Source organism: Lepisma saccharinum, chromosome 26 (genome assembly GCF_977018435.1).
Source record: "Lepisma saccharinum chromosome 26, izLepSacc3.1, whole genome shotgun sequence".
NCBI lineage: Eukaryota > Metazoa > Arthropoda > Insecta > Zygentoma > Lepismatidae > Lepisma > Lepisma saccharinum.
Window position 1 is genome coordinate 22979574 of NC_139254.1, and position 133530 is coordinate 23113103.

The 133530-nt window shown below is 40.2% G+C and overlaps 1 protein-coding gene across 2 annotated transcripts; it reads left to right on the plus strand.

The window, feature by feature from the left end:
* The first annotated feature begins 2887 nt into the window (after nt 1-2887).
* On the plus strand, nt 2888-74916 carry LOC145979782 (UDP-glucose 4-epimerase-like). Of its 2 annotated transcripts, none has more exons than XM_083112762.1 (8): nt 2888-3024; nt 42517-42769; nt 46732-46845; nt 53000-53176; nt 59344-59524; nt 63905-63993; nt 66733-66925; nt 74319-74916. In XM_083112762.1, the coding sequence occupies exons 2-8, from the start codon at nt 42527-42529 to the stop codon at nt 74462-74464; spliced, it is 1143 nt and encodes a 380-aa protein (XP_082968888.1). In that variant the 5' UTR covers nt 2888-3024; nt 42517-42526; the 3' UTR covers nt 74465-74916. The 2 variants fall into 2 exon arrangements, with proteins under 2 accessions (XP_082968888.1, XP_082968887.1); XM_083112761.1 differs by lacking the exon at nt 66733-66925 and adding an exon at nt 66981-67173 and having other exon boundaries at nt 2891-3024.
* The last annotated feature ends 58614 nt before the right edge of the window (nt 74917-133530 follow it).

The following is a 133530-nucleotide window of genomic DNA, read 5'->3' on the forward strand; positions in this document are numbered from 1 at the left end:
CTAAATACGCCCTTGCTTAAGGCGTCATGCTTTGAGCGCAGGTTATGGTACGGACGTAGGTTCGAGTCTCCTTGAAGCGTAAAAACTTTTCTCTTGAGATTTAGGCCATTGTATGGGACCGGTGGCCATCGTGAGGAAATTGGAGAGCTACGAATGAGTAGCGTAACCCGGTCATTAAAACCTACAACGACCGGAGGTTCCTCGTGCTGACCACACGTCACCCCGTAACTGGTGAAGCTGGCAGTCGGTAGGTAGGCGCTGTTGCGCCACAGGTAATAGTGCCCTCCATGGCCCCACTGCACGAGGTAACTATTTCATCTAAGAAAATAAATAAATAAAATTCATATCCTTTCTATCCGCCCTCTCGGGAGTGTCACCTTTTTTTCTTGATCAAGGTATTTCAGAAATGAACGCCCAGACATCCTTGTAATATCCCCCCCCCCCCAATTTCCTTAATGCTCCCTATTTTTTTTCACAAAGGTCCGATTTATGGAAAATTTTACTCTAAATTTACCCTTATACTTCCTAAATGCCAACTTACACCCCTCAGATATTTTTTTTTTTGGATACATCCCTGACGCCGAGTCCATAACTCGAAACCTAAATTTCCTATTGTGAGATCTTGGATGTCGGGAGGGAAGGGGGTCGAACAGGTCCGTCTCGACCCGCTCCCCTGGAAATTGGCATCGTTCATTTCAAGCTACAACATAGCAAAAAGCTTTTTTTATTCTTGTAGCTAAGATCTGAAATTATGTTCAAATACAGGACCGTAGCTAGAATTGATCTCCAGGGGGGCTTTGTAAACCAATTCCATTTTTCAAAAATTTAACCGTTCTTAAATGAAGGTATGTTATGTGTGTGTGTGTGTGTGTGCGGGGGGGGGGGTCATTACGTTGCATTAAATGTATAAATATCACACAAATAGTACACTTTTCTACATCTTTTAAAATATCTCTTGAAGTGTTAATTGACTAGTACTGAAATCATCCCTCACACACTCCACACTGCTTTAGATGATACAAGATACAGATATTTATATCACACAAAAAATGCACAATATTCAATCACAGTGCCTACACTAGTACATTCTATCCCCGACCGAAGCAATGAAACTCCCCTTCGTTCCCAATACTTGGGAGCTGTTGACCTTTGATGGAGATGCGAAGGAAATTTGCATGATGACAGTCACAGATTTCTGTATAAATGGAGGCCTTCCTGGAAAATGAAAGTCAACAAAAAATTATATATTTCACACATATAATTTCATTTCAGCCAAAATGATATGTGTTAATTATTGCACGAACATGATAAATTCAAATTTAAGCAATGATTTTTGAGGGAACAACACTATTATTGGGGAAAATGTGCCTTGTTTGCCCCCTGAGAAAAAAAAAACGTCCTTGCCCCTCCCTGCAAGAAATTCTGCGGACGTCCATGGAATAACTATACATTTCAGTAGACTAACCTGATGAAATGTAAAATGATAACTGAAAAATAGTTGTGCTGGATATTCACTCAAAAGCCTCCCCAAGGATACAATAATAATAATTTGTGATAAATTATTTCTTTATTAATTCATAATAGTTATTATTGTAAAAAATATAAACATGCTAATAATAACTATTGTTATTATTAATGCTAATAATGTTTTACCAGGATTTTCGAAAGGAGGGGGTTAGATATAAATTTTTTAGTAGTCAACCCTCTTTTCCCCATCTTTTCCTGCATTTGATGTTCTGTTTTTAGGAATACTGGGCCAAAGGGGGGTTATAACTCCCACCACCCCCTCCTTGGGCACGCCAGACTGAAGTTTTAACAATGGCCTGACCTCCCTACCTCCTACAAACATTTCTGGCGACGCCCATGTTTGAGCCTATTATTAAGCGCAACCGTCCACTGAAGCGGCATGTCATTCTCGAGAATAAATTCCTGTCCCTTTGTGTTTTCGTTTTACTTCGAATATTTTTACATTACGTTGATGGTCGCCAGTGATTTATCCACCTAACCTACCCCCAAAACTTCCTCAATATCCTGAGAGAATTTTCAGTTTGTTGTAATTTTCTAAGTTTACCTTTACAACCCGAGAAGAAACATTCTGGATGAACCTCTAATTGCGAAGATGAAATCAATTATGGCAATGAAATGAAACAAGTAATATACAAACCCTCACATAGTTCGAAAGGTAGACCCCAAATGAAATTCGCTCTTTCCAAATACAATTCCTGGTCACAGGTGAGTGTCCTTTCCTAAATTTAAACTAATTCTTATCATTGTGATTACTAGCAAAAGTAGCAGAAAAGATGCGCAAAGTAAGACAATACATACAAATATTCCGTGCAGGTCTGTTCGTACGAAGGAAATATTCTACAAAGCTAAAATTAAAGAACGTGCGACATAAAGGAATGGCAATTATGAAGGGAAAAAACTTAGGAAATAGCTAGGAGTTTGTCGACCTTGACAATGCTACGACAAGAAATGCGTAAGCCTAGAGGAATCTAAAAACTGGAAAGACAAGGTGATGTCAACGCACTCGTCTACAGCCCTAGAGGCATTATGCACTGTTTTCGAGTGTTTACATTCCTTAACAGATGAATCATGATACGCGTAATTATAATGTAGTGGGCGAATAACTGAAAAATTGAACATTTTTAATCTTATGTTGGTTAACTGTCGACTTACGTTTGCATTTACGTGCTGTTTCATTGCATTTTCCCCACAAGGAAACTTATGCCCACCAGAGACGGTATTCTCAGAACTTGCATTATTTGCTGACAACGCCGAGCACTGGCGCTAGTTGGAAGGCCTTTTCTCTCACATTAGTGGAGGTCACGAAGCGAGCCAGCTTTTTTCGTCTGGACGTAATGTTGAATGTTGACGTTGTCTTCCTTAGACGTGGCAACATTGCGGATACGTCACGTTGTACAACGGGGGCGTCATCAGTGCCTCTTGTGACAAAATAGAATCAGTGGCTTTGGACTGCTCTACAAGTTGGTGTTGACTTTCAGTTTAAAAGAGGCGTTTGAGGTAAGTCATGATCTTATTTATTGCCCCTTACATTAACATATTAATGCTTGATAAGTTAAACGTAATACCAATCAATTTCGAATTGTGCTGCGTGGATGGTATTGTTGTCGTCTGCTGGTCGACTTCCAAGTTCCAGCAAGTGGTTTGGTGAAGCCATATAATTACAACTGACGATAAGATACTGTATAACGTTCTTTAATTTTATATTTTGCTTAAAGTACTGGTAAAGACGTCAGAAGAACTGATCAACAACAATTGATCATTAGTGTACAGCATAAACACAAAAAGTAATTTTCCTAAGAAAGCGAAATTAAAACAGTGTTGCCGGTGTCTTGTGTGTGTGTTTTGCCCTTGCGTCATTATTATCATTGAGCCCAAGGTGTTAGCACATCTTCAACAACTTTCACCACGTTCGCCGTGGACTGAATGCACGAACAGCAAAAGCAATGCGCTTCCCTTCCTATGATGTCAACGTTGATTTTCTAGCAATCAAGTCGTTGCATGAAAAGACAGACGAATGGATTTGTCGCAGATAACAGTGGAGGAAGTTGTTATCTGTTAAGTGTTGAATTTTCATGTGACAATTTGTAGGGCTATTCAATGAGTGACCAAACGTGTATCTCCATAGGCGGTAATGTCAGACGTCTTTTCACCATTAATATATTCTGTAAGCTGAATAAATTGATTTACAAGAATAAAGAGGACGAAAAGCAAGGTCAAGGGGACCGTGACCTTGATTAATGCGTCACTTTGCAGTAAAGGAAGCAATACACTATGTGCTGTACTGCATACATTTCGAGTCGCACGCAGTTCAACGTATACTTGAATTTTTTCACCTAATTACAAAGTTGTGTTTTTCCGCTAGTTTTAATATCAGCACTCAGTGATACGCTTACGTATTTACGTTTACGCGTGGATTTATCCAGAATTTTCCATCGGTCGGTTTTAGGAGGGGTGCACCGTGCAAAGGTAGATTTAGCACCAAAATTGCCCATAATTTGCACTGTTGTAAAAAAAATAGGGGGTGTTGACATAAACTGGGGGGTAGTGGATAAATCATTGTATACTTTCCTCTGACTATGTTTTCCCCATAAATATAAATATTTATCTATCTCGAGTTCCCAAACTCCATGATTGCAGTACGGTTGTATCTTAGGATGTACGCCAAATATGTTTTTTTTTAAGACCAGTGATAATAACCATTGGCGTAAGTACAGGGGCGGTTTAAGATATAATTTTCACCTGGGCGAGGTGTTTTTTTTCCGCCCCCCCTCGTCTTTCTACCCTGGTTCTCTTATTTTCCACCTTGCAATAAAAAGCGCGACCATGTAATAGATTTTACGGTTTTAGTAACGACAAATTATAGCCTTGCTTTTAAAACATTTAAAATATTGTTAAAAAACACGTTTATTGAAGGTATGTGTTTAATAATACCTACACATTAATGACATCAAAATAACTTAATTGCTACATGATTTTGCAATATAGGAAGCAATTAGTTTGTCAACAATAAATATCCAACTCTTTTTAACATACACAACCACGCACCCGGTGGAGGCACATAGCGGTTCGGATTCCACTTTAGACTGAAGGTGCAGTCTCGGTTAACTTTTCTGTGCATAAAGTGGACTCGTACAAACAAATAGCCACGCTTATGTAATCATAAGTAAGTTTTTGGCGCTAATCAAGAGGCCAGTCGTCCCCGAGTAACTGGTTTAATTACAGAAAGGGTTAAAATACATCATTTCTTTGTACAAGTTATGTACATACTTTTATGTCCAATGAGAATTATCGGAGGGTCAGTTGTAAGTTTGGGCGGTCTAGACCCTCGATCTTCCGGAGAAGCATACAACCATAGTTTGGGAGAAGGAGGCTGTCACGAGACTATGTCTTGGCAATTGAACTCAATAAAAAAGACGGGTTCGAATCCCGGCCTGGATGTTTGTGAGTGTCCATTCATGAATTTCATCATGCCATCACTCATCCCCACCTTCGCAAATTAGCCGAAAGTGGCACAAAAGGCGAAGTAAAGTGAAGCAAATCAATCAATCAATTAAAAAAGTAATTATTCAGACGAATGTTTGAAGGTATGCATTTGTTTTTTTATGCCAAAAATATAAAACTTACTCCCCCCCAAAGAAATATGTTTAGCTTAAGCATAATAGTTTCACCTGAGCATACTCCACCTTTATCTAGTTTCGGTAGTTAGATAACATGTGTACAGATTAATGACGTACCGGTATATGATGTTGGCCCGCGAAGTTGCGTCTAAGATACAGCGAACGAATTTAGATTGGTCAGTAACGTGCCCAGGATTTCCATTAGGGGAAAGGTTATTTATGACTTATTTTCTGTATTTTGCCACCTTTCCCTGTGTTCGACAAAAGTCGGGCCAAAGGAGGTATTTTATTTTGCCTTCACTTGTCCTGATAAGTCACTGGCTGGCTTTTTCGGGAGGTCACAGGTTTTAATTCCCGTGTCCGGCTATCTTGATTGAGGTTTTTATACTGTTTTGTTCAGCCATATCAGGCGGATGCTGGGATCGTACCTTTAACTAGGGTATTTTCGTCCCACGACCGAATAGATCAAGAGTGGGAGACAGCCGCAAGTTCCGAATTGTGGCGAAGAAGGGGTGACGAGGTTTAGGGGCCCGCCAAAGTTCTGAGTTTTCTCATGAAATTTTATATAATTTTGACGTACTTAAATTAAAGGGCATCATTGAATATGAATAAAATTGAGGTCCACTACATGTAAACCCAAGGCCAAGTTATTTCAACCTCGTTTTAATTGATTATTCAGTATCGATTCTAATCGCAGCTTTATACCTTTCTCGCAAGACCAGAGTCCGATGCTATTTCTTCCTATAGTTTCCAATTCCAAATCTCACTTTCGAGCTCCACTTGGAATATAACCGCGATCGCTTGCATCAAGCAGGAGAACGTCAGGCCGCAACCAGAATTTTATTTCGACGAGGGAGCTAACTACTTATCACACCCGCCATCTAAAGGCGAAAAAGTGGGGGAGAAGCCCTGAAGATGAATTTCTCACTATCCTACAACTTATTATACAAGAGGTCTAGTCCTGCTAAGGAAATAAAATTAAATACCACTATATTACACTATTTAAATTAGATATTCATAGGATTTTGGACGGGCCTTCCACCCTGGCTACGTGCTTGGAGAACACTGACCATTTGGTTAAGAGGGGTCTGGATACCTTTGTTCCCCTCGAAATTAAGAGTTTAGAAAAATGTGAGCGACTTTCCGTTGAAACATGGGCGTAGCTAAGGGGGTGGTTTTTTGGTTGATTGATCGATTGACTTGCTTTATTTTACTTCGCTTTCTTTGTCACTTTTGCAAATTTGCGAAGATGGGGATGAGTGATGATATGAAATTAATGAATGGACACTCGCAAACATCTATACCCAGGCCGGGATTCGAACCCGGGACCCCTGGGTGGTTTTTGGGGGAGTATTTACTGTCCTTTAAACAGTTTCCAAAACAGCATTTTTTTTTCATGGCTGTGTATGTATATGTTTAAAAGATAAAAATTAGTATATAAAGCAAAGAAAAAGTTGAAAATATTCACGAAATATTTGGCTTGACTGCATCAAGCTCGCAGCCCCACAATCTCCAAGAAAGAATCTCTGCTGCACCACTGCCTTAAGGTAAAAGATAATATCTACAATTTCATTTTTCAGCATAAGGGGGTGGGGGCAATTACCCCTCATGATTATGGACGTCCGCATATTTTTTCCACGGAGGGGCAAGTAAGATATTTTTTCAGGGGTTAAACGAGACATATTACCCCGATAATAGTGTTGCCCCCTCAAGAAAACACCACTTGAATTTGAAATTATCGTGTTCCTGCAACCCCATGATAATAATTATTATAATTAATGTACATTACTGTGATAAATCAAATTATACGTGTGAAATATATACTTTTAGGTTGACATTCGTTTTCTAAGGGGAGAGTGTAGCCATCCTTGCCCCCCTTCCAGACGTCCATTGCACTATATGATAACACTTTCACATAGAAATTTAGTGTAGATAAACCTTATCGCCGTTATTAAACGATATTCTGCAGCTATAGGTGGGTTTCATGTGACGTTAGAATTCGCACCGCCTCCATGTTTGCGGCCGAGTTGTTTGTCGTCTGCAAGGAAATACCCATCACGTAGGAAAATGGGATCCATTCTCTTTGCACGTAGCGTTCGTTACACCTGCGCCAACTGTACGTTTATTGTTAGTACTGTGTAAAATTTCGGTAAAACATGCGTATAATTAATGACAATGTTGTCATCTGAAAATGGCGGTAATTTTTCGTGTTCAAGCTCTTTGCGCAGTCGACACAAAAAGATATGGAGAAAAGGCGAAGTTTTGCGGTGTAGATCCATATGAACTGGACGATAACGAAATGAAAAGGGGCCTAAACCTTTGGCCAACCCTAATTATAGTTCACGTGTGTTTAATTACTTGACCCAGCTACCTGGAAGCAATTCGTTTTCGTATTTATTAGTGGTTCGGATTCGGCTTGAAATATTTACATCCAGTACAGGTTTACTAATATTTTCAAGGATCTGCCATTATTGTCTCTGTTTCCCTTTAAGGTTTGTTCGAGCGCTGTAATTTAAAATGTTGAGTTGCTCAAAAACTGTAATTTCACTCCTTGCTTTAACAATTTCGGATATACCGGCCTCCGTGGCAGAGTGGTTAACACAGTGCGCTACGATGCGAGGGGTCCCGGGTTCGAATCCCAGGCTGAACATTGGTGTTCTGACAAGTTTTGCTTTTATCAGTTTCAACATATCATCACTCAGCCCCGTCTTCACGATTAGCCAAAACTGTCATAAAAGCGAAGTAAAATAAACCAAACCAATCAATTAATTTGGGATAGTTTGATAGCAGTTCTTTTTCCGTGACAGTACACAAATCCTACTACCGGCACATTTTCTCATGGATCGAATAACAATTAATAACAGTTTGCTTTAACGAACGAAATATAATAAATAATCAAGTACAAACGTACAATTATGAAGATGAATTAAACTTTGAATATTATCGTTTTTATCATCAAACTTATCGGAAGTATCAGCACTTTTCTACCAAAAAAAACAAAAAACTATTGCAAGTATGATTAAACACACCACTTCGATCCATTTGTACTAAAAGTCCCAGAGAAAGGTGGCATATAAACTTACCTGAGAGGAAATGTTCACTGCACACACTGTAATATCAGCTTTGTTCATTAATGTTGGCACGATTTACTTTCGCCAACCAGACGACGCGGTATCTTCTGATCAACAATAATTATCGATTTCCGTGCCGTGAAGCGCACCTTCTGTTCTTTCTCGGAAAATTCGAGGATGAATGTGAGTTTCTGTTAAACAACTGAATACGGCACAAGGTTGAAATCTCCCGCCCGGTCGCTTGAATTCCGTATGTTTACGAGAGCCGGCCGCAATCATGGCTGATCGATCCCACAATGCAACTGTTTGTGACGTAGGTGAAACACACCCAGTGGCGGAGCGTGAACATTCCAACAGTGTAAGCCTATCATGATGAAGGTTATTTCCAGTTGTGCTTTTTTTTGGGCTGACATGGTTAGTGATTTATCCACACACATCGACCCCCCCCCCCCATTTTTTCAGAACACTACCCTGGAATTTTTCACCAAATTAAAAATTCTGGATAAATCCTTGGGATTGGTGTTTTCTTTGCTAGGCTGTGTATCTCCTACATTTCAACTGAAGTCAGTCTTATTCCTATCACAATGAGTAACGTAACGAGAAAAATATGCAAAGTTAGATAGAATTAATAATAATAAAGAAACGAAAACAGAAGGAAACAGAAAAGTGTTGAATACTTTTTACAACCGCATAACCAAGTATCAGCTTCGTACCCAGAATCACAAAATCGGCGCACTTTATTTTTCGTTTCTGTTGCTATGTCTGCTAAAGAGGGAAGGGGTGGGCCTACCTACATCCACAAGTTTCTTTTTGGCAGCGAAATCCTTACTGGATAACGGCGTCTTCAACAAGTTCTCCACCCCACCGCACAATTACACTAATTTTATTCCATAATGCACTTCACTATCACACAACAGCACAGGGCCGACAGTCCGCTTTCAATAGATGGAATTCGCAAAAGCAATACCTCGACAACAAGAACGGGGAAACAAAAAGAAACCAGATCCAAAATTGGTCACTGCTCAAAGCAGTGATCTTTCGGACTGTGAGGGGAATATCCCTTTCGGATATAAATAAATTCCCTCTCTTGACTTAAAATTCCCTATATTTAATAAAAAAATACAATATTAATTATAAAAGAAATGCTCAGTAATCGTAGGGACATATCCAGAAATTTCTATCAAAGGACATGTAAGTGCTTTCTTAGGATACTGTAAAAGCAAATCTAGCACCTAATAGATCATAAACAGGCTTTTCGAACGCTGTTCGAGAAGTGTTTGAATCACAGACTACGTAATTAATAATATTTGGTTTACATTTGACATGAGATTTGTAAAATTGGTTCAATCTTCAGCTTTCATTAACATTTATTTATTTATTTTTGCACTTTTTAGCTCAATTATTACTAGCTGAGTTCATACATAAACGGAAAACAGAGATCTTAATATTTCTGATGTTTATGCCCTCCTACAGGCTAAAAATAGAAACAAGAATTTAGCACATAAATGTGTATCTAGTTTTCCGTATCCCGCTCATTTTTAGGTTTCTCCTTTTTCCCCTTCCTGTTAGATTTCTGTTTCAGAATTCCCTGTTCCTGAAAAAAAAACAACTCCTTGAAGCACCACCGGCTCAAATTTCCTTTGCAGTCAACCATTCATACCCGACAACGCTGGAGCCCCTCCTCCTCTTGCAGGACCTGTGTCTCGCTGGCGCGTATTCAGTGAAACCAACGCAAGCATAATGGTGCTAAATCTCGCACAAGTTTAAAAAGTCATTTGTAAGTTGGGGATATAAATAAAACAAGAGGGCCACTTTTCGTTGTGGTTGAATTTTCTCAAACTTTTCACGTATAACGTCGAACCCATGCCGTTGGTTGAACCATTTGAATTTATATTTATGTTTTTGTTATAAATTAATATTAATAATATGAAAATCACAGAACAATTTAGTAGTATGTAGCATAATTTCGGAGTTTAAACGACACCATGGATGTCCAGAAGGGGCAAGGCAAGGAGACACTTCCTGAAAAATGAATGTCAACCATTTTCACACATACAATTTCATTTCAGTCACATCAAATTGTTAATTATTGTAAGGGCGTTGCAGAAAAATGTTAACTTCAAATTGAATTAGTATATTTTGAGAAGGGAAATATACCTAGTTTACCCCAACCCCTGAAAAAAATACTTTGCTTAATCCTTCCTGGTGGAAAGAAATCCTGCCGACGTCCATGAACAACACTTTTTCTAAACATGAGGTTTGCCACGCTGCTTTAAGCCTGTGGCCGTAGGTTTACAAACCTAGGGTTTGGCCCTTTCTTCTCCCTATATTCCTTGCTCTTCTCCATCCAGATAGGCAGGCACCAAGGAATATAGGGCAGGCACTGCTCCTCCGCGGTCAGAAATTTGTAAGGCAACATTCAGACGGCTTACAACTTTCCGCAAGCAGAAGGCGGGATTTCCCATGTGCCCCCTGGTGCTGAAGTGTTGCAACCTAACAAACATGATCTCGAAGACTGATATCGGGCCGAGTTGAACTTTGAAGTTTTTACGAATTTTGCCATATAATTACATACATTTTACTAGAACTAATAAAGTGTAAGCTCGGCTTACATGGACGCTCCGCGCCTGAACACACCTATAACTAAAAGAGCATATCAAGTACACCCTCTATTCTTTGGCAAAGGAAAAGTCATGCTGCTTACATGTGTCCTGACTCCTGACATATTACACAATTCAATATGTTTTCTTCTTTATTTGATATGATTGTTGTTTAACGTTTCTTTTCTATTACTTTTGGCTAATGGGGCTGTTCATTTCCAAACTTTTCCGCTAGAGGCGCCACGTCTGTTGTGTCCGTAAAGAATTTCGTTGGAAATGGAAAAATATCTGGGTACGCCCGTGTCACGCGTGTTTTTCTTTTTTGTTATGATAAATAGCCACTACTAATATACACCATTAAATCAATTCTAATGTAATTAGTTCAATCCTGCGAGGGGAAACTGAACTTAATTTGTTAAAAGAATTGAACTTTTTGATTTTGTTTCTTTACTTAAAATGCCTCAGAAATAGGCAAACATTTGATCTTTTGTTGAAATATTAAAACAATAACTCAAAGAAACTTTATTGCCAATATTCTTTATATCACAGCCGAACGTTTTCTTGTTAACAAGCTGCTCAACAATGTCAACCACCATTCCTCGTAGTACAACCTGGACTGCATTTTGCAGACTAGCGAGGCTCTGGTGTCTGAACTACGGTCAGGATAATCCTCCATGGTGCTGTGTTGTCCCTGTACGCTTGTAATTGTCCTTTCACCATTTCGTGATATTAATCCTCATCTTCGCGATTAGCCAAAGTGGCAGAGAAGCGAAACAAATCAATCAAGAAAAAAAATCTGTTTTCCTGCAAGCAGGGATTCATTCAGAATTTTCCATCTGCGGGTGTAAGTTAGTAAGAGTATATTTGGAGCCAAAATCGCCATAAATTGGGCCTGTGTGAAAAATTTTAGAAGCGTGTTGAGTACATTTTGTGGTGGGGGTAGGGAAATCACTGCCTACAAGTTTGCAAAAAATTGCAACAAAGTTTCAAAAATATATTTTGTAAATTAGTTACTTCTTCGATATAAAGCATTTTTGTCCTTGCTTAATCTGCTGGAGAAGTACATACTGAACTTTGTTTCTGTAATGAAAATTAATAGATTTGGTGCATGTTTTTCTGATTTCAAACTAAGAATGACATTTTCCGGGAGGGAAGGAGGGTGGAGGTGGGTCTACGAACCGGTTCGATTCCACCTAAAACCTATGGGTAGGTCTTTAATTCCATTGTTGGATACCTTTTGTAAGGGCCACTGTATTCAGCTGGGAGTTACAATTGCCTTAAATTTCACGTCTGCTTATGTTCTTAAGGTCCATCAGTTGTAAAAGAGTCATGTTGTAACACCATTAGGTAATGCACACCGCAGAGTACTCATCGCCACTGTAAGAAAACGTGAGTCAGAAGTTTTTCAAAGCGAGGCCGCTAACTTAGCATAAATATTTGTAGCATAATCGTTGTTTTTTTGTTTTTTTTTGTTCCCACGTTACCACTTCTCGTCCAGGCGAGAATTGTTAAGCCTCAGGAGTTTTGAAACTGCACGGGGAAAGTCAAAAGCAAACGTTAGTGACGTCACTAGTGACAGGTAGCCATGACATATTTAGCATTTGTGAGCACATCCATCAGAGCACCCACCAGTGATGTGCGTCTACGCGTAAACAACGATTGTCTACATTCTACGTGTAGACAATGTAGACTACGTATACTATGCAGTGTGGTATTTAAGAAATTTCCATAGGGGGGGAAATTCTACTGACTGTCAAGAGGCAGCATGATATAATGCTTCTAATATGTGTGTCTATGTACGTTTGTGGCTGCTAGAGGAGAGGGATTACGGGGGGGAGGGGGGTATCTCGATAATTTTAAATAGTAAATGGGAGTCACTCGACACTTCATTTCATGTCACTTAACTTTAAAAAATGAACAAAACATATTTTTAATAATTGCTGAAAATTGCCGATTTAAATTTGTATCTTGACAGAAAGAAAAGGTCAAGTCCACTTTATGACCAGAGCAGCTAACCGGGAGAGTACCTACAATTTTTAAAGTGAGATTTTGACAACCCCCCCCCCCCCCCCAGAATTCCAGCCTGGGACATAACTTTTGGGGACATGAATCGAACTTGGGCATGATTTGGGGGGTGAGAGGGGAACAATCAACACGTTTTCTACCCCATAAAAATAGCGCCCAAGACTACTTTGCTAAATTATGGTTGCATTTGTGAAATCATAAAAATTACTCATTAACTTGATTCTCAGGTCCCAGGAGCTTAACACAAGTTCTGAAAATTTGTTAGCTGGGTAAGTGTTTCCGCCAACTTACGCCTATTTAGTCTGGGACTCCTTAAATACAAAACAATCGCGATTACCACTACTATATATCTAATGCCAATTATTGTGTACGTAATTTCATAATCAATTTTTGTTACGGAACTGATCAAGAGAATGAATTCAATATCGATTCTTCTGTACTTTTAGTCATGCTATTTTATAAATGTGTTTAGCTTACCACAAGATTACGAAACTACCAACTTTTACAACACATGCTGAAAATATTTCCAACAAAGGATACCACATTCCAACTCGCCAATGTGTTTTAGTTTGATCGATAGATTGATTTAGTCTATTTTACTTTCTTTTTCTGTCACTTTTGGCTAATGGCGAAAATGGGATGAGTGATGATATGATGAAATTGATGAATGGACACTCACAAACATCCATGCCCAGGGCGGGATTCGAACCCGGGACACCTAGCGTCGTATCGCGATGTGCTAACCATTCCGCCACGGGGGTCGGCCCATGTATTTTAATTCAGTGATGTTGAAAGATAATGTATGTGTAACTTCATCGCTAGATACATGAAGCCACGGCCGTGTAATTTTCCATTTGTTAAATTTTTCACAGGCAGCCAACTGTCAAAAGGAACACACCTCTTTAATACTCCTGCCTTCTTGTGTAGATGCACTTGCAAATCTTCAGAACCCATCCTTCACCCCCACCAGCTTTATCAGATTTCGTTCATTTCGAAGGCAGATTCCTGATATTGCAGAGTCTGGAACTTGTAATGCTCACTTTTTTCACTAACATTTAGTTTCATAGAGAAATCTGGTTCATTATTAAAAAAAGAGAGCACACATGTTCTTTAAAAAATGACTTTGTAAAGGACTATCGCGCTCACTTCAAAAATTCCTTGTAGGCTATCTTCGCGCACTATTGTCCCTCTCATACAACTGACAGGTTCTGTGTTGACAAGTACGAGTCACGTGACAACTCATTTGTAACTTGCACATTCATTGGGGTTGCATTATCCTGCCAAATTCCGTGGACAAAGAAAAAGGAAGAGGGGTATTCATCCCGGGCCACTTGCTTGACAGTTTCATAAATAGAGCAGCTCTTGAGGCCACATCTGCGTTCGCCAAATTGAGCTTCCAGTTGTCGGACAGAAAATGTTGCAATTGAATGGCGAAGTGGGAAAAAGTAACTAAATTGCCAATAATTTTTGTTTCCCCCACCCATATATCATCCCCCCCCCCGGGTTTAAAAATTTATCAAGCAGAGAGGGGGACACAAGTATCCAGAGATGGGAATTGCCCCCAATCCCCCCTACAAATACCACACTGATGCTATGTAATCTACGTCGATGACGTAATAAACGTCGACATGGCACTCAACGTTCTTCCTGCAAGGCACGCTCATCGTTCTAGAAGCAGCAACCAGCATCAGCAGGTGGACATAGAGAGCGTGAAGTATTCCACTGTCCAGAAATAACTGCTTTTAAGTATTTATTTACGTTCAACCAATTCACTACGTATTAATTGAACTGCTTACAGGCCGAAACCAAGTGTTAGGTAATAATCAAAATATAATTATTGATAACAACTCGTTTGAACCAGTTTCCAAATTCAAATACTTAGGAGTATTATTAACAAATTAAAATTATATTAAAGAGGAAATAAAAAGTATGCTTAATTCAGGAAATGCATGTTACTTCTCTCTTCATAAACTTTTGTCTTCTCGTTTAATATCTAAGAAACTAAAAGTTAAAATATGCAAAACAGTAATTTTGCCTGTAGTATTATATGGGTGTGAAACTAGGCCCCTTACATTGATAGAGGAACATAAATTGAGAGTATTTGAAAATAAGATCCTTAGGAAAATATTTTGGCATAGAAGGGATGAGGAAACAGGTGAGTGGAGAAGGTTACATAATTTAGAACTACATAATTTGTATTCATGTCCAGATATTATTAGAATAATTAAATCAAGAAGACTTAGGTGGGAAGGCCATGTGGCACGAATGGGAGAGGAAAGAGGAGTTCACAGGATTCTTGTTGGGAAACCTGATGGTAAGAGACGTGTAGGAAGGCCAAGACCAAGATGGAGGGACAACGTTGAGATGGACCTAAAGGAAATCGGTAGGGATGGAAAACAGTATATAGATCTTGCTCAAGATAGGGACAGATGGAAGGCCTGTGTTGCTGCAGCCATGAACCTTTGGGTTTAAGAAGGCTCGAGAGTTAGTTAGTTTAATTGAACTGCAAAATAAACTTGTCGCGACACACCCCAAAAAATGCGATGTCTGTAGAATGACAAGATTTATTTTACTTCTTTCTATTTCCATAATTTCGCAAGTGGAAAAATCTGCTTTAAAGACACATGCACTTTCTTTCATATGCAGTAACAAGACAAAATACTATTTTTAGCCTTCCCCTTTGTCACAGTTTTCACTATGGCTGTCATTTGTTTCTCTTCCGATAGTCCATTTTCCTCTCGTTAGTGAAAATTCGATAACTTTGATTACGTCGGATGGTTTTAAGTTGGTTATAGTCCAGATTACAGACATGTTTAAAGAAAAATACTTCCTCTTTGAAAGAGCACTGGGATTTCTTTCTTCCCCTGTTGTTTGCATTGTCTACAGTAGACTATGTAAACTAGAGTGCGCGTCAAATCTCCTGCATGTGGCGATAGCCAATAGCAACGCACTGCAGCGGTGCCATGTCTCACACGGAAAAGAGACAGCGTGTTTGAGCGAAACGCCTTGTCACGGAGAGCACGGAACTAGGCAACGCCGCACGTCTGTGATTCGCTGGTGCTGCTCAGCCGTTGAAGGCCATATGCAGGCCACTGCACACGACCTCGCACGGGTCACGAGAACAACAGCGAGATGGATTAAGCGCGAAAGTTAAACTTTCGCGGTTGTGCCTTTCGCGCTTATTCCGTTCTCGTTCAACCCGTTTCGCGCTTAATCTTTTCGCTCTTATTCATTCGCTCTAATTTCTTTCGCGATTATTCTCTCGGGTGCTTATTCTAGTATTCAATTTTGGATTAGCGATTAATCCGTTTCACGCTTATCCCGGTGTTAAATTTTAGTTTTGGAAATAATCCGTTTCGCGAATATTCCATTCGCGCTTAATCCGTTTCGCAGTTGTGCCCTTTCGTGGTTATTCCACCATCCCCTTCGCACTTCCGAATCACAGTGTCTTAAGGTCAGGGGCGTATATTCCAGGCTAGCTAAGCTATCTGCTAAGCCTAAAGCCTGGAAAGTAAAATACTAAAGAGAAATCTCTTAGAAACTGAGTGAATTAAGCTGATTTCAAAAAGAATTCCTAGGAGTTGGCAAGCTGAATTCTTAGGAGTTGGCAAGCTGAATTCTTAGGAGTTGGCAAGCTGAATTCTTAGGAGTTGGCAACCTGAATTCTTCGGAGTTGGCAACCTGAATTCTTCGGAGTTGGCAACCTGAATTCTTAGGAGTTGGCAACCTGAATTCTTAGGAGTTGGCAACCTGAATTCTTCGGAGTTGGCAACCTGACTACCGTTGGGATGGCAACGTGGCTTCCTTGAAGACGTCAAGAATGAGTCTAGTCTTCTCCCTTCCTCCATAGCCTAGGACCAGGTGTCATAGTGAGATAGCCTGGGTCTTAGACTTAGCATACGCCGCTGCTTAAGGTCGTCACTTTCCGCTGTCTACTCTGTGTGCGGATTAGCCTTGGGGGGGGGGGGGAGGTAGGGATGCCCTCCCACGAAAAAAGTTATTCCTGCAAAATATTATTATCCATGCCAGTTTATTCCCCTCAAAGAAAATATAATTGAAAGCTATAGTATAGGATTTCTTAACTATGTAAAAAACATAATTGAAAAATCATTCGTATTCATTAATGGTCAAGTGATCAGAGATTTCCCTGCCGAAAATATGCAGCCTTGTGGATTAAAGGAGGACGCCATTCTTCAACTGACCAACCTTAACGAGCTGAGGCAACAGCAGGCCGTTTTCCAGGGCAGTGCTGATATGTTACATGCATAGGCGTAACTTGGTGTGGGCAAGGGGGCGCTTGCCCCCCCTCCCCTCAAAAAAAATTCGGGTTTATTAAAATTTACAAGTTAGAGGACCTGAGGAGCAAAGTAATTTGTGATTTCACAAAAGTCACAGTTATTTAGCAAATAATCCTGGACGCTGTTTTTATCGGATGGAAAACTTTTCGAGTCTCTTCCTCCAAAGTTAAGCCCCAGGTTTGATTCTGCCCCCCTCAAAATTAGGCCCAGTTTAATTCTGCCCTCTCAAAATTAGGCCTTATAATTTTGTCGCCTCAAAATTAGGCCCAAGTTTAATTCTCCCATCTCAAAATTAGGCCCAGTTTGATTCTGCCCCATCAAAGTTAAGTCGCAAGCTACGCCCGTGGTTACATGTATTGAAGTGTTCACCAGAAACTTGTAGATATTTTAGATGAACGTTAAATTTGAACTTGACAATAGAAAGTTGATCAAGTTTTTGGTCTCATTAGTTCGAAAGCTCTTTTTGGTGTATGAATTCTGGCTTTCTTAGAATGTAAATATATAGTACGTGTTTCTAAATTACGTGTAAATCTATATACCTATATAAAAATAGATGTATGTGTGTTTGTTCCAGCATAACTCTCGAACGCCTGGACTGGAACATTTTCAATCAAACTTGGTACACATATGACTTACAATCTGGAAAGAAATACTGTAGGGGTAAGGCACCCTTGGTACCCTTAGGGGTGGGGGAGGGAAGGGGTGACATGTAAAAATTATCGAAAACTACCGATAGCTATTAGTGTGGAATCCATAGTTTTCGGAGTCGCTAAGCTAATTGATGACATTCACGATAGCATTTACACTATAGTTAGAATTCTTTATTTTCCTGTCTAAAGCCCCTATCACACGGAACTGGATTTCTAGTTGGAATGCCCTAGTTGGCGATGAACTGACTTTCTGGGTAGTAATCATAGCCGCCTGGCTGACTGCTTGACTGGTTTTGAGGAATAGGACATGTTCTAATTGCTACTAACTTCTTCGACTAGGTTCTGTGGAACAGCCAATCAGAGCAAAGTTTGGCCATGTGAAGATATTCTGTGAGTTTGTAAAGTAACCTTTTTTGTCAGTGGCTTCCGAGTGTATACAACACGAAAGGCATGTTTACAATTGAAAAAGCTAAAATATTCTTCCATACGTGTATAGTAAACGTTGTAAAGTACGTATTTTATCAGCGCCGTTCTTCTCTACCTAAAACCATTTAATGCGATGCGATATTCCTCTCGGTTGGATAGTTATCGTATTTTAAAAGTGTGAAGTGATACGTTGTTTACATCTCGCGCGGCCGCCATTATGGGAACGAAAGACTATCGACAAGTACGGTATAACAAGTACCCTGTGAGGCGAAAACTAGCAAATGGGTAGCCAGTTCAGCGTCAACTAGAGCATTCCAACTAGAAATCCAGTTCCGTGTGATAGGGGCTTAATAGAAGATTGGGATAAATAAATTCCCGGGCGACGCCGGGTAATTAGCTAGTGTTATCATAAGATTTAATTTGTGTTTGAGTTTTCTTTTAAAGTACAGTTTATGCACTGATAGGCTAATTGGGACTGGACGAGATTAATGTGAAATCCATAAGATTTAATGGCCTAGGTTAGAACCAATGTTCTATGGTGCTTACAACCCCAAGGCAAGAGCTTAGTTTACTGACTGGTAACCAGAGGCGTGGCGTGCATGTAGCCGGTGTTACCGCAGGTAACAGCAAAATGTAAAGAATTAAAAAAAGTTGTTTCAATAAAATGACAACATTGTTAAATACGTTAATGAATGCCGCTGCCGTCGAGTAGATATTCCCTAGGACATTTTTTCTGCGGCCAACAGAAGCGAAGAGGGAGGCCGTTCCACTACCCTGAAGACCCAACAAGGGAGAAGAGGGCGCCAATGCAAGGAAAGGGCGGGGAAGGACTTTATGGGGTTATTCATATGCTTGTTAAGGGGCCCTGTTGCCATTCAGACCTACCGGATCAGCCAGTGTTGTCACATCGGATTGGCAGAAAAGAGCTAAATCCTGCCTAAAATAGGAATACCATTTCTGTGAAGCGACTAGAGGTAGACTGCAGAGCCAAGGCTGGATTGAACTACAACTGAGACCAGTTAGGTAACAGTTCCTTGGTGTGATTTGTGATTTGGACAAACCTTGCTCCAAAATACTGAGTTGGCAACGGTAGTACGTACAGCTGGGCTTCCATTCCCTTCCACAAAGGAGCGGAGTTCTGTCGTCTGCTCAGGGCTCACCACACAAACGTCAAACTGACCCGAGAAAAGTGTGGTTCTTCTTCTTCTCCTTCGCAGCTCATTGCAAAGAAACAGACACAGATGAAGAATTGACAAAGGTCTACCACTATTCATTGGTTTTTCGTGGTAACTGTCTCATGAGTGGTAGTTCTTTCTTGGAGTGTTTGTGGCTAAATCACTGTGCTGATTGCAAAACAAGAACGAAATGAACAAATATCTAGCTTGAAGACATGTTTTCTTTACAGGGAGGGGGTGGGGGGTTGATAACGTCTAGCAGGCATAATTGTCGTACTGAAAGCCGGTAACATTTTCGTAAAAGTCACGCCACGCCACTGCTGGTAACATATATACAAATTTGCATATATACATATTTACGCGTATGATGCACAAAACTGCTATTTATAATTATTATCCATCCTTATGCAAGATAAAATTTCCGAATTTAATGTTGAAAGTTTTTTCTTGTACGTGTAAATGCTGTAGTATTAAACACAATGATTGTACAAGTATTTGTGTGCTTAATATTCGAAACGGTTACCGACAGCATGAATGCTCCTACGGAAAAAGAGAAGATTGCGGCTCGCTTTTGTAAATTAACAGAAAAACTCTTAAATTTTAACAGTACATTAGCGTAAATTTTATAATAACTTTTAACAGTGGTATCCAGTGGCGGCAATTGGGTTCCAAAACTGCGGAAGTGGGGGGGGAGGCAAGGACAGTTTACTTTCCCTTGGTAGATAAGGTTTAGCATAGTGCGGGGACAAAAGTGGGGGGGGGGGGAGAACCGCCCTACACGTCCTCTCTAAATCGCCACCACTGGTGGTAGCAAAAGTTATAAAAAATGACTTGCTTGAGGTGCTTGTTAAATTTGTCGGTGTTTACGTCAATATAGTGATACGTCAATTTATGTGATACTAATAACCATGTTGGTTAGTGTAGATTGATTGATTGATTTAGTTTATTTTACTTCGCGTTTTGTGCCTCTTGGCTAATTTGCGAAGATGGGGATGAGTGATGAAATGATGAAATTGATGAATGGACATTCACAAACAACCAAGCCCGAGCGGGATTCGAACCCGGGACCCTTGGCGTCGCAGGTTAGTGTAGAAGTTTGGACGAAGTTGTCTGTATTTTTACTTTTCAAGAATGGGCCTTGCAGATATACTTGGCACAGAACGTCGCGTTACCTAACGGCGGTCGTAACAACCTGAATGGTATTCAATATACAGGGTGGTCCGAAAGTATTGTCACCCCCTACCGAAAAGTAATAAGAACAATAGAGGAACAATATAATGATATCAAACACATGTACTGTAAATATTGTTTTAATTTGACACAAGCTCACACAACAGTTTGGAAGAGAGGTTGATTGCAAGTGTATGGGCACATGATCGTGTGCATTCTGGCAAGAACATAGAGGATGTGCGACATGACTTCATTGCAAGATTCGGCAGTCTTGCCCTTACGAAGAGAACGATACTGCGTTGGGAACATCAACTGTTTCTGACAGGATCAATTAAGGACAAACCGAGGGCAGGACGACCCTCAACGCGAAGGGACACATGAGGAGAGGTGGAGGCATCTGTGGTACGATCACCCTTGAAGTCACTACGAATTCCAAAAACCACAATGTTAACACACATGACAAAGGCTCTTCATATGAAATCGTTTAGGCCAACATTCGTCAACGAACTAAGCGATAACGAGCAGGGACAAGAGACGTGTGACATGTGGACGGTTTTTTTTTATGTGTTTCCGACAATCCCACAACGTATAAAGATGTTTTTCTCCGATAAATGTGCAATTAACGTGGTGGCCGGGCTAGGAATATTTATTTCTGGAGCAAAGAAAATCCGCACTATTACGAAGAACTGGAGCAACCCCCCCCCCCCCCCGCATGTGATGATTTGGGCCGTTATGTCGAGTAAGCACTTCTTCGAGGGCCCAGCACTCTTACCTTGACATGTTAAGGGAGTGGTTTGTTCCACAGCTTTAGAGGTGGGACGTGGATTTGAATGATTATTGGTTTCAACAAGATGGTGCCCCACCCCACTATACAATCAAGTACAAGTACAATCAGGTAATACCTGAATGAAGTTTTTCGGGAGAGATGGATAGGGCCAGGAGCGCCGAGTTTTCCAAATTATTGGGGCGGGGGGGGGGGGCGGCTCTGATCACTGAAGTAAATTAATAAATGACTCACTCTTTCCCTTTTTTAAGTTTTAGCCTGTGTTCGGAATCTCATAAAAGCCCATGAATTCCTCAAAAATATCAAAAATTTTATTCACAGCTCGAATGTAGAATATTAATTGTCTATGGATGGATATGTCACAAGTTTCGTCAACCATAATAGCAAAATATTCCCGACTTTTAATATCTGCTACCACGAAGCGCAAAACAGATCTCCCTAATATATCAATGATCTCGTTCTGAATGTCATGTGAGAGCCATTTGTAGCCCGAACGTCCCATCCACTACCCTAGTTCATGGACATCGTCTTTTGAAACTCTTTTTAGTAAAAATTTTAACAATACTCATAATTACATACTTACAAGGGAGGTTATCTAAGTGTCCCCCTCCGATTTCCATGAAACTTGGCAGGTGTATAGAGAGGCCCAAAGGAAGAAATACGTGTTTTTTTGTTTCGGCTAGAAAACTATTTTAGGGGCCAAACCCCGTCAAATGTCAAAATGAGGACAAATTGAAGTGGGCATTTGACCCCTGTGTCCCCCTCCGATTTTCATGAAACTTTGCAGGTGTATAGAGGGGCAAAAAGGAAGAAATACGTGTTTTTTTGTTTCGGCTAAAAACTGTTTTAGAGGGCAAAACCCGCCTCAAACGTCAACATGAGGACAAATTGACGTGGGGATCTGACCCCTGTGTCCCCCTCCGATTTCCATGAAATTTGGCAGGTGTATAGAGGGGCCCTATGCCATATTTACGTGGTTTCGGGGTCAGATCCCCACTTCAATTACTCTTCATCTTGACAGTTGAGCGGGGGGGGGGGGGTTGCCCTCTAAAACAGTTTTTTTTAGCCAAAACAAAAAAAACACGTATTTCTTCCTTTGGGCCCCTCTATACACCTGCCAAGTTTCATAGAAATCGGAGGGGGACACTTAGATAACCTCCCTTGTTAGTATATAGTAATAAGTCATGTGTTTCTTTCTCTGGTCATAGCCCCCCCCCCCAAAGTTGGTGGTTTAGCGGTCTCAGCCCCCCAAATTTGATGGTCTAGAACATTTTAAATGTGTATTTAAAGTTAAGTGTATGTGGCACAATTCAGAGTAAACTACAAGAGAAGCAAAATAATACATTAGATCCTATCAAGCAAAATTATTTGGGGGGCTCTGCCCCCACATCGTTAACATTGGGGGGCTCGAGCCCCCCAAGCCCCATCTAGTCGGCGCCTATGGATAGGGCGAGGATCACGACGACTTCCAGCACCTCTCGATTGGCCTTCAGGAGTCCAGACCTCACGTCTTGCGACAACGCTCTGTGGGGTATTATCAAGCAGAGAGTTTCACAAGAGCGATACCAGAATACCAAACAGTTGAAGGACGCTGTTCGGGCAGCCTTTGCAACAATCACCAAAGCACAGCTTCGTAAAATATCACACAGGACATGTCGCCGTATCATTTTATGCCACGAAAATGATGGTGTTCATACAGACCTTCTCGATGTGTCAGTGTCAATGAAACTGAATATACTAAAACCAGTCTGATATTATTATATTGTTCCTCTATTGTTCTTATTACTTTTCGGTAAGGGGTGACAAGACTTTCGGACCACCCTGTATAATGCATTTAAAATTGCTTTTGACGTTATTTTGTTTGCAGAACAGCTGTTTTTATACAAATTTTATTGATCTTAATTAGACATAAGCTAGGTAACGAATACGTGCTGGTGCTATTAAACATATGTCTATTCTTACATCATATTTTTACTTCTTCGTGCAATAAAAATAATCTACTAATAATTAATTTACCTATTTTAACAATATTTTCAATAACATACATTTTAATCTTATTAGCCTATTAATTAGTAATTTTATTATTATTATTACATGTGACATACTTGGTCCCCCCAAGAAATATAGTTTTATATATTCGTGGTTGGACGTGTGGTAACCCTACCCAGGTTTCATGAGCATTCAAGGTCTTGTTTGCATCATGTTCATTTCATGCGATAAGCATTTGTGTAAGTTTTTTCCAATAGTCAGGACTGCACAGCATGCAGCGTCAGGTTAGGCGCAGTACGTAATGTTAGAAGATAATGTGGATTTTTAAATGAGTTCGTGAGCATAAAATTCCCAAACTTTAATCAATAAAGTTAACGTCGTGTAGTTTCAAACGCTCTTCAGCCAGTGACTCGTAAGTATTGAAGGTCCTGTTTGCATCATGTTCATCCGATAAGCAGATGGGCAATGGGTTTTCAGTAGTCGGGATTCAACAGCGGAACGGCACAGCACGGTAATATCGGATTAGACCTAGCACCTTTAAATCGTGTGTGTACATTTTAAGTGAACATATGTCAAGTTTCAGGTCATTTTATGCTAAAAATTATAAACAAGAGGCCATTGTAAGTATTAATAGTGTGCGGGATCCCGAAAAGTCGGGACCGGGATCGGGGAAAAAATTTCCCGCTTCGATCCCGACTTCGGGAAATGAATTCCTAACTTTTCGGGATCCCGAAATACCGAATGGTAATTTTAAAAAGTCGATAATTCTCGACGTTTTCAGCATTGTAAATGTCTGGAACTTATCGGGAACTTTGTAGGGAAATTGTGAATTTTACCCGTCCCGAATGTCGGGATTTAAAAAATTTCCCGTCCCGATCCAAAAGATTCTGTCCCGCACACCCCTAGTAAATATTATTTTCTCAGAGCTCGTAGTTGTAGCGTTTCAGTTATGTATAATTTATAACATTTTCTAGTTTTTTTACACCTCCATGCTTTCAGTCCTTGTGGAAATGCCCAGACTGAGAAGAGACGAGACTTGACAGCGTGTCATTTCGTCTTGTGGGGGATTGTCTCGTTCTCACTTCAGGATGTAACTGCTGGTCTTGTTCTCGGTCTCGTGTCGTCTCGAAATATATATACTAATGTCCAAAATTAAAGCAACAAACTGAAATTCTTTCCCGTGTGTCCATTTGACCACATAACACGATCAGGTGATAGTAATATTTATGATGTCATAGAAAACTGGTTTAAGATAGAAAATAAACTAACCTTAATGTACCAGGATTCAGGGGTGCCCATACCCCCCCCCCCCAAGGCCAATGATGCATCCCCCCAAAATCATGTCATGCGTTTCCCACAAATCATATCGTTCACGCCCTTAAACCATATCGTAATCCCCACAAAATATTTAATTACGACAGCGTGTCTACCGAAAGTAACTTTTTCTTAGCTTTAGTGAACATTATAATTGATCTGCCCCTCCTCCCTAAACAGGGGTGCCATCACTCAAGACCACCCCTAAAATCGTTCATCATAATCGAGAATATCGCGTGGATCCCACTTTAAACTGTGGGTTCAGTCCCGATTAGCCTTAGAGTTCATAAAGTGGACTTAAAACACCAAATCAATAAATCAATCAGTACCCTTAACATTGAAGAATATTAATTTAATGGGGTGTCAATACTTTCTTAAGATCCCGAGATATTTATTCTTTTCCAGCTTTTCCTTTGGCACATTCGGGGTCGAAAACGTGTGGATGCCTTATCGCTAAATACAGTCTCCAAAATGTAATGTTCGAACTCTCTCTCCACTACAGAAATCCCTTGACTATGTAAGATTTAACACTTTATCAAGAGCTTTCTATCTCCCCTTTAAATTTCATACTCAATCCAACCACCATAATTTCCATGCCAATTTTAGGCTTACTGTTGATATTGAAGAGTGGATATTGCCTCCTCCAAAAAATTAATTCTCATTCTCCACACCAGAACTTCTGCAACAGTCTAAGACAACAGTAATACACAAGAATTGGATATCCCCTTCAATTTAATGCTCAATCCCCCCTCTAACTAAAGTACTCGCCATAATCTAAGACTTAGAGGTTGGATACTCCCTCCCCCCAACGTTTAATTCAGAATCCCCCTCAGTTCCCACGTGTCAATTAAGGCCTAATATGTAGGAGTTCGATACCCGCCCCCTTTGGATAATGCCCTAAACACTTTCATTTCTTCATCTGATGGATTAAATATGGTGCATTTAAGGTGTAAAATATTTACATATATTTTGGAAAAGATATAAATATTGAATTTTATATTATTTGAAGGGAAGAAATCCCCCCCCCCCCAAATCTCGATGGCGCAACCTGCGCCATATAACCCCCTGCGGGCACCCCTGCAACGAAAAAATCACGATAGCAACAGGTTAAACTTGGCAAATTTATCAACAAAAAATCACACGAGGAAAGGATTTCTGTTTGTTGCTTTAATTTTGGCAATACTGTATACACAGCTTCTCCCCGCACAAGCTTTCGCACCGTATGGAAGTCAAGTTCGAAGTTCACTTTAAGTTCAGCTAGGCTAATCGGGAGGACCTACAGTTTAGAGTGGTATCTGAACCACTGTGTGTACCCCCATCGGGATACAAAACCGATATTCCTTGATTACAAGGAAACTGCGTTTTCACCACGCCATTTATGCGGCGTCTTAGAGGTCTGGAAATGTCTTTTCTTTTCTTTCTATTTGACACCTCGTTTCGACACTGAACCCTCAAGATACTTAATTTTATCCTGAATATATGTGGCTACACTGCACCAGTTCATAATTTGCATCTGATGGATTGACTCCAGTTGCGATACACAAAAGGATAAGTAAAAACTATAGTTCACGTTTATGTCCTCAACCAGGTCAAAAGCCTACAGTAATTTCGTTTTTTAAAAACTATATATTATAGCTAATACCCGTCTCGTGCACCAAGTCTTGCAGTGATTTATCCAGACACCCCCAATACCCAGCAAATTTCTTCAACACCCTCCTAAAAAAAATTCCAAAAGTCTCATTTTGGGCTCTAAATTTATGCTTACATCCCTCAGATGAAAAAAATGTGGATAAATTCCTAAAGTCTTGTCCTGATTTACATAGGTTTGTCTTGTTCCCAGTCGCGTCTCGCAATCTTATTTATATTCTCTCCCGGGAATTTGTGGAGCTAGCGAGTGGGCGTAGCGAAGCACTACGCGCTGCAGCTAAACAGCTGGTAGCTGCAGCCGCATTTTACTCTTCATCCACTCACTTCTCCTCTCACGGGTTCATTGGTCGCGTCCTCTCGAGTGACTACATGCGCAGAGATTTTTTTCCTTTATCTTACTCCATAGATACCCGGGATAGAGTATAGGCAAGAAAAGGTGTTCCCCCTTTCCCTTGAATACAGCGCAACTCTCACACACTTCAGCTGTTTCAGCAGTGGCGAAGCGTGGTGTCACTGGAAGGGTAAGCACAGGCGTGTGAGTTCGTGTTGTTACGGGTGCGACTTTTTTAAAATATGAAAAATATAACCTTTAGAGTTATTTTTCAAAATGTAACAACATACTGTATCTTGCATCTATCAACGTACCTGAATAGTAACTCTTGGTATTTCTTGATTTTATTGTAAATTGATGCTTTAGATGTCATTCGAGTGGCAGTCCTCAATGTTCCGATGCCCCTTCTTTCTTCCTATGCTCGGTAATAGGCTTTTATGATTGTTTTTGTACCATTCCAGAGTAATACAAGTCATTATTCCTCTTGCTTACTCAAAAGACCACATATACCCAGTGAGAACCGGAAGAAAAATGGTAGCACAGCGCTCTATGACGCCAGGGGTCCCGGGTTCGAATCCCGGCCTGGGCATAGGTGTTCTTTGTAAGTGTTTAATCAGTTTCACCATATGATCACTAATCCTCTTCGTCGCGATTAGCCTAAAATGGAAGAAAAGCGACGCTAAATAACAAAACTACAAATACAAAAATAACTAATAAGATATCTTGGTAGGCTACGAGTAGTTGTGTGTGTGTGTAGAGTGTGAGGACATGTGGCGACTTGTGCCTTTTTTGGGGTATAGGAAGAAGTTATGGTAAACCAAGGAAGATTTACAAAATTGTGTACGATGGCTCAACAAACGAAATGGGTTCAGCAAGGAACTTGAAACTGTTTTAGAACATTATTTATTTACCAATTTCCTGCCATAAAATTTTCTCACGAACAAAATCTGGCAGGATAAAGAAAAGCTAGAAGATGGATCGATGCATAGTTGCAAAAACCTTGTCGCTGTGTAGGCATACTCATTCCCTTTTATTTGAAACTTTTCCGCTGGTGAAGTGAAAATAAGATTTGGACCTAATATTACTTCTATCTCCTGAAAACTCATTCATTTGAATTTGATTTCCGTCTCCCAGAGACTCCCATTTGCAGATTTTGCTATATTTACCATTATGCCAAAAGCAGGGTGCTAAGGTGCCAACAAAGATCAAAATGTGCTAGGTTTAGTACCATTTTGCTGGGGTTGGCATCACTCATTGAGCATACCCTCTATGCTTCATCGCTGGATGCCAAGGTACTTTTATTAGGTAGGCCATTCCCGAGGTTCCGAGATTATTTCCCATGATCCTGTGCGCGCTATGACGTCATTAAGAGGACAGAATGGAACTTGTTTCGTTAGCGTATACGGAAGCTTGAAATAAATGGGTCGATTTTTACTTATACACACCTTTTCTTGAATGCCGGTAGAATGAGTACAAATCGCCCTGTTTGTGCTTTTGCCACGTGCAATAATAATAGAAGAAAATCGGCTGGAATAAAGTAACCATCGCTTCCCAAAAAACAAGTTGCTGCAGCAGGATTGATTCAATTTGTTCCTCCAAATTTCGGACTTACTCAGAGGTGCAACCACATGGTGGGGGGGCTTTGCCCCCAACCTTTGACGGAGTCAATTCTAGGAGGGGCAAACATTTATGGCCAGGGGCACCTGCAGGGGGCACAGAGGAGCAATTGCCCCCTTCTATTTCAAATTGTATACAAATAAAAATAAATTTCGTAACATTTTCTTGCTCGCTTCGCTTGCAATGCCTGCTTTTCTCAGTCTCGTCAAGTTCAGAGCCGTAGCTAGGGGGCGGCGGGAGTCGGCCATGGGCGCCAAATGACCTAAATTTAAAAAAACGTTGTGAAAGAGAGAATGCCTTGACGCCATGTGATATTATTTGCTCCCTATTAAATCAATATTGTTTTCAATTGCAAAAATTGGATTTAAAAATTTTCTTTCTCGCTTCGTTCGTAATGTAATTGTTTTCTGTAATGTAATGTATTTAAATAATATGTTTTGTATATATGTATTGAATGAACTTTGAATACGTACATGATTTAGTGTTAGCATCTTGCATATGTATTTTTGTATGTTATGTCGCTGCATGTTGCATATGTGTAAAACATATGTTGTACATGAAAGTTATACATGTTATATGTAAAAAAAAAATCTTCGGCATGAATTTTCTGCTATTCAAAAATACAGTTTTTGTGCTTGTTTTCCATTATTAGCTACTGTAAAGTTGCTGGTGTTGAAAAAATATTTCAAATAGTTTGTTCCAAATAAATGCTTTAGCACAGACATCTACCCCCTTTTTGCGTAATTTAAGAGGATAATAACGTCTTTGATACTACTACTACCACTAGTAGTAGGTAGTAGTAGAAATAATAATAATAATGCCATTATTGTTCTTGTTTTTGTTATATATATATATATATATATATATATATATATATATATATATATATATATATATATATATATATATATATATATATATATATATATATATATATATATATATATTATAAATATGCTATTATTAATGTTTTTGTTTTTATTATTGGTACGTTTGTCCAGGTACTTGCCCCCCCCCCAGATAAAAATTCGTGGTTGCGCCTCTGACGAAAAATGTTTATATATCCTCTTTCAGTGCATCTGCTTGTTGGCATTCATAATATTTGATATTTTTAGGAATAGTCTACTGGGCCCTAAAGGGGGGAGGGGAGATTATGACCCACACCAACCTGCTTGGGCACGCCACTGATTGCTACCCCAAGTGTTGACGTTACCGTACGTCACTGTTTTTTTTTCTTTTTAATAAACTGCTCCAATACTCGGTATTGCTGAAATATTCACTTTAGAGAGATATTTCATCTCTTCGTCCCTCGAACCGAACTAGCACTACACTGGTGCTCCGGAAGTTCCGCTGTCGTCAATGTCTTCAGCTTCGGACCCGAACTGGAACTAGTAGTAGACTTCGTTACTTTACGGTATTTAGTCCTTTTCATTTTCGAATCACTAGATCTTATAAAGCCACCAATGGACACTGACTGATCACTAGTCGACTGTATGAACTGTTACACTTACCTTTGAACTCTCATTAACCGATTCTGTTGTACAGATCAACCTGGAAATTGAAGCCGCGTATTTTAACCTCATTATATTCTAGAACTTCCGCAGATAAAGGGATTCGTTCATTTTGCCAGTAGTTCGACTCCTTCTCTTATTCAAGAACGTTCCCTCTCGCGCTTTCCAGAGATTAAAAAAATACAATGAATCGCCCTACGTATGGCGCTACGTTTGCAGCTTCCAAATGCTGACAAGTCTTTACATAGTGCTGAGACAATACCGAAAGCGCAAGAAAAGTTTTAATGCAATATTATCAACAACAGGGTTATAGAACATATTCCATGTTACCTTGGTAAGAATTTCTCTCCTTATATTATCGTCACATTATTCAAGAAGCCAAAAACCTAATTTTATGTAGTGTAATCTGAAAAATATCCTGGGGGGGGGGGGGGGGGCTCGAGCCACCTGATCTCCACCTTGAATACGCGTTATTGACAATAACAGGGTTATAGAACATTATGTGTCTTGTCTCGATAATTATTTATCTCAAATTATCATCGCATTATTCAAGGAGCCATGAACCCATTTTTATGTAGCGTAAACTGAAAAATTTCCTGAAAGGGGGTGCTGGAGCCTCCGGATTCCCACCTTGGATACGTGCTTGACTAGATAATTATTTCTCTCCTTAAATTGTCGTCACATTATTTTATTTCACACCACAAGAAACAAAAAACCTCATTTTATCTAGTGTAAACCGAAAACTTTCGGCGGGGGGCTCGAGCCCCCAAAGCCCCCTTGGATACGTGCCTGCTGCAAGTGTCCCTTCATCAATTTAAACTAATCATCACTCATCCTGTTCGTCGCGATTAGCCAAAAGTGGAAGAAGACGCTAAATAACAAAAACACAAATACAAATTTATCCTCATCGTGGCGATCAACTGGAGAATCTGAAAAGTAACGTAAAAATATTAAAGAGAAATTCCAGGATATTCAGTAAAATGTCATATCAGAATATGCCCGGACAAGAACTTTCCTTAGAATTAGACATTTAAAATAAATGCAATAGGCTAGCTGGAAAGAAAAGCCGGCAGTGGACTACAGCCTAGAGGGACAAGATATCACGCAAATAATGTCTGAAAAAGAAACTATTCATTGTTTCGGATTAAATGTATTCTTCTATCGCGTATTTCATCTCTTGTTGTCAAATTAAATTAACAGCTTTGGTGTATAATATCAAAAGATGCATGAAAACACAGCGTTTCATGGGCCATCTGCTACATTAAAACCGCTACCTTCCGTCTGCCCCTTTTCCACTCCTTACCCATCTGCTTGTAGTGATACCAGCGGGGTTACAGTGGCGAAGCGTAGAGTTTCTAACAGGGTAGGCACAAAAGTGCGATAATTTCCATTAGTTGCTTAAATATGTAAAAAAGAAGAAAAAAAAGGAGGGGCCTATGTCATGGAGAGTGGTTCAATGTCCCTCCAGGCCGCTTCTTTACTTGCCAGTGGCGTGACGTTTTCAAAAGTGTTGTTACCGGCCATCAATACGATAATTATGTCTTAGACATTCTCCTCCCACCCACCATATGTCATCCATTTAGATTTTTGTTCATTTCGTTTTTTTATTTGTTTGTATTTTTTCAACCCCTGATTTATGCACACACCAATCATGGGACATCGCGAAAATCCAACGAATTGTGCTCGAGCCCTGTTGTCAATTCTTCATCGCTTTTTTCTAAATTTATTTATATATTTTGCAATTGAGGTGAAAAGGGCTAGAACCCCCCACCCCCATAATTTTCGGGTCAGTCTGACGTTTGTGCCGTGAGCAGACGACAGAATTCCGCACTTTCAGCGAATGTCAGTTTGGTACGTTCTACTGCTGCCAACTTAGTTTTTTTTTTAGCAAGACTTCCTCGCGCCGAGGAAAACACCATTGTTATCTGTTGTCTACCTAAAGGAATGGTTGTAGTTAATGCCAGTCTTGGCTTTCTAGATAAATGAATTTCTGACACCTGTATGTGCAAGTAAACATAATTTAAATTTTGAATATTTTCGTCTCATTTGTTCTGATCTATGCTAATCGTGACGATGAGAATGTATGGAGAATGAATTATAGATGATCAGGAAACACTGACATGACCACAATTAGGTCACCTGGCTTCGTAACGTGTTAGGATGAACACTATGGGGCTTTCAAGAAAAAAAAACATAAGTAAAGGTGACCTCTCTCATTCAGTGTGTATACTTCGCATCCTAGTTTGTTCTACCCCTTGTGTTAGTAGACACCTTTACGTGATAATAAAACATAGGATCCTTGTTTGGGACACGGCAACACGACAGGTTACTATGTAACATATAAACAGGTTATAATAAATGTAGATGCTTGGGAGAATAGAATCCCAATTTTTAGGCGCAATTCAGCTCTTTTCTGCCAATCCAAAGTGACAACACTGGCCTGTTCCGCCAGACCTGAAACAGACATGGCCTCCGCAATAACCCCATAACACTCTTTGTCCTAAACCCAAAAAAGTCTTCCCTTACATTGTACTCTCATTGACCGCCCTCTTCTCTTGTTATCCCTTCAGGGTAAACGAAACTGCCTACCTCTTCGCTTGTGTCGGCTGCATAAAAAAATGTCTGCTTGCAATATCTATTCGACGACAGTGTTAACGCATTAAATAACGTTTCAACAACTTTTAATTTTTTTAAAATTTTGCTGTCACTTGCCACTGCTACTCGCAAAGGAAAATAGAGTTGAAAACATTTTAGAAGAAGGAAATATGAAAGACCAAAAGTGGGTCCTACCTTACCGATGATTACATCTTCACTCAATTAAGAACTCAATTGTTCTTGTTGTTTTTGCATTTTAGACCAGCACTTTCTTGCATAAATCTCATCGCTGCACACGACACGAATCACAAACAAAGCTCTACCGCCAAGAACCTTGCGCTCCGAGCCACGCTACCTTGTAGCGTCCTGAGCAGGAGGCAAGTTTTCACAGAGAGGGAACAAGCGAGGGGAATCCCCGTTCACGATAAAAATAAATTATTATATTTCCAGTGAAAGGAAAACTACTTTGTAAATATAAGGCGTAGCTAGCATTTTAATTTACATAATTTGGTATGAAGACTTACTTTACAAATATAAGTTCTTTAGACTTTCCGTTTACGCTACGGTGTTGGGTGAATCGACAAGACCATCAGCACTCTGACCAGAAAACGAAGTCGGAACTACAGTACTCCGTAATTTTCAATTTCAATTACTCTCGTCGATGAAAGGAAGGAAAACCTAAGTTTCGTACAAAATATGGAGAATGTACAATGAAATAGAAATCTCTCTGCACGAACACAGGCTAATGTTTATATAAAATGCTGGTACACCACAAATTTCCAACCCTGGCGGAAATGCAGCGTTGCTGACATTCTGTTCGTCCTAGTGGGTAACACCGCGAGGCCGGCCTCAGGAGCACGTTATAAGCATACGTACAGTACTCGTAAGAATAGGCTTCCCGCATATGCGACCGTACGACAGAATGTGAAGAGAAGAGGCCCCAGCAAATGTGCCTCACTCCGTGGAAAGTTCGTATACTGAACAGGGTTAGAATTTTTTTGTAATTATCATAAATGAAAATTCCAAACTTTTCCATTGCATTACATGTGTTTTGACGAAATAAGTAAATACAACTTTAAAAGAGTAATGGCGTGGGTAGGCCCGGCCTCCTGGCCTCATAGGACGCTTCGCCACTGGCGGGGTACCTCATTAGGGGCAGCAAAACCTGTGTGTCCATCGTCTTGGGGCTGCGGCTGGAGCGAGCGACAGCAGTTAACTCTTGACAGTAGCTAACTTAGTCAATTTCATAATTTTATAACTCACATAATTATTAAACTCCTAAAAAGTAGAAAACTGGAAGCAAGTATAAATTAACTGTAGGAAGTTCCTCACTTCCTACATGGAGGAATCGCCCCTGTGTGAGGGGAGTGTATGACATGGGAGAGAGAGTGGCATCGCATGGACAAACTGGATTTCCTTTCTCTATTGTGTCTTTCTTTCTTCGTTTTCTTTTTATTTTACTGCCACTTTATTTTTCTAACTTACTTCTTCTCATTTTCTTCTTCCGTTTCCTTTTGCCTTCCTTTTTTCCGCTTCTCTACTTTCTTTTTTATTTCTTTCTTCCTTCGTTTCTTTATCATTTCTTCTTGCCGCTCTCTGCTTTCGTATTCGTTCTTCTAATTGCCATTTCTCTCTCATTTTCTTTACCTGTTCACTCTTTCTTTCCTGTTTCTCCTATTTTCATTTTTCTCTCCTCTGTGTGAGTGTAATACTTCTACTCGGAACGATTCTGAAAATTTCCAAAACTAGATATTTGCGGTGCCGCAGGAAATTTTTTTTATTTCGGGGGAGGAGGGGTTACAAAGTCAATATGATTGATTGAATGAATTAGGTTGTTTACGTCACTTTTATGCTACTTTTGGCTAATCACGACGATGAAGATATGTCATGAAATTGATGAGGGGACACTTCAGGCGCGGTTGGCCCTATAGCGCACAGGATCAGTGAACCCCCAGTAATATACGATAATCACCTCGAGAATGAACAATAAACAATGTCTTTACATTTTCACATTATTTCGCTAAAAATTCTACACATTGGGCCCGTTCCGAAAGTCGCACGAGTTTAACGCGTTAAACGAGTTATGGTAACTGGCCGTTCCATAAGTGCTTCCGTGCGTTTCGTGAGTTTCATTATGCTGTCCCAAAAGTCGCATTCCGTGCGTTTCGTGCAAGAACGAGATTCACCAAACGCACGGGCCAGGATGATGGTTTGTTCCGTGAAAATCGTCTGCTCCTTGCAGACAAAGCGCGTGCTGATGGATTCAAATTGCACTAGTTCGGAAAATGTATTATAATTTTAACACATAGCGATATGAAGCAACATGCACAAGATAAGTATGCCTTGACCGTTCTTAGAATGTGATTAAAATGAGTAACAGTGGCTATAATAGAGTTTATTTTTGCCATAAGGACATTCCTTCCGCTGACGCCATGCGGAAATTTTCTCTAAACAAAACGCTGCGCATGCGCTTTCGCCTAGCGTGTCCCATAAGTCTGTAAAATAACTGGTTTCACCAGTTTCACGAGCCCAGTTATTTTCGTTGAATGCGTTCGTTTCGTTAAGACTTTCGGAACGCACCCAATAAGTCATGTATTTGTGCCCGTAATACGGTGAACTCTTTTGCTGAGAAGAAGAAACCGCGATTCGGCCGCCCTGATACAGACCCTCAGTTGAACCCCCACAGGACAGCTTTTGCCATTGTGAAAGCTTCGTGCGGGAGCAGAAGCTCGAGGAGGGTATAGGACAAAATACATGGAAGATGAGATTTGCAGAACCTATGTTCAACCCAACGGTCATGCGCAGTTCGTTCTCTCGCAGAAGGCGCGGGACAAGGCTCCGATCTCGCTGCTTCCTCCCTTCCAGTGTTGCTGTGTGCGGTTCAAGTTTGAAGCGCACACATTACATATTCAATATTCTCTTTGTATCATTTTTGTACTGAACTTCTTGGAATAAATGCAAAATTGTGGCAGAGATGGATGAGTGGAAACAAATAAAAGCTGGAATTAGATGCGATGAATTAAAATAAAGGAGATACATTACCAAAATAGCTTGTGCATGCATTCAGAGGTTTTTCCTTAAAGGTGGAAACACTTCGGGTTCGCGAAAGAGAAAGAATGGCGCGAAGACGTGACTCGCTGTCGCTCGGTGTCAATCGTCTCAAGTTTGTTAGTTTTTGAAGTGCTTGGATACTTGTTGGAAAGTATTAAGTGATGCTGCGAGTGAAGCGAGGGATGGACTTTACCTAGGTTATGTCACATGATGCAGTGTAGGCGTTGCTGTCCGCGCAGGTAAGAAATGACCGATAGAAATGCACGTAATTAACGTAAACGAACTTCCTTGTCCACTGAAAAAAAGCGTGTGCTGGTCGACCAGCCCCAGATTTGAACAAAGCTATCTTGTATCAATGAAAGGGTCTCAGGTTCGATTTCTAGTATGCACATGCCATTAGTTGCCATTTCCCTTTAATAAATGTAGGACCAGTTCTGATTAGTCGGCATGGACGTCCGGAAGGGGAAAAGGGGGCAGCCCCCCATGGAAATTGAATGTAAACCAAAAATTATATATTACACGCATATAATTTAATTTCAGTCACAGTAATTTTTGGTAATTATTATAAAAGCGTTGCAGTAACTTCAGACTGAAGGAGTGTTTTTTGCTCCTCCTGAGGAAAAAATATATTACTTGCCCCTACTTGAGGACGTCCATTCCAACAAAACTCAACTTTTTTCATAAAGGCACAATTTATTGTAGTTTCAGCCCTAAATTTATTCGCACACCCCTAATACAAAACCTTATACTCCCATATAAAAAAAATTCTGGACAAATCTTTTAAGCCCGCCCCCCATCCTTTTGTTAGGCGAAGGAAGTTTATTTTGCGGAAACTGAATATATGTCACATGACTTCAGTGAACCCCCGGGTAAATAATGCACGAGCCGCGCCTGGGACACTTGTAAAGAACACCCATGCCCAGGGCGTGATTTGAACCCAGGACCTGTATCGTCGTTTCACAACATTTGGGGGTAGCCCCCCCCCCCCCCATTCCTACACCACTGTTTGGGTGAGCTGGAAAACGGGCTAAGTCCTCGATCACACCATGACCAAACGATCCCTTGAGAGAGAGAGAGAGGGTGACAAGGAAATGGAGAGAAATTGATTGCAAGGTCATCGCACTGTTTTTGTTATTGTTATTATTATTATTATTATTATTATCTGTAAGAGAGACATTCCACCCAAACGAAACAATAAGTCGATATGAAATCTTGAATAGGCCTACATGTCTTCATCATGCTAATAGCATAGACGAGGGAGGAGGCTAGGAGTTATATTTATTGAAGATTTCTTTTTATTATTAGACGTCTCGGGAAAAGAGGTTATCCAGAATTTTCAAAGCAGAGGGATGCAAGCTAAGTTTTTAAAGGGAATGTAAATTGGACAGTAAATTGACCATAAATTAGACATTTGTCAAAATGTTTAAGACGTTGATTGAATTTTTAAGTCCACTTTATGCACAGACAGCTTAATCGGGTCTGAGTTACAGTTTGAAGTGCTACAGGAATGACTCTGCAATGTGCCTCCACCGGGTATCAAACTCGGGATGGCACCAGTTGATTACAATGTGACGACGTTACCACTACGTCATTGGGTGGAGAGTAAAAGGGGGGGGGGAGGTTGTTTCAAGATGTCCAGTATCGTAAATATGTGGGGTCCTGCCCCCACATATCCTAAATGTTCCTTCATGGCACAGTGCGACATGCACAGGGAATTTTATCTTTACCTATGTATATTTTATTTGTTTCTGTATATCGGAGTAACTACGTTTATTTTTTATATGAGCATATACGAACCCTCTACTATGTCAATGGCTGAGGGAAGGACTTGCTTGTCTCCGGCCCCCCCCCCCCCCCGCACTGCGGGGTTTTGCGGGTTATAGATCCGGCACTGCGACGGTTTCTTGCTAGTTGAAGACGTCTGTGGAAGCCGCCCTCGACCACCTGCTGCAGTACAGGGAATACATGCTCATGTCTTTTGTTTATCTTTGACCTGTTTATCTTTGTTGTCATTCAATTATCTTTATCCGGAAGCTCATTGTGATACATTTCTTCTTCATCAGACCTGCAAGCTGGATGTGCTACAGGATACTTCGAAACGAGTGAAGCACTTCGGACCCTATATTACTCAACACGAGGGGTATAACGGGGTGACCCTTTGTTAAAACACCCAATCATCAACCTTTCTTACAAGTAATACACCTTGGACTGCATTTTGCAGACTAGCGAGGCTCTGGCGTCTGGACTCACAGCCAGTTTAATTCTCTGTCGGGCTTGTATTGTGTCCTGTCTGTGTTGGTGATTGCCCTATCACCAAATTCATCTTATCATCTTTTGCTCTCATACTTCATGATTATCCATAAAGTGGCTGAAGTGTGAAGTAACTTACAACACATCCATCACGATGCTGAATGTTAGGGAGTGCTATCCCCCCCAGAAATATTTATGCACAGCCTAACATTTTTTACTTCAAGCACTGACTGACCATCATAGTACCGGTAAAGTTCTGGTTGCACATACAAGTTAAGTTGATCTCGTTCTTTTAACCACACACGTGCAATGCACTCCTTAGTGTATCTCCATAGGAAAAAAAAAAGTCTAGAGACCTAATATCGGGAGAACGTGGAGGCCATGATGTTGGACCATCCCTCTCAATCCAGCAGTGTGGAAACCTGTGTTAGGAATGCATTGAAACGTGATGCACTGCATCCACAGTTCCTTTAAGGGGCCTCCCCCATGGCGCAGTGGTAGTATCATTGCCTTGTAATCAAGGGGTCCCGGGTTCGATACCCGGTGGAGGCACAAGTGGTTCGGATCCCACTTTAAACTGTAGGTCCAGTCCCGATTAGCCTTACTGTGCATAAAGTGGACTTAAAACTCAAACCAGCACAGTTCCTTTACTCACAGAAGTCCTACCTGTTCTGAGTATGCCACCATTGCCAGTCTCCTTATACTTTGTATACCATGCTTTGGTTCTTTTAATATCTGTGGGATGTTATCCTATACTCCATTCTAAGCTGTATTTGCACTGTCACTGGCAATTTACTTTCGCTACTGCACTTTCTCCTTTGGCACCATGTTGAATCATGATTGCAGTGCCACCTTCCGTGACACAAAATAAACTTGTAGAGTCATGCTATGTAATGCCACAACATTCATCATTCTAGGTTTTAAAGTACGGATTTTCTTAATCCAGGAAGGACTTTGTGTCCACCAAGTATATATATATAAAATAATATGTATTTATGTATATGTATTTTATATTACTTAAAATTTAAGTATCTTATTTTTGTATGATGATCATGCACATGTAATATTGGGTACATGAAGATGATTGTGTTAAAAGCAGTGTATGAAATCCGGCGGGAGGGGGGGGGGTGAATTCAGGGAATTCCCCCCACCAACGATCTTGTCCTGAATTTTCTCCCCCACCAAACTCTTCCGGGGGGAGAGTTTTTGTTTTAACGACACACATAAACAATTAGTTTGGAATTCGAATATATTTGACTGGAATAATACAAACATACAAAAAGAACGGACAATGAAGAGCCTTATCTCTAAGGACACTGAACCCAGCAATCCCCAGAACACAGAAATTAGACCGACTTGTTATTTTTTGTCTCATCACCTTTCCTTAGCAACTGTGAAATATATAAATATACCAGATTTTCTGATTAAAGGTTGCTACAAACAGCTTTGTAAACCTGTTCTACACATCATAAATCATTCCTTTGAAACAGGTATCTTTCCTGACAGACTAAAAATATCAATTGTAAAACCAATATACAAGAAAAATGATCCAAAAGATGTAGCCAATTATAGACCTATATCACAACTTTCTGTGCTTTCTGTATTCTCAAAAATTTTTGAACGTGCAATGCTAATAAAAGTTGAAAAATTCTGTGAAAAGTATTCTGTACTAAGCAAGACAACACAGCTTAACAAAGCAAAGATCAAAGCCCTGATTGATCTCATTGAACAAGTGGGTGAATCACTTGATAACTGCAAACATACACTTGGGATTTCTGTGACCTGACAAAAGCCTTTGACTCAATCAATCACAAAATTCTCCTAAACAAACTAGAAAATTATGGCATACGAGGACTAGCACATAAATGGTTTAGATCATATCTTCATAAAAGAAAACAATTTGTAGAAATATGTTACTTAAATGGTGATGGAAATACAATATTTAATCAATCTTCAGTTCAAAAAATAAATAGTGGAGTTCCCCAAGGCAGTATACTTGGACCTTTTCTATTCCTGCTCCATGTAAACGAAATGCCAAAACTTTTGGATGAGGCACAGGCTATACTGTATGCAGATGACACAAACATTATATTAACAGATCACTGTGAGCATGCCTTAAAAAATAAAGTAAACGACACAATGCTAAAGCTTGATAGCTGGTTTCAAGGAAATTATTTAATTCTAAATACAAACAAAACAAATTACATAAATTTTACAGCCTCTCAAACATAAAAACATTTAAATATTAATGTTAAGTCCCGAAATACAGACTTAATGCATGCAAAGGAAACTACATTTCTAGGTATTGTTTCAGATGATCACTTGAAATTCTCAAACCACATCGACATGCTTCAACAAAAATTAAGTAAGGTCTGTTTTGCACTGCGTGTAATGGTAAACATTACCAGCTTTTGGTCTGTCAGAAGTCTCTATGTAGCAAACTTTGAATCAGTAATAAGGTATGGAATCATGAGCTGGGGAAACAAGGCACATAGCTCCATACTGTTTAAATTACAAAAAAGAGCACTTCGAATTGTGGCAGGGGTCAATGGGAAATATTCGTGCAGAAATCTCTTCTGTAACTTCCGCTTGCTGACATTACCCTGTTTGTATATCTATGAATGTCTGGTATATATCAAACAAAATATTAGTACAAGGGTTGATCAAATGAAAAGGTACAAAACGACACTGTCGGTGTAAATGAATACTTTATTCAAAGTATCCTCCATAGGCCTGACCACATTGATCCCATTGATGAACGAGCCGAATGATTCCTTTTTCCCAGAATTCCTTTGGCCGTGACGCGACCCAGTCCTTCAGAGCATCCTTGAGTTCATCGTCCGAGGTGAAGTGCTTTCCTTTGAGATGCTTTTTCAGGGGACCAAACACATGGAAGTCACAGAGGGATAAGTCCGGACTGTAGGGCAGATGGTCTAGCTGCTCCCACTTGAACCTGGCCAGTTCCGCATGTGTGACCCTGGTCTCGGGTCATCAAGCAAACTGTCACGGCCTGCACGAAAACGAGCACTCCATTTCCTCACTGATTTGCCAGACACACAGTCTTCCCCGTAAACGTTCACCCACCATCCGTCGATGAATATCGGCCGGTTTAACACCTGGCCAGTTCCGCGTGTGTGACCCTGGTCTCGGGTCATCAAGCAAACTCTCACGGCCTGCACGAAAACGAGCACTCCATTTCCTCACTGATTTGCCAGACACACAGTCTTCCCCGTAAACGTTCACCATCCGGCGATGAATATCGGCCGGTTTAACACCTTCCGCTGTCAGAAAATGGATAACGCCTCGCTGCTCCTCAACAGTCGAATTTGCCAATGTTAACGCCATCCTGTCCGAACACGCACTGCCGCGTCACTTGGACGGCGCTCTGTATCGGAGCCTCTGCTCTCTCCTGCGCATGCACGTTCCCCTGCATGCTCCGATGCCGCGTGGCGACTCCAATCGCACCCCTACATATCACGCTACGTTCTCCCATCGTGGCATAGGTATTATATAAATGATTCCGTTGTTACGACGTTTCGTATCTTTTCATTTGATCAACCCTTGTATTTTCGAAACCAATGAAGATATCCATAGCCTGAACATGAGAAATAAAGATAAAATTCAAATGAAAAATTCTTACTCTCTACAAGAAGGGACCTAAACACTCAGCAGTTGACCTGTATAACAAGTTGCCCTTAGAGTTATGACACGAACCAAAAGTGGAAAAGTTTAAAAATAAAATCAAAACCATGCTAATTAAACATTCATTTTACAGCATACAAGAATATACAGAGGCAACACTCATCTTTTGAATGCATACATACATATCTATTGGACAGAGTGTGAAGGACTAAAGGTCTTGTGTATGTGTAACCAGAATAAATGTTAAAAGGTATGGTTAGGTTAGTTACCATACATGCAGAGCTTGCTGTTGAACATCAAACTGAAATTTTTGAAGAATAATATATAATACACCACCCTGTATATATGTATGCATCTTATGTTAAAATTACCAAACTTTATTATCATGTATTTCTATTTGACATGTCCTATAATACTATGTGTAACCAGAATAAATGTTAAAAGGTATGGTTAGTTACCATACATGCAGGGCTTGCTGTTGCACATCAAACTGAAATTGTATAGTATAATATCTTGATATGCAAGGGTTATAATACACCAATATATATGTGTGTATCTTAGGTTAAAATTACCAAACTTGATTATCATGTGTACTTCTATTTGACATGTCCTATACTACAGATGTACCTACTTGTACAAAATTGTGGTCCTTGGATGCAAATAAATCATATCATATCATTAATAAAACACGTAATGGGATTTATATGTGAATTTTATACAGGAAACTATTATCTTCTTAATGTCTCTTAATTTTTGTACCCCCCCCCCCCCTTCCTTAGGCAAATCATTGTTCATAGCATCAGTAGTACATTAAAATCTTCAATTTGCAATTAAACTTTGAATGAAGGACAGCCAATATAATCTATTGTATATTTTGTAATATAATTTGATTATTTAATAATTGACACTTTTAATGACATATGTGTGTGTGTGTGTGTGTGTGTGTGTCTGCTCCTTCCCCCCCCCCCCCCCCACCAACCTGCAGAGATTCCGCACCCTGGTTTAAACTGTATTAATAACAGTATGTATAACTATATTACCTATAATACTCTTTGAACCAATAATTATGATAAGCAGTGTGAACTCATTCAGCATATTATTGTACAAACTACAAAAATGTTATAAATATATTTTTTTTAACATGTACTCATGTTTTTTGATGACATCCATACACCTATAGTAATGGGTCCACAGAGAAATAAATATGATTATAACTGTGTTTGTAGATCCCGAACAATGTCTCATGGGAAAACCATATTTGTAACTGGTGGAGCAGGATACATTGGCAGTCACTGCATTGTGGAACTCTTAGATGCAGGTTATAATGTGGTGGCCATCGACAACTTCACAAACTCTGTTAATGGCACAGCTGGAGATGCTCCTAGTCTCAAAAGGGTGGAGCAGATTACTGGAAAGAAGATAACTTTTTACCAGTGTGACCTCTTGGATAAATCAAGACTGGACAAGATATTTAATCAGGTATTACTGGTTTCTTTTTTCTTTTCACTACGTAGTTACTTATAATGGTATATGGTTAGCAGTGGCGTATGCTGAGACCACCACCAGGGCTATCTCCAAATATAGTAGTGTTTGAATTTTAAATGAAAATCTGTCCGGCAAAAAAGGGGGGGGGCTCTTCCTCATTCATTTTGGATTTGTTTTTGTTTACATCGAAATCTTACCATTAAAAACAACAATATTAAGCAATGGACATAAACTATTTCATAGCCGGCCCCTGTGATGGAGTGGTGTCGACCTCCGTGGCGAACTGGTTAGCAGAGCGCGCTACAACGCCAGGGGTTCCGGGTTCGAGTCCCAGGTAAGACATGGGTATTTGTGATTGTCTGTCCTGAACTAGAAATTAGAATGAAGTGCTATGAGTGAATGACGTGTGATGGGGGGAAGCTTCCGCATAGGAGCTTTCCTTTTATATATATTAGGGGTGGGATATCGCCTCAGCCCCTACCCCCTCCTTGCCCAGTGGGAAAGTTCTTTCTTTTTCTTCCTTATCTTTCTCCCCCTTTCATAGAGAGAGAGAGAGGGGGGAGGCGGAAGGAGGAAGGAGAAGGAAAAGAAGAAGAAGAAAGATCCACTTTCCGCCCCGACCGCCCCCCTCCCCTCCCCACCGGAGAGAAAGAGAGAGAAAATCGACTTCCCTCTCTCTCCTCATCCCCATATTCTCACTCACTCCCTCTCTCTCTCCTCATCCCCATCTTCTCACTCACTCCCTCTCTCTCTCTCTCCCCCCTCATATATATATAAAAAGAAGTTAGCACATCGTGCTGCGATGCTAGGGGTCCCGGGTTCGAATCCTGGCCTGGATGTTTCTGAGTGTTCATTCATCAATTTCATCATATCATCCCTCATCCCCATCTTCGCAAATTAGCCAAAAGTGGCACAAAAAGGGAAGTAAAATAAAGCACATCAAATGAAATCAACCATTTCATGCTTATTTATAAAAAGGAGCGGTCTATAACATGTAATATGTAGGACCTACATGGGAGTATGAAATAATAATAATAATAATAATTAACTTCTTACCTTACTTGAAGGTAAACTCCATTCTTCCCTCCTTTTGCGTGAATTTTTGGTCACTTTATCGAAGAATGTGTCCTCACATGAATAGCCAAATTACTAAAACACAGAACAACACAACACATGTCAACAACACAGCACAACAAAACGGCCTCGGTCACTGATTTTTTTTTAAAAAAAAGCATTCCCATCAATGGTGAACACGCTACGTGGGTGACACAAGGAACTCTGTTCTCAGACACGTTTGACCATATATACACACTTTGCAAAAAACACCGACCCGCATCGTTCAAAACACGTCCGGTGAATAGTTGCTATGACAACAAGGACTGTTTATGTTGCCGAACGTATTTTAGTTTAGAAGGGATGGCTCTGACTGAAACCCCACCGCAAGCGCAAAGGTTTTGACATTTTGACAGGGGGGAGGGGGTTGCTTGAAACAGAAGTAAATAGGATGGCAACATGGCTGACATCATCAGAATGTCCTATATAGCTGCGACCACAGTGGAATTCCAATGAGAAGCAGAGTGCCAACTTCAGGGGAAAATCACTAAATTTGGCAGATTTATAATGCTTGTATGTGACGAAATTCATGGAACTGGAAGAGAGACGGGCAATGCTCGAAGGGATGGAGGGGGAAGGTGTTGTAATTTTCATGAGGCATCCCCCTAGCTTGGATAATTTGCATTGGCACCCTCGCCTATAATATTTTTTTTCCAGCGATTTAGCGAATTTCGTATTTCCATTGTTGGCAACACAACATCGCCAGGATGAAGAGAAGTCTTCAGTCTCCAGCACTTGGGGTTGGAAGCCAGCACGAGGGATCACCAAGGTCGTCCCTGCCAGCACAAATACGTCATGGGTTGAAAGGACTGCCTGCTGGTTCAAAGACTTTATCCTCAGACGAAGAAGCCTGGCAATAAATAAAGACGACCATACACTAGCGCTTTCCCCCGTGGTCGTTACTCGAGAGTGAAGCATCGGTTAAATTTGCTAGTCTATTATTTCCTGTATTTTAATATGGGCTTCGGCGATAGCCTAGGTAGCCTAGAATATATGCGCCTGATGGTTAGGTTCAGGTAGAATAAATACGGTAACTGGTTTTGCATACAGTTGTGACTGATGTTAAACCAGAAAGAACTCCCACTTTATTTTTTCTGAATTTTTGTTCATTGATGCCAAATTTCCTGACTTTTACAAATATTTTATACTTGTATTTTTGTTAAGGATCGACTGGACCTTTGACAGCCATAAGGGGATTTTTTTTTTTTCAAATTTTCCTCTCCATTCCAAAACCTCTTTGATATTCCAAAATATGAAAAGTTACATACACTTAGAATTCCTTCTAGAGCATTGATGTGAATTTTCATGTAGTTTGCTTTAACTGTTATCTACATATTATCATAATAATGCTTACGTAATCACGAAACTATTGAGAATATCTAGATAACGGGGAAAGCAATCTACATGAAAATTCACATCAATGCTCTAGATGGAATTCTAAGCGTATGTAATTTTTCATATTTTGGAACATCACAGCAGTTTTTCGAATGAAGAGGAAAATTTAAAAATAAAATGCTCTTACGGCTACCAAAGATCCAGTCGAGTCTTAATTTATGTTGTTTTTCTCTACTTTTTTGTTAATTGATGAGACACTCAGGGTGACCTTTTTGAGAAGGCAAAGAAAAGTCAATCTCACTTCCACGAATTACACATCAGTAGCTACGCTGTTGCAGGCCAACGAGGCTCTGTCATCGGGACCTACGGTCAGTATAATTCTCTATAGGGCTGTGTGCTGTCCTTTGTACTGGGTGCCACTTTAAAGCCTCAGCTTTTAACCTAGGTAAGGAGACATGTTGACCTTACAATTGGTGAGTGGCATTTCCTCATGTAATGTGGATGGGTGCAAATAACCTAAGTGCTGACGCTCCCAAAATTTTCATTTCAATCAATCAATGAAGGGACATTCACAAAGAATGCTATGCCCTGGCTGGGACTTGAACTCATTAACTTCAGAGGCAAGATTGAAAGTCGACCATTAAACGTACTCGCCTGCCAAGCTGGCCCCAGATATTTTCTAATAAATTTTCAGAATGCCATTCAGTAATGTTTTGATGCATTTTACCCTGGATTACAAAACATTTTTAGACGTCAAATGTGAAAAATTGGATCTAGTTAAGAGAAATACAGGATTGGGCACGGAAAGCGGGTCCCGCCTCATCTTTGTTGGATATTCTCAAACTATTTTTCTCCTACATTCAGCCATTCCACTTCTCTCCCCATCTGGCCATGTCATGTCACCCCTCCCTCCGTAGCTGCACCTCTTTTTGTGTTTCAAGCACATTACCTTAGGAGAAAATTTAGTTTCAGACCAAGTTAGATGAGGCAGGCTGGTTTTGGGTACCCAACCCTGTATATATCTTAACATTAGAGCTGATCTGATACTGATATCAATGCATCAGTATCGCAAAATATAATTTGAAATTTGATCACTGGTATGGACCAATACTTCTCCAGAGTTTGAGTATATCGTGGAATTCTCAAAATGCCAGACAACACTTTTGTGGAGTTTAGTTATCCTGAAAATTATGCAAAATGTATTAATCGTCATTAATTTTGCACCAGTATTGTGCAAGGAAAATTGACATTATATTAAATTATAGCTATTTTATTTTTCTGATTATCTGCTGTGTGAAATTACGAATATTTAAATATAAAATTTAGGCAGATTCATGTGGGAACTTAATCTCAATGCCAAACTTTTACACTGCCCAAGCATCAATGAAAATGGATGAGAGTGTCAGCATCATTACTTCTGTTATTATAATTTAATACCACATGTATGAAGTTGTTTTTCCTTCTTAGTGTTGGAACATTTTATTATTTGCCGTATATATCTCTTTCAGCACCACGTCAACTGTGTAATACATTTTGCTGCAATGAAAGCAGTTGGGGAATCCATGCAACAGCCATTTTTGTACTACAAGAATAATATCGTCGGTACAATTAATTTATTAGAGGTAAGGAAATCTGATTTTATATATTCGTAGAAAGTTAGTAAGTTATAATCTGTTTATGTAAACCATATAAACTGAGTGTATATGAAGTGAATACTTAGTATGAACTGTGGTTTCCTCCTGGATAAATCTCAGATTAGGTAATTTATTTCCATTGACCTCCACAAGTCGTGACATAGCAGAGGAGGCAAATATGGGACAGAACATGCATTGAGGATTTCTTCTTTATGTTAAAACTTTCAGTTTTAGAACCTCTGATTTCAAACCAAACCAACAATCAACATGCAACATATGTTGCTTGAGGATTTCACCAATCAAATGCAGACTTGTGTTCTTGTCATGCTGCTGTGGTGTGAAACATTTCTGTTGATTGGTTCATTCCCAAGCTACATCTATCATGTGTTGGTTGTTGCATCAGTGTGAAATTTCCCTTACAAGTTATGAAAAATAATTTCAGAAAGATAATTGTATTTCATATGTATTGTGTTATTTCATTTGTCTTGACTTTATGTAAAATTGTGTTCAAAATATTCTCAAGATTACTGATGTCTTTCAAGAATTAGGCAAATTTGACGGAGAGCTACAAACATTTTAATAAATCTTTGAAGTATACCTTTACCATTATGTTCTATGTCTTGTTGGTTTCCAAGGGACTTATCAATCATTATTAAAATGCAGTGATCAGAACGTTACATTTTATAAATAGCTTCGCTACAGCTACAACTACTCTTCCAAAATGTAGCTTCGCTAGAGCTACAGCTACATTTCCAAAAAAGTAGCTTGCTACGCTACTTCTGCTAAATAATATTCCTGAATAAATATTTCATTTTCTTTTAAATATTTCATTTTCTTTAATAGACTGATATGAAGGCAGTATAACTCACATTCCCACCAAAAGTTTATGTGCAACAATTTTAAAAACTACATCATAGAAACATGACACTTGTGCATTCTCGGTTTCTGTCCGTTCAATTTAAGGTAAAAAATGAGATATCCAAAGTTCCGAGGCCAGTAGGGCACTCAAATCACAATCCACCATGTAGATACACAGCTGGTCCATGGCTGTTTTGTCGTCTGCTCTTCGAGAGTCCATTTTACTATGCCTACTGAAAGACAACGTGTGGAGCAGTTTTACCATCTTTGCAGAATTAAATAATGAAATAATGGGAAAAGGAGCATGAATTGGAGGGTGACCTATGCATTGTAATTATCATTTTCTTTTCAAATATTCCTGCTGCCTTGTGTTGTGCAAAAGGTGAATAAGATAAAAATGTGATATTTGTCAATTTGTTCTTTTTAGTCCTTAAATGGAATGTTAGTTTGGAAGGGAAGGGTAGGTGTTTGCTTGAACCTTGGGGATAGCTGGAGCATGCTTCTATGGTATAAATGAGAAACTGATGGAGTGATGCTTTACGTAAGTTTTACTTTTGGGAATGCTTCCATGAAGACACAGTGGAAATTTTCTCACCTTGTAACCAAAGGGCCCCAGGTTCGATACCCGGCGGAGGCACATAGAGGTTCGGATCCAGTCTCAATTAGCTTATCTGTCCATAATGTCGACTCCAAACAAAAACTAAAAAAGATGCCTAGTTGGGAGGATGGGAACATCCTGCTCCTCCATTTCCCATACTGCTCATCATCATTCATCATTGTTCTTAACTCTCACAATTAGCCAAAAGTGACAGAAAGCGACTCTTAGATAAGAGAGATACGAAATAAATAATTCATCCTCATTGTCATGATTAGCAAAAGTTACAGAAAAGCGACATAAAAGTAGGGAAATACATAAATTTGGAAACTTTACTGTCTATTAACTAAAGAAAATTGACTTTCTGCAGGAAAGTCAATAACTCGTATGTACTTTGTACAGTATCATAAAATATATTCAGCAAAGTGATGTGTAAACCAGAGTGTGTTAAGCGTGTTGTAATTTTAATTACGACTGTTAAAATTACAAGTAAACAGCACTGACATAGCCTGCCATGGGTTCTCCACACCTAGTCTGTTTCTGAAATTTTCCCAAATTACATTGCCATAATTGGCCACGGTGGCTCAGTCGGTAACGTGTCTGACTACTATGCTCAAGGTCCCGGGTTCAATCCCCGGCCGGTTCAAATCCGGGAACTTTTCTAACGGTGGAAGCGGCCCCGGTGCCCACCGAGCATCGAATAACATGGGTACCTGGGGGAAACCCTGGGGGGTAAAGGCAGTCAGGGGTGTGATGCTGATCACATCACCCCCACTCACGACCGGATCAAGAAAGTGTGGGGCGTTACCCCCACACCCTCTATACGCCTTCATGGCATGGTGCTATGCACAGGGGAACACTTTACCTTTACTTTACCTTTACATTGCCACAAATTGAAATTTTTACACAAATGTAGCTGTACTTTGTAGATTTGGTGATGAATTCCATAATTATATTAAGTTTTGTTGATTGTCTCTTGTTTGCAGGTAATGTAAGATAACCTAACTGAAATCCCACTGGCATATGTTGAATTGTATGACCTATATGTAGGTAACTCGTATTTTACAATTGCGATAACACTGGCAAATATTAATTATTGCCTGGAATTTCATACAAGTGTGTAAAATGAAATGGTAACACATTTTGCATGTACAGTAAGTCACAAAATAATGTGAATTTAGTGTTTGGTGTTTTTCAAATTTTTACATATTGGTACATTTTCTGTGAAAAAATCCATGATAATCATAAATTCACCTCCATACGAGTTTAATGTCACTCATGGTGGTTATTCCATCGAATGAATGGAATGAGTCATTCCCTTACAAAATAGAAGCCACAAATTTATGAACTACGCTTATGTAGTCAGTTTATTTTTAAAGTTTTATTTAAACTATTTGCTTGTAGTTGCTTGCTAGCCCTCAGATGGCTTCGGTATGTCGGTAACACTCAACACATTTCGAGACACTTCGGTAACAGGAGCATTCAGTGTGCTTTGTAGATTTTCGGCAAAGAGAACTCAACTGCCCTACTCATTCTGAAGCCTCGCATTATCTTTCAGCAAAATCTGCCTAAAACTTTTTATAATGTAATGTTTTTTTTCTTTAATTTAGAACTAGATTTTTGCTTTGAGTTATTCCAATGAATTTAATTTGTCTTGTATGAAATTTGTATCAAATAGATATGTTTAAAAAATCATAAATGGACTTGACTAAATTACTGTGGTCCAATTGACCTGAAGGAAATGAGTCCACAGAACTCATTCTGTGGGGGAAACTTGATTGGAACAAGGCCTGAGCTTGAGAAATTTTGAAGAGAAGAGGGAGATTATTCTAATGGTAGACCACGTCCTCCTCCTCCTTCTCCTCCTCCTCCTCCTCCTCCTCGTCGTCGTCGTCGTCGTCGTCGTCGTCGTCGTCGTCGTCGTCGTCGTCGTCGTCGTCGTCGTCGTCGTCGTCGTCGTCGTCGTCGTCGTCGTCGTCGTCGTCGTCGTCGTCGTCGTCGTCGTCGTCGTCGTCGTCGTCGTCGTCGTCGTCGTCGTCGTCGTCGTCGTCGTCGTCGTCGTCGTCGTCGTCGTCGTCGTCGTCGTCGTCGTCGTCGTCGTCGTCGTCGTCGTCGTCGTCGTCGTCGTCGTCGTCGTCGTCGTCGTCGTCGTCGTCGTCGTCGTCGTCGTCGTCGTCGTCGTCGTCGTCGTCGTCGTCGTCGTCGTCGTCGTCGTCGTCGTCGTCGTCGTCGTCGTCGTCGTCGTCGTCGTCGTCGTCGTCGTCGTCGTCGTCGTCGTCGTCGTCGTCGTCGTCGTCGTCGTCGTCGTCGTCGTCGTCGTCGTCGTCGTCGTCGTCGTCGTCGTCGTCGTCGTCGTCGTCGTCGTCGTCGTCGTCGTCGTCGTCGTCGTCGTCGTCGTCGTCGTCGTCGTCGTCGTCGTCGTCGTCGTCGTCGTCGTCGTCGTCGTCGTCGTCGTCGTCGTCGTTGTTGTTGTTGTTGTTGTTGTTGTTGTTGTTTTCTTCTCTTCTTATGGCATGTGCTTCCCTTGCTGTAGAAAGCATGGACCACCCCTGGTGTCAGTAATTTAATACATGGAAGGGGTGGAACAGATTAAGTAGTACTCAATTGACATTCAAAATGTGTGTTGGAAAATTAATATCCACCTAAAATTATGTATTTCTCTCGTATAATTTCATTTCAGTCACAGTAACTTATGTTAATTATTATAAGGCCGTTGCAGAAACATGATAATTTCAGACCGAGGGAGTGTTTTTTGAAGGGGCATCACTATCATGGAAAACAAATATGCCTCCTTTATCCCTGTTGTATAAAAAACACCTTGCTTGCCATTCCTTGGAAAAAATCCTGTGGACGTCCATGTACCCTCTCAGCATCTGCAAATATATAGACATAATCAATTTATCAGTAAAATTGCCGATGATATTACCAATATATAGAAATATCTTATAATTTTACTGCAATATTCTGCCACTTTGTTATAATTTTTATTCATGCATATGCATATAACATACTTCCCTAGTTTTTTTAAAAGTCGATGTCTAAATGTGCAGCTTAATATGCATTGCAGTCATCTGGTAACACATATTTATTAAGGAAGTCAATGAACCATTTAGATTCTTCAGGACCATTTGGAATTTTATGGCAGAATATTGGTTATCAGTTTTGGTAAATTTTGTGTCTGTTCTTTATCAATATTGGCTAAAATTTCATATCCCTAATACATAGTTAATATTGATGCACATAGTGGAAGGTAAATTGCAAATTCCTTTTTCAGTACTGCTTCACCCTAACACCCTTCTAACATATTTTTTATTGAAAGTTGGTGGGCCACTCCTGAAAAAAAATCTTGACTGCATCCCTGACAAACAATATTGTTACTTTTGGCCACAATTTGAAATACCATTTTCTTGAAAGTTTCTAGTAATTAATTTTAATTTTAAATTAGTGTTTTATGCATATACAAGCAAGCAAGCAATGCATGTAAAACAATTGAATGAATTAATTAAATGTTTAGATGTATTGGCACATATGGCCATTTTCCACCCTTCAAAGTACAGTAAAACCACATTCAAATTCAAATTCTTTATTTACGTGGGCGAATGTTCAGCCTGAGGCTGTTCTGCCACCTAACCCGTGTCATCAATTACATTTAAATTTACATTTCTTATGTTATTACAATATTAATACAGTGTACAATAAACTGTATGATTTAGTTACAAAATCTATTGATAAAGTAATTGTAATAATGTATGAATAAAATGATACAAAAATTGTGAAAAGACAACTACATATAAATAAAATAAAATGAATAAAAAATAAATAAAAATAAAAAAATATGTAGACAAAATACATAACATAAACATACAAGTTACATCATAGTATTTGAACACAATCTCTGCTCTGCGAAAAGAAAATTCTTTACTTCATTTCGAAAAGATTCTATTTTAGATATGCTCGACATGCTCTTAGGTAGGGCACTCCATATTTTTGGTGCAAAATATGAAAACGATGACTGATATGCCTGTGTGTTGCAGAGTGGAAGGTTAAATTTGAAATTATTTCTTGTATGGTGGCTGTGAATACTGGTGCGAGGGATCAACAGACTAATGGGGGGGATAATTTAACCAGTTTAACAAAAGTCCAGATTAACCGGAATAACCTAAAAGAACAGTAGAAAGTGCATTAAAACTCAGTTTATGGTGTATTTAAAGGGCATAGGCCTAAATACACTATACAGTACAGTACAAAGTATACGGGAAACAGAATTTCATCAGTGGCTGACTGCCTTTTCTCTGGGAAGTTCTCTTGTTGACTTCTAGCCACATTTAAAACCTTGCATTCTGTTTTTTTCTTTTTATTATTTGCCTTTTGCCTGTCCGGATTAAGCCAAGTCTGGCTTATTGGGGTCCGGATTAACGAGGTTTTACTGTAAAGTTTAAAAAAGGGTGTAAACAGCCCCTTCATAAAGCTGTAAAAGAATTAAAACATAACGAAAGTTTATTAAAACACTCATGGATTCCTTGATCTCACATAAACATTAGAACAAATTCACCAAATACAAAGAACCTGAAAAAATAAATAAATTGAAATGCATATTAATTTCCACTGTAGGCAATTGTGTCAATAGAAAAATGTAGCATCTAGTTTAGATTGATTTTATCTACCTGTCCCGCTTTATTTATCTCACAGGTAATGAAATCTCATGAATGCTATCAGCTAGTGTTCTCCAGCTCATGTACAGTGTATGGAAACCCTGAACATCTCCCCATAACAGAAGAACACCCAACTGGAAATGTGACGAACGTCTATGGAAGGACAAAGTACTTCATAGAGGAGATGCTTAAAGACATCACAGCTGCAGAAAAGGTTTGCAATTGATTTTGTAGTTGATTGTGGTTATCTATGATTTTAGGGTTTAAACATGAGTTATTTCAATTTTATACATAGCCTCCCATGTTATTTAATTGACATGACCTTCTCGCAAGTTGTTCTTTCTTTTCTTACAGTGCATCCTAGGAACTATTGTTGCAGGCTATTGAGGCTCTGGTGTCTGGAAGACAACCTTGATAATCTGTGCTATTCTGTGGTTGTCTTTATGTGGTGGGGATAGTGATGATGACACTGTTGCCTTGGTATTAAAGTGAGCCCTGGTGGAGGCACCACCGTGCAATTCACTTTAAACTGTAGGTCCAGTCCTGATTAGTCTACCTGTACATAAAGTGGACTTAAGTAATAGTTAATAATAACATTTGAGTTGCATTCAAAAAGTATTGAATAAATCAATTTACTTTAAAAATGATAATATAAAATAAATATTAAAATAATTAGAATGTATTAGTTCATACGCATGCTGAGAACTGTTGTAGCTTCACTTTTTCTCATAGTCATTATTATTGTCCATCCTCAGACATTATATTTTGTTTTTATTTCCTAGAAAGAAATTGACCTCTGTATGTTTTTACTAAAGATATCCAGTATGTAAATTAAACTTTTTGCTCATCTCGAGAGGGAGGTGTTGGGGATAATACAGTCTATTGCTTGATTCAGGTGTAGGAAAAGTATATACGAGGGGTATTCAGAAATCACCTACTGATTGGCTATTATTTATTATAAAGTTGCTATTGCAAAGTCTGATAGCAATGAGCAACCAGTAATCACCCCTGCACATCAACCCACTGTCCAGTTTCTTCAGTAGTGCACAAAAGAATCAGTTGGTAAAAATGGACCTTGTCATCACTGGTCTTGTCAGCTGTCAGACGGTACTATGGCATGTCTCCTGCAAGCAGGAGATAATGCAACTGGGATTCATCATTGAATGAGTCATATGTAAGTCAATAACGTTATGTGTGACAGTGCTGTGAGGAATTGGTGGAGAAAATTCAGGGCTGATTGTGTAGGTCTGTGTACCAAGAGGTATCAAGGATAACATTCAATTGTGACTGAAAAGCTCATTTAAAAGTGACATTTCATGATTTCAGAACTTCCTAACAAACTCGTCCACCCAGCGTCGAATAACATGGGTACCTGGGGGAAACCCTGGGGGGTAAAGGCGGTCAGGGGCATGATGCTGATCACATCACCCCCACTCACGACCGGATCAAGAAAGTGTGGGGCATTACCCCCACACCCCCTATACGCCTTCATGGAGTGGTGCTAAGCACAGGGGAGCACTTTACCTTTTTTACTTTACTTTACTTTACCTAACAAACTTCTGAAATTTTTAACAATTACTTTCTTCGAAATTATCACAGACAGATTAGGTTACCCCAAGTTCTGTGCTGCTAACAGGCTGAACACACTGGTGGCACTCTTTTTTAATAATCTCTTACCAGAGTCTGACAAGTGTCTGAATTTGGATGGTGACTATGTGTGAAAATAACATCTGTATGTAGGAAATTTCATCCTGCACCATTGCCATGCAGTCAAAGGCATCATGCTTTGGGCTCCAGCTACAGGACGTGCACAGGTTCGAGTGTCCTGGGGAAAGTGTAACAACTTTTCTCCAGATACTGTGTAAAGACACCAGTGGGAAGAATGGAGTGGTTCAGTAAAAGTAATGGACTAAAACAAGGAAGTGCTCTTTCCCCACTGCTCTTCATAATTACAATGGATGCAATTAACAAAGAGATGGAGAAGAAGATAGGAGAGAAAGAGACGAAGGCCCTGTTGATTGCTGATGACTTAGTAATATGGGCAAACAGGGAATAAGAAGTACAGAGACAGCTTGATGGTTGGAATGAGGAAATCAGAAGAGCAGGAATGAAATTCAGTGCAAAAAGAAAGAGAGGTGCTAATAACAAGAAACAGAGCCAGAAATGAACCAAGAATAAAGATTGACAGGGAAGAGTTGAGGGTAGTGGAAAGTTTCAAATATCTAGAAAGCATAATTGAGAGAAGTGGAAGAATAAATGAGGAGGTAAACAGAGAAGAGGACAAATGGGTGGTGGATTCTGTCAAAGCATTCGAAATTTAATATGGAACAGGGATGTACCTATGAAATGCAAGAAGGTAATATACAGGGTGATTGGTAATTCGACCTATTCATGGAAAGGGGTAATACTAGAGCACGTTTGCAACAAATTTGACCCTATGCACCGAGGGTCGGAAATCAATGGGTTTCGAGTTATTGCAGTTTGTAGATTTTCGTGACATATTCCGACTTGCGACCAAAAAACTACTAATTGTGAAAAAAACTACTACACCCTGGGCACTTAATTGACAGCTGACGAATGAGTGACTACTGGGAAAAAAAATTCATGCCCAAAATTCCCATACCCACAAAAATAAACAGTCATTGGAGCACACATCATGAAGAAATTTGGAAATTATCGTTTAAATCGAAGAGGATTACTCAAGAAAATGGTAACACACTTAGCGTAAAAATTATGGAGAAAACTTAAGCTCTCCAAAAAGATACACATGTTGTCAACTGGCACACGGGTTGGGGATAAAATCTGAATAAAAAGCAGAGAAGGCACGTTGTAGACCTCTTTGTAAAGTGAAAAGAAGTTGTCTGTTGTGAGAAATAAATGAACGAAAATGAGTGAAATAATAATGTTATTTACCATTCTCATGATTCCAGGTTGTCAGAATTAACTGTTACAAAAACTACAAATCCTGTTCAAATTGCCTCCCCGGTTACATATGCAAGCACGCAACCTGCAGCGTGCTTCAGGCACAGTCACTCGCGTTGACACTCAGTCCCTTATGTATTAGGCGGCTGTCACAATTCTCTCTCTCAACTCTTCCTGGGAATCCACTGGTGTACTGTAGACTTAACTCTTTCATGTGACCCCAAATCTAAAAGTCGCATGGCGTCAAATCGGGACTCCTCGCCAGCCAGGGGGTCGGGCCGCCTCGACCAATCCATCGCATGGGATAATTGTTGTCCAGCCACTGTCGCACACCCCAGAAATAGCAGTCTGGGCAGCCATAATGTTGGTAAATCATACCCTTTTTTGTGGTGAGCGGCACATCCTCCAGCAGCGTCGTCAATTCTTCCCTTAGTTTTCGTAGGTAATGCCATTTAGGTTTTGTGGCAGATAGAATCGCCCCATCACATGATTGTGGACGATTCCCATTTAGTGAGATTTTCTCTGGTGAGCCTTTTCTTTAGATTTTCTGGGGTTATGACCCTTAGGGGACCAAAAATGCGCATTATGAAAATTCGTAATACTATCGTGGTCGAATTTGGATTCGTCCGTCCACAGAATTCTTCTCAGATGATGGGGGTCTACAACGCACCTTCTCTGTTTTTTATTCAGATTTTTCCCCCCAACCCGTGTGCCAATTGACAACATTTGTATCTTTTTGGAGAGCTTATGAAACGAGGAAGTTTTTTCCATAATTTTTATGCTAAGTGTGTTACCATTTTTTTGAGTAATCCTCTTTGATTTAACGATAATTTCCAAATTTCTTCATGACGTGTGCTCCAATGACTGTTTATTTCTGTGGGTATGGGAATTTTGGGCATGAATTTTTTCCCAGTAGTCACTCATTCGTCAGCTGTTAGCAACGTGTCGATTAAGTGCCCAGGGTGTAGTAGTTTTTTCACAATTAGTAGTTTTTTGGTCGCAAGTCGGAATATGTCGCGAAAATCTACAAACTGCAATAACTCGAAACCCATTTATTTCCGACCCCCGGTGCATAGGGTCAAATTTGTTGCAAATGTACTCTAGTAATACCCCTTTCCAGGAATAGGTCGAATTACCAATCACCCTGTATAACACATACTATGTGCCAATAATTACGTACGGAGCAGAGACTTGGACAATGACAGAGAGAGACAAACAAAGATGCAGGCAGTGGAGATGAAATTTTTAAGGAGTATATTGGGGAAGACTAGAAGGGATAGAATAAGGAATGAGGAGATCCGACAGACAGTGGGTGTTGTGAAGCTTCAGGACATGATAGATCAGGCACAGATGAGATGGTTCGGACACATGAAGAGGATGGATGCAGAAAGACTACCAGTAAGAGCTTACAATGCACAAAGAGTGGGAGTAAGGCCAAGGGGGAGACCAAGATGTTGGTGGAAAGAGCAGATAGCGGAGAGTGTTAGGAGAATAGGACAAGATTGGAACACCATGGAAAGAGAGGAGTGGTGGAAGACCAGGAAAGAATTGTAGGCTTGACTTCTATGCCGACCCAGCCAGAGGCAGGAAACGGCAAAGATGATGATGATAATGATGACTGTGTATAGGACCGGTGGCCACCCATCATCATGAGGAAATTTGAGGAGCTATGAATGAGTAACCCAGTCATGGAAATCTACAACAATGGGGGGGGGGGGGAATATGGGGTTGTGGTGCTGACCCAACCCTGCCCTGTAACTGGTTGGATGGTCTCCCACCACGGCAGGTGGGAGTGAAGCTGGCAGTCGGTATGTAGGCTCTGGCCCTCACAGGCTGATGCTGAAACTTTTGTGGAAACAATTTATTCTCTGTTTTTTTATCAGCTAATTAGAAGTTTGTTTCCGAGTAGCCCTCATATTTACATACAACAAAATGCACTTTTCAGTGTAAGTTTGTTTCTGAGTAGCCCTCATATTTACATACAACAAAATGCACTCTTTTTCAGTGTTGACCCATCCTTGTAAGGATAATTAATAGAGGTACTGGAGTCCAGTGTAGGATGTCAAGTAACAGGGGGAATAGGACCCAATGTACTGATCGCTGTCACTCTACAAACATGAAGGTGTTTTTGATATAGAAAAAAATAACGAACTAATGGTTTCCCATTCTCAATACACGTAAGAGGATGTGGAGGCAGGGCTCCACACATTCTCGAAGGCTTGACCTTCCAGATATTTATTTTTATAGGTGGTTGAACCCTAGATCTACTTAATTAAGGGACAATGTTGGAAAAATTCCAACCTTAGATCATCCACCTTGGGAATCGAACTTGGGTCTCCTGCATGGAATTTGGATACCTTGCTGAGACTACCATGATTGTGTTTATGATATAGGCAATTCTTAATGACTGGTGAGGAGGGGATTTGAGGAACAGTCAAATTACGAGGTGAGACTAGAAAGAAAAACTGACTGTTGCTACAAAATATTTTATTGGTTATTTTGTACAATATGAACATTATCCCCTTCAAAGTACTCCCCTGCACTATCGATACACCACTCCATACGAATCTTCCATTGCTGGAGACGGTGCTGGAAATCATTTTCTGAAACCATGTTCATGACTTTTGTTTCATTGCTTTTGTTTTCACACATTCTACAGTCTTAAATCTGGTTCCTTTCAGTGCTGATTTGACCTTTTGGAATAAAAAAAAGTCTCATGGAGCAAGATCCAGTGAATAGGGTGGATGTTCTAACACTGGGATCCCATACTTGGCCAATAAAGCCTTGACTGACAATGCCGTGTGGGCAGAAACATTGTCCTGATGAAGAATCCATGACTTGCTTTTCCACAAATCAGATCGTCGTCTTCTTACTCGCCCACGAAGGGTCGTCAGCATCGTAATGAAATATTGTTGGTTGACAGTTTGACTTTCGGGTACACAATTCGAATCAATTCACCGACATTTGCAATGTTTGATTCAGTTTTTGATGTGCAAGACCGTCCAGGATGCTTGTCATTCGCAATCACTTCTTGTCTCTCTCTAAACCTTTGAAACCACTCAAATACTTGAGTGCATGATAAACACACATCTCCGTACACTTCCTTCAACAAACCATAAATTTCTGTGGCGGATTTTCCGAGTTTGATAAGAAACTTTAGATTGATACGCTGTTCCACTTTCACACTTAATTTCTTTTCCGACGGAGCACAGATGTATGGTTCACTTCGTCCACAAACTACAGAAGAACTGAGCGCCGTGCACCTTGGGCAATCACACAGCAGATAGGCAAGATATCACGTTATACACCCATGCACTGCTTATCCTTGAAGCGCTTGCCGTTTGTCGACAGCAACATCAATCCGGTTGTTTTCTAGCCACACCTCGTACATAGAAAAAATAGAAAATTGTGCCATTGAAGTAATTATAATGTGATCATACAATGCTTTATTATTTTCAGCAATGGAACATAATTTCCCTTCGTTACTTCAATCCCGTTGGAGCACACCCTTCAGGTCTTATTGGAGAGGATCCAACCAAAGCATTTACAAACCTGATGCCGTACATGGCACAAGTTGCAATAGGAAAGAAGCCGAGCTTAACGATATTTGGTGGTGACTATAACACAGTGGATGGCACAGGTGAGGTTATAATTTCAAAATGAAACAATGATTGTGTAATTAAATGTTTGAGAAATTATGAAACTTACAATTGAACTGACATATGAGTTATTAATTTGCCTCTTTTGTTAATTTTGTATTTTTATGCCACTTTTCTGCCTTTTTAAGCTAAGTACGATAATGAAAATGAGTTATGATTGGATCAAACTGATGAAGAACACTCGTGCATAGACTGGAACTCAAACCAAGATTTTTTGTGGTGAGATCAGCCAACCAGCCAGCTTTTTAACTAGTTTGCGTCCATTACATTTGTGGGATTTGCCATAGAAAAATATGGCAAAATTATACTCAATTTCAAGCTATTTCTAGATATATTTATTGTAATATCAGTAATTTTACCAGTAAACTAATCTGTCAGTGCCAGCATAACACTAGTTAATGTAGTCTGTCCCTTGCAAATTATATGTATTCCATGCCTTGTGCTGTCATGAGAAATTGACATTGTTATGAAATCATTAAAACACACCTATTTCATTTTGGGGGACAAGCCCCATACAGTTAAAAATTAAGAGACAATACAGGATACGATGTTGTTTTTTTAAGATAGGGTGTAAGTTATAGAACTTTCAGCATGTTTTTCAATAAGTCCTTAACAATGCCAATACTCTCCTGGCTGTATATGAGGTTAGTGTTAATAAAATTATTTTTGTTTTTGCTTTGATCTTCTGTCTCACTTATATAATACTAATCTTATTAGACTTGGTCAGATCGAAATTTTACAGTCAGTATAATCATGTAAGGGGTTGTTGTATTGGTCATGTCTTGTATTTTGTGTGCTGAGCCCCTTGTACAGCTGTTATGAAGGACGTATTTAGGGGGAGGGGGTCCAGGGGGTTCGACCCCCCCTGAAGATCTTACTAAGTACTAAAATTAAATAATGAAGACAATGAAAAAATAAAATAACTAAAATTAAATAATGAAAATATACTTGTTGTTTAATGGAGGGTCATTTAGTTCTGCTGAACTTATTGGAAGTCAAGGATTATATTGTGATCATATGACAGTACCAAAGAAGTTTTATGCAAAATGTATTACTACTTATAATAATATTCATAGAATATTACTAGGAAGTTTACTTTTGGTCAACTGGATCTAACATCTTTTTTTGATATTCAATAAATATTGAAATCTTTATTCATTTGACATTAATTTCCTTGCCACGTCAGTTGCTTTCTTATTTCCTACAAATTTTGCTGACCTTAACTGTAGATAAGCTAGAATATGTGCTGTTATATCACTATCCTTATACAGTCTTTTTACATATTTATTTAATAAAGTATAATAGTAATTAATTTGAATACTTTAATTAATACTATTTTACTTAACTTAATATAATTATTTTAATTTTATTATTATTATTGTTGTTATTGTGAGACAGTTGATTCAGACCCCCCACTCCCCACCCGAAATATATTTCTAGATATGTGCCTGGCTGTTATAATACGTAAGGAGATTTTAGATCTTAGATTCTGTTCTGGACCTCATAAAACATAGTCTTAATAGCTTAATTGCTGATACACTCAAAATTGTAATGTTGAAGGATCCCAGCACATTCATGATCTCAGCCAGTGTGGAGGAGGAGGGTGGAGGTGATGTTATGAGACTTGTGTTGTGTGTTGATGATTGTTGCTGGATATCTCATGGGTGTATAGCAAGGATGTATTTAGAGGAAGGGTCCATGCCCTCCCCTCCACCTGAAGGACTTATTAAGTACTAAAATTAAACAATGAAAATATATTCGTTTAGCCTTTGTTGTATAATTTCCTCTGAACTTATTGGAAGACAAGGATTATATTTGGGATCATACGGCTTTGAATGACATTACAAAGAAGACTTGTGTACACTACTACTCAAAATAATATGCATAAAATATTAAGCAGAAACTTACTTTTCTCCAACTACAGGTAACATCATTTTTGTTATTTGATAAATATTCAATTCTTCATCTATTTGACATTAATTTCATTGCCAGGGCACTTGTTTTTATGTAAATTATTCCGATCTTAACTACAGTTAAGCTATGTAATGAATATGCACTGTTATATCTATATTCTTATACAGTCTTTTTACTTATTCATGTAATAATAATATAATATTAATTTATGTATTTTAATTAGTATTAATTTGATTTAATATAATTATTTTAATTTAAACATTATTATTATTATTCCTAAGGCACCTGGTCCGGACCCCCCAAAACATATTTCTAGATATGTGCCTGGTGTATAGCACTTTCTACTTCTCCTTAATGTTCCTATGACAGGAACTATTTTCGTATTGGCTACCATTATTGGCTGAACTAGTGGCGTATACTGGGTTAAAAACCTGGGTATCACACCATTTCATAGTGTTTGAATGGACAATAATTTCCTGGTGAGGGTGTTTTTTTTTTAAACTCATTTGGGGTGGTGAGTTGAAGTGATGTGACACTGCAATTAAAAATATATACCTCATAAATAAAATATGGAAATGTACACTATGTCAGTAAGGAAAGGATTTCAAGAATTTCATTCTTATTAAATATAAAAGTTCTACCTACCTATTTTCATGATTTGAAGTTCGGGCCTCCTTGTTGGCACAATGGTAATGCTGTTGTCTTGAAACTAAGGGGTCCCAGGTTCGATACATGGTGGTTCGGATACCACTTTAACTGTAGGTCCAATCCCCATTAGCTTATCTGGGCATAAAAGAAAAGTCCACACCGATTTGTAGCTTATCATCAAATTTAAGCCGAATAGACAGCTTCTTAATTATGCCCCTCATTTCAGTTCACTACACAACACAGCACATATCATTCACAGAAATACAATCCACTCACTAGTGCATTCACAAGCTGCCTCTAAATAAATTCCAAGCACCAAGATCACTCGACGCAATCTAGACCAGAACTGGTCCTTGTCATTTCGGTAATTCTTAAATGTACTCATAAACCATTCCTGGTCAGCCAACAATTTTCTACTTCCCACCGTATCTCTAGTTGTTTGAAATTCAACGACCTGTTTTTCAACCCGTCATTAAGTGTTCATTGATGTTCTCGTCCCTGCCATATGCCACACTTTCCAATTTCCTGCGATAATTTGGCTTCAAAATTCTCCGTTCCTGGGAAAATTATGCTGGAAAAAACTGGTTTGCAACATTGACCCAGACTGTTGAGGTAGTTCAGAGGGAATTTGCTGCCATATGCAACCCTGTTCCCTCTCCTCTAACAGTTCGACTTGACAATTCCCTGTTCCTGGGGAAATTACATGCTGGGAAAAATTTGTTTGCAACACTGATTGGGTGATCCTTAAGATAGCCTTGTCACATTTGCCCATCACCCCCCCCGGAGGTGCCGGCCGGGGCCAGCGGCCTCGCGAATTCAAAGAAAGCGGGCAATGTTTCTAACTCCTAAGAAATCAAGGTGCCAACTCCTAAGAAATCAGGTTCATCTTCTTATTGAAATGAACAATTGTATGCACATTTTCTGATAGATATTTTTTTCTGTATTTTGGTCATTGAGTCTGGGCTTATCTAGCCTAGATAGCTCCGAATATACACCCCTGGGCCGAACCAATACTGATGCTGATGTATTGGTATCAGCTGATACCAGTGGTATTAGTATTGGAAAGAATCACAGTTGGAATGTATTTACCATATCGGCAAATACTTTTCTGGCATTGTGGTCCTCAAAGAGACTGCACAACACTTTCACGGAGTCTAATTATCATGGAAATTATGCAAAAAAATTTTATTTTGTATCAGTTTTGTGTAAAGAGGACTGGAATTTTGTAATTAAATAACATATATTTTAATATTCTGATGTAATTCTTGTATGTTTTAAAGTAATACTCTTGATAAATTCATGCATATAATTGGAGTGGAATACTATAATATTTTGAACAACTTTAAATTATTACAATTTTTAAGCATCAGTAGGAGAATTGGCATGGTATGGGGATCAGTTTAAAGTGGAATCGGGTCAGTTCTACTAGAAACATTATTATTATTATTATTATTATTATTATTATTATTATTATTATTATTATAATTTTTGGCAGAGCTCATGCTTAGCTGAATAGTTAGCTCTCATGCCTTCAGTGGAAGCAGTCTTGGGTCCAATCCCCATCATTGCAAGTTCAATTGAGTAGCTACTTGAAAACAATAGTAAGGGACTTTGGTCTTAAAAGCCAGAAAGTATTGACGATGGGACTTGTTATGCTGACCACTCATCACCCATATAAAAATTCATTGGAATTTCTGGCTCTAAAGGATGTTGTGCCTTGGAGAGAGAGAGAGAGAGAGCATTATAAAATGTAAAAATATTTTTGGGCCTATAAATATTCATCAGGTTTTCTTTTCCAGGTGTGAGAGATTATATTCATGTGATGGATTTAGCATCAGGCCATGTGGCTGCTCTGGCAAAACTGGAGAAAGAACACATGAGGCTTAAGGTAATTTCAAAGATAATATCTTATCAAATGAACCCAATATTGTGTTAATGCTTTTGTTTATTGCTTTTTTGTGTAGTGTCACCGTATGACTGACAGACCTTCATAGCATGTACGGTGGCTGATCAACGAAGAGTGAGACTGATTTTTTTGAACAGCATCCTGTATCATTACATGTTTGTAATGTGCATATTGGACAGGACTGCAGTTTCGTATGTAATACGAAGAGATAGCATCATCATCGGATCCTTTGTTTGGCACCAACACTCTTTGCTCTAGGCACTGCATGCATTTCTCACAACATACAATGGAGAAGCAGTATGCAGCAATCAAATTCTGATGTCATTTAAAGCATACAGCCACAGAAACATATGAAAATCTGATGCTTTTCTGGAATCGGTTATCACTGGTGATGAGTTGTGGGTGCACCACTATGACCCAGAAGGAAAACAAGCCAGCACAGTGTGGAAATTGCCAGGATCTCCAACACAAAAAAAGGTTAAATTTTTTCCATCTGCAGGTAAGGTGACAGCGATATCTTTCTGTGACTGTAACGGAATGGTGTTCCAGCATGGAGTTTCCCTCCACACTACCATTACAGCAGAATACTACACGTCATTGTTGGCGACACTGAGGAGGCACATTGCAAAGAAATGGCCACAACTTCATTGGAATGGATGGCGAGTTCATCATGACAAAGCACGACCTCATGTGGCAAATCAAGTCATGGCATATTTGGTGCAATTCAACATCACCTGTATACCACATCCTCCTTATAGACCTGGCCTAGCCCCGGTTACTTTTTCTGTTCCCTGCACTCAAAATCAAAGCTACGGGGCCATTATTTTGTGGACTCGCAAGCAGTGCTGAAGAAATGTGAGGCGATTCTCAACGATCTCACAAAGAATGGCTTACATCCTGTGTTTGCAGACTGGCAGAAATGTTCTCATAAGTGCATTCAAGTCGGGGAAGGACTACTTTAAAAAAGATCATGTAACCCTTCCACCAGAGTAACAATAATAATGAAATAATAATAATGAGTCTCACTCTTTGTTGATCAGCCCTCGTAGATGACATAAAAGTGGATAACTTTTGCTTGTTGAGGCCTCATTTTGATGTTTTGAATGCTACAAAAATGGTGTTTCTGCCATCTATGTGTGCAACCATGTAGTGCAGATTCACAGTTGCCTCTAACAATATTTTACCATCAGAAGGTGTAATGAAAGCAAGTGCTTCAGGAAGATACTCTTACGGAATTGAGATAAAGACCATACACTGTAATGTGACAATATTTAGTGATTTGATCTGTAACTTTTACTGAATGTCTGGTTTCAAATGAAATCACTACCAGGATGCAGCAACTGACATGTAATTTATTGAAAACTACAGATTATAATTCAGTTGTATTTTTTGTTCATTTATATACATACGAAGATATGACATACTGGAATGACAAAACAATATATTTATTTTTACTATTTTGAATAAATGCATTTTGAAATTATTGTGTCTTTAATGAAATTACCTATGTGTGGATACCCACCTTCTGGACGTCCATGATGCTGTCTAATTTGTACAGTGCTTTTCATGGTCAAGTCACTCGTGGAGTGGCAGATAGTGTGTTAGGCAGTAGGAGCGCATCTGCTGGTACACTGGATGCGACATCCGCATAACTGGAACTGCTAGCTATGTAATGAAATAGGTTTGTATAATTACATCCACACATTTATGACATCTTTATAGGAAATTTTCACTAACGCGTATCAGTTCCTCTTTCAATTCTTCTAATGTATGGCTTCAAGTTTAAAAGCTTGGTAGCTCGCCACACAGACGTTACGAAAATGTCTGTTTCTTGTGCAAGGTGCCGGAGGAGTATGTTCCAATCGTCATTTAGTTTCTCCTCAGTAAGCACATGCCATTTCACCCTTCGCTTCTTATCAAGAACAGACCCTGATTACCTAAATTTGTTGACAAGTATCCGAACACTGTCTCTGTGTGTGGAACAGGAACATCTGGGAATTCTGCTGCAAAACGCCTTCTAACTTCCCTACAAGAATTTGTAATGAAGTAAGTGTTGTACGTAAAAATTCGTGATTTAAAATTGTACATTTAGCATGGCATTATTAGACTGCAGAAAAGCACCAGTAATACGTAAACTAAAACAAATCAATCTAAAGCACTTGTTAACACCTTAACACTTCACAAGCACATTCAAACTGGACACCAGCTATCTGGATACTGAAGCACTGATGCATCCAGTGCCAAGGTCATGTTAAAGCTGTGGGTCTAGATGTAGACAGACACGCTCTCACTGTCCAGCATGCTATCCACCGTTCCATGAGAGACTTGACCATGAAAAGCACTGTATAAGAAGTACAGTTAAGTATATTGAATGATATGAACTAGCATCCAAGTGGCTAGCATAACATGCTATGAAACTAGAGATCAAGGTTCAAATTCTTGATCAGGTATGGATGTATCATTTCTTTCATAAGTTCATCATCAGTGTGACTAGACCAGGAGGTAGAAAAGTTACTTAATATATCCAAATGATAATGCTTGGGGTCTGAGTTGTTTTTTTCCTGCTTTGGGGGGGGGGGGGGAGCAGAAATAGTTTTGTTTTGTTGGTAAGACCATGAAAGTCAGGCCTAGTTTCATAATTGCATTTGCATATCCTAATTTTTTTTCTGAAAAACAATTCTAAGGCAGTACCTGAACGAAATAATATCTGTTCTTCTTCAGGTGTATAATCTTGGTTTGGGGATAGGCCTCTCGGTGAAGGAATTTGTTAAGATATTTGAAGAGACAACCGGGACTAAAATTCCTTACGAGATGGCTCCAAGAAGAATAGGTGATGTTGACACTCTTGTGTGTGATGGACAGTTAGCTTGTAAAGAACTGGACTGGGTACCAAAATATGACTCGAAAAGAATGTGTAAGTATGTAATTCCTTTTTTAACAAGGCCATTTCTCATTGCTTTTGTTTGCAGACGTACAACTTGGGAACGGGAAAGGGAGTGTCCGTTCTTCAACTGCTGAAAACTTTCGAGAAGGTGACAAAGACGGTCGTGCATTATGAAATAAGAGAACGGCGCGAGGGGGACATTGTGTCTATGTATGCTAATGCTACCCTAGCCGAGAATGATCTCGGTTGGAAAGCCAAATACACTCTGGATCAAATGTGTAAGTTGTTTATTTCTTCACGTGTGTTCAGTGTAAATTTCACTCTTCTTGCATACTATAATTATCTAAGCTTTTGTGTGTTATCTGTGTAGTTCAGTGGTCTGCAACCTTATTGATCATGAAAGACCAATTGTTCCAAAGCAACAAATTTTAGGTTACTTATAGATATGGAAGTGCCATGGGTGTTGGAAAGTCGGGGCAATTGGCATCACTCATTTCACGTTGATGAAATGAAAAAAGTACCGTTTATCTCTGAATGCAAGACGGCTCCGAATCCAAGACGACCCCCCATTTTTCAACAAGAGATTACAGAAAAACTATTATATATATCATAGTAACGCCTGCACCCTGTTGCAAAGTTTGATGTTGAACCACGTTGTTCAACACTACGATCCATTACATATGGGTATTATTGTAAAATAAAGTCAAGAAGATAGCTTATACATACCACCTTTGTATAGTATGGTATATCACACTTTACTATGAATTTTTAAAGTGGAATCTACAACGTCTCACAACAATTGATAAAAAAAAATGTTCGCCACAACACTCACTATGTGCTATCACACAACAATGCTCAAAGCACATGTGAACGTTCAAGGCTTAAGCTGTAGGCAAGGCAGTGGATAGAGTTAGAGTTTAATGAAAGCTTGTGGTTCTGTTCAGTAAAGACAAGAAAAACTCCACATCATGTGCCATGATAGCAAGATGACCCCATACTTCTGGGCTTGAAATTGCTGCAAAGAAACTCATCTTGGATTCAGAAATATACGGTATATTATTTTGACAGTCAATAACAGAAGTAGAGTTCACATCATTTGTATTTGAACAGAATAACCAAAGTAAAATAAATGCATTAGACCAAAAAACTGATTGTAAAATACGAGAAACAGGCCAGAACTTTATTTCGTATTCTAATTTGCTGACCTCTGTGGCAGAGTTGTTAGAACAGCATGTTGTGATGCCAGAGGTCCCGGGTTCAAATCCCAACCTGGGCATAAGTATTATCTGTGTGTATCCCTTCATCAATTTCATCATGTCATCACTCATCCTCATCTTTGTGATTAGCCAGAAAATAAACCAATTCAATAAACTATAAACATATTCAAATCCAAAAGAATCAGTAGTTCCACGAATTCTCAAAATTCCCATAATGAGATTTTTTTGTGTTAAAGCTCACTACAACATAAATTTCATGACTAAAATGTCCTCTAACTTTCAATGATTTTTTTCTTGAATGAGGTGTGCAAGTTAATAACAAAAAATAATAACTATGCATTTCAGTTTATTAGCAACATTAAATTGTGAAGAAAATAAACATAGCTGTTCCAGATATTCCCTTATTGTGTGTCACGTGAGTAAAAATTCCCTCCCCAAGGATAATGTAATAATAATAAACTGCAAAAAAATATAATTTATTATTGGTTAATAATAATAATAATTGCTTGTTATTATTTTTATCACAATTATTTCTATGGTTAAATTCTATATTTTCATCCTGGTCTGGTAAAAAGTCCTGCTTCTGCTTGATGCCCCGAGAACTTTGCTATGTCATTAGTACCATTCGTTGTTGCTGTAAGCACTTTTTGTTCTTCAGCATAATCATATTCTGCACCAATATATATTTTCAGTCAAATGCTCATTGCTTGGTGCAGTTCAATGAACATGAAATTTTTTTTATCAGATTATTAGAATATCTGGATATCTGAAATTAGCAGCATCAGAAATTTTTTATCTGTACAGTGGGATACATAAGTTTTACTACGGGAAATTGTCCATCCCAATGTTTATTCTCTTTATTTTATGCAATGAGAGCTAAAAGAATTGAAACTAAATGTAAAAGAAGTTGCTGACATAGTCTGCACCAGGATCAATTCCTTAAAAAAGCACAGGACACAAGAGAGATATTAAATTAATGAAAATAGTCATAGACAATTTACCAGGCAATACTTGGACATCCAACTGTACTTTATTTTTGTTGGTATTAGTAAAAATATCATATCAGTACATTCCTAATGGTAACACATTACCTGCGGCGGATATATATAAAGAGTCTCTAAAAGTGGTCCTTTCTTGCAGAGCGTCTGTATATAGATGGTATTTCAAGTAATTTTTATAGACACCACTTTTTCATGCTTTTATTAGTCTAGATGAGAAAACAATCCATTGCTGATGCTTTGTTGGTTCCTGAAAAATATTTTTTTTTGTAATGAGTGTTTTCTTGCATTTTACAATTTGCGGCACAGTCTATATATAGATTGCTTTCCTTAGCTTCATTATGCCGCAAGTCATTCTATAGTTATAATTTACGATGATACAGGGCTAGCATAAATGATTCATTCGTTTTGAAAAGGCTATATTTTCAAAAGTATTACACGTACACACATGAAAGATATATGAAAAGAACCACAAACTCACCAAGTTTATATACCCTCTACAAATGTTCGATATGTGCCCCTTTGGTTACACGACACGTCCAGACGATACTCGAGCTCATTCCATACATTTTGTAGCATAGTCCTGTCAATGGTCTGCACTGCAGCACTGATGCGTTCTTTGAGCTCGACTAAGGATTGCGGTAGTGGGGGTTCATAAACAAGGTCCTTAACGTACCCCCACAGGAAGAAGTCACAGGGTGTTAAATCAGGAGATCTGGGAGGCCAGGGGAACAAAGCTAGGTCATCCTCACAAATACGTCCAATCCAGCGATGCGGAAGTTTGTCACGAACTGGGATGTTCCAATGAGGGGGTGCCCCGTCTTGTTGGAAGACAAAATCCCTGAAGTCAGCACTGAGCTGCGGGAACAACCACAACTGCAACATATCCAGGTAACATTTACCGGTCACAGTTTGCTCAGAGAAGAAAAACGGCCCATACATTTTTGTTTGTGACACTGCATAGAAAACATTCACCTTTGGCGAATCTCTTTCAACTGTCACGACTGCACGTGGATTTTCCGTGCCCCGGAATCACACATTATGACGATTCACTTTCCTGGATAAGTGGAACGTTGCTTCATCGCTGAATATCAACTTGGCGGCGAAATCCTCGTCCTCCAATGCTTCCTGCATGTTGACGGAAAATTCTAGTCGACAGGCGTAATCCTCCAATACAATACAAACTTGCTGAGTTTGTGGTTCTTTTCATATATCTTTCATGTGTGTACGTGTAATACTTTTGAAAATATAGCCTTTTCAATACGAATGAATCATTTATGCTAGCCCATAATAATGAAATGAATTTGTGCTTGCATCTACATATAGATGATTTCTTTTTGGGAGCACTTCCCTTTAACATTGTCATAGGGAAGGGGTTAATAATAAAGCCTACACCTTGACCAAGATGATAATGCCCCTGTGGAACTGTAGTTGAATTTTCAACTGTCAGCCAGCGGAAGGAGCATGTGCAATGCAATCAACTGCCTGCATTCTTCTAATGTTCCTCCATTGACAAATTGTGCAGTACTGGCAAAATACATGAGAGAAAGGGAAGCGAGAGGAGAAAGCGAATGACTGTGCACTTTAGTTCGCGAGTTTTCCGGGAGGATTTTTATCTTGGATAACCTGTAAATGTGGGTTCCTCATATCATTTGGGAGACAGCCGTGTAATATATGTCTGTACAGTCTGAACTAATATAAATTGTTACAATTTTGTAACACTGGCATCAGTAGAACCTGTAAGAGTCTTGGCATTGTATTAGTATTGGTTATTAGCAGGGAATGGATTTATATGTAGTAAAAATGTGCTAAAAATACACATTTAATTATTTTCACGAAAATATAGAGTTAAAGACACCGTAAGTGGCAGGAATAACAACAATAATGTAACAAAGTAGAACTGCCCTATCATTACTTTTTTATTTTTCCTTTGCTGTCCGATTCCATTTATCTAGATGTAAGTATAGGTGACTATTTAATGCTCAATATATGTTTGTGTGTGTCTATATATATGTGTGTACATAATGTCATAGCAGATGAAGCTAACATTGAATATAGAAAACAATTTTTTAGCTAATTTGTCTCAAGAAAATAACATTGAGCATGCATTTATTCTCTTTTATTTATATGATATCTTTTATCTCATACTATCTATTGTATTTTATATTATATTATGCCTATAATTTTATAGATGTATTCTAAATGTACATGTACAATATGACAATTCCAAACTTTTGTAAAGTTGAATGAATGCTAATAAATCAATCAATCACTCAATCAATATGAACTTAAAATTGTACCTTCTTTAATAATATAAGGCACTACATGAGCTACATAAAATACAGTGTCAGCATTGTAACTATTATCGTCACTGTCTTGAAGAGAAACCAGAAGTGAATCCCCTATGTGTGCCACAAAATCGTTGCTGTCGGTTATGCAACTAGTAGGGTGGAGTTAGCAATGGGCTGCTCGACTTTGTACTCTCTTCCAACGTTGCCAAAATAATGTTTGTGAGAACCAGGAACCGATACTTGAGCCCTTATTCTCTATTGTTAACAACAATTGAATCGTTGAGACCACTCGACCTTACTTTCAGGAAATTAAAAAAACAACAAAAAAAAACTCAGCGACCAAAACTAAAAACCAGATGAAGAAACGTACAATTACAAACTTATTCATCATAACCATAGTAACAATATTCCATAAGTGGTTTGTTTTTTAAAACCTTTATTTTAGCTCTGATATGTATTCAAAGTATTCAGCCCATTTTGTTCAAAAAGTGGAATCTTATCCATCTTGGTTTCAGCGGTTCAATTATAACAGGAGTTTGTCACCCAAGTTTTTTCTGTCACATGGTAGCATGTAGTTATTGCACAAATATGGAGAATATGTTGAGAAATGTTTTGTACAAGTAGAAATAACTAAAATATGAACCAAAACCATATATATGTATAAATGTGGAAAATAAGAACTGAATCTTTTGAATCTACATGCCAAAAGAAGCACAAAAGATATACTGTATTGACCCGAATATAAGCGGCACATGTTAACCAAATTTCAATTGTGAAAAATTAGGATGCATCTTATATTCGCGACCTTAAAAAATTATGACATTTCATATGCTGTTAAAAATGTGCTGATTTCTCATTTGAAATAACGAGAATGCAACAATAGCATTGTAGATACTGGCCGCATTGTAGATACCATAATGTTATCCAACAATAGCATTGTTGTTTCTAACTGGGCATTGTAAAAATGGTCGGCATTCTTGATAACGTACCCTTTGATTTTATTAATATTGTGTTCGCTCTTCTCTAAACCCTGAATCTGCCGGTAAATGATCACCGGTAGAGGCACATATTTTTGTTAACTAATAAAGCAAAATTTCAGTATAAAAATAGAGTCAATTTCAGGTTCAAAAGCGGTAAATAAGATCAAATTTCGCTGTTATAGCGGTAAAAAAGCAGTATATAAAATGACATTTTGGTTTTAAAAATGTGAATATAATCCCAAATTTGATTTAACAACTGCACTATTACACAAAATAAACATATCCCTTCTAATAGCACATTAAATCATTACCAGAATATTAAAGTTTATTTCTGTATAAAGGGGTCCATTTTTGCTTCTCAAATATTTACAGCAGAATTAATAAATTTTCTGTGAATTGCATAACTCGCAGGATACTTCAGACTTCAGAAAGTGTCGCGTCGGTATATAAACCAGTGGCGGCTGGCCAAGTGCAACAAGTGCAGATGTTTTCACCTAATTTTCAAATTACTATTGACATTTTTCATTTGCTTGTTAAATTAAACTATTTCTCAGCAGAACACACACGATAATACTCAAATAATACGCTGCTTGGCGCTACGCACGTGAAGAGTTTGTCGTATCATAAACAAACCAAGAGCAGACGCCGCCAGGTTGCGTAAGACTTTAGCTGGTTGTCATGCCAACGGTGACGTCACCTAGCATTGGAATTGAACGGGTGTCGCCATCTAGGTGCAGCAGTTCTCTCGTCGACAGAAAACATTGCATCCAGTGGTTGTGGCAAAATCGTTCCATTCTCGCGAGATCTTGTTCCGCGTGTGTGTTTCGCGTTTCCTATCGTGTGTTGTATTCATGTGTTGAGCTGTGGTTTGTACAATGAACCCAGTAAGTGACTTACTGTGTAATTTGTTGCCATGGGCGTCCGGAAGGGGGGCCCCAACCCCTGGAAAATGAAAGTCAACCAAAAATTATGTATTTCACACATAAAATTTCATTTTAGCCAAACTAATATGTTAATTATTTCATGAACACCATAAATTCAAATTTAAGCAATGTTTTTTTAGGGAACAACACTCTTTTTTGGGGAAAATGTAACTTGTTTGCCCCCCCCCCTGGAAAAAATCCTGCGGACATCCATGTTTGTTGCAGACACCATTTTCCAGATGGACGGATGAAGACAAAAAAGACGTTTTAAATTGTGGGGGGCCCACTGACACTTACTATTTGTTTTTCATTGCCTATAAATGTACTTCTTCATCTGTTATTTTAGGCACGAGCCGCTACTGATATAAACTGTAAATTTCGTGTTTCAGAGTCTATTTCGCTTTTTGCATTTGATTTCGCATCATTTCGTGACAAAACAGGGTAAGAAAATGCACCTCACACCTTTCACAAACATGAAAAATTAACATTACAATGTGTTATTTCACATTTCGTGTTTTCGTCAAAAACGAAATATGCATGCCTCTAATTACCGGTATTTTCTTTTCTTCCCTCGGCTCATATTCGGGTTTCATCTTTTTTTTCTTTTCCCTCCTTCAAATTTTAGGGTGCAGCTTATATTCAGGGGCAGCTTATATTCGAGCCAATATGGTATATACAAAAGATGCACAAACATATTACAAAATATAACTGATTTCAGCTTCATACATAAATATGTATTTGCACATCGCGCTGCGACGCCAAGGGTCCCGGGTTCGAATCCCGGTCGGGCTTGGTTGTTTGTGAATGTCCATTCATCAATTTCATCATTTCATCACTCATCCCCATCTTCGCAAATTAGCCAAGAGGCACAAAACGCGAAGTAAAATAAACTAAATCAATCAATCAATAAATATGTATTTACATATAAATCCATTCCCTGGTCATTAGTGTTATTATTAGTGCAGGTCTAAATGTAGTGCATTCGGAATTATATCAGTTTCTGCTTTGTTTCAGGTGAGGACTTTTGGAGATGGCAAACAATGAATCCAAATGGATACCGTGAAGAAACCACAACTCAGGACAGTGCAAAGACACCACCTGCTCTAAACGGATCTTCCGCTACACCTTCATCTAATGGACATCACGTCAATGGGCATTAAACAAGAGATATTGCGATGGACATTTTGAATTCTACTGAATAGAATGTACACAAAACATTTTCAAATTATCTCTGCACTGTTGCATATTGTGTTTTGTGTGTTGTCACTATAGTAACATCAATTTACATTATGAAAGATCTTTGAATGTATTGTATATTCTCATGTGCAATATTATTATTTTTTGTTTCCCAGCTTTGTAGCTTTAGAACATTTGCTGCAAATACGTGTTAGAATTTGTATATCATGTTGCTACAATCTTGCATTATAATTTACAATTAAAGTCAGTATTCAACTGAACCTTTTTACACTGTTTATTTTATCTGCTGAGAATGAATATTATGTATGTAAAAATTGCACCTCATCTGTGAGCTGTTCCCGAACAGTATTATAATGGTTGAATTTTGAACCAATTTTTGTATACAATAAAAAGAAAATATAACAGAGCTATTGGAATATATAAAGATGTGTCTTTTCATTTGATATTATTTACTAATTACTAGATTGGCCTAATAATCAGTCTGCACAAAGAGTTATTTTGGTGCGAAAAAGGTTTGTCTGTTCCAAAAGAAGAGGCAAAAATAGAACAATATCTTGAATGGTTTGAATTTTGCTGGACTTTGCATTAATCTCCTCCAAGGACTTTGCTAAAAACATTTTTCACTTAGAAAACTACTCAAATTTCTAAATTGTGAAAACATTAGATGTATTTAAAATCCCTTGTAGAACATTCAGGAGAATTTTCATTGGGTTGAATTTGCTATTGCCTAGTTATAATAGTTTGTGCGTTGCTGTAAATATAGTTTCTATTCCAAATGTTTTGCCAACAGTGTATGCAATCAACAGGAAAATTATCCTGATTACTCTACAAAAAAATTTAAATAGATGTAATCGCTTTGGAATGAGTATTGATTTTACAAGGATTAAAAAAAGAAAGTTGGTACTACTTTCGTATGGGTGTGACACCTATAAATAATTTATTTCACACTTTTTTGCATTGCTAACATACTATTCTGCATTGTGGAACATTTCTTTAGGTGAAATAATGAATTTCTAATGAAAATAATGTCTATTTCTTACATTTACGAGTACTTACTGTTTCTCGTTATTTCGATTCTGCAACACACATTATGGCTATAGCATACTGGTTCATCGCACGTTGTGAGAGTGTTTTGTCGATTTATGCAGTGTTGCAACCTTGTTCACTGAAAAATACCTACTTTCGTGCCTGGATTTGAAATTATGCTAATATCTAGCAAACCATTGACGTTAGCCTCACAAACCATTGACGTTAGCCCCACAAACCAGTCACGTTAACCCCACAAACCATTTTCCGTAAGGTTAGGTTAGGTTAGGCAAGCATAGTTTAAACAATCTTAAAAAAAAATACTCGACATATCATGTTATAGTGAAAACACAGTGAGGTTTGAAACACTGACTGTGTGGTTTACGTCATCTAACACACGGAACATTGTGCTCTGGTGCAGAAAGCAAATGGCGGCAGCAGCAACAGCGTGTCGGACAGAGATTTTCGCACAAAACAACATGCATTCGCATTAAAATGGATCAAAGCTACATTCACGAACTTCCACAACACTACAGAAGCTTTCTCCTGTAAGAACTAAGAAATCCGTCACACCTATATGAAAGTGTTAACAAAAAGTCCTTGCTGAGACTACTGTAATATCCAACCCATCCTTGTCAATAATGAGTCATAGGCCAACTCAAACTTGTCGACAATAGGCTGTGGCCCAGTCACTCACCCTTCCTTGCTGATACTGGATCAAACATTGCCCATTCTTGCCAATACTGAGCCACTTGGTAAAACAAAGAAAATAAAAGGTGATGGACAATTTGCTTGGAAATACTTATGCATCCCACTGTACACAAACACTTTAAAAAAATCTTGGTTTATTACATTTCATTTGGTTTTTCCTCCCTGACATTCAGATGTTTGTAGGAGCCAATGAAAGATCTTGTAATAGCTATGGATCAACCTTATTTAGTACCGCTTGCTGCTTCCTAAATGTACATTGTAACTTGATGTTAATCTTTTCATATTATGAAGACTATCTTGATTCCAGTGTGTTCTTGTAGATAAGTTACTGTTCTGCAGATATAGCAATGTTTCTTCATGGTTTGCAGAAAAAAATATGCAATGAAAAGATTATTTTTGTTCTCAAAAATATTGTGTTGAAATGCCTGCTTGGCTTTCAGCCATAAGATGTGTGAAGCAGATTATTTTGCTGTTGTTAATATTTACCGAGAGCAAGTAAATATATAGTGTAAATACTAGATACTACTGGTGTAAACTTAATGCAATTTTTGCACTGTAGAGTGACATTATTGATGGAACAGAATATGTAAGTGTTCTGGTGAGTTACACTAACGTTATGATCAGCTGTGTCTGTGATAAAGAAAGCGAAGCTGAGATAGATGTGTCTCCTGTTAGTGTGGATGCCGTGACTGTATGCCTGCCATCCATTTCAGATTACAACTTCGTAGTAACAAACAATTCAAATGCAGAAAGTGGCATGCCTCCAGAAATTGGCCCACTTGATGGTTCAACAAGCAGTATTTTCTGTCGGATATGCCACGACAGTAAAGGAGAACTTGCTGCTTCCTGCTACTGCAAGGGAACCATAGCTTTGATACACATGCCCTGTCTGGAGCAGTGGCTTGGGGAATCGAATAGAAGTTCGTGCGAGCTCTGTGGCTATAAATATAAAACTCTGCGAGTCCCCAAATACAAACGATTGTCATCCGTTCTCATTTGGATTACGAATCCTGATAATCCATACGAAAGGAGGAATTTCATTTTGGATGTATTTATTTTCATCCTTCTCCTACCTCTTACTGTTGTGGGACCGTACGTTGCCTATATAGCAGGGAAACAGTTGCAATCTAACATTTACGAGAAATATTCTAAAGGCTATTGGGCAACTGTTACTGTGCTAATCCTACTGTGTATACTATTAGTGTCTTATATTCTATGGGTAGTGTTGGCCATAAAATTCCATTATAAAATTTGGCACAGCTGGTGGCTAAGAAATTATACAGTTCGAATATTGCCGCCATCTTCAATAATCTCGCTTCCTCGTAAAAATAAAACATTGATTACTGAGTAAAAGTAATTGTGTTTTCATAGTAATCACTTATTTATAGTGCATTCAGTTTAGCCTGAGCTGTGGCGTGTGCAAAGCGGAAGGCATCACGTGACTCATAAGAGCAGTGTTGCAATTCATGGATGTTAAATTCTCTAAACATGAAACTGGCAATGGCTATATGCTATTGTCTCATTTAAAAAATTACGAATCTAAAGTAGGATGCTGTGCTTCATGATTGTGAAATTCGTTAATCGTTCTATGAATAACACGCTTGTCAAATTTGTCCATGTCACTTTAAATGTATTTCTTTTGCATATTTTGTTAGGCATTACTAATCTCTTCCCAGTTACTTTGCTTTGATTATTTTCGTTTAAGTTTCATTTCAATGTACTCACTGACACACTAGTAGCTGCGGGAACATGCTTTTCCACTTGTTTAACGTTCAACGCAAGACTGCTGTCAGCTTCTTTCTTCATAAACTTATGCACGTTGAGAAAATTTCTCTACTCGCAGTGTATCACTTTGCTTTCTCTAATCTTCTTTCCAATTTTCACTTTTTGATTCCGTTGAATAAAACACCCTAATCAACACAGGTCAACAATCTACTTCCTCCCTGTAACACAATCTTCCCCCCCCCCTTTCCCCCAGAGAGGGAGAATGCCTCTTTCGCCAAGGGGGCTTAATTAATGTGGGTTTCACTGACACAAAGAATCCTCTGTCATTATTTTTCCTTGAACTATCACCTTCTCAAACTGTCGCGTTTGGTTGTTTGTGTGGGTTCTGTTGACATTGAACTTTTTTAGAAAAACATATCCAAACACCAATAAGTCCTGCACACCCCTTCCAATAAGATCTAAAGTCATATTATAGATATGGGTAATTGTTAAAGCGGTTGGCAACTCTGATCTCTCTAGAACTCTCGCATCATCACGCTGAGCGACAGGCTTCTGCACAGCTGAAGGCCAAAACTCAAGCTAAACCGAATGGCCTTGATCTCAAAGAGTAACGGGTTTCATGAACATTGATTTGTTGTTATATTTTTTATGTAATGCAACGCTTCCTCTTGGTAGCTTAGAAGCATAAGTATCAGCCAGGAGAATATTTATTGAAAGTGTCTGCTAGATCTGCATGGTTTGCTAATATGTTACTATCTTTTTCTATTTGCCTTACATCACATCTTGTCCTGTTTTGATTATTTCGTGTTTCCTCGCTTACAATTCCCCTTGCATGGGCTGCAATTTCCTTCCCCTGCACCAGAATGGATGAAATTAGATTATTCTGATCATATAATTGGGATGAGATTATCAACAGGGAATTGTATCAAACAAGATTTTCTATAACGAATCATGAAGGTAATGAATAAGTTTGTTAACTTTGTTGGCATGAAACATATTTTTTATTTTATTTGTTGGTATTTTCTTTCCATAAACCCCTGGTGAAAGGGCATGGAAATATCAATTAATGTAGAAATGCAGAACTTTATGAGGAAAAAAAATAAAATGATGCACCCAATCCTTGGCCATAGCTATTCAAGAGCTCCTCCTGAAATGTCTTGCTGTGCCATGTACCTTCACCAGGAATCAAACGAGGGACAGTTTTAACCACTATGTTATTCAGAAAACCCCATGTTATTCAGTCACATTACCTGCTCTCCTTCCTGCCCAATTGTTTCACCCAATACATCAATTCCAACTACAAGCTGTACATTTGCAAATCTTTCAAGGTGACTTTAAGGAATACGATGTTCCAGTCAAGTATGAAAATTTAATTTCTTCTCTCTACTTAACTGGGTAAAAAAAAATGCACATTTCTAACATGAAACATTTCAGAATGGTAGAGATCAATCTTGAAGTCATGTTCCTGCCACACTAGTCCCAACATATCACAATCAATACCAGCGCTGATCTTTTCTCGCAGTTCTGCTAAATCACATGGCAAAGGAGACACTTATACACCCAAACTTTGATGCAACCCCATAAGAAAAAAGTCGCATGCGGTTATGTCAGGTGAGCATGGGGGCGTACGTAGAAGAGGAGTCATCTCGAGAAGCACATCTAATCCAAAGACCAGGAACAGGAAGTTCAGCATTGAGGCCCTCATAGAAATGTGGGGGAGCCCCATCTTGTTGATAAATGAAGTCCTCGCTACCTTCATGTAATTGTGACATTAGCACTGTTGCAGCATATCTTTGTACACTACATCTGTAACAGTTGGCTCTGCAAAGAAAATTGGCCTAAGCACTCTTGACAAAGAAACTGCACAAAACACATTCACTTTAAGGGAATCAGGGACATATTACACCTCTACATGAGGGTCTTCCATGCCACAAATGCACTTCCAGAGGTGGTTCATGGTTTGAAATATTGGTGGTTGCAGTCAAAATTTAAAATTATACATAATATTAATATGATGTACATAAAAATTTTGTGTGGGTGTGTGTTACAACCACTTAACTGTTATTCCTAAAAGACTTAAAATAATCTAGCAGAGACAATCTAGCAGAAAAACCCTGCAAGGTAAATGTGGCCGGAGCATGGTACTGTTCACATCATCTACAAAATGGCTGAGATCGAGAATGTGTGGGGCCCTACCCCCACATCCCCTAAATGTGCCTTCATGGCATGGTGCTATATGCACAGGGAACTTTACCTACCTTTACCTATCTATATATTCGAACTACAGTGCTCTCGTGGGGAAGGCATCTGACTGCACACCGGATACCCAGGTTTGATTCCGAGGGTGGGCGAACTAAGTATAAAGCGGCTCTGGGGTTCACCCAGACTTGGGAGGCAAAGTATAAAAGGCGATATGATAGTTTTGATTATATCAGAAATTCCCGCAACTTAAAAAAATGTCAATAATAATCAACTTCCTTCGTGTACTAAAAAAAATAACACTTTAAAATGGTAGAAATATATCTAAGATTAAGAAATCTGTTGTGTTTATTTTATGTTCCTTTTCTACCTCAGTCCAATCACGATGAAGGCGATGAAAGGATGAATCGTACAAACACGATGATACATCCATCAAGGGCGTATCCAGGGGGCCTGGACCCCCCAAACAATCCTTTCTTTTTTTAAATACTATGGTAGATTCATCATACTTTCCAGTGAGACACTTGATGTGGCAGGCATAGAAAATTCTATCTGTGTGCTCCGTTTGTAGATTCTGAAAATAACATCAACTATTTTTTTTTTTTTTATTTGTTTCACACTGGGGTGATATACCAGCTAAATATCTGACTTCAGTTAAATTGAGCCGTCCCAAGCAAATGATCTTCTAGCTGCAGTTGAAAAGGTCGTCACTTCCTTAATTGTACTCTGTGAAAAGTTTTTCAGTTTTACCGTACAGGTGTCAAATTATTTGGAGCTCTCATCACAATTTAGCCTCTGCTCAAGAGACGTGATAGAACTGCTTCAGAGACGTCGGGAGATTTCATATGAAGATTTCGGGCGAAAAGAGTGTCAACAGAGATTCAATTCTGAAATTATGATTTAAAAAAGAAAGAAAAAAAGATATAATTATCCTAGTACTATTATAGAGTGGGGACGTGCTATTGGCCTTAGGGGATGGACACCCCTGGCATTGCCCTCCCCCCATTTACTTTCTGGATACGCCCCTGACATCAATGCCTTGACCAGAGTTCGAAGTTGGGACCTCTCTCTGGCTTCCCAAATCTGTGGCTTCCCAGCTTGTAATGGTGCCAACTCCGCCATGCAGCTGTCTTATGTTGCATAAATCGTTAAATGCAAGCCTACCACAGATAAACAACACATTTTTTTCTGTGTGAACGTAGGGTCCATAAGGCAAGACTGTGGTCATTCTTGTGCAACCACGAATTTGTGTATGTGTGGGGGCAAGTAAAAACGTACCAATAATAATAATAATGTTAGTAGTGGTAGTAGTAGTGGTGGTGCAGGTAGGTTTAGTAGTAGTAGTAGTAGTAGTAGTAATAGTAATAGTCAGGGACAGGCACGTATCCAGAGGGGTGGCTTAGGGGGCTCGAGCCATCCCCGAAAGTTTTAGATTTACACTAGATAAAAATGAGGTTTTTGATTTCTTGTGGTATGAAATAAAATAATGTGACAATAATTTAAGGAGAGAAATAATTATCGAGGCAAGACGGAGAATGTTCTGTAACCCTGTTATTGATAATAGCAGATATCCAAGATGGGGCACAGGGGGCTCGACCCTCTCCCCAGGAAATTTTTCAGTTTACGTTAGATAAAATTAGGTTTTTGGCTTCTTAAATAATGTGAAAATAATGTAAGAAGAGAAATAATTGTCGAGGCAAGACCGAGCATGTTTTATACCCCTGTTATTGTTAATGGCTCGATCCCCCCCCCACCCCATCCCTCAGGAAATTTTTCAATTTACACTAGATAAAATTAGATTTTTGGCATCTTGAATAATGTGAAGATAATAAATTTATAAATCGGAGAGAAATAATTATCGAGACAAAACGGAGAGTGTTCTATAACCCTATTATTGTCAATAGCACGTATCCAAGGTGGGAATCAGGAGGCTCGAGCCCCCTTCAGGATTTTTTTTCTGTTTACACTAGATAAAATTAGGATTTTGGCTTCTTGAATAATGTGATGATAATTTGGGAGAAATAATTATCGAGACAAGATGGAGAATGTTCTATAACCCTGTCATTGTTAATAGCACGTATCCAAGCTGGGGTTGAGGTGGCTCGAGCCCCCTCCCCATGATTTTTTTTTATTTTACACTAGATAAAATAAGGTTTTTGGCTTTTTGAATAATGTGACAATGATTTAAGGAGATAGACAATTATCGAGGCAAGACGGAGAATGTTCTATAACCCTGTTGTTGATAATATTGCACGTACACTTTTCTTGAGCTTTCGGTGAAGTCGCAGCACACTTGAGCACTATGTAGAAACTTGTCAGCATTTGGAAGCTGCACAACAAAGGTAGCGCCACACGTAGGGCGATTCGTTGTAATTTCTAATCTCTGGAAGGCGGGAGAGGGTACGTTCTTGAATGAGAGAAGGAGTCAACTACTGGCGATATTAACGAATCATTTCATCTGCGGAACGTTCTAGAATATAACGAGGATATAAATGCGCGGATTCAATTTTTCGGTTGATCTGTACAAAGAATCGGTTAATGAGATTTCAGAGGTAAATGTGACAATTCACACAGTCGATTGATGATCAGATTAGTCAGCGTCGTCTGATTGCTTTATAAGATATAGTGATACGAAAATGAAGACATTGATTACAACGGAACTTCCGGGGCCTCAGTGTAGCGCTAGCACGGTTCGAGGGCCGAAGAGATCAAAGGTCTCTCTCTAAAGTGAATATTTCAGAAGTACCGGATATTGGAGTGGTTTATTAAAACATAAATAAACTGCATAGATCAACTGAAAATCAAAGTTTTGAGTGATGATTTAGTTTTGCCAGAACTAAATTTCGTATATGCAGTCCGAGAATTTCATGGTATAAAAAGAACTTTTGTTTAAGCCTACTGGGTTCGAAACACATTCAAACACTTAACTACCATAAAGAGACAGCCGAAAATTTTATGAATGTCGAGAAGAGAAAGCAAGATGATGTTGCATATGTAGACATTTTAGGCGGTAATTGCAGGCTCTGCCAGAACCCAAATCAGGGCTCTACCAACTGATCCACCTAGCCATCCTTGACTTCAACCGATTTTTCGTTAAAATGTCTACATAGTACATGTCCTGTGTATATCAAATTGTAAGGTGTTGCCTGTATAGTGAAGAAGCACAGAAAATATAGGAGAGAGAAGAAAACTGAGGAGCATTATCACCGGTTGAGGATAATTTTTTCTGTGGTCAACAAGAGCTACTACTTCGAGGTGACAAAGACAGTGGCCTAATAAGGGAGATTTCACACCGTGTCGCCTGAAGATTAGGTTTGTGCGGCCTTTTGTGTCGCTACGGTGTGAAACGTTGCTGTTGATTAGCCCGTTCCAATCGACATGTATCGCGTGTCCCTTCGGTCTGAAACCTTCCTAAGTCTTGAAAATCCAAGTCACAAGGATGGAAAATTAGGGCCTTGTTAAGGTTAGGTGTGAAGGCAGAAAGACGCTGCAGGAAGAACGCATCTTACTTCAATCTCCAATACGATGATAAAAACTTCTGGTGAGTTGATCTTAAAAAATGTGTCCGAGATAAAGAGAGGGGTGCCCAGGATTTTTGGAAGGGAGAGGTGTTACGCATACTATTGTTGGTGGTCAGTCCTGATTTTGCCATTTTTTCCCTGTCTTTGACGTTCCTTTTTTTTTTTTTAAGAATACTGGGTCAAATGGGGTTATTACCTCACCAAACCTCCCTTGGGCACGTCACTAGAGATAAATGAGTAAGCATTTCATCATACTGGAAGACGAAACATTAGATGTGTTGGGAAGGGAAGCGTTTTCACTGTGCATTAATTGTTTCGTGATCCACCTGTATTCGAGAAGACTTCCTTTGTTTCGTGCCGATATATGACAAGACAGCGGAAGCTGTGACAGGCATTTTTGAACACTTGTGAGTGCTAAGGCCTGAATCTGAACAATTTGTTGGGTTTCGGCTTTTATAAGAGCTGAAAAAATGGGAGGACAAGACACGTTAGTGGTGTTCAGGCTCGAATCGGAGAGAAATATTCGAGAGCTGTCTGCGTCCAGTTCGCAGCCCACAATTTGAATCTCACGTTGTCGAGTGGATTGTCCATGCCGTGCATGTGTAACAGCTTCGTAAAAACACTCAAAGACACCATAGATGATTTTATGCCTGATGAGAAGAAATGGACAAACCCACATACTGAGATGGTTCCGGCGCAGAGGAGTCGAGTAGTAAAAAATGTTCCGATTTCACGTTCTGATTAAAATGATAGCCTTACAGTGGCAACGATTTAAGGGATAGTTGCTCCCCATTTTTAATTTTTTTGCCTGAACATTATGACCTCTTAATGTTAAGCCTTGGCTACTAAGAGAAAGTAAACTTTCCTTGCAACGCCCTCCGCACCCCCCCCCCTCCATTTTGGAACCCAATTGCCACCACTGGTCTTAAACACACAATTGTGAGGTTCTTACTATACCCCCTTAAAAAAAATGATGTTGAGCCCCCCCCCCGAAAGGAATTCCTGGATACGTGCCTGGTCAGGGACGTCGTTAGGGTGGACCCGCGGGAGCGCTGCGCCCCGCCCCAAACGTTCATGTGGCCCCGGCAAACTGTTCTACATTTGCTGAAAATTTTACTTTGATGATAAATATTGCAAAATAGTCTTTCGGTAAATTTTGCTCTCAGTTTGAAACTGTTCTTGAATTTGAGTGACACGAACCCCAAGCAATACATTTCTTTCCCATTTTCCTGCTTCTTGCTTGTTGAACACGTTCAGGAAGGACATCCCCATGCTTTTCAAATTGCAAAAGCAACAGGGGTCCCCCAAGGCCGTGGACGCATCCCCCTCCCCCCCAAAGTCGTTCATCAAAATCAGCCCCAAGTGAATTGTTCATCATACCCTCCGACACACACACACACACAAAAATATAGTTTGAATAAACACGCAGTAATTGATTTTTGTTTGAATGTCGATAATAATTTGATTTCATTTTAAAAAAATAAAATTTTCGAAATGCGTAAGCTTTGGACAACGAGAACTGATAGTATTTTACAATTATTCAGTCAGTCATAGCACAGGAACACACGCAAAGAAAACAAATCGTTCCTGAAATCATCCAACATTAAAACTGAAGTCCGGATGTTGGAAGTTCCAAGTCGACTCGGAACCACCTCAAAGACACCAGACATTGTTTACCACTGGCCAAGATGACAACAATCGAAAGGCGCATGACATTCGAAACCTTTCATTGCAGTTGAAATGAAAAAGACTAAAGAAAAGTGGTGTCTGTCTTATTTCAACCTTATCGCCGCTATCACCCACAGAAGAAAAACGGTACATAATAACCATAACTAAAAAATAATCAATAACAAGTCAAACGAAACGACCTCCCCCCTTTAGGGCCCAGCGTTCCTAAAAGAAAAGAACGTCAAAGGCGGGGAAAGATTGCAAATTCAGGAATGACTACTAAAAAGTGTACATGTAACACCCCCCTCTTCTCGAAAATCAAAAAAAGATTTGATTTGACTACTAAGCCAGAAATCCCGATGTGTCCCTTCATCAGTGTTATCGTATCATCTTCGCGATTAGCCAAAAGGGGCGGAAAAGCGAAGTAAAGTAAACCAAAACAAGCAATCAGTCAATGATTTGATTTGATTTTTGTCACTTAGCGTTGCTTTTTGCCACATTTGCTTAATCGCGAAGATGAAATGATGAAATTGATGAAAGGACACACACAAAGATGTGTGTCGTAGTGCGCTGTGATAACCACTCCCCCACGGACATCTGCCGACAACACAGACGAGAGAAAATCGCCAACCGTCGGAGACACTACTAAGATGAGAGAGAGAGAGAGAGAGAGAGAGAGAGAGAGAGAGAGAGAGAGAGAGAGAGAGAGAGAGAGAGAGAGAGCGTGAGCAAATATTTGTTATTTAATCATTATATCTTTCATATTTGAAAGAAAATAAAAGAAAGTATTTCCAAATATTTTTGTCTGCACATAAATAATACGTTCCCATTTCATAAACACTAAAACTATATTTTTACATCCCACATTATACATACATACAGAGCGGGTTTAACCATGGGCAACTGGGCCAATTGCCCCGGGGCGCAACTTCGCAAACTCTACATAGCGAAGCGCAAGCCACCTCATTCCTTTGCTGTGATTGGCTGATTATGACATGACGTCACTCGGTCTGGCAGAATGCGTGGAACCATGTGATGTCTTTACGGTGGTCACGTTGGATGTTACACTTTATGCTTTTCCAGTGTAATAGTTAATACAGAGTGTCCGAAAAGTCACGCAACCCGGTGTTTACGACCGTATAACGGAATAGCGAAACGGAATGAGAAGAAACGCTTTCTGCCAAGAGAATGCCCTGTATATTGGGAAAATTTAGAGAGACAAACATATGTAAGAACATGCATGTTTTAATAACAAATAAGCAAAGTGTTGCCAAAGGCGGAAAAAAAATATTTGCAAATCGTGTGTATTGATGCACAGAACTCACTAAGGTAAATTATTGCAACATTTCACAATACCAACGAACAATTTGGATGGCCATCTAATGAATTTGACAGAAAAAGAACTTTGACGAAGTTTCAAAAACATTGCAGAAGGGAATAAATGGGCTGTTCCAAAAATCGATGTTTTCACAATATTACGAGGGACACTGTCAACACTGTTGGTGTCACGTGTCACTAACAGACGTGTTTCACCTGAGTCTATCACACTAAGGCACTTTTAACGACAAAGGAGAAAGTTGGTTATTCTCGAACATATGCAATAAATTACATACACCTTACAACCCTGAAATGTGTATATCCCTAAATGCTTCTCTTACAAAAATATCACGATGTTCGGATATATTCTTCAACAATAAACACTCTTTCCTGTGTAGAATATGGCATTTTAAAAACACACACACGACGTCAGCATAAGTAGACACAATCTGGAATGCCGTTCGCGGCAAACAGCAACCACCTAAGGCACAGAAAACATAACAATTGATACATGTTCTTATGTACCCACATTTCAGGGTTGTAAGGTGTATGTAATTTATTGCATATGCTCGCGAACCAACTTTCTCCTTTGTCGTTAAAAGTGCCTTAGTGTGATAGACTCAGGTGAAACACGTCTGTTAGTGACACGTGACACCAACAGTGTTGCCAGTGTCCCTCGTAATATTGTGAAAACATCGATTTTTGGAACAGCCCATTTATTCCCTTCTGCAATGTTTTTGAAACTTCGTCAAAGTTCTTTTTCTGTCAAATTCAATAGATGGCCATCCAAATTGTTCGTTGGTATTGTGAAATGTTGCAATAATTTACCTTAGTGAGTTCTGTGCATCAATACACACGATTTGCAAATATTTTTTTTCCGCCTTTGGCAACACTTTGCTTATTTGTTATTAAAACATGCATGTTCTTACATATGTTTGTCTCTCTAAATTTTCCCAATATACAGGGCATTCTCTTGGCAGAAAGCGTTTCTTCTCATTCCGTTTCGCTATTCCGTTATACGGTCGTAAACACCGGGTTGCGTGACTTTTCGGACACTCTGTATTAGTTCGTCATAATATGGTCCATATTTGTTAAAGGACGTTCTGCTTATAAAATATGTTCTAAATTTTTGTTCCTAGTGCTTAGAGTTATTCTTGTCTAAATAATTTATGATATAGCAGTGTAAGGGGACATATGAATATGGGACATTCCACGAAAAGTGGCCCTACTCCATGTAAATAACAAATTGAATTAATATGATTTATTATTATTATTATTATTGCATTAAGGTTTAAATGTGTGTGAATGCATATAATTTGAACATTTCGCCAATAAAAGTTACTAGCATCTGCAGCCTATATGCTTCACAGACAAATGGAAGTCAAAATTTGCTACATTTTTAAAGCGTCACATACGCACTCACTTTTGTTAATGCTTTTCATGCATTCAGCCTATGCCATCACACTATAATTGTTTTCATTTGTTAGCAAACATCATAAAGTACTTCATAATTCTATGAAATCAGTTCATTATGAATCAATCTAATGTCTAGAATCTTAAATTTTGTGTGAAAATGTCACACACGTAACGCTGGAATGACCCATATACCGAGTAAATTTCGTTTCATAACTTATTCTAAAATCAAATGTGCATTTAAAGAGAGTACTATGATATGCAAAATTATTAATATATTTTATTAAATAATAAGAGTGTGCCACATACCATTGTTTACGTAAATATATGTTTTCAGTTCTGCATACAGCAGTACGGAATGACAGGAAATACAGATGATTTTTCCAGTACATATAGAGGGACAGGGATTCCCTTAGTCTGAGCCGTGAATGATGTGTATAAAGAAAATACTACAAAAATTCTGTGATTTGGCTTATTATACAGGGTGTCCTATGAACGGCGCAACTGGGGATTAAGAGTGGCGTTACTTTGTAACCGAAACCTGTACATACATAAGTCATACACCAAATGTTAGCCCTGTCCAAGTAGATATTTTTAAACATAGAAACAACAAACGGGGTGCAGTGTTGTTCATGCAGTGTTGCCAAATGTAAGTGAAAGTGTAAATTTATTTTTCCACAAAGCATGGAAAATTGCATGTCAAACATTCGTACGGAAATTTGGACGTCAATTTCCACCTTGGGTAGGTGGACTATTTCGCCATCTATAGTTCAGAGAAGAAAACCGATCGTTTTCGCGTATAGCCAATCCTGAAATGCCTCGTAAAGGCGTACCGGTCCAAATGGGTGTTTTAAAAAAATTATGAGGTACAGTGGCAACACTGTTGATGTTTGAAGGCAACAAAAGGTGTGTTTAGTGATGGTCTATGACATGGAAATACTGGAAACAGGAAAAAAAGAAAATGAAAATTATGGTGAAAAAAGTGTTACTTACCTACTCCTGGCAACCATGCAATGCGATAAGAGCGCCCACCGAACGAGAACAAAAGAATCAGTTAGTTGTGTACTCAGAACTGTTTGAGCCGTGCATTTCGCATTGTTCGTAGGGGAAGATTAGAATTGTTCTGTGAAATGAAGTACTCTTTGGAAGAGAGGGTGTTCATTGTGGAACATTATTTTTGTTTAAAATCGTACGCTAGTGTAAAAACTGTGTTTCGCGAGAAATATCCGAATAACAGTGTTCCAGAAAATTCGACGATATATCGACTTGTTTCCAGATTTCATGAAACAGGATCAGTTAATGACAAACCCTACAACAGACAACCACCAGGTTTGACACAAGGTGTGCTGCAGGATGTGGAGCAGAGAATATCACAATCTCCCAGGAAATCTGTTCGTAAACTTGCTGCACAGTCAGGTGTATCACAAACAACAACTCACCGAGCGTTAAAACAATTGCACCTACGTGCATATAAGGTACAGGCTGTGCAAGAACTGAAGGAAGCAGACAAAGGTGCACGTGTAAGATACTGCCAGTGGTTTAGAAATTTTATTAGAGACAATGGTGTGAATATTTTGGATAAGGTTTTTTTCACGGATGAAGCATGGTTCCACTTAAATGGATATGTCAACAGTCAAAATTCTCGACACTCGTCAAGTAACAATCCCCATTTATTACATGAACAATCACTTCATCTACAAAAGATCGGTGTGTGGTGCGCGATTTCGCGGACAAAAAGAATCGGTCCATTCTTTTTCAACACAACAGTTGACGGAATAGTTTATCGTGACCTTATCACACAGTTTATTTCTCTGTTGGAACGTGATGAACGTGATTGTTGGTTTCAACAAGACTCCGCAACATGTCACACGTCTAATGAAACTTTAGACATGTTGGCAGAGTTTTTTGGCGATCACATTATAAGCAAAAACTTATGGCCCAGTCGCTCCCCGGATCTGACGTCTCCAGATTTTTTTCTGTGGGGTTATTTGAAACAAACAGTTTACATTAATAACCCAGAACACTTGATGATCTAAAAATAAACAATTGCACAGCCATTAACAATATAAACCAATCAACCTTGCATAAAGTTGCTTCCAACATGATAAATCGTGTTGATGAATGCCTCAGGGAAAATGGTTGTCATTTTCAACATCTTTTCTAAAGCTACACTGCCTGTTACGCGCATTGCATGGTTGCCAGGAGTAGGTAAGTAACACTTTTTTCACCATAATTTTCATTTTCTTTTTTTCCTGTTTCCAGTATTTCCATGTCATAGACCATCACTAAACACACCTTTTGTTGCCTTCAAACATCAACAGTGTTGCCACTGTACCTCATAATTTTTTTAAAACACCCATTTGGACCGGTACGCCTTTACGAGGCATTTCAGGATTGGCTATACGCGAAAACGATCGGTTTTCTTCTCTGAACTATAGATGGCGAAATAGTCCACCTACCCAAGGTGGAAATTGACGTCCAAATTTCCGTACGAATGTTTGACATGCAATTTTCCATGCTTTGTGGAAAAATAAATTTACACTTTCACTTACATTTGGCAACACCCCGTTTGTTGTTTCTATGTTTAAAAATATCTACTTGGACAGGGCTAACATTTGGTGTATGACTTATGTATATACAGGTTTCGGTTACAAAGTAACGCCACTCTTAATTCCCAGTTGCGCCGTTCGTGGGACACCCTGTACTTCGCTCTGCTGCCAATTTTGACTAATCGCGAAGATGAGAAGGAGCGACGATATGGTCAAGGGACATTCACAAAGATCACCCAAGCGCAGGCTTGATTCGAACTTGGAACCTATGGCGTCGTAGCATGATTTGCTTACCGCTTCGCCACGGAGGCCGACCGTGTGCTTTAACAATAACGAAAAATTGTATAACACACTAACATTAAAAATTAATACTGAGAGTATTTTTATGCCTCGTATATATTTCATATTATTTCACCTTTTCATAATTTTCAAACTCCTTTAGGCATGTTATTATTGGACGTTACTTACGTAGTATCTTGTATACGACATTATTATGAACATTTATATGGAGAAACTGTTTTCAAAGATTACAATAAACTTGTTCCTTGCGTTCGGTACCACTGTCTTTCAGTTCTCCCAATAATGTCTTCAACAGACCCAAGCATCTCCAGCAACGAAAGAAATTTTCATTCCTGCCAGGTATGAATTTTTGTTACCTTATAAAATGTAATAATCAATTTTGAAGTAAATATATTCCATTCTGTTCTCAAACCTATTACTTCATTTTTTCCAGAATGTTTTTTTCCCTGGAGTACTCAATACATAGTACACTCCTATTGGATATTTATTTTAAAATGGTCTCCTCAATTTCCCATCACAAGAAAGAACTGAATTTGTTGGAAAAATAAACATAACACATTTTGCATTATTTATTTTCATTTGTTTACATTGAAATATTGAAAAAGGCAGAGCACAAACTACAAGGTAACAATTCTTGGGATACTACTATACTTTACGGTGGTAACGACATATTCTAAAATTTTACTTCAAAACCAAAACTGCCTATGAAAAAATACCAGGACTTGCTGTCATTATGTCAAGGAGTAATACCAGTAATTTCTCATCCTGATTATAAACACTTCTATGTCAGATTACCTCACTAATTGTACAACCATTTTACGTCTATTAACTTTGTATTTGATAACAGACTAATGTTGGTCAATGTATTACTATTTTGTTCCTCACATTTTATTTCCTGAATTTTATTATTCTTGAAATTTATTTGCGGGCACGTCTAGTGTTGTGTGAATTTCTCTGTTTCTCACTGTTACGTATTAAACTGTTACGGTGTATGTTATGATTAGTGTATTAAGGATTGGCCTAATATTTAACTCTGTATAAATATCCAATAAACAAGTTGAAAGTTTTAGCCTTGAACTGTAGAATTCGCAGTTTTAGTGAAAATTACAATGACGAATCAAGCTAAAAATATTCCATTTTTTTTTTTTTTTTTGTTTTCACGAACTGACGAATAGATTCAATGAAATCCTTTGTTCATTTATTGTTCATTAAAATTCTTTCTACGGTGTTCTTTCTCATGTGAACTATCTTCTCACACAGCATTTATTGTTATCTCAAAATATAGTATAGCTCGAATATTTTTTTCAATGATTCGCAAGTAACGCAAAATTGGCTACTTTCAACTTCGTTTTTCTCAAAATCAATATTTTGCACATTGGCTGGTTTGTGATGCAGGGGAGTTGACACATTCGCCAGTTCGTGAAAACATCGACGAATATGCTCAACACAAGGACACCCGCAGAATTTTTTCTCAGCTAGGGTGGCAGGGTAAGGTTTCATATCTTACCCTTCAGTCACAGAATCTTTTTATTATTGTTGTTATTATTATTCAACAGTTCAGATCAGAATCTACTATTTAGATAGAATATGGATTCGCTCCGCTTCCTTACCATAAACATCTACACCTCATTTTGTTAATCAAAAGTTCTTTGCCTCTTTGAATTTTTTTCACAATGCACAGATATCAAACAGACTACTTAATCTACTGTCCTTCATGGCACGTCTGGTCCATGTTTTTACGTGCCGAACGCTACTGAAATAATAATAATCAGTGGCGTATGCTGAGACCAAGATCAGGGCTATCTCCAAATATAGTAGTGTTTGAATTTTAAATGAAAATGTGTCCGGCAAAAAAGAGGGGGGGGGGGGCTCTTCCTCATTCATTTTGGACTTTTTTTGTTTACATCGATATCTTGCCATTAAAAACAACAATAGTAGGCAATGGACATAAACTAAAGTATTTCATGCTTATTTATAAAGAGGAGCGGTCTATAACATGCAATATGTAGGACCTTCATGCGAGTATGAAATAATAATTAACTTCTTACCTTACTTGAAGGTAAACTCCATTCTTCTCTCCTTTTCCGTGAATTTTTTTTGTCACTTTATCGAAGAATGTGTCCTCACATGAATTTCTGATGTTGATTAGAACCCCTTTCTCAATAGACATTATAGCTAAATTGCTAAGCCGCGCTTGTCCCTGTGTTGCTCATTGTGGCCCCTAAATGCACATTCTTGCTTCCCCAGAAATGCTATTGCATCAATTAATCTTCTTATAATAATTCTGTTTTCCTTCACTTTTTCTTTATGCAAACTGTCAGCAATCTTCTCTTGCAAATTCAAGGAATGATCAATTCTTTGAGAACCGAATGTCTGTAAGTTACTGAACGCACGTATATGAGTAAGTGATTTTTGGTGTTTATCGCAAGCAGTTACCAAATAGTTTAAATTACTAAATCCTGTTGTATTCTAAGGACTTTTGTCGGTAGAAAAAAAGCAAACATGCCCAGCAATACGACTTATTAAGTGCACTCGACCCAGTCAACCAAAGATATTTTTGGTAGCTGGTCTCGTGAAAACGCCTAATATATACCTTATTTTTGTCTTTCTGCACGACTGTAAGGTCCGGAAGAGGTGGAAGAGACCTACCTGTCTCTATTATTTGCATCCTATCCTCGTAAGGAAGCCGTGAGAATCGCGTCTTGGAGACAAGTTCGGTGATTAAATCAATTTTCACACGCTCACGGAACAAAAACACAGCACAACAAAAGGAGTCCCATCCATGAACACGATACGCGGGCGACACAAAGAACTCGGATCTCGGACACAAGTTTGACCATATATCCCTTCCTTTTGCGGAAACCACCACCGACCCGCGTGGTTGAAAACACGTGCGTGAATGGTTGCTATGACAACATGGATTGTTTATGTTGCCAAACAGTAGTACAGGTGGCCCGGTTCGCAAACCGAAAATGAGGCTCGGTGAGGCTCGCCTTAATGGATTTCTCTCGTAAGGCATGAGCCTCATTTTCTCGCAGTGTTGCCAGCTCACCCCAAGAATATTTCACCATGTGATATTTGACAGGCGAAGCTAACCTACAAATGGGAGTTGGCAACACTGGCAACATCAATTGCGGTTCAGTGTTGCCAACTCACCTCAAGAATATTTCACCATGTGATATTTTACAGGCGAAGCTAACGTAGTAGGTGGAAGGGGCGATCCTGGCTGGGTCCTTTGACCTACTTTCTCGCCTTAAGGGATTTCTCTCGTAAGGCATGAGCAGTGTTGCCAACTCCTCACTCGAAAAATCACCATGTGATATTTTACAGGCGAAGCTAACCTACAAATGGGAGTTGGCAACACTGGCAACATTAATTGGCGATCAGTGTTGCCAACTCACCTCAAGAATATTTCACCATGTGATATTTGACAGGCGAAGCTAACCTACGAATGGGAGTTGACAACACTGACTAGTGGAGGTAGCCGGGTTCACCAGCATCAATTGGCGATCAGTGTTGCCAACTCACCCCAAGAATATTTTACCATGTGATATTTTACAGGCGAAGCTAACCTACGAATAAGAGTTAGCAACACTGATTAGTGTAATCAGCTCAGTTGAGCGCCATCAATTGCGGTTCAGTGTTGCCAACTCACCCCAAGAATATTTCACCATATGATATTTTACAAGCAAAGATAACCTACGAATGGGAGTTGGCAACATTGACTAGTGGAGGTGCACGGGTTCACCAGCATCAATTGCGGTTCAGTATTGCCAACTCACCCCAAGAATATTCCACCATGTGATATTTTACAGACGAAGCTAACCTACAAATGGGAGTTGGCAACACTGACTAGTGTAATCAACCCGGTTCTGCGCCATCAATTGCGGTTCAGTGTTGCCAACTTACCCCAAGAATATTTTACCATATGATATTTTATTTCCAAGTCCCGGGGACACCAATGTTTTTATATCGTGATTTTTGTAAACCTCTCTCGGGAACGATGTGCCACACACACGCGCGCGCGCCTATCGGTAGATTACGTTTCGCGTATTTATTCGTTGCGCTGACACAGCGTGATGAGTAAATAATGTATTTTCTGATTTTTGAAATACGAATGCACTTTATCGTAATCTTCCAAGTCTCGGGGACACTAATGTTTGTACACCTTTGTAAACCTCTCTCGGGAACGATGTGCCACACACACGCGCGCGCGCGCTGGCGCCTCTTATTATTTTTGTATTGTGACTCAAGCAAACAAACAAATAATTTTTTTTATTTTTTAGGATTCCTAGCCTCTAACCTCGCCAGGGTGCGTGGTGTCCAACCCAAAAAGGTTCTAACGGCTGTGGTTATGGATAACCACACCTCTGTAGAGTTTTCATGTGTTTTTTTTTTTCTCTCAAACTTCCATGAAACTCTACAGAGGACCTCCGTAATGCATGCAACGTGTACTAACGACTCTAGTGTTATTTGATGTAATATTTTTGGATATAAAGTTTTATTGTGAGATATGTTTATTATAATATTTTCTTGATGAAGATGGAGAATGTGTGTGTTATAAAAACTAAAGTTGCATGCTTTTTTTTTTCTAGTGTGAAACGATAAAAAAAGAATTTTATTGTTAATTTTCTCATGTAAAAACAACAAAATTTTGTGCAAATTCTGATTGTCTCGTGCTATAGTGCAAAAAAACTGATGAAAAAAAAGATATTGTAACTGATAATTGGTGAAATTGACATTGTAACTGATCTGAACTAGAGAAATTCGTATTATTATTGTGCTAGCACAAAATTTTTATTGTAACTGATTGTGCAAGAAAAAGATGTTAAACCTGTTAAAACTGCTCTGTGACCCTCTCGTTCTTCACGTCGTGGACGAAGGACTTCTCTGCAATCAGGATGACGCTGCACACGGTGTTCTCGGGCAAGGCTTCGTGGAACTCGCAGACGACCTTGATGTTGGTTCGATCGTTGACCACCACCTGCTTCCTCTTCGTCGTGTTGATGACGAACATCGGCCTGCGGATTTTGAATTCGCTGGGCGTGTAGTATACGTCCACGTTTCCCTCGGTCACGCGCTTGTAAGCCGTGTAAGCTTCGTAAAGTTTGAGGTAATCGTTTTTGGTCATGTCGAGGTTGTAATTCTCGCGCGGGAACACTTCGTTGCGTCCATTCTTCAGATAAATGTTCTTGATCTTGCAGTCGTCGAACTTGCTGGAATCTTTTTCCTGATTGTTATCGCGCCCGGTCTGAAAGAGTACCACGACGAAATCTGGCATGTCGAACTGTATGTTGTTGAACTGCGTCGTCACGTCGAATTCCATGTGACTTCCCGATGCCATCTTCTGCACGCACTGGTAACCGTGAAAGTGAATCGGCACCTGCGGATTCTTCAAGATCTCTGCTTTGTACTTGAGGGCGTAGTTCGTCTCGTATTCCACGATCGGCATTCTCAATTCCATGCTCCGGATGACGCACTTGGCTGCTTCGGGTAATGTGTTGGCTATCGGCGTGCTGTCGGCGTTCAAGTTGGTGTATCGCATCAGTGCATCGTTGTCGTTGGCCGCTCTTCGAAACGTGACGCGCAATCCTCCCTTCCATATGATCTCTTTGTAGTCGGAGAAGAATCCCGGTAGCAGACGCATGGGAAAGAGCACTGTGTGACTTCTCGTCGATATTTTTGTTCCCGCTTCGAATCCTCCCGCCTGGTAGTATGCCGCGTCCGTTTTGGATAATTTTAATGTTCCCACTGCCGTCGACGTGATGCCTGGATAATCTATTCTGTCGATGACAGTGTTGTGTTTCCTCACCTCCACCTGCGAGAACAGGTGAGGCACGAAGTTGTCCACGAGTTTCAAATTTGCATTGGGTGGAAACGCGTCTCCGCTTTCCTTCTTCACCACGTCGAATTGAAGGTAGAGGTCCGCTCTGTGAGGATGAACGAACCCATCCCCTACGTCCACATCGTATTCGATCTCCCTGTTCGCTTCGTTGAGATTGGCGAACGTGCGACGGTTCGGAGGGAAAGATTGCAATTCGTAACTTTCGATTTGTTCCATTTTTACTATGCGTGTTATTTACTATACGTTGATCTCCACGATGGCCGTCGTAGTGGCACCTGCGAAATCCACCACGTCTCCTTTCTCGTTCGTCACTACCAACTCTATGTCGTCTATGCGGTTGCGACATACTGGAAAATAGATCGGCGAAGAAGGTGTGTAGATGATCGGTTCCATGAATTCGGAACTGGGTTTGAACGTGGCTATGATTCCCGTCTGCTTGTGACTTCCCAGTAATCCGTCCGAGGATTTTGTGATCATTCCTTCCGCCACGTTGCAGTGAACGTTCAGAGTCTCTATGGCCAGAAATTTAGGAATGTTGGTTGCCGTGTGCTTGATGCCAGCTTCGAGTTTTGTGTTGTTCTCGAAACCTAAAAGTTCTCCCATGGTGCCCAGGTCCACGGTCTCCGTCGCCGACACGATTTCCACTCTGTGCGTGACCGAATTTTGAGAAAGGTACGTGCCTTTGGGTAACTGAGCTTGCAAAGTGGAAAGATTGTATTGACCTGGCGTGACGACGATGTGTTCACTTCCGACGCTAATTTTGTTGTTGTGCTGCGTGACGTTAGGTATGAGGTACATGCTGTAGAATGCACGCAGAGCTACGGATTTAGGATACACGATGTCGTCGTGCAGCGTGAGTTTCAAGATTGAAGATTCGCTCGTGAGATGGAACACGCCCATCGTGTTTTAGGTTCCACAATGCTTTCTGAAAATGTTCCACCGACGGGTTATTTATTTTAGACATGTATGCGAGAACGGAAAGGCATAGGTGGCCGCAGTTAACATCGGTGAAACCCTGGATGCGTTTGTCATTGTAGTAGAGGTTGGCAACACTGAGATACTTCACCAGCCTGGCAGGTGGTGTGCCACCGAACGAATCGAAAACAAATGCATTGTTATCGTCAATTTTGAGGTAGCATATCCAATGTGTACCAGGATTTTTGTAACTGTCCAGGTTGACCACGCCATACTCTTTTTTCTTCACAGCAGAGGGTAGAGAATCGGACATGAAAACACCCCTGAAGTTTTTTATTCCCAACAGTTCGATCAGAGATTCAATATCGAAGTTGGACAGGGCTTCTTCTTTTTTTTATATTTCTTCAAAGCATCGAGGTTGCTTTTTTGTTTTTTGGTTATACCTTTCCCCTTCTTCTCCATAGCCAGGTTGTGACGTTTCTGTTCTTCCAATTCGGCCTTGTTCTTCTTCGAGTCGATGACGGTTTTTGCGATGGCGGCACTTCCGCCGGCCAAACTTCCTACGGCCCCCAATGCTGCCAGGATGGCTGGGATGCTGAATATGAAACCTCCGATTTTTTGCTGTTTCCGCGAACGCTGCAAGCGTCTCAATTGAGGTGTGCTGAGAAGTAATTTCATTCCGTGTCCTTTCGTCAAGCAAGAATGTTTCTTCTCGCGTTGTTTCTTGGTGAGTAACCCATCGAGGGCACCTAGATTTTTCAGATTGGAGTATGGTATCTGGTACACGACACCTTTGGGCTTCATGTTGATGCTTTATATGTTATCTTCACGGTATGTTATTTATATATATGTTCTGAGATTTTTTTGTTTTGTGTAATTTTTTTTTGGTATGTTATTTATATATAAATGTTCTGAGATTTTTTTGTTCCGTGTAATTTTTTTTCAAGGATATACTCCGCACAGAGCCGTTACACAAATTCTATTACGTGCTTTGTTTTCTTACCAAGAAGTTCCTTTGTACCCTTGTACACGATTTGAGTTTTGTTCTCGATTAAAATAGCTAGCTTCTCGTCGGATAACATGTTAGCGTATCGATCTGGTAAAAATAGACTGTATTGTGCGTTGAGCAACAGACGCGCCTTGGGACCATACTGGGTGGAAACAATTGAACCGGAAGTTATCGTGTAAGGTTTGTCCACTTCTAATTCCTGAATTTTTACATATTCGACTGATGAATTTAGCATTTGTTTTAATGCTTGGGCGTCTAGTGATTGTTTACTCATTTTTTTTATGGCAAACACAACTGGAGTTTTTTTTGTTTTTACGTAGTGTTATTTATATACCGAAGAAATTTTTTTCACAATTCGAGAAATTTTTTTATTTCTACACACCCCATCCAAATTTTTGTTTCGTGTTCATGGCGATGGTGGTGCCCAGTGCTGCAACTCTTTCTCCCAGCGAAGCGTCTCTGCTAACGAATCTTTCGAAAGCTGCGTGCTCTAACTTTCTGTCTGCTTCGTGACGTGCATCTAGATCGGTGCGAGTGGTGTTGTAGGCGATGTCGTGATCTTTGCATGCGGCGTCCAACGGATTCACACCCTTGTCTCCTCTCTCCAATCTTTTCTCGAGTTTGGTACCTGGTCCGCAGTACTGGTAGCCAGGTAAATGCATCTCGAAAGGTAACTTGTTGATGATGTCGTTCACGAGCCCCTTTCCTTCGGCCACGTTCCAGAATCTCGGAGGCAGCGTGTTGATAATTTTAATGAGGTAACCTATGCCCTTGTCGTTGTTTACGATGAAGTTGGAAAGTTTTGTGCTGATCATGTCCACAATTCCTACCTTCTCGTTGTAGAAATTACGATTGCCTGCATTCTCCTCTCCTGCAATAACCAACAACCTGTCTATGAGCTTGCGCACGTCGTCCACCCACACAAACTCTTTGGGCAGGGTGTTGTAGAGTTTGACGCCGCTGCCTGTTTTCACCTGGTTCCATATCGGCTTGATGAGATTTCTGTACTTCTCGCCGCTGCTGGATTTCACCCTATTCTGCGAGGCGTCGTTGTTTTGGTACAAGGCATCCGTCATGATCAAAATTTCCTTGTAACTCTGGTAATCTTCGTCGGTGTAATCTTTCGGCTGTTTTTTGGCAACGAGTTCCCACAGTCCCACCGTACCCGGATACCTGTTCCAACTATCCTTCTCGCCTAAATTGACTTTAATGTCGTTGCCTTCGAAGGTGACTTTCGATTTCCCAATCTTCCAAACCACACCCTCGTTGGTTTCCATGCTCGGATACAATCCGAACACTTCATCCTTGTCGAATTTCCCCGTGCTCAGGTAGTCTCGTGCCAAAGGCCCCAACTCGATTTTATCCGAAGACGTGCTGCTTATGGCTTGACGTCGTGTCGGTACGTCCTTCAGTTCGAACGGCGTCGAAGGAATGCTCGAAATAGGCGTGGGTACGGTGTAACTTTTAGCTGCAAGTGGTACGAGTTCATTGATCAAATTTTTATTTTGTTCCGTGACGCCTTTAATTTCTTTACCTAGATCGCTGATGGCGTCGATCACAGGTTGATCTTGACGTTTCTTCTCTTCATAGAATCCGCGATTCTCGGATTTCCAACCTTTGAAGCGTTTCGCGAGGTAATCGCGAAGCTTGAGATTTTCGTCTTCGATTTTTCGTTTCGTCATAACGTTATTTATACACGTCGTTTCTCACAACGTTGCAACGTTTAGAAAGTCGTTGATTTTGTTTCTGTATTTTCCCTCGTTGGGTTTCCTCGTCATGTCGATCGTCGCGAATCCGAAATCGTCACTGTTCCAACAGTGGGAGCAGCAGCGTTCCGAAAATTGATTGTAGTTCATGTCTCCGCCTACGTAGTCATCGTATGCGTGCTTGAGGTTGGTGTGATCTTGACGAAACAAACATATGAAATTAGCATTGTCGCGTACTAACTGTTTTGGAATTTTGGAAAACGTTTGAGCTAGGAAGAAGCAATCCATTCCTTTGTGACGACCTTGCGTGAAAAAGTTGCGAATTTCATTTTGATTTTCCAGGATGACATCGTCGAACACAACGACTGAATTTTCACGACAATCGTCGAGTGGTTTTATTTCCGAAGCGAACGTTGCAATGTCCAGACCATCGTACAGTTTCATCAGTTGCTGGTATTTGGATTGCTCCAAACTTTTCGAGAACACGTACAGGTGCCTGTTCTTCCAATCTAACCAATTCGGTGCGAGGAGAAAATTGTCCACGAGCAGTGTTGTTTTCCCACACCCCGAAGGACCTACGATCAGACAGCGGATGCTGTCGGGAAGCAACTCGCCGTTCCTTTTCTTCTTTCGATTTTCCGAATCAGGTAGACGTTTCACGACATTCCACGCACTCATAGAATCACTTCGTTTGAATCGATCCAACTCGTGTCCGGAAGTCCCAGCCATTTCACCAAAAGTTTGTCGCCTCTCTTACGCAAAACTTTTTCGATAAGGTACGTGTCGGGATATTTAGTTTTAGAGAGTTCCTCCTCGTAGAAGCGCCCCAATAAAATTTCACCGCCACTGTCCTTTATTATATACGTGTGACGGTTTCCGGGTAGAACTCGAACCACGGTAAAAAGTTCCGTGCTCCAGTTTCGTGTGAAACCCCTGTCGAACGTTCGCTTCAATTTACTGACCCTCACCTGGTCTCCAATTTTGTATTTAGGTTTATTTGTCGTGGGCGTGTACTTTGGACAGTAAACTGTAGAAATTAAACGCTGCTCGTCAGATTTCGTAACGTCAGCTGGCTTCATGCCTATCATTCTGTGTACCGTATCATTATAGGTATCGACGAGTTCCGGCAGGATGTCGACCCATTTGTAATTTCCCCGAAGCGTGAATCGTTTCCACATGCGTGTTTTCAAGGTTCGATTAAATCTTTCCACGATGCTGGCTTTGATGTGACTGAAAGTCGAATAATGTCGAATGTCATGTTTTTGAATAAACTTTTGGAATACGGCATTGTAAAATTCTTTACCGTTGTCTGTTTGCAAAAACCGTGGTCGTCTGCCGCTTTTGCGAAAAATTGTCTTGAATGCTTCCGTGACGCATGTTCCCGTTTTGGCCTTCAAAGGTAAAGCCCATGCGAATTTCGAAAATGTGTCTATGACTGTGAGGAGGTACTTGTTGCCCTTGTTCAATTTATGAACGTTTTTTAGATTACCGCTGCTCATCTCCACGAGGTCACTTTGCCAGAGGTCGTCGATGCCCTTGGTCACCACCGCCAAACGTTCGTAGTTGCGGCGTGCAGGTTTATGCAATTCTTGGACGATGGCTTGCCTAGACATTTTTTAGAGATTACGTTTGAAGAGAAGCACCAGCGTGATGGGATTCAAAGAGGGTGGCACCTCACCTGTGTTTTGAATGATCAGCTTATCGCCGGCACTCACGTCAAAAACGGTGAGATCTTCGTCTTCGTGTATTTCATATATGTTGCGCGTTTCGTTCCAACGAGCCAGAGGAATGTTTCCTGCTTTCTGGACACCACGATTCGATATCAAAGTCATGGTGGGAACGCTAGCTTTTCTGCCGTGAGACCAGTACGAAAATTCGTTTATCTGAATCGTGCCATCGAGGAGAAACTTGTAGTACGGATGATAAGGATGCAACATGTACAGTTTGTTACCTTCGACGAACGTGGAGATTCTCTGTTGATTGGGTACGCTGTTGATTTCGATGGCTTGCAGAGAATGCAGTTTAGCGAATTTAGTATCGACGCTAACGAGGTTGCTGTGAAGCTGTCCCAGTGTATTTTGTACGGGCAACAAATATTCGACTATGGTATCCGTTACTGTAGAAAATGACGGTTTGATTTTCACTTCCACGTTCAACTGCTTGAAGTTTTCGTTGAGTTCTTGTAATTTGACACCGAAAGAGGCCAGCGTCGATTCCTGCGTGGATTCCAGCACTCCAACTTGATCTCTGATGTTGACGAGAATACTCTGAAGGTTCTCAACTTGATTCAATTTCGAACTTTTCTCGGTAAGATCGTTCACGATGCTTCGCATCTCGGTAAACTGCGTGTGAAGGTCGGCGACGCTCTGCGAAGTGGGCAGCGTCGACACCAGCGAAGTAAGTTCGTCTCGAATCTGTTCCACGTTCGCTGTTTCCGTTTCCAGTCGTTTCAGCATACGTGATATGCTCCTTTTCAAAGCGTGTAATTCTTTTGAGGTGGGGAGATTGGCCACCCTACTCTCGAGATCGCTCAACGAACTTTTGATGTCGCTCGATTCGGATAGCGCCGTCACGGCCGTTTTCAATTTTTCCAAATCTTCGCTCGAAGGTACGCTCGTCCGTAACGATTCCAAGTCACCCTGTATGTTGTCCAGCACATGATGAAAATGAGCAAGATTCGTTTCGACGTTCAAATTTTCTAAATATTCGATCTTCTGCTGAACCGTGCTCAACGTGTCTTGTATGCTCGTCAACGCACTGGCTTCAGCGTGAATATTTTTAATTTCTTCGTTGATCAACTCCAGAGACGCCTGAAGCGTAGCGATGGTGGTTTGAATGTGTTCGAAATCTTGATAAGCCTCCAATTGAATTTTTATGTTCGCGACGCTTTTGCCGATGACCTGCAGTTCGTCTGACGATGGTAGGTTCGTCATGGTATCTTCCAAAGTCTGTAACTTGGATTTAATTTCTTCCAACGTGCCGGCGAATTCTTCTTGTAATTTGGAAACAACAACATGCAAGCGTTCTACATCAATATCCTTCACGACGGTTTGAAGTTCAGAGAAATTCTTTTCGATTGCCGAAGTTCGTTCTTCGATTTCGAGTTTCAATTTTTCCAAATCTTCATTTTTCGATTGAAATTGTTGTAATTTGGCCAAATCATTTTGAAGCTTATCCACGCTCAACTGTATATTTTGAACGTTGTCGTAAGAAGGTACGTCGACATAATTTTTTATGAGCGTTTTCAGTTCGGAATCGATTTTCAGAATGGGGTCGAGACATTGCGTTTGGAGCGTAGCGATCTCCGACTCTAAACTTTTGTTTAAGGTCTCCTGCAAAGCGATCAAATCGCTCCTCAACTTTTTAATTCGGACGTCCAACATGAGAATCTCTTCTGCGTGGTCTACACGCTTAGTGTTACCGAAAATATCGTTAGGCATTTTGGTTAGCGGTTATTTATAATAGGATAGACGATTCGTAATTCTACGAAGAGAGGAATAAGTTTGTCGTAATCTCCTAGGAGTTCCACGTATAAACAATCTCCTGCAGAAACATCGTACGTAATGTTAGAAAGCATCTTGTCGTGCTTGATTCGAAAAATGTTCTTGCCGGTAGAAATTTTGATTTCGCCTACGTTTTCCGGATTCACGGTGATTTGAAGTTTCCCACCGATCGGAATTTCGTAGAAATGTAAATTGTTGTTGAAGACGTAAAACATCTTGCCCACATCCTCATCCAATTTCGTCCAAATGCTGTTAAGGTGAACAATCAGTAGACCGTTGAGTTTAGTTAACATAGAAGGTAGAAATTCATGATCTGTCGTCGCGCGGTGTACAGTCTCCATGTTGGTTTGTTTTCGGAAACCAAAGAGATTCATAGGTATGCTGGTTATTTAAGAATACGGTCAAAGTTTTTTTGTAATAACAGTCAGTGTTTTTTTTTTTTTGTAATGACTAACAAAATAATTTTTTTTTGTTTTCTTTTTTTTTTTGTTTTGTTTTATGAATCTTCTGTTGAAGATGGGCATATGTTGCAGGTTTTGCTTTCTGCTAAGCGATAGTGCCCCCACGGCAGTGTGTGGATTCCACATTGAAGAACGCACCTCTTGTCGTCGCGTGCGTCCAGGGCAACCTTTCTCACCTGGTTGGTGGTCAACACATGGTCGACGCTCTGGATGCGCTGTTCTGCTCTTAGAACCGACGACCTGGTCTTGAGGCAATCCACGAAGTCCTCGAATGTGAGATGCTCCCGAACCACCTGTCTGCCGACACCCTTGGCCTTCTTGGTAACGCTGCCCTCAGCTTTGATGGTATAGGCCTTGGCGCGAAGACCTGCAAACTCGAGAATTATATCACCGTTCTTCTCGTCTTTGAGTTTGCCAGGCTTCTTCTTGTTGCAAGTCGGGATTTTGTATCGGTTTGGCTGGGGATAGCCTGACGTGTCAAAGAGGTTCACAAAAGCTGGTACCGTGGCTATATCCCTGTACGCATCGGGTGAGTGGACGTGGTACATCAAACTATCTGTGTCCGTGTAGAGTAGGTTGATATTGTCGTTATAGTGCTGGCGTAGTATCCCATAATATATTTGAAACATGTGCAGTTTGCTCAGGTCTAATACTGAGGCACCAACATAAATTGGCTTGTTGAGCATCACCTTGTTCTTCCTCATATGCACCAGAGCAAGCTGCTCATTATAAATAGTCCTCGATTTGAATAACGGGTTTGCTACGAGCCTGCGACATTGTGCTTTGTTTGATATTAGCCTCACATCTACATGATTTCGCACATTCTCCATGGTCTTGCCAAACACCGCATTATTCATGAGCTTGAAGAAATCCTTATCAAGCTCGGACGTGGCTGCGGTGCGGTGTTTAGTGTTGACTTCGATATATGGACGCAACCATGAAGAATGCTCGAACTTGAGGATGCGGTGAACTACGTGGACTGTGACCCCTTGCTTCATCAACCACCGGAGGTTTTGGTAGTGCAGGACATAACGCTCTTTGGGCTCGAAGTCCATGACGAGCTTCTTCTGGTTGGAATCGGGTGGACACTTGAACTCGGGTGCAGGGGGAAGATCGCAGAACAAATCCTGCAGCTTCTCGGAGAACTCAAGGTCCACCTCGGCAAAAAATCCGCATTCCTCATCGTTGAAACCTTCAACGTCGAAGTTGGAGGGATCAGCCCACTCGAAACCTCTAAAAGGGAGTGGCTGCATCATGGAGTGTCCGTAGAGGTTATTAACGTCCGTGTACATGATGTAGCTGGACGGTTGTGAGGGGTCGTAACCGGTGGCCATGTGGTGATTGTTGGCGTGCGAGTGTCGCTGCGACACCTGGACCATTCCACCCCGCACGGCACGTTCCACAAACAGCATCATGTCCACGTCCGAAAGAAGCTCCAGCTCAATTTTCGTCACCAGAAACATGGCTGACCATGCCAGTCCGGGGAGACTATAGAAGTAGGCGGGATCCAGGTGGTAGATGGTCTTCGCAGTTGCACGAAACGCCTGGATCACGTCGGCGAGGAGCGTCACATCAAGTCTGAGGTAGGCGTCGTGGTAGTCTCCGAGATTTTGGCAATCCAGCTCGCGCCACATAGACTGAGCATGGTTATAGTCATCCTCAGAGATGCCCGAGCCTCGCAGTTTGCTATAGAAGTTTGCTCGAGGAGGAAGCGACGTCTCCGCAAACTTGGTAGAGTCGGTGACGTATTCGTAGGGGTAGACCCCCTTACGCCTAAAGAGACTGGCGTCCAAGTTCGGAAAATTCGCAGAGGTGATGAGCATTTTCTCGTCGCTAAGCTTCCCCGCAAGAGCATCGAGGCTGGCTGGGAGGAACCTCAGGGAGTCGAGGAAGCGAAGTTCGACGGTAGAGTCGGATTCTGGGATTCGAACCCATTTGCTCACACTGATGTAACGCTCCTCGTTCTGCGCCAGGACGTTGATTCGCTCGTTGTCGTACCCAAGATGCTTGATCAGGTGGTGAAAGTCGTACCCCGAGCCATTGTGAAAAAACACAGGGATGAAGCGCGGGTCCCGGGCCAAGCGGTTGCAGTCGTTGCACCAAGAACCAACGTACCTACCGTTAAAGTGATCGTGGTGTCGGACTTTACAGTTGTTGGCGGTGTACTCCTTGACGCAGACAGGGCAAGCGATGGCCTCGTCGTGTCTACGTTGATCGTCGGGGGACAGTGGGAGCATAGACTTGGGGGTCAACAGCACCTTCCCTATCTCGTTGGCTTCCACAACCATTTTCTCGAGGAAGTGTTTGGCTGCGTCTCGACCACGGTACACGTAGGGCTCGGGGGCGATGTGTTGGTCTCGTCGCACGACAACGTATGCAAAACTGGATGCCTCGTGGAGTTGGTAAGGGGTGGTGGAAGAAACTTCAGGATCGGGATCGCAAGTGGACAGGGGTTTGAGGAAGGCCTCGAAATCCGCGATGATGATGGCGGGGTGCTCTACCATGGCACCGTGCATGTGGAAACGCTCCACGGTGCCAGGTTCGGGCAAGTCTGCCAGCCCAGGTTCGTTGGCATTGCAGTAGAGCTTGTGGTTAGCAAGCTTCTCGGCAGCGATGTTGCGACCTCTGATGCGCTGGTAATCCTGCTGTTCTCGATTACGAAATTTAGACAAGCACCTGGGACAAACTTCTATGTGGTGACTATCACTGCTCAGCTGGCTCGAAACAAGCCGAGAGAGGGAGCGGATGAGGGTGTAATGGTGATGGGTCTCGTCCTTGATGAGCAGAAGATGAATTTCCTGCGCACCGTCGTTGTCTACGTCGCTCACCCGGATAGGGTACACCACATTTTCGTCGGTGAGGCCATAAACGTTGATGGCCAACCGAGGGTTGCGTGTACGGGCCTCGAACTTGCGAATGTCCGAGACCTCCACCGGGTAGTCGACCCCAGCAATGGCATCTTCCAGCTCTGGCTCGTAGAGTAGGTAGTGGTTAACTCGGCGTGGTTGGTTTTTCCAGTGGACAGGGTGCAATGCTGCAAGCACAGACCAGAGAAAGCACTTGGCGTCACTGTTCTGAATGTTCAGGACGGCCATCTTTTCCACAATCCCTTTTGGTAAGGGGACGTAGCTGGAGGCGGAGAGAGGCGCAAACTTGGAAAGTTTGACGCGCAGCTCGTGACGCTCACCACACAGCGAACCCCCCGAGCCCTTAGCTTCATGTTCTTCTTGCTTTGCCAGCAGCTCCTCGACAAACTTGTTGTAGATGACCTCGAGGTTGTCGACATCCGCCAGATGCAGCGTTTTTGCCTTGGTGTTGTGGCAGAAGCTGTAAATTTCATCAGACGGCCTTTTGTACCAGCAACGAAGCGATGCGTAGAATTTAGTAGAGGCGTGCGTAGCCAGTGCATTACTAAAAATAGAAACTATTTCTGCTCGCTTCTCCTCTAAAAAGCTACGCACGTCGCAAGAGCCATCCGACAATTGGACGTAATCTCCTAATATTCCTCCGAAAGCAGACCGGTCTGCTTTTATCGCAGGCTTGACGCGTTTGGCGGGTGGTGCATTGATGGAGGCTGCTTCTGCCTTCCTCTTGGTGGAGGTCGAAGGCTGGGCCCCAGATGTATTTTCGCTTAGACAAATAAGCTTATGCTTCTTGGCATACGCAATTGTAATGTGTTTATTGCATCCGGAACACAGTTCGGTGGCAACCAAATGCTTGCCTGGCACGCAGGTGCGACAATGTCTTGCAAAATTTTTGCTTGATATAGTTTTTTTACACACAGGGCAACTTTTCATGGAGCGCATTTTTTTCGGGGTATGTTTATTTATATGTGATCTGTTGGTGGTAGAGTGTTTACAAAACAAAAAAAAATGCCTTATGAGCTAATTCTAATTGGTGTTAGTTTGAGGGGTTTATTTATATATGGGTAGTGTTGTCTTCCTCAAATATGTGCTTTAATCAACCCTATAAAAAAATTATAAAAAATATATAAGAAAAATATGATTGTAGATAGAAAAAAAAAAAATATTGTATGCATGTGTAATTCTATTTAGCTTATTTTTGCTAGACACAAATCTTCTTCAGATTTTATTGCCCACTAATATATTTTTCTACCAATCTAATAGAGGTGTGAAACTATGAAAATGTTCTGAGACAATCTTCTCTAGAACATTCTTCCCCCAAAGCTAATGTTAACAACCTGTTGTAACCTAAGCATCGTGTGTATTGCATCCGGCGAAGCCACGCTAATGCCCAAGCAGCTCGCTATTATGTACCTGCACGCTCCGGATGTGCTGACGATCTTCCATCCCAGCTCGCTGTTGTGTGCCTGCATGCTCCAGATATCTAATAATCTTCGGGCATCTCGCCCGCTCTGAAACAAAATATAAACAAAACAAATTGTATACGCCCAAGCAGCCCGCTATTATGTACTTGCACACTCCGGATGTTGGGGGTAGGTGTACTGACGAGGCTTGCCGTTGTGTAACTTCCGTCGTCCCAAAGCCTACGTATTGTTGAATTTGCGTTATTGTGTCAACATTGATAGCACACGCAGAGAGGAGAGGGAACAAAATTGTAGTTTTTCTAGATGTGTTTGCGCCATAATACAAAAATAATAAGAGGCGCCAGCGCGCGCGCGCGTGTGTGTGGCACATCGTTCCCGAGAGAGGTTTACAAAGGTGTACAAACATTAGTGTCCCCGAGACTTGGAAGATTACGATAAAGTGCATTCGTATTTCAAAAATAAGAAAATACATTATTTACTCATCACGCTGTGTCAGCGCAACGAATAAATACGCGAAACGTAATCTACCGATAGGCGCGCGCGCGTGTGTGTGGCACATCGTTCCCGAGAGAGGTTTACAAAAATCACGATATAAAAACATTGGTGTCCCCGGGACTTGGAAATAAAATATCATATGGTAAAATATTCTTGGGGTAAGTTGGCAACACTGAACCGCAATTGATGGCGCAGAACCGGGTTGATTACACTAGTCAGTGTTGCCAACTCCCATTTGTAGGTTAGCTTCGTCTGTAAAATATCACATGGTGGAATATTCTTGGGGTGAGTTGGCAATACTGAACCGCAATTGATGCTGGTGAACCCGTGCACCTCCACTAGTCAATGTTGCCAACTCCCATTCGTAGGTTATCTTTGCTTGTAAAATATCATATGGTGAAATATTCTTGGGGTGAGTTGGCAACACTGAACCGCAATTGATGGCGCTCAACTGAGCTGATTACACTAATCAGTGTTGCTAACTCTTATTCGTAGGTTAGCTTCGCCTGTAAAATATCACATGGTAAAATATTCTTGGGGTGAGTTGGCAACACTGATCGCCAATTGATGCTGGTGAACCCGGCTACCTCCACTAGTCAGTGTTGTCAACTCCCATTCGTAGGTTAGCTTCGCCTGTCAAATATCACATGGTGAAATATTCTTGAGGTGAGTTGGCAACACTGATCGCCAATTAATGTTGCCAGTGTTGCCAACTCCCATTTGTAGGTTAGCTTCGCCTGTAAAATATCACATGGTGATTTTTCGAGTGAGGAGTTGGCAACACTGCTCATGCCTTACGAGAGAAATCCCTTAAGGCGAGAAAGTAGGTCAAAGGACCCAGCCAGGATCGCCCCTTCCACCTACTACGTTAGCTTCGCCTGTAAAATATCACATGGTGAAATATTCTTGAGGTGAGTTGGCAACACTAAACCGCAATTGATGTTGCCAGTGTTGCCAACTCCCATTTGTAGGTTAGCTTCGCCTGTCAAATATCACATGGTGAAATATTCTTGGGGTGAGCTGGCAACACTGCAAGAAAATGAGGCTCATGCCTTACGAGAGAAATAGATTAAGGCGAGCCTCACCGAGCCTCATTTTCGGTTTGCGAACCGGGCCACCTGTACTACTCCAAACGTATTTCATTAGGATGACTCGGGCCAAAACCCCCACCGCGAGGGCGAAGGTTTTGACATTTTGACAGCGGGGGGATGTGGGAGGGGGTATGCTTTAAACAGAAGTAAACAGGATGGCAACATGGCTGACGTCATCAGAATGTCCCATATAGCTGGCGACCGGCTGCGACCACAGTCGAATTTCATGGAGAAGCAGAGTGCCACCTTCAGGGGAAAATCACTAAATTTGGCGGATTTATAATGCTTGTATGTGACGAAATTCATGGAACTGTAAGAGAGACGGGCAATGCTCGAAGGGATGGAGAGGGGGGGTAGGTGATGTAATTTTCATGAGGCATCCCCCTAGCTTGAATAATTTGCATTGGCACCCCCGTCTATATTTTTTTCCCCAGCGATTTAGCGAATTTCGTATTTCCATTCTTGGCAACACAACATTGCCAGGATGCAGCGAAGTCTTCACTCTCCAGCGCTTGGGGTTGGAAGCCAGCACCAGGGACCACTAAGGTCGTCCCTGCCAGCACAAATACGTCATGGGTTGAAAGGACCGCCAGCTGGTTGAAAGACTTTTCCCTCAGACGAAGAAGCCTGGCGATAAATAAAGACGACCTTACACTAGCACTTGCCCCAGTGGTCGTTATGTGAGAGTGAAGCATCGGTTAAATTTGCTACTCGATTATTTCCTGTATTTTAATATGGGCTTCGGCGATAGCCTAGGTAGCCTAGAATATACGCGCCTGATAATAATATTAAAAATAAAATTCAAAATAATGGGGTGTGAATGATCAAGGTCAGATTCCGACTTCCTGGAATGATTTCCCGATTTTTCGTAATCTCAAACAGCTAGAAATTCCAAAGGATCTTATTTAAAGGAAGTTAATTCTTGATACTTCTTGACATGTAACAATTTTTATTCCAAGAGTGCAAGAACAATCACTTGAAGGGGAAATAATGTGTACAATTCGCGATTTTCACCGTATCAGGAAATGTCCCGACCTAGGCCAGGCAGATTCAAATGTCTCTTGCGAAAACGTTCTCTCGTTATTTTGCTGGGTAGGGGAAGTCGGGGCAATATGAGCATAGTTAAGGTTTTTCATAAAAAACTTAAAATCCGTATTTGTTACAGTTTTAAACGCTTCTCCGTTTGATTCCTTAGCTTGTTTTCTACTTTAAACCCAAAACAGATAAAAGAAGAAACAGATAGTTATAAAAACAATATTTTACAAAATAATGTCAAGTTGGGGTAATATGAGCAAAGACCAGGGGTAATATGGGCAACTGCAAATAAAGCTGGATATATATCAAAATTTTTACATTTTTTTCTTATTGCACCTGGTAGTTATTACAGTGAAATACAAAAAGTTTAACACAAAATGTTCCTTTCCATCATTTGGAATGCTTCAGACAAATATAGTGTAAAGAAAAAGGTTCGGAAATTCACCAGACAGAAAACTAATACAAATTAAACACCTTGCATTAGACCATAAGGTACCTGAATCCAATATGGTCAACAGGTTCAATCACGTCATTCGGACAGTCTAAATGGCATACTACCGTCATCTGTTGAATTTACCATGTAACTACAAGTTGTACTTGGAAACAGCAAGTAGGCCAGGCGCGGAGCGTCCATGTAAGCCGTGTAAGCCGGGCTTACACTTTATTAGTTCTAGTAAAATATATGTAATTATATGGCAAAATTCGTAAAAACTTCAAAGTTCAACTCGGCCCGATACCAGTCTTCGAGATCCTGTTTGTTAGATTGCAACACTTCAGCACCAGGCGGCACATGGGATCTCCCGCCTTTTGCTTGTGAAAAGCTGTAAGCCTTCTGAATTTTGCCTTACAAATTTCTGACTGCGAACGAGCAGTGCCTACCCCATCTGGATCCAAGGCCCGTTCTCTGGGTGGAGAAGAGCGGGCCAAAACCCACGTGTGTAAACCTTCCGGCCAGAGGCTTACAACAGCGTTGCAAACTTTATGTTTACAAAAAGTGTTGTTCATGGATGTCCGCAGTATTTCTTTCCACCGGGGAGGATTAGGCATAGTAATTTTTTCAGGGGTGGGGATAAACTAGGTATATTTCCCCCATAATAAAGTTGCCTCCTCAAAAGATACAAATTCAATTTGAATTTAACATTTTTCTGCAACGCCCTTACAATAATTAACATAATTTGATGTGACTGAAATGAAATGATATGTGTGAAATATATTATTTTATGGTTGACATTCATTTTCCAGGAAGAGCTTCCTCCCCTTGCCCCTTCTGGACAGCCATGGTCTCGTTTAAACTCCATAATTATGGTACATACTACTAAATTGTTCTGCGATCTACATATTATTAATATTTATTTGTAACAAAAAATAAATATAAATTCAAATGGTTCAACCAACGGGATGAGTTCGACGTCATACGTGAAAAGTTTGAGAAAATTCAACTACCATGAACAGCGGCCCTCTTGTTTAATTTATATCCCTAACTTCCAAACGACTTTTGAAACTTGTGCAAGATTTAGCACCATTAAGCTTGGGTTGGCTTCACTGGCTAACCTGGTACACGCGCGAGCGAGACCCAGGTCCTGCAAGAGGAGGGTTCTCCAGCGTTGTCGGGTATGAATGAATGGTTGGCTGCAAAGGAAATTTGAGCCAGTGGTGTTTCAAGGAGTTTTTTTTACAGGAACAGGGAATTCTGAAGCAAAAAACTAACAGGGAGGGGAAAAAGGAGAAACATCTAAAAATGAGCGAGAAACGGGAAAATTAGATATACAAACGCTTGTTTCTGTTTTTCGCTTGTAGGAGAGTACAAACATTGGAAATATTAAGATTTCTGTTTTTCGTTTATATTTGAACTCAGCTGGTAGTAATTGAGCTAACAAGTGCAATAACTTTTTCAAAAATTAAAATGTTTAATTAAAACTGAATGTTGAACCAGTTTTACAAATCTCATGTCAAATGTGAACAAAATATTATTAATTACATAGTCCGTGGTTTAAGCACTCTTCGAACAACGTACGAAATGGCTGTTTATGGTCTTTCAGGTGCAGGATTTTCTTTTACACTACCCTTAGATAGCACTTACATCTCCTTTCACAGAAATTTCTGGATAAATCCTCAGAATTAGCGAGCATTTCTTTCATATTTTATTTTGTCTTTCTTATTTTACAAAATATAAGGGAATTTTAAGGCAAGAGAGGGCATTTATTTATGTCCGAAAGGGATATTCCCCTCTGAGTCCGAAACATCAGTGCATTGAGCAGTGACCGCTTTTGGATGTGATTTGTTTTTATTTCCCCTTTCATGTGTTGCCTTCATGGTTAAAGTCTCGCGGTATTTCTTTGCGACTTCCTTCCATTGAAAAGGGGGCTGTCATTCCTCTGCTGTAGTGTTATAGTGAACAACAACAACTGCATTATGAAAGAAAACGAGTATGATTGTGCGGTGGGGTGGAGAACTTGTTGAAGACGCCGTTGTCCAGCAAGGATTTTGCTGCCAAGAAGAAACTTGTGGATGTAGGTAGGCCCACCCACCACTTCTCTAGCAGGCACGGTAACAGAAACGAAAAATAAAGTGCCCCGATTTTGTGATTCATGGTACGAGCTGATACTTGGTTATGCAGCGGTTGTAAAAAGTATTCAGCACTTTTCTGTTTCTTTCTGTTTTCGTTTCTTTATTATCATTATTCTTCATTTTATCTAACATTGCATTTTTTATGGTTACGTTACTCATTGTGATAGGAATAAAACTGACGTAATTATCAGTTGAAATGTAGGAGATATACAGCCTAGCAAAGAAAACACCAGGCTCAGGGATTTATCCAGAATATTTAATCTGATTTAGTGTAACTTCGTTTTTAAAGGGTGTAAGGTTAAATTTAGTGCCAAAATTAGGGTTTTGTGAAAAATTTCAGGGAAGTGTTCTGAAAAAAATGGGGGAGGGGTTGATGATTGTGGATAAATCACTGACCCAGCCCAAAAATAAACACAAGCCTTCATCATGCTAGGCTTACACTGTTGGAAAGGTCACGCTCCGCCACTGAAGTAGGCCATATTGGATTCAGGTACCTTACGAATACTGGCACCTCGCTTTATTTACTTCATTGTCTCCCTCCGATTTACGAAACTACACGCATATACATGGATTATTTTGCTTAGCTTTTCTGCCACTTTTGGCAAATCGAGACCCGATCCCCCTCTCTCTCTCATACACACATAGTAAAGGCAAGGTAAGTTAGGTTAGGATAGGTTAGGTTAGGTTCTCGGCTAGTGTTTGGATGTGATATGATCAGCAGCTCCGGCCGCCTTTACCTTCCAGGGTTGGCCCTAGTTACAAATTGATTTGAGGCTGGGTAGCCACAGAGCCGTTTTACGCGGAGAGAAGGACGGGAAAAATCCATAGATCACCCACCTCGGAAATCGAACCCGGGTCTCCCACGTGGCAGTCAGACGCCCTACTGACTACACCACCGCGGCTGTCACACATATATATGGGTGTATAATATTCTGTTGGTAGTTTTCTTTATTGGATCATTTTATAATTCTATATAGGATGTATGGCAAAAAGCTGTTTAATTTTACAAGATAGAATGCAATTTATTAAGTTAAATGTAATTCTACTGCAATTTTTTTTCAAAACAAGAGCTTCCGAACATGTTCCTTTGCAAAATGAAACATTTTTGAAATGCGAGACGAAATACAGTATCGGTCACTTCTGGATTTTTAACGATCCTAGAGTAATGATGTCTGACCGCCAAGCAGTGATGTGCGTCTACACGTTAACAACGATAGTCTACATTCTACACGTAGACAATTTCATACAGGTAGATTACGTAATCTATGTAAACAACATGGCGAAAGGTGATACCTTAGCAAAGGGCGCCGTGGAATTAAAATAAAATTATACTGCGTATCAGTTGCTGATATGCGAGGATAACTTTTCATACTCTTTCTTCCAAATTAGAACAATTTCTCACCTAGGAAGAAACCTAATGTAGGAAATATCCTAGTGTTTTATGGCAAAAAGACCACTCTTGGCTCACGACTGCCATCTGTTTTTTTTTTTTTTTTGCATACTATTTATCTTCTTCCATAGTTGATGATGGAAAAGAAGAGAAATTTTGTTGTAAATTTGATTGTTTTAATTTCGTTAGGAACCAATATAGTTGAAAATGTCACTTTCCTTTCATGAAACCCTTGAAAATTAATTTTAATGCACTTTAAATTGTCTACGTAGTCTATGTAAACTACAACCCAATGTAATCTACGCGTAGATTACGTGTAGACAACGCTTGTAGACGTAAACTTATAGTCTACGGCACATCACTGCCGCCAAGCCCCTTGTGTATAGACAACACAACTAACATTGCAAATCTGCGGGTTGTATAGGGTTATATATCTCGCAAGGAGAGGCTGCGGCTTGGGAAATTGACAGAACTTCGTGTACATATATTCTGTCCCCGATATTTCTGGAGTAAGACCGCGCATGGTGGCAGAGAAGTGGGGCGGAGGATCGAGTGGGCAGAGCGAAGCAGTAGACGTTGCTAGAAGGCTGGTAACTGAAGTTGCTTCCTCGCCCCTCCACGCAATCCCATTCCCTCTAACATGCTCATTGGTCGATCCGTCTAGCGTCACTACTTGCGCAGAGACTTGTTTTCGTTTGCTTCTCCAGAGATAGACGGGATAGGGTACCCTACCACAATAGGGTACCCTATAGGTATTGACATACCAAGGTACTAGCCAACGATTTCATAGAAAAAAGCTTCGTCTTTTATTTGTATGCAGATTGTCGAGAAATACTCGTATTTTATTTTCCATGCTCTTACGGCAATTACCACTCTGGATAGTGTAAAAATATGTAAATAAAAGCGTTGATTGTAAATAGCATTTTTATGTTTTGTATGTTTTGTCAAATATGACACGTCGATAATTTAACATGCAAGTGTTTTCTTTAAAAATGAGAAAATTGTGAAATAAGTATGGTGAAAAAATTATTTTACTAAATATTACTGAGTCCTCCTCCGTAGTCGAGCGGGTTAAGGCGTTCACTCGTCTTGAGATCGTTCGCTGCGGGACGGCGTAGGTTCGAATCCGGCTCTGGTCGGAATTTATTCGGCCTACGTATAGGGCCGGTGGCAACCCACCATCGTGAGGAAATTGGGGAGCTCCGAATGAGTGAGCGTAATCCGGTCGGGACGACCTACTATAACGGCTGGGGATACGTCGGGCTGACCCCCCGACTATTCCAATACTGGTTGAAGATCTCCACGCTTAGAGGTGACGAAGGAAAGTGTGGGAGGGAGACCGGCAGTCGGTAGGTAAGCCAAGGCCCTTCATGGGCTGTCGCGCTAAGGATTATTATTATTATTATTATTAAATATTACTGAAAACATTAAAAAAAAACAAAATTTAAATATATTTTAGTTCATCTTTATTTCGATATATTATTAAATGAAATGTAATAATAGTTGTTCAAGATAGAAAATTGAACCCAGAATCTTCAGCGCGTGAAACTGACATGCTACCACTGGACCACTTGGAAGTCGGACAATTTCCTTACCTTATGCGGCACACTTGGAAGCCTCGAAACTTTGAAGCGTTTTTTTCCCTCGGAAATGGCTTGTTAGTGCGCGTTAGTACCTTAGAATGTCAATACCTACTACAGGATACACTGCCACCACATAAAGTTCTGTCCCAAACAATTTTCCAAGCCTTAGCCTCGTTTTGTGAGATAAGTTGTTTTGATATAAATTTGTAAAACTTAATGAATTTCCATATTTGTGCTGTTTTCTTTAACAATTCTTATTTCTTCGTATTTTGTGGGATATGGTACATGAGTTGCCTTCACAGCGAAACTCTGCGAGACCGAGAACGAGACGAGCCTGTGCTCATCTCGTCTCGAAACCATACGCCATAGGATCATATAGGTAGTTGGAATTCTTACAACGGTGAATGTCGAGGAATACATAGATGCTTATTTGTGTCGATAGGTGGTATGTATGGAGCATTATTGTGAACCAATAATGCTAGATGATAATGTATTTGAAAATTCACGTAAACAATACTTAACATCCCAGGAAACAACCTTTCGATTGTTGCCGTGTCGGCAAAAGCGTTTTAGGGTACGGATGTTCTTTTCAAGCTCTCCGCTCAGTCACACGGCCTCGCACTCCAACATGGATTCAAAAGTTGCTTTTGCCCCAGCCGACCACCTGGCTGCAGCAGCCCTACAGTCTTCGGACGAAGAGGCGACCTTTGGATGCTGCTGGTCCAACCTCCCCTGCGCCCTCCGCAGGCGACGGAGAAGAAGGACGAAGAAGATGCGTCCCACCTGCGTCTTCTATCTGCAAGAAGGAGGAAGAGAGGTTGCCTTTCCTCTTGAATCGGCACCTCTTGATGACCGCGTGGTCTCCGATGTTCTTCACGACGAACCCCGGTCCTCAGGAACACTTGTTCCAGTAGTTAGTGCATCTCAAGACGTAGACACAGTAGTTTTAGATGCCTCTCAGATCGCATCTGCCATATACACAGGCTGTGATGAGGCAAAGGTAGTAGGTGAAAATTCCAGTGATATTTGTGATGAGCGCTCCCCAGGAACACTTGCTTCTCTGGTTTGTGCATCTGGGGATGCAAAGAAAGTAGTTATAGATGCCTCCCAGATCACTCCTGCCATATACACAGGCAGTGACGAGGCAAAGGTAGTAGGTGAAAATTACAATAATGTTTTCAGTGTTTCTCAATGCAAATGTCCAAATTCTGTCGCCTCCGGTCGAACTGTTTTCCACGCAGGACACGACGAGGCTAAGTCTCTTCCTGACCAAAACTATTTTCATATTGACATTATTGTTTCCGACATCTCACCAGATAGTGACAAAATGGCTGACATGATCGTAGCCTCGAATTCCATCCAATCAAGTTTACCATGTTCTGTACGCGAGATGTCCCGTGTGGAGACGTTTCCATTTGCAGTTCATGAGATTTGCAAAAAACTCCGAAACCATGATTTAGATATAAATGCGTCTGTGCCTCGGCGGACGACGCCAGCGCCTCTACCACCAGTGGAAAGTGATTGTAATTCCATCTCTCAGGATACATTACCCGAAAGTGACGATAACTCAGATAATATCTCTATCGAGAAGGATGAACTTATAAGCGTCGATTTTGCGCTTAACTTAGGTGCCTCTCCTGATCGCCCCGCGCAACCAATTATTGAAGACAGACCAAGTTTTCCACATCCTTCAGCACACGAATCAGACACAGGTGAGCATCACAAAGTTGCAGTGAAAGATGAAAAAGGTTTTTTACTTGTTCTGCCACTAAGAACTGAAAATGAAGGCTCAGGAGTTAGTGCTTCTGAAGCCAGCATCTACGACACTGTACACACGGTTGCCCAGCAAGAGCTATTGACCACATCCCAGGCAAACGAAACGAATGCTCCTGCCGAGCTGGAGCAAATTTGTCTCAGCCAACCAATTGAGCCCAATATGCACGAAACAGAGCTTGAAAATGTTAACGACTCTCCTCAGAAGGAAGTTTCTCTTCCTGAAGCCTTGGATGTTATAGCAGCAGCCCAGCAAGTGATGGTGAAACCCGCAGCACCAGGCAAAGAACAAAAGGCAGACTCAGCCCATTCATTGCCCGTCGACCTGCAAGAAATGTGTTTCGGCGAACCCGCAGAGCGAAATGCGCAGCACTCCGTGAGTGAATCAGAGGATGAAGACATCGTAGACTCAACTGATTCATCGACGAGCTCTGATGAAGCTTCCTGTGACGTTCCGGCCAGCCAAAAGAAGAAGGAGAATGAAAAGAGCTTTCTGACTTTCCTCTTCTCAAAAAAGATGAAGAGAAATAAAATTCTCACATTCTTCGTTACTATGCTGTTGCCAATCTGGCTGATCTGTTTCATTGTAGTGCCCCAAGATTCTCTCATGAGATCTGGAAATCACGCCCATTCCTGTTGTGATATTAGACACACAGACATTCTTTACCCAATGTCAATATATGATGACAATTACCCTTTCGTTCTAGGACGAACGCGTAACCCGGCATGTGTGAATAATGTGTCCAAAGGACTTCAGGAAGAAGTACTTCCAAACGCCTGGCTTGAATCAAGCCTTGAAGGTGATGAACCACAGCTACATTCGGTTGTGGTGCAAGATATGGTGGAAGGTGCACTAAATCTTCCATATACGGCACCCGATGTACACAGACTTCATACTCAAGTACCGCATGTCGTGCCGAGAAAGAGCATACTAAAGGCAGACCACTGCAAACGTGTGTTTGAAATCAGCCTTGCATACGTTCCTAGGAAGCAGCAGGCGTTCGAAGGAGCTCCCGTATTTGAAGTTACTCTCAACGACGTCTGTTCAGCAGTAAGTTTGTTTCTTCAGTCGCCCGTGTTATTCCCAATTAATGAGATTTCTCTTCAGGAAGACCAGTGTCCAGTTATGCTAGTCGTTCCAAGCATCGACAGCGGACAGTTCTGCCCTCCTTCACATGTAGAGAGAGGTGAACATAAGTGTAACAAAACCGTCGCAAGTGAACGTAACTATATTTCCCTAAACTTTTGTGAAGAAATTGAAGGCAATGGATTTTGTGAAAGTGGTGTGTTCTTCAACACGACTGATAAGGACACACAAGAAAAGCAAAGAAGAGAACAATGTAGTGTCGTTAATAAATACGACTTGCCTCGCACTTACCCAGGATTAGTTTATCCGTTTCGGATTACTGTAGGAATAGAGCACGGACCGGAAACACCGCCAAGATGTTTCTGCGAACAAAAGCAAGATCCTCTGCAGACATTCCTCTGCGCTTTCCTTAGCGCCATGGCGTGGGCGGTGTATCTGTCGACGCATCGGAATACGAAAGATATCTTTCCACCTTTTGAAAGAAAGCGCTCTCCAGAGGAAGAGCACGAGTCGATCGAGAGTATTTTGAAGAGGAAGAAGGAAGCCTACCGGGCACATCTGTGGGCTTTGGGCTTGCAAAAGTCACGTGAGCTGGCTTCTGCCCCACATCCCAGCAGGCACAACAGGGCTTTAAGTTTCACCACGCAGACGGATAGCGAAGAAATAGGCTCATACTGTAGGGAACTGATAGATAGGGCACCGAGGGAAAGCCATTTCAAAGTCATCGCTTGGTTGAAGCGTGACAGAGTACTGCCTCGTCCAGTCAGACGCCGCAAGATGACCCAGTTTGTTTCATCCAGCAAGAAGAACGAAAGCTTTTTGCAGCAGGCCGAGACAGATGTTGCAGAGACTTGCGTGATGCCGGAACCACTGAAGTCTTGCCTGAAAGGCCCTGCGTCGAAACCCCGAAACCTGCGCGTGAAATTCACGTCACCCGCTGAAAAGGATTTACGCGATGAGCCGCTTACCCTCACGCAGTCTCTGGGATCCTCCGATGGCCCTCTGGAAGGTCGTGGCGTCCAGGACATGAGAGTTCCAGCGCCTGGAGACAAGGAAGAAGCGGCAGTTGTGGATCGCGGCACCCGAAGGAGGGGATACCGTCGTGTCCACCGGAAGACCAAGAGGAAGAAAGACCAAACAATACTCCCCGCAGCGGAGTCGGAAACACAGAATCATGATCAAATCTCTCACACCACATGAATCACTATGCACACTATCTAATTGAAATATATAAGTCAGGAAGAAGATTCAAAGGAACGATCAATATTTGTTCTCCTTCAAAGTACAATTGTAGTATATTTTGTATAATAAAGTTACAGTTTAAAAGTATGTGAGCAGTCTTGATTGAAATATGTAATCATGAAATATTATTACACTGTTGGAGTGAAAATGAAGCATTTGAGATCTGTGAAACAAACAGACAAGTAGACTCCACAAATGGTGAAAATAACACACCAGGAAGAAAATATATTATAAGAAAGGCGCCAAAATAGCCTGTAAACTTTGTCAGTTGTGCACTTATCAATTTGTATAAACATTAACATAGTAAATGTTCAGTACGTAGCTTTGCTGGGAGGAACCAAGCAACGTCTTAGTCTACAGTGCTTCAGAGGCAGCGCATCTCGTTGCGGTAGCACTGACAGAGACGATTTCACGCAGGTAAAACAGCGACAGCGAAAAATCAGGCAAGGCCAGGCCGGCTCGGTAACTCAGTGGTACAGTCGACCTCCGTGGCGGAGTGGTTAACACAGCGCGCTACAACGCCAGTTGTTCCGGGTTCGAGTCCCGGGTTAGGCATGGGTATTTCTGTTTGTCTGTCATGAGAAAATAGTCCAATTGATATGAGTGAAAGTCGTGTGAATGATGGGGAATATTTCCGCATAGGGGTATTCCTTTTATATAAAAATAAAAATTGTGTGAGCAATGGCACGGTATGCCAGAAACCCGGGTTCGAGTCCTGATCGAACCTGCATTTTTCGCTTAAAGATTTCTACGTAGTACATCTCATGTGTGTGTCTAATCTTTAATAAATTTTCAGTGTTTGTGTTTAAATGTCTTTATATCATGAGATAGTTATTTCTAGAAAACGCCTAAAGATCAATGGCACACAGTGTAATATCATGTAGCCTTTATTCGTTACTTCTTAGTACCCGAGAGAGCTCCAATATATTGCAACGTCCCTCTAGTGCACTTCTTAAAATAAACTTATACCACGGCTACAGATATCTTAATCTCAGGGGATAGGTTCTTTATTCGAGAATTCCAAATAAGAAAGCGTTTTATAGCCAAGAGGATATAGTTAAATGCGGATCTATATTCTGAAAAACTATACACAATACAGAGAAAATATATATCGAAGCTTGTATATACATTGACGGTTATATTCTTTTTAAAAGGAAATCTTCTTCTTTCTTCTCGTAATTTCTGGAAAAGGCTTCTTCTTCCTTCCTATCTTTGATTTGGGAAAAGGCTTCTTCTTCTTTTCTTCCTCCTATTTTGGAAAAGACTTCTTCTTCTTTCCTTCTTTCTGTTTTTGGAAAATACTTCTTCTTCTTTCTTCTCGTAATTTCTGGGAAAAGGCTTCTTCTTCCTTCCTATATTTGATCTGGGAAAAGGCTTCTTCTTCTTTCCTTCTTTCTATTTAGGAAAAGGCTTCTTCTTCTTTCTAATTTTGGAGAAGGCTTATTCTTCTTTTCTTTCTTCTATTTTTGGAAAAGACTTCTTCTTTCTATTTTTGGAAAAGACTTATTCTTCTTTCTATTTAGGAAAAGGCTTCTTCTTCTTTTCTTCTTTCTAATTTTTGAGAAGACTTATTCTTCTTTTCTTTCTTCTAATTTATTGTCTTTCCTTTTATAGCGAAATCTTATTTATTACATATATGCGCTGGCTTTCCCCGTTTCTTTGGCAAACGATACAAGCTATACTTATAGAAAGAGTAGGGTCGACTAAACTGACAGTAGCGACTGTAACGACCAAAAGGGGAATAGCCCAGGATCGCTAATAGCAAGCGCTGCCTATGGCCCAGTGCGTCTAATAAGAAGCGCAACCGTAAGTGCTTCGGGGCGTCTAATTGAACAGAGCGCCACCGAGGGACGGACAAATACAAAAGCTGACGATGTTCTTCTCGTCAGAGGATCAAAAAGGAGAGATACATTTCTGAATTCATTTGCTCACTTATTAACTTTCCTAATTGTTTCATATATGAGCATATTCTTATTTATCTTAATTGGCTATATACAACATTTCATCCACTCGTTCTATAATTTTTATACTCTTCCTTTATGTATTTTGCATTTACTATAATATATATGATCGCTCTTCTCCGCTCCAAGTTTCTACAGTGAACTCTGCTTTTCTTCATATGGCGTGCTGTCATCTATCATCACTCTTGGGAAACATTTCTTCCTTGCGTTTTTCATTGGTACTTCACAAGGTTCACACTCTAGTTGGATTCTCTGTAACAATTTGAGTTTCCAATACAGTGTGTGAATGTGAAAGAACCTTTTCGTATTTGAAACCTTTGAAAAGCCTTGCTCGAAACAGGATTTTGGATGCCAGCTGCCTCATTTGGCTGTCCTTGATATTCAGAAGAAATGTCCAGACCTGGACGTACCGAAGATGGGCAATGTGTTCTCCAAAGCACATGTAGCTCATTCTACTACAGGAGAATTGCACTTCACTAAGTGACTTTCGTTGTTTCTAATACTTAAGAAGATTAATTTCTTCCAACGTCACTTTTATTTTGCAAGAAAATTAAACTCTTCGAAGCATTTTATTCGTCATTTATATTATTATCTTATAACTTGAATATTTATATCAGTAGTTTCATCTCAAGAAAGACAATGAATTATAACATTATAATTGTCTTCCAATACTGAAATAGGCCACTAGAAACAACGCAACTTACGAATAAAATATGCGTGTTGGGGGTGGGGGAAAACTTTATGATGAGGTTGATCTTGACGGCCGCCATCTTGGATTCAACTTCATTTTTTTAAATGGGAAGGGGGTCGTGTGACACATAATTTTAGGCTAGAATTTTGTCAGGAATTAAATGGTGTTGTCCATTTTGACGTATCTTTATTCGTGTAGGAGTTACAAAGGTTTCTTTTTTCAAGTTTTGAAAAGTGGCACACTTTACATGATGTGTTCGATGTGGCCTCCTTCATGCTGGACAGTCATTTCCATTCTCTTCTGCCACTCCGTATGCACACGTAACAGGACATCTGGTGTAATAGCCGCACATGTATCAATGATTCGCTGTTCCAGGTGGCGAAGATTATTGATTTTGACCGCATGCACCATGGCTTTGAGGTGGACCCATAGGTGAAAGTCCAGGGGAGTGAGATCGGGGGATCTTGCAGGCCACTCCACTGGACCTCGACGGCCAATCCAGAGCTGTGGAAACTGTTCGTTGAGTAATCGACGTACCTGCAGACCGTAGTGAGGTGGTGCCCCGTCGTGCTGAAACCATAAGGGGAAGTCACCATCCTCCGTCGCTACGGATGGGAACACCAGCTCCTCCAACATATCTTTGTAGCTGTCGGCATTCAAATTGTTGTGGATGAACACAGGACCAATGACCCGTGTTCCCCAGATCCCGCACCACACCTTGACTTTGGTATGTCCAACCATCTTGGATGGATCAGTCCAATGTGGGGGGTTACTGTCTGACCAATAACGCAGGTTCTGCTTGTTAACCTCCCCGTTAACGTAAAAGTTAGCTTCGTCCGTAAAGAGCACATTCTGGGCGAACTGTGGGTTATCTGCAAGCTGTGCTGTTGCCCATTCCGCAAACTGAAGCCGGCGGTCAGGATTGTCTTCAGAAAGGTGGTGTAATAACTGCAGCTTGAATGGATGAAAATGATGTCTCTTCAAGATCCGTCGTATGGAGCATCTGCCAACACCAGTCACATGAGACATGCTACGTACACTCCTTGTGGGACTGAGGGCAAAGCTACCTAACACGGCGATGGTTGTCGCCTCATCTGTTGATGAACGTGGCCTCCCAGACTGTGACGTATCTTTCACACTCCCTGTGGCAGTGAACCGGGACAGCAGTGATGCAACTGTGGCGTGGAAAATTGGATGTCGGTCTGGATGGCGAGCGTTGAAATCGGCTGCAATGGTGCGAGAACTTCTTTCCCCTGATATTAGGATGATCTCAACCCATTCAGCGTCGCTTAGTTTCATGTTGTCCTGTCAACCTGCAACGAAGAGAAAACCCTTGTAACTCCTACACGAATAAATATACGTCAAAATGGACAACACCATTTAATTCCTGACAAAATTCTAGCCTAAAATTATGTGTCACACGACCCCCTTCCCATTTAAAAAAAATGAAGTTGAATCCAAGATGGCGGACTTCAAGATGGCGGCCGTCAAGATCAACCTCATCATAAAGTTTTCCCCCACCCCCAACACGCATATCCAACACTCACTGACAACTATCCCCACAGTGGCTTCTTTTATTTAGGTGTATTGCGACTTTTGACCCACCCCGACTTTTGACCCACCCTGTACAATATCTGTCCCAAAAGTAATGAGACTATTATTGCCAATCAGAAGGGTTGGGGGATGGATCTATTGGGCGGGGTGGTTGGTGGGGGGATGTCAGGTATACAGTTTGAGAGAAGACAGTTGCTTCCAGCGTTCGCGTCGCCAGCAAAGTGAGAATGTCACGTCACGGTGGGAAAAGCAACGAAGTTGGAGCTGCGGTTCACGATAAGATTTTTCTCCGGATTCAGTTAATCCCCTACCGACACGCTTTAAATGTTAATATAAGCCTGTGTGGAAGAGACTTTGTCGAAAGCTCAAGTGTGCAGGTGGCAAAAGTCGTTCAAAGAAGGACGACAAGACGCAGAGGACGAACTACGCTAAGGGAGCCCATCAACGTCCAGGTCTGCCGACCATGAGACTCGTACTGTACATAAGGTGGGACTGTCGGTTGTGCATCGTATGGTTTCGCTCGCGTCCGCCATGAGATCGCAGGCACCTGGTTTCTCCACCACGACAACGCACCATCGCACTCGTCACTGCAACTAACGGAATTTCGCCTAAAGAAAAGGTGGAAATACTTCCCCACCCACCGTACACTCCGGACCTGGCCCCGCATGACTTAATTTTGTTCCCGAGGTTCAAATTCGGCCTGAAAGGACACCGTTTTGGGATGATTGAAAATGTCCAAGCAACCGCGACGAGTGCTCTGAAAGGCATCTGAGGTCAAGACTTCCTGCGTTGCTGCGAAGAGTGGCAGCAACGCTGGAACCGCTGTGTTGATGCTAAAGGATCCTACTTTGGAGAATATTAAGTATATTAGACCTGTAGCTTCAATAAAACAATTTTTCCAGAATTAGTCGAATTACTTTTGGGACAGACCTTGTATAATTTATAGGCTGTGTCCTCGACAGCAGTAAATTTACAGTAAAGATGTAACGGATGTACACAACTCGATGTAGAGGAATGTTCCGCAACCTTCTTGTCCTCGCAGCATACCACAAATTATCCATTACTGAACACGGCACATCAAAAATGTATTTCCCCCAAAAAAATACACATTACGGCACTGTTGATATAAATTACAAGTTTTGGAATGAGTTACAATATAATAAGTTAATAATAATAATAATAATAATAATCCAAATTCACTGCACTCATGGGCACTTTTGGTATTATTATTATTGAAACGAATTATGCAGCTGATTATATGAATCCGAACCGTCTGTAGATTTGATTTGATTTGTTGTTTTTAAGTCCACTTTATGCACAGTAAGGCTAATCGGGACTGGACCTACAGTTTAAAGTGGGACCCGAACCACTTGTGCCTCCACCGGGTATCGAAGACGGGACCCCTTGATTACAAGGCAACAACGTAATTACTGCGCCATCGGGGAGGCCCTATAAACGTCTATAGAGATCATATATGTGTATAAACAAACTGGCCCTTGCAATCAAGGCGTCTTATTTAAATGCCACTACTGATTTAGCGATATGGTATCCACACGTTTTCGGCCCCGAACGTGCCAAATAAGATCCTAAGAAAGAATTGACACACCATTATATTAACATTCTCGAAAAGCTGCAAAGAAATGGATGTAACAATCTTGTTGCTCGCTTCGCTCGCATTGTTCTGTTCTAAAGGTGCGTGTTTGGGGCTTTACTAGGGTGAATGTGAAGTTTTATACTAATGCTACATTACAATACATCAACTATATTATCGATAACATTACTTCTTTAAATATAATGCTTAGTTTAAACCAGGTGCATTATTTGGAACAAAAATGTAACGAAATCCGAATTTCTAACTTCTTGTTACAGGAAAATTTTACTTTATCAAGTTGAATTTGTACTGAAGAAAAAATCCACGTAATTATTGTTATGGGTTACTAAAATAATTATATTTACCCTAAGAAAATGGAGGGGGTGAGTTCTTTGAAAGAGTAATCGTATTATATAATCGCCCTGAGCTTAAGAATTTCTGGCTAGAAATGTCTCGTGAAACAATAATTGAATCGGTCATACGTCTGGAGCATGTTACGTGTTTAGTTTGCTAAGGTTGAATTTTCTCTCTTTATCTTAAGTTGTGTAACAATTTGTGTTAAATACTCAAATTATGAGATTTATTAACACATTCACAAATACTATTTATATGCATATATACATAATTTAATTTACTACATTTAACCAATCAATATGCTAGCTTTACGTTTTTTCGAAAACCGAACAATTTAAAAAATATGGACAGTTTAATATGGTATTTCATTCAAATAAACATAAATTATTACGTATTCATCCAAACTATTTTGGGGGGATTATGATGAACGATTTTAGTGGCGGTCTTGAGTGATGGGTAGGACACCCCTGTTTAGGGAGGAGGAGCAGATCAAGTATAGTGTTCAGTAAAGCTAAGGAAAAGTAACTTTCGGTAGACATGCTGTGGTAATTAAATACTTTGTGGGAATTACGATATGGTTTGAGGGCGCGAATGATATGATTTGGGGGACGCATGATATGATTTGGGGGACGCATGATATGATTTGGGGGACGCATGACATGATTTTGGGTGAGTTGTGCCATTGGCCTTGGAATGGGGGGGGGATGGGCAACCCTGGGTTATTGCTAAAACACGCATTAAATAATCAATGATATGAATGTGCACATTTATCATGATTCCACTGTATTCCATTTTGACTTACCTGCAACTTGCGCCTTTTTTTGTTGCATAGGCGTGTGCAGACCCCCCCCTCTCGATTATGTGTGGGGGGAATCCATCATGATTGTTCAATCAGAGAAAGAAAACCCTCATTAGAGTGTGTCTGCTCCGGACTAATCGAAAATCTGCGAGTATATCAAAAGAATTCCAATTTGCGTGGTACAGTGGGATCCATGAGTATTACCGTGCAAATTGTCCATCACATAGCCCGTAGCCAGAATTGATCTCCGGGGGGGGGGGGGTCACGGGTTATCAGTGGGGGCTTTGTAAAGCAATTCCATTTTTCAAAAGGTTAACAATGTTAAATGAAGGTGAGTTATGTGTGTGATGGGGGGGGGGTCATTACGTTACATAAAGTTTAGAAATATCACACAAACGCTACATTTTTCTATATCTTTTAAAATATCACTTCAAATGTTAATTGGCTGTTATTGAAATCATCCCTTACTACACACTCCATACTGCGTTTGATGATACAGATATTTATATTACACAAGAAAAGATGGACAATATTCAATCATAGTGCCTACCGCACATTCAACTCCCCGGCTGAAACAATAAAACTCCCGTTCGTTCCCAAAACTTGGGAGCTATTAACCTTTTGACGCAGATGCGGAGGGAATTTGCATAATGACATCAAAGTCACAGATTTCTGTCTAAACTGGAGGTCGCAACAGGGGCAACGAAGGTACAGATAAAGAATCTCCCCTATGAAGGAAGTTTCTGAAGTCTAGAGAAGAGAAATCTCCCAAATACTTGCCGCTACTTACACTTCTTTAAAATAAGATGAACGAATGTAATAGCTGCTCTTCATGCTCCCTGAATTTATCCTCACCAAAGTTCTGAGCAAAATAATATCTGCTCTCTACATTTTCACAAAATAGTTTTACCTAATGTCAAGGGGTCTGACCTCAGTGCCAGGTGGGGGGCTGACGGTAGTTCCAGGGGGGCTTCAGCCCCCCCCCCCCCCCCCCTGGCCCCTGTCTGGCTACGGGTCTGCCATCACAGCTTCAAAATTTAAAAGAAAACTCAAAACAAGCTGTTGACAACTTCTGCGCCAGCATACATAAAAATAAATCGTTAAAAAACATAGGATGTAAGATAAAATTTAATGAAGTCATGGACAATTTGCACGGTAATACTCATGAATCCCACTGTATTAGTGTTCTTCGCCCCCTCCTTCATTTCCCCTCTCTGTGATTCGGAGACTAATTCAAGGGACTAATTTACATGTAAAAATGGTTTCGTACAACAGATTCAAAACAACTACACCTACTTTATCCTTTTTCATCAGTGACGGTCATTAGAGGGCATCATTGTTTTATTTATTTATTTATTTATCTCGTCTTGTTTTACATGGCGAAGTTAAGGCTGTGGAGGCTGATTTACACGATTTTTAAATATGGAAATATTAAACATTGAAATATTAAAAAAGAAGAGAAAGAATATGAAAAATTACAAAGGTATAAAAAATAGAAGGAATTACATGAATTTAACCTATACACAAGCACGCACGCACACACACACACGTTTTATCCCCGCACTATGGCTTCTTAATGCTAAACCTTGTCTATGAAGAAAAATCAAACTGTTCTTGACTCTCGTCCCACCAGGTACGTAGTCAGGAGGAGGGCTCGGGGGCTGAACCCTCCAGAATTTCTACAAATATCTAATTTAAATTGTGTGTAATGGTAATTAATTTTACATCCTTAGCAGGAATAAACATCTTGCACAATTAGTGATAATGTACTGAGAAATCCAACTTCAGGGCTTCTACCCCCACTTTTTCGCTTTTAGATGGCGGCTGCTGATAAGGGATGATCCCCTCCGAAATAAAATTCTAACTACAGGCGCCTGCCCTCCCCAGTTTCGGCATCCAATCACCACTATTGATTTCCAATGTGTGGGCAAGTTATTCTGCAAACACTAGAGGTAACAAAAGTAAAGATTAAACTATGTGGGAGTGTTAATAACAAAGATAAATGCTAGAGAACGAAGTTGGATAGTTCGATTACCTTTCCGTAGTTGCTTGGAACTTTCGACGGCTTGAAAATATTTTGTTTCAGAGCATAACACGTGTTATTTGACAACGGTGATAACATTCCTCTACACAAAATTTCTAAGTAAGAGTATTGGGGGCAACTGCCCTCTCTTACACCCCCGAGCGCACGCCTATGGTTCGTTGCCATTGCCGATATCACTTGCAAAAGTTAAAACAAACTCTTCACCAGAACCATCCATCTTGGCAAACGACAGAAACGCGCGGGAAACAAATCCTCACGTCTGATTGGATAATTCCCTAGAAATCGCATAGCTGTTTGTAAAGAAAATTCTCGCATCTCGGCCTGGGCACGTGTCTTCTTTGTGATGGCCCTTTCATCAATTTGATATTATCATAACTCATTCAGTCATCCTCATCTTCACGATTAGTCAAAAATTGCCAGAAAAGTGAAGTAAAATTAACCAAATCACTCAATCATTCTATTTGGTAATTTTATGCCGCTTTTCTACCTCTTGGGTTAAATGGGACGATGAGGATGAATGATGACCCGAAAGAATGGCGATGGGACACACATAATGCAATCATATCTGTCCAAGGTCCGAACCTGGGACCTCTGGTTTTGTAGAACGTCATGATCATGCGTACTGTAAAAGTATGGTGAAAGGAAGTAGCATTACGGTGCATAAAAAGCCATGTTTAGGTCCTCTACAATTAGCCAGTAAAATTAATTTTGAGAAATACATATGTAACATGATAACACTAAATTTTGTACGTTTTCAAAGTTTCTTTAATACATATATTATTTAAATACATTACATAATCAATTCATCCATCTCATAAGAACTACACAGCAAAAAGTATATAAAATGTATCACGTGTGCGCACTCTTTTTCCACAAAACAATTGTTCATGCATTTAAGACAAAACAGTTAAGCAGCAACAGTCTGAAGTATGTTGTTGGTGTTACTTTTCTCTCTGGTAATTTACAATGCATTACAGAAAAGAATCATATTGCGAACGAAGCGAGAAAGAAAATTTTTTGATCCAAATTTTTGCAAAGTGAAAGCAATATTGATTTAATAGGGCGCAAATAACTTCATGGGGCGCCATGGCATTCTTTTTTACATTTTTTTTAAAAATTTAGATCGTTCGGCTTCCAGGCCCGTAGCTAGAGGGAGGGCAGGGGGGGACAACTTCCATCCTAATAGCCTGCTTTGCCCCCGCCCCCTGTGAAAAATACAGACCACATTCCTGCCTGGAATTCTCACTAATCCTTACAATTATATCATGTGTTGCTCTAGCAACATAACAAAAACACTTATTGATTTTGTGATTTATTAAGGTGTGTGGGATTCCGTATAATGTCGTACCAGGATTGGGTGGGGGGGGGGGATTCCCTTCCACATTCAGACTTCCGGAAATATTTTCGCAATTTTCAGTATCTAGAACAGTTGTGACATTTTGGGAAGTCTTGAATTAAAGGTGCTTAATGTGTTTGGATGTTTTTCTTGGATGTGTTGCTATGAAGTTCGAACTGCTTAATTTATTGTTTCCCAAGTCTACCTTTTTGTAAAAGTGATTCATGTGGTAGAGAGAGGGAGTGGAAGTGATGTGAAATTTATGAACAGACACTCACCCACAGTACCGTATTACCCTTCCCCTAACCTTGGACGGAAGTCCATTCTTGGGGGGCAAACATTGAAGTAAAGAAACAAGACTAGCAGAATCTAAGAATAGTAAGACAAATGGATACTCAAGATGGAATTAGTTTTCACGTGTTTCTTGCATTTTTCTTCCAGACGGCCAAGGGACCTTGCAGGGGACATAGAGGGGCAATTTCCCCCCTCGATTTCACATTTTGTACAAATAAAAATACATTTCGTAAATTATCCTTGCTCGCTTCGCTCGCAGTCTCTGCTATGTATTTTAAAGTGCATGTTCAGAGCCATAGCTATGGGACGGCGGGAATCAGCCCTGGGAGCCAAACGATCTAAAAGAAAAAAAATCTTCAAGAGAATGTCATGGCGCCCTGTGGAATTATTTACGCCCTAATAAATCAATATTGTTTTCAGTTTGCAAAAATTTGGAATATTTCGGTTAGAAAGAGATAAAATTTGTAGTTTGATACGGGTTACAGTAGGCATCTTGTGGACTGTAAATATAAATTTCAAATCTTATGAATCATTTCTCTTATGCAAACGCATCAAATACGATAAGCAACATAGGCGTGTGTTACGAACGATAAATGCATTTTATAAAGGAAAAGTTAAGTGATACCTATCCCTGACTGTCGGTATGTCATTTCCATAGCATGTTATATACGCTCTTAGAATTTTAAACGTCAGTAAAAATAAATGCTATTTGCAACTGCGAAGCTATCAATGGGACTGCATACATTAAGGTCAGAAGATGCCATATTTCGATTGATTGTAACATCGCTAGAGGAATTGGACGAGCAAATAGTTACTGAGAAAAGTTACTTGGTGCTTGCACGCTGTGAAAGTTGTAGGTGTTATCAGGCGGCACCCTATGAATGAATATAGGTTCAAGAAAATGACAAGTAGAAAAAAGCTGCAGTGAAATAAATACGAATGAAAATCTCTCAACTTATATTCTAATTATTTTGTTATATTTTGCTGTGTCTGTAACAGACGTTGTCCCCAGGCACAACCTAATTTTTTCGCAAATAATTCTTTCAACTCTTCTGCTGTGAAGTTGCTTCTCCTAATTGTGTTCATATTTCTTAAGCCAATCTGCGACTGGCAGAAATCAGTATCAGCATAAAAATAACCCTGATATTAGGGGTTTGTAAGCTTCTGCTCAAAAAGTGGTGCTTATAAGCGGTCCAAACCTCGTGCCGCGGGGATGGGGTAAGGCGAAGGAGGCCCCTTATATCGTTTGGTTTCGTACCATAGTCATTAAGGAACATATTTTTCATAATGTAAAGAGGATACAAAATTTCCATCTATGAAACTTAATATGAAATATTAATGATGACACTATATAATCAATGAAGTCATTGATTAATCAAGGAATTCCTATTTGTTTGTCTGGTGTCAAACATGTATTTCAACAATAAAATACAATACACACAATATTATGCAAAATGGTTAACGTAAACAGTAGGCAAACATTGTCTGTAGTGATGCAAGAGTCTCCCCTTTCAAGCAAATAGAAGTAAGGGACTAAGAGACCCATGTTTTAATGTTTTAGCAAGTACAAAAAAAAATATTACAGATTTTTACACAATTCAACAAAGTGTAGTTAATATGAAACTATTATTGTTTAATTAATTCGATTTTTATTGCATAACACAACACGATGGTGTTGGATTCTCGTTAGATTCCTCGCTGCGACGCCAAGGGTCCCGGGTTCGAATCCTGGTCGGGCTTGGTTGTTTGTGAATGTCCATTCATCAATTTCATCATTTCATCAATCATCCCCATCTTCGCAAATTAGCCAAGAGGCACAAAACGCGAAGTAAAATAAAACTAAATCAAATCAAAATCAAATCAAATCGTTAGATTCCTTTGTGCGTAAAAATCTTGCATACTGGAAACTAGAGGGAAACATTATGAAGTGCAATTTATAAAAGTCTCCCTTAATCAGTTCTGCAGAGAGGCCCAAAGCTGTTGAT

What these genes read in the sequence shown, in the direction of transcription:
- LOC145979782 (XM_083112762.1), top strand. Translation starts at nt 42,527, where the DNA reads ATGTCTCATGGGAAAACCATATTTGTAACTGGTGGAGCAGGATACATT. An exon ending in GTACAATTAATTTATTAGAG is followed by an intron (nt 46,846 to 52,999) that starts GTAAGGAAATCT and finishes TTTATCTCACAG; the next exon opens with GTAATGAAATCTCATGAATG. An exon ending in ATATGACTCGAAAAGAATGT is followed by an intron (nt 66,926 to 74,318) that starts GTAAGTATGTAA and finishes GCTTTGTTTCAG; the next exon opens with GTGAGGACTTTTGGAGATGG.